At 39.9% G+C, this 141,031-nt stretch overlaps 12 protein-coding genes and 1 long non-coding RNA gene across 22 annotated transcripts; 10 read left to right on the top strand and 3 right to left on the bottom strand.

Annotated features, from left to right (window-relative positions):
• The first annotated feature begins 21,017 nt into the window (after positions 1 to 21,017).
• On the top strand, positions 21,018 to 22,578 carry LOC110845175. The gene is made up of 2 exons (XM_022091540.2): positions 21,018 to 22,008; positions 22,141 to 22,578. The coding sequence occupies exons 1-2, from the start codon at positions 21,827 to 21,829 to the stop codon at positions 22,511 to 22,513; spliced, it is 555 nt and encodes a 184-aa protein (XP_021947232.1). The 5' UTR covers positions 21,018 to 21,826; the 3' UTR covers positions 22,514 to 22,578.
• Positions 22,579 to 29,018: 6,440 nt separating this feature from the next.
• Positions 29,019 to 38,185, top strand: LOC110842864 (HMG box-containing protein 1). Of its 2 annotated transcripts, none has more exons than XM_022088706.2 (5): positions 29,019 to 31,586; positions 33,548 to 34,526; positions 35,439 to 35,562; positions 36,104 to 36,797; positions 36,886 to 38,185. In XM_022088706.2, the coding sequence occupies exons 1-5, from the start codon at positions 31,153 to 31,155 to the stop codon at positions 37,037 to 37,039; spliced, it is 2,385 nt and encodes a 794-aa protein (XP_021944398.1). In that variant the 5' UTR covers positions 29,019 to 31,152; the 3' UTR covers positions 37,040 to 38,185. The 2 variants fall into 2 exon arrangements, with proteins under 2 accessions (XP_021944398.1, XP_021944399.1); XM_022088707.2 differs by lacking the exon at positions 29,019 to 31,586 and adding an exon at positions 31,623 to 32,155.
• A 407-nt stretch (positions 38,186 to 38,592) lies between these two features.
• LOC110842862 (glycogen phosphorylase) lies at positions 38,593 to 45,614 on the bottom strand. Its single transcript, XM_022088703.2, has 17 exons — positions 45,458 to 45,614; positions 45,315 to 45,384; positions 44,971 to 45,223; positions 44,779 to 44,880; positions 44,409 to 44,448; positions 44,044 to 44,259; positions 43,913 to 43,974; positions 43,731 to 43,842; positions 42,860 to 43,005; positions 42,612 to 42,785; positions 42,393 to 42,539; positions 40,472 to 40,750; positions 40,095 to 40,403; positions 39,799 to 40,020; positions 39,662 to 39,696; positions 39,294 to 39,588; positions 38,593 to 39,202 (listed from the first exon to the last, which is right to left on the bottom strand). The coding sequence occupies exons 3-17, from the start codon at positions 45,220 to 45,222 to the stop codon at positions 39,023 to 39,025; spliced, it is 2,571 nt and encodes an 856-aa protein (XP_021944395.1). The 5' UTR covers position 45,223; positions 45,315 to 45,384; positions 45,458 to 45,614; the 3' UTR covers positions 38,593 to 39,022.
• A 1,836-nt stretch (positions 45,615 to 47,450) lies between these two features.
• Positions 47,451 to 58,667, bottom strand: LOC110842863 (reticulon-1). The gene is made up of 11 exons (XM_022088704.2): positions 58,511 to 58,667; positions 56,698 to 58,224; positions 56,208 to 56,609; positions 53,813 to 53,848; positions 49,061 to 49,149; positions 48,892 to 48,963; positions 48,731 to 48,777; positions 48,550 to 48,651; positions 48,365 to 48,471; positions 48,160 to 48,265; positions 47,451 to 48,056 (listed from the first exon to the last, which is right to left on the bottom strand). Exons 2-11 carry the CDS (start codon positions 58,175 to 58,177, stop codon positions 48,011 to 48,013), a joined length of 2,487 nt encoding a protein of 828 aa, XP_021944396.1. The 5' UTR covers positions 58,178 to 58,224; positions 58,511 to 58,667; the 3' UTR covers positions 47,451 to 48,010.
• Positions 50,192 to 50,645, top strand: LOC110842865. The gene is made up of 2 exons (XR_002547376.2): positions 50,192 to 50,382; positions 50,449 to 50,645. It is a non-coding gene; the product is annotated as an uncharacterized LOC110842865 (long non-coding RNA).
• Positions 58,668 to 63,242: 4,575 nt separating the features above from the next.
• LOC110844118 (serine palmitoyltransferase 2) lies at positions 63,243 to 66,721 on the top strand. The gene is made up of 8 exons (XM_022090247.2): positions 63,243 to 63,792; positions 63,891 to 64,045; positions 64,129 to 64,337; positions 64,453 to 64,608; positions 64,716 to 64,744; positions 64,842 to 64,976; positions 65,047 to 65,601; positions 65,702 to 66,721. Exons 1-8 carry the CDS (start codon positions 63,442 to 63,444, stop codon positions 65,822 to 65,824), a joined length of 1,713 nt encoding a protein of 570 aa, XP_021945939.1. The 5' UTR covers positions 63,243 to 63,441; the 3' UTR covers positions 65,825 to 66,721.
• Positions 66,722 to 67,434: 713 nt separating this feature from the next.
• On the top strand, positions 67,435 to 75,311 carry LOC110845250 (alpha,alpha-trehalose-phosphate synthase [UDP-forming]). Of its 2 annotated transcripts, none has more exons than XM_022091636.2 (19): positions 67,435 to 68,030; positions 70,066 to 70,234; positions 70,386 to 70,440; positions 70,513 to 70,583; positions 70,703 to 70,811; positions 70,888 to 71,363; positions 71,437 to 71,615; positions 71,676 to 71,727; positions 71,837 to 71,906; positions 72,068 to 72,240; positions 72,337 to 72,402; positions 72,471 to 72,608; positions 72,668 to 72,784; positions 72,875 to 72,976; positions 73,053 to 73,238; positions 73,321 to 73,428; positions 73,496 to 73,575; positions 73,690 to 73,798; positions 73,911 to 74,120. In XM_022091636.2, the coding sequence occupies exons 1-19, from the start codon at positions 67,930 to 67,932 to the stop codon at positions 73,917 to 73,919; spliced, it is 2,370 nt and encodes a 789-aa protein (XP_021947328.1). In that variant the 5' UTR covers positions 67,435 to 67,929; the 3' UTR covers positions 73,920 to 74,120. The 2 variants fall into 2 exon arrangements, with proteins under 2 accessions (XP_021947328.1, XP_021947326.1); XM_022091634.2 differs by lacking the exon at positions 73,911 to 74,120 and adding an exon at positions 74,230 to 75,311 and having other exon boundaries at positions 67,445 to 68,030.
• Positions 75,312 to 75,428: 117 nt separating this feature from the next.
• Positions 75,429 to 79,224, top strand: LOC110843738 (DDB1- and CUL4-associated factor 8). Of its 2 annotated transcripts, none has more exons than XM_022089767.2 (9): positions 75,429 to 75,679; positions 75,806 to 76,327; positions 76,400 to 76,603; positions 76,675 to 77,117; positions 77,188 to 77,426; positions 77,512 to 77,942; positions 78,032 to 78,162; positions 78,238 to 78,477; positions 78,561 to 79,224. In XM_022089767.2, exons 2-9 carry the CDS (start codon positions 75,835 to 75,837, stop codon positions 78,657 to 78,659), a joined length of 2,280 nt encoding a protein of 759 aa, XP_021945459.1. In that variant the 5' UTR covers positions 75,429 to 75,679; positions 75,806 to 75,834; the 3' UTR covers positions 78,660 to 79,224. The 2 variants fall into 2 exon arrangements, with proteins under 2 accessions (XP_021945459.1, XP_021945458.1); XM_022089766.2 differs by having other exon boundaries at positions 75,430 to 75,679; positions 75,798 to 76,327.
• A 322-nt stretch (positions 79,225 to 79,546) lies between these two features.
• On the top strand, positions 79,547 to 83,899 carry LOC110843740 (coiled-coil domain-containing protein 170). The gene is made up of 14 exons (XM_022089768.2): positions 79,547 to 80,247; positions 80,317 to 80,448; positions 80,521 to 80,645; positions 80,753 to 80,909; positions 80,985 to 81,152; positions 81,243 to 81,387; positions 81,468 to 81,640; positions 81,729 to 81,929; positions 82,018 to 82,161; positions 82,279 to 82,420; positions 82,534 to 82,664; positions 82,778 to 82,919; positions 82,997 to 83,091; positions 83,155 to 83,899. The coding sequence occupies exons 1-14, from the start codon at positions 80,161 to 80,163 to the stop codon at positions 83,434 to 83,436; spliced, it is 2,124 nt and encodes a 707-aa protein (XP_021945460.1). The 5' UTR covers positions 79,547 to 80,160; the 3' UTR covers positions 83,437 to 83,899.
• LOC110843634 (RNA-binding protein 25) lies at positions 83,739 to 89,592 on the top strand. 2 transcript variants are annotated; one of them, XM_022089620.2, is made up of 15 exons: positions 83,739 to 83,899; positions 84,017 to 84,229; positions 84,312 to 84,568; positions 84,643 to 84,841; positions 84,918 to 85,136; positions 85,229 to 85,332; positions 85,416 to 85,499; positions 86,830 to 86,984; positions 87,066 to 87,174; positions 87,245 to 87,600; positions 87,680 to 88,362; positions 88,451 to 88,582; positions 88,666 to 88,814; positions 88,880 to 89,026; positions 89,089 to 89,592. In XM_022089620.2, the coding sequence occupies exons 2-15, from the start codon at positions 84,154 to 84,156 to the stop codon at positions 89,176 to 89,178; spliced, it is 2,760 nt and encodes a 919-aa protein (XP_021945312.1). In that variant the 5' UTR covers positions 83,739 to 83,899; positions 84,017 to 84,153; the 3' UTR covers positions 89,179 to 89,592. The 2 variants fall into 2 exon arrangements, with proteins under 2 accessions (XP_021945312.1, XP_035703345.1); XM_035847452.1 differs by lacking the exon at positions 83,739 to 83,899 and having other exon boundaries at positions 84,007 to 84,229.
• A 159-nt stretch (positions 89,593 to 89,751) lies between these two features.
• Positions 89,752 to 116,357, top strand: LOC110842796 (myosin-14). Of its 3 annotated transcripts, XM_022088604.2 has the most exons (18): positions 89,755 to 89,914; positions 90,097 to 90,321; positions 90,413 to 90,495; positions 90,575 to 90,694; positions 90,759 to 90,803; positions 90,870 to 90,914; positions 107,582 to 107,812; positions 107,919 to 108,638; positions 108,724 to 108,905; positions 109,838 to 109,989; positions 110,194 to 110,311; positions 110,387 to 110,472; positions 114,872 to 114,953; positions 115,145 to 115,202; positions 115,314 to 115,363; positions 115,444 to 115,519; positions 115,684 to 115,788; positions 115,883 to 116,357. In XM_022088604.2, the coding sequence occupies exons 2-18, from the start codon at positions 90,219 to 90,221 to the stop codon at positions 116,024 to 116,026; spliced, it is 2,400 nt and encodes a 799-aa protein (XP_021944296.1). In that variant the 5' UTR covers positions 89,755 to 89,914; positions 90,097 to 90,218; the 3' UTR covers positions 116,027 to 116,357. The 3 variants fall into 3 exon arrangements, 2 of the variants coding, with proteins under 2 accessions (XP_035703346.1, XP_021944296.1); XR_004833921.1 differs by lacking the exon at positions 115,883 to 116,357 and having other exon boundaries at positions 89,752 to 89,914; positions 115,294 to 115,363; positions 115,684 to 115,707; XM_035847453.1 differs by lacking the exons at positions 115,444 to 115,519; positions 115,684 to 115,788; positions 115,883 to 116,357 and having other exon boundaries at positions 89,752 to 89,914; positions 115,294 to 115,364.
• A 49-nt stretch (positions 116,358 to 116,406) lies between these two features.
• On the bottom strand, positions 116,407 to 139,643 carry LOC110842798 (neuroglobin). 4 transcript variants are annotated; one of them, XM_035847457.1, is made up of 7 exons: positions 138,732 to 139,643; positions 130,209 to 131,280; positions 127,713 to 130,077; positions 122,718 to 122,757; positions 119,981 to 120,098; positions 119,806 to 119,879; positions 116,407 to 117,111 (listed from the first exon to the last, which is right to left on the bottom strand). In XM_035847457.1, the coding sequence occupies exons 3-7, from the start codon at positions 127,994 to 127,996 to the stop codon at positions 116,971 to 116,973; spliced, it is 657 nt and encodes a 218-aa protein (XP_035703350.1). In that variant the 5' UTR covers positions 127,997 to 130,077; positions 130,209 to 131,280; positions 138,732 to 139,643; the 3' UTR covers positions 116,407 to 116,970. The 4 variants fall into 4 exon arrangements, with proteins under 4 accessions (XP_035703350.1, XP_021944298.1, XP_035703349.1 ...); XM_022088606.2 differs by having other exon boundaries at positions 127,713 to 131,280; XM_035847456.1 differs by lacking the exon at positions 138,732 to 139,643 and adding an exon at positions 131,694 to 131,716 and having other exon boundaries at positions 127,713 to 131,280.
• On the top strand, positions 120,280 to 122,706 carry LOC110842797. The gene is made up of 5 exons (XM_035847454.1): positions 120,280 to 121,237; positions 121,387 to 121,543; positions 121,636 to 121,956; positions 122,044 to 122,175; positions 122,252 to 122,706. Exons 1-5 carry the CDS (start codon positions 120,442 to 120,444, stop codon positions 122,580 to 122,582), a joined length of 1,737 nt encoding a protein of 578 aa, XP_035703347.1. The 5' UTR covers positions 120,280 to 120,441; the 3' UTR covers positions 122,583 to 122,706.
• Positions 139,644 to 141,031: the final 1,388 nt, after the last annotated feature.

Genomic DNA, 141,031 nt, shown 5'->3' with positions numbered 1-141,031 from the left:
CAACCACCAAGGGGCTCGTTGTTCCCTTCTGTGTCTCCCCCACTTTTGGTCGTCGTATTCTGCTACCTGCCCCCGACTGGTTATGCGCTATGTTGTGCATGCTGAATGTGAGGTGTGACGGATTGACAAAAAGTCAACCTAGGCGAAGAGAATGGGATATAAAAGTTCACGTTAGCACGCATTGTGTCCTCCTTTACAGTCCTCCCATTGTTGGCTGGCTGGATATGGTAGTCATTATTGAAGAAGGTTTTGAAAAGGATCCTAGATTCGAGGTTTTCTGACCTTCAACCCGATTTACTTGAGGAAATCGAGTCTCTCTCGCTCCGTCCGTGTCACTTTTCATGGTGAGCAGCAGTGATTTGATGTTTTTATGGATTCGTCGAAGCCATGCACGTCATGTCAAAAGGACCATTATTACCCCATGCAGTTCTGAATCATGATCATCCTTGTGGACACCCTTACAACATATTCTCGCTCTCTTCAGCCTTCCTCCTCCCATATTTCTTCCTCCTTCCCCACACCAGAGAATTGGTTCCTTTCTACGCTTGACAATGACACTGACACCAACACCTGCTCCCGGTTGGGTCCAAATCAGGTCTCTTATTGTGCCAGCTTTTGGGACGCTTTTCTTCTGATTTCTGTTGCCCTCTCAAAATCTGAGTCATGAGAGAACTTTCATGCTCCGCTTGTTCCAAATGCAAAATTAACGAGATTTCTCCAGGACAGCGAGTTATACAAATGTGTAATTATTCCGGTGAGATTACCATCATCGCGTCGTCCCCGTCTCTGCTGGGATTTCCATGCCGTTCTTCATCTTCATATTAATCCTCCACAATTTGAACCAACAAGGATGGCGAGATACAAACAAAGATTGCGAGCAACGAGAGAGAGACGTTTTTCTCCATCTCGTCTGCAATTGCACTTGTCAGTGGAAGCAAAGATAATGGGAGGTTGTGTGCTTTAAAAGGCTTTTATTATCATTTTCTAACTAAATCTCGTCAGGTAAATCCACCAGGATGCTGTAGCCGAGGAGATTATGCGAGGAAATTGGAGGTGGTTTGAGTGTCATTGTAGTGTTGTTGTTGTAGTAAAAGTAAAAATACGGATTTACTCTCATCGTAGTTAGTCTCATCGTACACGTATCTGCTTGGTAGTGGAAGTCGTCGTAGTAAAACAAGTGCAAAAAGTGGACACGTATCGTTACGACGAGGATGTGTGTGTGATTTTGAGATTGTGCATATGAGATGAACATGAAATGAAGCAACAGGTGCATGACGACGAGGATCACTTGATACAGCAGAAGAACAACTATAAAGCTCGCAATCACTCCTCCATGCCGGTTGTCGTTCGTCGATATGAAAAAACGAGCTGTTATAATAATAAAGGGACATTAATGCGAGAATAATAATAAGCATTGCAGTGATATCGACCACTCTCCACAGCATCCACCGTATCATTAGTCAGCAGTAGGACGTAGTAAACTGGAGAGAACTGCATGCATGCAAGTGTATGCAAATGTGGTGAAGGAGAAGATGCAGTTCTGCAGGTGGGAGTGTTTAATTCACTTTTCCAGCGTAAAGACTTGTTTTCTTTTTATTGGTGATAAAGCGATAAGAAATTAGGATCTGGATGATCAAGTAAATGCAGTAAATGATTAAATAAGTGGACAATCCCATCCACCCAATAAACCAAAACCTGGAGCGTATTTTATCCGAGGATGAAAGTGGTGGTGTGATTTGATTCACATTTACTCCGACGCAGATGGACAATCCAACTTCAATTTATTCACGTTGATGTGTGTACATGGGATGAGACTACAATTAAATTGCACAACATTACGCTCAGTACCAGCGAAACGGGGGGAAAAAATACTAGACTGGACCGGACGGACCATGCAATCTCATTTCAGCCGTCTCGTTCATGCACTATTCGAACAACATGGACTACTCAAACGGAAAGAGAACAAGTCACAGGACGAAAAGTGCTGAATTGATTTCCTACCCAACAAGAAGAAGAAGAAGAAAGAGAGCATTGCATGACATTGAGATAAGATAAGAAAGGGCAGGTGTTTTTGGTGTCCAGAAATTACGCGAACGCGAACCAGGAATTAATTTGGCATTTGAGAGACTTCCTGCACCGTGAGAATTTTTGTAAAAGACATCTGCCGCAAAACCAGATCTGACTCCTTATCAGAGGGCACATGCATACATACATACGCAGCTACATACTTATTTACATAGGCAATAGGACGTTGGAATATGTCATACGGTTTCCAGTGTTAGCAATGATAAATTTTTGCATTCTTCTTGTCGTTGAGAGATTGGCGGATTTGAGTCAATTAAACATTTATTTTACTATGTGTATGATTGTATAATATGGAATATTTTATACTTCACTACCTTAGCATAATGATGTAGGTACATATATACACACATACTGCATACACATTATAAGACAACGAAAGCAATTGGATGGAAGCACACGGACTGTAAAAGGTGCAATTTTTGACTGCTGATTGCGACTTTTGATTACTTCACGAAACTATAAACTCGCGAAAGACATGTAGCATTTCACGGGTCAGTTGGCATCCATGCAGATCATGAGAAGACAACGGGTAAAAAAATGTTACGCAAGTAAACGTTGGCAATCTGGGTGGACAGGTGTTTCGAGGAGGGGCCACAAGCTGCAGATATTACGACAAGGTGAATGAAATCTTAATTTCTCTTTAAAAAACAAGTCTCTGTCCGTCCACCAATAATTTCGCACCCAGACCGAAGGTGACGGACCAAAGTGGTCGAAATGCTTTGCTTTTACAATTTGTGAATTGTTCGCCCCGTGTTAAATAAAAATTGCATGTCAAAATTTGAATGCGAATTACACACTTCCTGTTAATCTGTTAATTACTTTTACATAAATGCGAGATCCGCACCTCTCTCGTTACACAAGTATGAAAATAATCATAAGTTGGGAAAAGTTATTTTATGACTTGACAGAGAAGAAAATGTGATTTTATATCTTGATCTCAAGTTGCACATGTAAAAACAAATAATTTTAAAGTCGAAGTAATAAGGGTTACTTAATGAGCATTCAACATACAACTTTGAAGTGACATGTCGTGTCATCCCACATCTGATGAAAAATATTTCAAGGGTGATTCTCAACTTGAGTGTTGCAACCTTACCATGCTGATTCAAGTATGTTGGAGCATTCCGAGTTCTGTTCTCATGTCAAGTGAGATATTTGTCATGTCTCGGTTCAACTTGGCCCCGATAATCGAGACTTATGCTGAGGACCAACTGAGCAGCAGCCACCCTGCGAAAATATGTACGAGTACACATGTAAAGCATTATTATTTCGTTCTCCTTCAACCTTAACCCTTTAAAATCGGTCTGGATTTAACAACATGCGATTTGAAATCAATGTCGACACCCGACGTGAAAAAGTGAACCATATGCTTCTTCTTCTTCTTCTCGGTGGAACACAAAAAATTAAGTCGAGTACTTTTTCCTCCCTGCTCATTAAACTCATCATGATATTTACGGGACTTTTACGTCTCTGACTATGTAGCTGGTGGATAAAGGCTGGTGGTTGGTTGGAACACTGGTCCAGAAACGACAGGGCAGAACATATAAAGCTCTTCTTCTGAAGTCAAGCAGGACCAAGAAAGTCAAACAAAGTTGGTTATTATTTCATGTGGATGGATGTGCAGTGTAAATTCCAAATTGTGAGTTGTAAATGGTATTATTATCTCATCACCCGGAGGAGGATTGAGAGAAATGAAGATGAGAACACCATCATAAACATTACATTTTCTGCCTCAACTTAATTTTCCTAACTGCATGAGTAATGGTCCCATTTCATATCATTTAGTCTCCCCATCTCCTCAAATCTTTACACTTTCTCTGCCTACGCTCAACTGGACTTGTCTCAACTTTCCCAGTTCTTGGAAGAATTAAACTCTGAATTTTATGAAATATGGGAAATGAGAGTATCATTTTCTAAGGAAAATGATAAATAATCGGCTCGCTTCAGTTTATTGGTTAATCAAGTTTGGACTTGGGATTGAAAAAAAAGTGAGTGAGTTAGTCGAAGACAGAACGAACCACCCATGACCGCCGTCGTCGTCGTCCGTCCTGCTGATTATTGTGTTTATCCATCTCTGATTCTGAGACTCGCGTCAAGTCAAAAAAAATCTCAATAATAATAACAAACCCAAAGTCTGTCCACCAGACTCCAGAGAAAGATTGACATTGACACGTGTGTCACCGCACACTGAACTGACTGCCTCCATAATAATACGCACTGCACAAAAACAAAACCTGTAGAGCGTCCAAATCCACACATGACAAACCCATGAAACAATGGGGAATGGAACGTATGTAATTTCAAAAGTGAATTAAGGGTTGAGTTTTATGACCAATTGTATCGTTTTTATAAATTATTATTGTTGTCTGTGATCGAGATTTGTCTCATGAAACATGAAATGTCACTCAAAAAAGTAAAAAGCGTGCTCCCTCCAAGCTGCTAATTGCTCATGACGTCTCCAAGTTTATGATATGCCATTGTCTCTTCATTTGCTGATTTGCTTAAACGCAGCCCAATAATATCTTGCCTTTTCCACTTGCTAATCTCCCATTTACGATTTACGACGACTCCACCATTCATCTCGGACACATATTTATTTAACATATATTGCATACATATGTACGATACACTATTTGTGGTTTTCACCACCCGAGCCAAAGTGCGATTCGTGTGTGGTTGGCATTGATTGTACAAATTTGGTTGGAACCACTAAAAGCATTATAATTCTGCAGTATATCAGATTTGGAGAGCTCTTTTTGAACTTATGACTTTCTTGATAAGATTCGATATTTGACTAATGCATTAAAAAATGTCTGGAAAATATCGAGGTGGTAAAATCTCAACTTTGGCTTTCGATTTGCACTTGGGTTTCTTGTTGTTCCTCATTCCAAATCATTACAAACACAAAAATATCGTCGTAAAATCCTGAAAGGGCGAGTAAATTTGGTTGCGATTGAGTCCACCGAAAAAAAAGTGCTGGTGTAAGAAGATCCCTTGAAATGATTTCATAAAACCTTGTCTCATCTGGAACAAGTCGTCGTAGGAGAGATGATGTTGAGCGAACTCCTCGTCTCATCTCATCCTATGTATCACAGTTGGATATCATTTCAATGTTCCATCTCCACTGTTGCTCGTTGTGTCGTGTCATATAATTTGAGGTAATAGAATAAAAAGCTGCATTATAATGAAGTAAAATAAACCATCACTTGGCTTTTGTTGGTGGACGCCTGTAATTTGGTAATTCTATAGCAGTTAGCACTGGCCAAGTCAAGCAGTGCATGGCAAAAAGTCTGAAACAGGAGGAACAACGAAATTGTGGACGAACGAACCAAGGGGCCACAAAAAATAATGGGTAACTTTATGCTAATCTGACCGAATCCATGTGATGCACTTCCCCTTCTCTTCTGGACCTATTGCAGCATAATGCGATATGAAATTGGACACAACTACTCAGCCACAACGATTACGAGGAAATAAGCTCAATCCATCATTTTCTTTGAGAACTTTACTTCAATTTCCTGACACAAGTTGAGAGGAGAAAATACGAGTCGAGCCTATTGTCCGATTTTCAATATCGTGACTGCCGTTCAGGAGAATCAGGTTGATTCTGCGTGTGCAATAGAAACGGAAAGTGTGAGTGAAAAAGTGCAGTAGCCGTGGCCAGTCAGCACCACCACTTGTTGCTACTGATGCATTGTCTTTATCTCTCCCTCCGTGTTTATATTGGTAAAAGTGGAGTTGATACTGCATCCCTTGGACCATTAGGCGCTGATGGCTACCAGAACTACAGGCTGCCTGGTGACTTATAATGGAGATAATGATACACACTTCCCCCTTGGATGCATAATGCATAAATAATAGCACCGTTGGTTCCTCGTCCACAATTGTGATTTAGCCAGTAATATTTTTTACTACGCTGTCCGTGTTTATTGTGCACACCACTTTTTACTCGGGCTGATTTATCAGTCAAGTCAAGTCTTCGTCTACTACTTACCACGAACGACTACTTCCATGTAATCCTCGTGGTGACCGAACCAAAGCAGCCACTCTGTCTGCCCGTGGTCCAGCCTAAAAAAAACTTGCACTTGCTTTATTTTTCTTGTGATTGTTCCCCGTAGTGCAAGTGCAACCTGGGTCGGAGAGGTAGAAGCAAAATCATGTCGTGCCAACTCACAAGACTAAAACTGCCAAAGATTCATAAATCTTGCAATGCCCGGGACGACTTTCTTCAGCCCAACCCAAACTTCCGATTTCTTATCATGCGTCATACAGCCAGATTATGCAGGGAGACGAACTGTGACACACATTCGCTGAATCTTCCCTCTGACGTGCAGACTTTGTTTCACGCAGAGCGAGACTAAATTTGAGACTTTTTACTACGACGAGACTCTTGATTCAATTGCAGTGGAGTGGACACGGTGGTGCAACAACGGGTCTCGTATTTCTCAGCTCTCTGTCCGTCTGTACGTGCAAGTAAAAGAAGTAGTAGTACCACTACTGCCATTAGTTATCATTTGAGTAGTAGTCGTAGTAGTAGGAAGGACTTGCTTATCGTAATCCTCAGACCCTGACTCCACGTCCAAAATCTAAATGTAAATCCACGCACGCTTGAAGTCACGGCTCATCTCTTCTCCAGGGATTCATTTATTAGATTTGAATGCATTACTTCTTTATCTGCTTTTATATCTCTGATCGCGCACATGTATCATTGTTCGTGAGCCCAGAAAGTGGAGGTGAGGAGGGTTCATATGCAAGTTGGTAAAGTGTGGTGTGTCACATAATCTTTTTACTGTACGTCATTATTCTCCTTCCTTACGGCATCCTCGTAAAAGGTGACATTTTACTACGACTCGTAGTTGCACGAGGTCTTTGTAAATGCACCCAAAACAGAGATTCAGCCCAGCAAAGATTGGAGGACAGGTCGTCTTTTCCTTGGGAGACAGGTGAACTGAGCAAAAAACTTCCGGTCAATTTATTACGCACAACAATCAACAATAACAAATCCACCACTTTTACTACTCTTATCGCCATTACTACGAACCACCACTGCCACTTTGTTTACACTCGTTTGTAGCAGTGGCCAAGTGAACTTTGTCGAGGTTTAAAGCCCTTCGTATAATAATACGCTATAGCTTCACCTCTTCCCCCCGATATTGAATACGAATTGACTGGACTTCACTCCTAATTTCTCTTCTCCCAGTCTCGAAACTCCTCTCGAGTCTGCTTTTTTTAAATGATGATTGTTTATAGAGTCCGGTTTTACTGGGAGTAAATTTGGAGCTGTTTATCTATCCATCAGCAATACATTTGAAGACGAGACGCTTATTCTACTCATCGAGATGGTCCGACTCATTGCTGTCCATTTGTTCCAGTGCTGGGGTTGTTGATTAGACTGGATTAGAATTATTTGAGCCAAGAGAGTGCTGGACCAAGGGCTCCTTTCTCAAGTCCACTTCAATGTATGCATGAAGGCACTTTTTTTGCTCTGCGACTCCTTTCATTTTCGTTTGAGTCGAATTTTCATATTTTTTGTCACAAGTCAGTGGGTACCCAATTCATTTAAATGCATCGACATTTTGAAACCATTGATTGCTTGTACATTCGTAGAGACTGATGTTACTTATTTGTTTGATTCTCTCAAGAATCCTTGACTTTCAATTGGTACTTGATCATCCAGCAAAGAAAGACTTTGTTGAGAATCATGTGTGGGGAAATTGAGATTATGTATAGGTGAATGAAGAAACAGTCGTTCTGCAAGATTGTCTAAATCTGGATGAAATACAGCGAGAGAAGCGAAAGCAGACGTATGATATGTGCGTGCATATGGATATAAGGTTTCCACTTGTTGTTTGTTGCACATCAGGTGCCAGGAGGATTTTTCCAGTGTAAACTGTTTCAAATGGACTCAAGTGCTCAAGTTCAAAAGTCAAGCAGCATCAAAAGGCAGAGTGTTTCCAATCCTCGGATTTCGAATTGAGCAAACACATGTCGAACTGAATTTGAACATTGGCCATGCACATGTTTTACGAAATGTGAGAAACATGTGTCTCCCTTGTCGACTTCCTTCCCCTTCCTCGACCACTTCCACTCCAATAAAAAGCCTCTTTTTGTTCCGAGATTTACATCATCTTCCAACAGTGTAAATTGTGACTGAAAATTGGGGGTTGAAGATAAAAATAGGAAGTAAAAGATCTTCCAGCTCAAAAGTGGCTGTCCATCTATTTGGTCCTCATTATTGTGGTTCACAACGAGTAAAATTTTTTAACCACAGAATTAATAAGCATGAAACCACATTATACATTACAAATAATTAACACATTTCTACATTCTGTTCAAAAATCTCTTGTCGAAGTTTCTCAGTAAGCATCTCTTTTACATAATAAGAATACATACGTCACATCATATTTGAGACACCGGGTAGCCTCCCTTCGCACAGCAAACCGTGCTCTGTCGGTCACAACCACCGTAAACTTGCGGGATTGTAGATCAAGTGTCGAAACCGGTGGCTGAAGAGATAATCCGAAGCCAAAGCTTTTATTTATGCTGAATGTTCAGCTAACCGCTCCGGGTTCGTTTACTTTATTAGTCTCACGATGAAAAGTCAAAGATCACACCACCACTAATGCCCACATAATTCTAATGCATAATACTTACTACTGCCCCACTAGCTCTGTTATGACGTTATGATACTGCTTTTACTATTCCAAATTATGTGTGTACAACACTCGAAGGTTTTTTATCAAACTGGAAAACCTTTTACCTTTCCATTTGAATTTACATTTTGAACTTAAACCCTAAAATTAGCTGGTCCCCTTTTCCTTCTTAAAAGCATAAAAATCGACTTGGGACCTTACAGTTTACATTTTGCTGACTCTGATGGACCAAAAATGGGGAATTATTTACAAAGAAGAATATATAAAAGAAAAGCAACATCAGCGTACGTTTTGTGATTCGACTTGATTGCGGGGGCTGCAGCCAGACTTATAAATTATCTCGTTTTTGTTCCCCATTTCTGAAGCATGAATTATGATTTTGGATTTGATTGTAGGAAAAAGTGTTGTTCTTCAACGACTCCAGTAGGATTCGAGTAAGTAGATTTATGATGGGTGAAAATAAAAAGCAGTAGAAGAAGAAGGAGCAGATCGAGGATCAAGTTCAGGGAGGCTTTCCTCAGCAGTGAGCAGACGTCCAGTCTGCCACTAACCTGCTTGGACCATGATCAACTTGTTTCTCCATCACACTACGCTTCACCAGTTTCCATTTATGGTAGTCTCACTCTGATTATGATTCAAAAACGAAAAAAAACATAGTCCAGTCGAAACTGGGTAGTAACGGGGTTGGTTTTTCTCAACGGTGCATTTCATAATATGGTTATTCCAAGATGCCATAAAGAAATATTATCTGGGCTTGACTTTGACACTCGCAAGTTGACATTGATGCAAATGATCAACTGGTTTATTAATGCTGCTCCTCTAATAAGACAAGCAAATAAGTAACTCACGCGTAGTTTTGTAGTTACCCCAACTTTCACCACGATCTTATTGTACTGCTTATTGGACAGAGGAGCAAAAAACAGGTCGTACCACCAACCGACCCATCTCGTTGGATGACATTAAACAGATTGAGTTCGAGATTACGAAAAAAACGACTTCTTCCCGAGCTTCATGCATCATTATCAACAATCAGTCAAGTACAAAGTATAAGCTTCGTTTCAAATTCAGTTTTCAAATGCGTATGAACATATTTATACGAAATGCAATAATAAAATAATACAATGCTTTACATGCCCGGGATTCATTCATTCTTTGACGAACGGGTTGCTGGCGTTGCTTCTTTCAAGGAACACGACGTTATCCACACAAAAAATCATAAAAACCAGAGTCTGGAAGATGTGATGCTGTGATTTTTTTGACACTGCAAACAAAGTTAGTTTCTGGTAGATTTGTTATGACTGAATGATTTTCATCCCAGAGTCTTTAGGAGGGCGTGTGGGACCATGTCGATGTTCTTTGTTTGCATCTGAATAATCATATATCGTGCCAAGTGCCATGCCATTATTCGCCATGTGAAGTCTGCAACGTGTCGTTGTCGATACAGATGATGATATGGGGCATGAAATTACTCCATAATGGTCAGGCTCAGGAATTGAACTCCTCCAAATTGAGAGCAAGAAATCTAGGAATAGCAGAATTAGGATGGACACTGAACAGGTCCATCAGCAAGTGGTGGCGGTGGGGGTGTAGAAAATCAGGAGAAACTGCAGACGCATAATGTGATGACCATAGGAATAAGTTTCATGATCGCACCACAACCGCTGACTGTTGCTCGTATGTGACTGTGCGTCCGACGCATGGTCTTCACGACGCCGAAATCTCAATTATTATGCTCCCTTCATTTCATTCTCTTTTTATGCATGTACATATGCCGTTTAGAAATCTGAAGCCTGGACAGGTTGTGCGTGAAGCATATTCTTCAACGCAGTGACCAAAGTAAGTATTATTACAGATTCGTTAGTTCGTGGCGTACTCCATGTTGTGCTGCATAATAATAATGCAATCGTTGATAGTAAATATCACAGTGGTACGACGTATACACGAGGTTTGGTTCCTCCTGCTGCAATTCCCTGTAAATTATAATATTGTTCAATCAACGTAATGGGGTTGGACGAGAAAAGGCTTTTTGAACTCGTTCCTCTCGGATGAAAAAAAGTAAAACACGCATCTCGAATTCAAATTTGTACCATTTGTTCACTTGGATTCATCAGTTACATGTGTGTGTAGAGGAGGTTACATAGTTGGTTCACTGGTTGGTAAGCAGCAGAGTTGGCTGAATTTGTCAGGTTGTTGTTTGAGTGAGTGGGTCCTCATAAATCCTCCCCTTCGACACTAGAAAGTTATCCGAGAGAGACATTCAACGACCTTTTTTTACGAGACCCGTACTTATTCTCTTGCCAGTTATTTTTGGGATGCTAATGTATGTTCTGGTTATGAGAGACATGATGAAGAGTTTTTTGACATGTCAACCCAACAAAAAGTCCACGGAAGCCATAAACTCCTCTCTTTCTCAGCATAATGCTCAGGATGATTTAAAATTCCTAAATGGTAAAAATTGAAAAGGTGTAAATTCATGAAACCGTTTCCACAATGATGACTGAGATCGATGATGCTTTGGATAATAAATCCTGAGGTGATATGTCTAATTCTGTAATAATGTCGTTGTCATCTCTCCGTCCCCCTCGTCTTGTCCTCCTTCACGGAGCATAATCCGTGTAAAAAGCAGGTTGGAGAACCAACATTTCATTATTTCAGACTTTATCTCCGTCTGACTGGTGCATGCATGGTGTAATAGTTCACTTTTACTACTGGGAGAGTTTGCTCAGTTTTTTGTGCGTTGCTTGCTCGGTTAGTTGGATGGGTGGTGGTGGTGGTGGTGGTGGAAGTGGTGGGGAAGGAAGGAAGGAAGGGTACTTGAACTTGAGATGTGGTGAGATTTTGAATTTGGTAGTGGCAGAGCTGATGATAATGGTGCTCTTTATTTATCTCCAGTCTCAATTCAATTCAGCCAACCCAGCAACATGATCTATCGCCTCGTCTCAGAACAAGAAAAGTTGAGAGTAACAAATGGTCTTTGCTGCTGCTTTTGCTGCACAGGCATCGTCATCCCATCCAACCAAATCTATTACCCACCCTGCACACATTAGAGAACAAGTAGTGGAAGTAGTAATACGTGCATGGAAGAAAGGAGGACAGAAGAAAGGGTTGCACTGTTATTATTGTTGCAGGGCTCAGCAGAACATTTGAGACTTGCTGGTGAAAGAAAAAACAACCAGTTTTTGTGCAGGTTGAACACCTGTAGTTTTCAGGACTGAGGGGCTCATCCACAACTCGCAGGGCTGGGACGCTCGTTAGTGCGTCGAGTGGCAGATTTGTTATTTTTTAGCAGATTGAGTGGAACAGCGTTGGTGAAAGCGCCCCTTTGAAAAGTTGTTATTTGAGTCTTGTCACAGCCAGAGTGAAATTAAGAAGATGAGTGAATCCAATGGGCACTTGATGCATAGGGATGAGAGAGAGCAGCAGATAATGTATTAACGTAAAATCTCACTCAATACAATCAACTGCAACAATGGCACACCACATTTATTGCTTTGCTCGTCTACTACTCCCTTCTTTGCATCTTCTTCTTTTATGCAGACGCTGATCCGTCCACGGTGCAGTAGTAAATGTACAAGTAGTAGTAGTAACTTTAAAGTGGTGGTTTGTCGGCTGTTGTGGTGGCAGGGAACTAAACTGCACTTTTTGCTGAGGTCCTGCAACAGGTAGCGGAAAATAATTTGCCTTACCCTAGAAGCCGGTTTGATGGTTAAATAAAAATCTGTTTTGATTTTTTGATGAGCTTCACTACCACTTCTCTCCTGCAAAGAGAAGAAGAAGAAGAGCTCATTGTTCACCATCCTCCCTCCGTTTCCTTGTTACGGACGCTGTCCAATCACTTTTTTGTGTCCTCTCTCCTCCCTTAATTTGCACACTCTTCCCTTGTCTTCCCTGCTAATCAAAGTCAAACACGAGCTCTACGTTCAGGCCGGGACAAAAGCAAATCTAAATCACTCTCTTAATTTTGAGGGCGATTAAATGGTAATGAGACGAGAGCGGGATTCGTCCGTGGCATTAATTGTCTTTCTCGTATAATTTTACGTAATGTTCAAAGCAGCAGCTCATTTTTTAAGTAGGTAATTACCACCGACGCTATTACTCTCCAGCCCTTGATTTACTAGTTTGGATCCACTGACACTTTCAGAATTATGGGGTTCCTTCCCTCTCTTGTGGATGTGGAAATGTGCATAATGTAGAAAAGTGTAGATGTATGGATGGATTCACTACCGTACATGAAACGTAATGGTTCCTTTGCACGACATTTCTTCCAGCTTCTGGTCATGTCAACTGCCATTACGTACATAATTATTAAAGTTTTACATGACCAATAAAATTTGCTATTCGTTAGCATTTCATAAACACAGAGTAAAAGCCAAGTGTTGCAACAATATTCTAGATTTTGAGTACGAATGTGGATGTCCTAAATATTCAGAATCCATTAAAATTATAAATTGACTCTGGCAATGGCACACCGGCCACACCGTGTAGAATTCCCCACCGCTGTGATTCCAGCCATTAAGACGCAACAATACAACAATGAATCTCTTTTAAGAAACCATAAAAGAAGCCATGAATCACATTTGGAAATTTAGAAATTTTTTCATTTATCGAGAACAGTGAGGATTTGAAGATGCGTCATAAAATGAAATGTTGAGTTGTGTTGTAGAGAATATAATAATAATAATGTGAGTGAATAAAGGGCCCCAAGTGAATGGAGTGGGTGGAGTGCCATACATCAGGGTCTCCATTTGTATGGCACCGGTGCTTGATGAATAGAATGTATTAAAACTGAGATGGAGGGAGACTTAAGGGTACCACCACCACCAGTTCCGAGAGGATCGAGTCTCGTCTTTGTCTGCTGATCTGGTCGTGATTCTCGTGATCTGAGATTTTTTTGTGCTTTTCACCTCCACCCGTCCACCCTCTCATTTGTATCAGAATTGAAGCCCTCAAGGTGGATGTTCACAGATTTCGGAAAATTTACGTTTTAGAAAATTTCAAATTTTCGTGGAAATGTTTCCTAAATTTTCCTAACAGGTTATTCGTCTATGGCTTGAAAACTACGTGGGTGTAATGCATAAATATGACAATCAAACACAGTATTTCTTTATATGCGCGTAATAAACGTACGTATTGACATTGGAATACATAATTGACGACGTGATTTATACAAGGGCTGCCAATCCATAAAAAGGGTCTGTTTCAGTTAAAGTGAGTACAAACACATTTCTGACAGTGCATTAGCATATGACTGGAGTGATCCTCTTCGTTCTCGCCTCAATGAGCCCTTACTCGCTCGTCTGCATTATTATTATGCACTTCCCTAATTTAATTCAATGTGTGAGCTGGTTATTTTTTGAGCCATCTCATCAAAAGTTGGGGAAAAAACTGGGGCCGAGAAGAAGAAGGATAATCTATTTAAAAAATTACATGCTACACAATCTGAATATTGCTCAAGAGGATTTCTTTCTCGGCCAGCTACTCACATTACAATGGCTACAACACAGTTAACTAAAACGCATTCAACACTTTCGTCCACATCACAAAACATGACAGCTCAGCTCATCAACATCAAATAAATAATGGATTACTGGTGGAAATGTGGAGAAAATGTGTCTATTTTTACATCCCGTATTATTTAGTCAGACAAAGGTAACCTGGTAAAGTTCACTCCAGTCGCGCGGCCACCTTGGTCAGTCATTCGCCTCCTCCTCCTGATCAGCCAGCACCATATCGTGATCATCATCATGGAAGGTGAGCGGAGAAGAAGGTGACTTATCTACGACTACGCGTAAGCACACAAATAAATGAACGGTTGGATGAACAATCGGTGCGGACGGTTAATCATATTGGACGGAGGAACGCTTTATTTTTATGGTTATTATCATCCAGTCTTGTAATGAACCCTCTCCTGCACACACAGACTCATTATTAAATATTACCATTATTCTAAGCCAATGCTTTATCTGACAGTACAAATAATGAGAGTGTAGTCGAACTGTCTGGTCCTCTATTCTCGGCCCAATGTTATTCTCATTTCATTTTATGAGCTCGAGCCTTGTTTATTTTTCAGAGATTAATTTCGTGTCAAATTTACTTTTGACATTTGATTCTTTTATTACGCTTTTCCTCACAGCGAGAGAAAAAAACGCGTCAAATGTCAACTTATTTATTTAACTACTACATACGTACGTAGATGAAAATGCAAATGTACATTTTGCTCAACGTCTGAGACAAAAAATGTTTACTTGCATTTCTGACTATAATCATAAAATGCTAGCAATCCGTAATTCGCAGTAGTCAGTCACAAATCAAACAAATTAATACATTTATTTGCACATGCATCCAGAGTTAAAAGCACATTTGGAGAATTAGTGTTGGGGCTCAACTACGACGAGCGAGTACTCACTCACTGCGAGGTGGATACAAATATTCACGATGTCCTTGCTTGTTTTGATTCATTCAACTCTTGGTTCAAACGACTTTTATTTTATTGCCAATCTGCTCAAATATTTATGCGCATTTCAGTGCATCCGACCAAGTGAAATATAAAGAGTCGACTTTTATAAGACACAATATGCTTTTGTTCATACATAAATGAATTTCAATCGAGCATAAACTGACTGAGGGTGCTTTTCACTATTGTGTCCATGAAGAATTGCCTGCTTTCGTGCATATTGACTGACTGAGACTGAGCTGAGATTCTGCTTCAATCACCGTGTCAATATTTTCCCAACGAAATTTGGATTTATATAAGTTCGGATGAAGACTTGGATCGCGATTTTTACGACCCTCGCTCGTACAATAATTCTTAAACGGTGATGAGATTGAGAAATGAAATGCACTGAAACTAAACGGGCGAAACTAACGTCCAGCGTCGTATCCGTTTTGTCAAATCGTCATCCAGAAACACATCATTGACCTCGGTTCATTTCGTCTCTGCTTAGAAAAAGTTGAGCAATGCGATCATCATACGTAAAGTACGTGGCTTAAAATTCGATATTTGCTCAAACTGTATAGCACAATTTTGAACTACCTCAAATCGATACAGTTTTCTCTCGTCTGAAATTGGAGGAATAATGGTCGATGATATCATTTATTTATCGGGCTGCTCCGTCCATGTGCGTACGTAAGTAAGTGTCTGCACATCTGCAACGAATGCAATGCACATATGTGGCAATGGAAATAAGGAAGGGTGCACGAAATTCTGTGGAAAGATACCAAGTTGGCAGAGCAAAAGTTCCAAAGTCGTCTTCTTCTAGCATGGGGGCAAAAGGTGACAGATTACAAATTGTAATTCGCATGTTTAGCCTGGTCACATAAAACTCGCATTCACGTCAGTCTTAGCTTAAATAAATGTTCTCATTACGATGGTTGACAACTAATTACACATTTACATGTGTGATCGCATAAACTTGTAACCGTAAATCATCTCTGAAAAGAAAAAGCTTGTCTATGTAGATTTATTATGCATCTATGTCTGTATGTAGGTATAACACCATCTACTAATTATTGCGTAAACAAGTCGCATGTTACCCCGGATTGTATTATTAATTAATGCGTAATCCATATAATTAGCCAAGTTACGATCATTATTCCATTTTTGCATCTTGACGTTGATTTCCGTCCAGTGCGGATTTACATACGCGTTGTAGCGCACAATGAGCAACGACCCGTCCGTCGAGTCAGACACAATCAACAAGTTAATCAAAACGTCTTATCAGTTTCTTACTCCGTCGTCGTTTTTTTTGCTGCATTGTTTTTGCTCCCACTTTTGCTAATCATCAACAATTGAGTGAAGGAAATTGACTATTGTGCGATTAATTATTTTATTCACTGCGTAAGGCAGGAGCTGATATGGAGAATTGGTTGATGGTAATAATTATGAAGCCTGTTTGTATAGAAGCGATATTCGATACTGATTACGCGCTGAGCACCATGTCCAGTTCGTAGTTGAACTGTAAACAAAAAATTATGAAATTGATGATTGTACGACAATTATCAATCATTGTTTTGGTTCTGGGCTTATTTCTTGACCGGGTGCCAGCAGCCAGAAAACTGATAATATAAATATTTAGCTGGGTCTTAATGATAATAATAATAAGGCAGCAAAGTGAAAAGCCATTGACTTTGGCAATTAAGCGTCTGAGTAATTTAAGATGACAAAACATACTGATGACACAGTTTTATGGTATCGGTGGAAGGACAAAATGATATGTATGTAAAAACAGCTTTGGACAGATTTTAATAACTGTGCGTCCAACAAATTAAAATGAACTACTATTTACTATTCACAAGTGTGCCTTCAAATACACATAATTATGTATCAACTATCCCACTCTACCACATATGTAAATAAAATAATATATGGCTGAACTATGCGACCACCTCTTCGTCAATACATAGTCACCGTCATTCGTCAACCACTGCTGTGTCCAATTAAATAAACTGATGCGTATAACCCAGAAATAAGGAACGTAACATAACGCATCAATATGTCACACAGAACTTTTGCTACCACCATCGGATTTAGTTAGATAATCCTACCAAATATTTCTACTCGGACACACTAACGCACATTTCCTGATAATGCTAATGCATGTCCCATCTATGGCAGTAAAACAACACGGACACGCTTTTAACCATCGGTTACCACTTATTTCCTTAATTCATAATGTCACAAAAACACGAACATTATTTGTTAGATTATAGCACAGCAAAATGACTAATGACAATTGACAGGGAAATGACACACCTTTCTCCACATCGGGTCTCCCTCCATACGCAACGCTGTGCACATCAGAAATTGCTTCAGGAAGCATTATGTACTGTTGATGAAACGATACTGTTGCAGTCCCGAAAATTCAACGACGACGAGACTCCATTTTCATTAAGAGACGCAGCAAATAGCCATGTGCAACCTGCAGCCAACTCGATTTGTTTTGTTTATTTGAATAAAATATATTTTTTATTTCCGACAAAAAACTGAAATGAAGCTCATCCATCACTATCAGCCCAGTAAAGAGAGAAACATGACACGAGTCAAAACGGGGCGCATATACAAAATTACATACGAACAACCAGGATCCAATAAAGTGAACTCGAGCTATTGCAGCTCCTCCAGGCTACACAACTGGAGAAGAGATGAATCGGATGACTCAGTGAAATAAAGCAACAATGGCCATGCAAATGTTGCAAGTCAATGTGGATTAATATATGCGTGTGCATGAGTGTACATACAGATTATTCGCTGCATCAAGTCCACCACCAGCCAGGACTAATAAATAATAACAATATTTATTGGAAAGGTGGCTCAATTCAAAACTTAATTAATGTGGATGAGTCGAACCGTGGAGAGAAACGGGAATTGAGGAACTGGTGACATCATCCCTTCCACGAAGGAGTTGGAAAAGTGAGACGATTCTCTCTCTCTGGGGGATGATTAATAAGACCCATTTCAATTTTATGAAAAACAAACTGTTGCCAACTTTACTTCACCACTTTTTTGCCCGACTTTGCATGCAGGGCGTGTGGACCACATGCAACTTGTGTGTGCACATGTCGTTGTGGGAGAGATTTTATTTCTGCACTTCCAGCTCAAATAATTACGCTCCCTGTGGAATAACAGGCGAGAGAAAAGGTCACAAAAACATCAGAACCAGAGGCAAGTTGGGAACAATTGATGTTGTGAATAAGGTGTTTCTCACTTTTAGTTTGGCTTTTGCTCATGACAAAGTGAGCAACCACAGTGTAAATTTAAACTCAATAATCTGGGTGCACTTATGGGTTACCAATTTAATTGTATGCATGCATATTGTATACTCGAACACAGTAATTTTCCTGAAAGAGTTTGTTGTTTCACTCATTGCATTTCACGAGTATTTATTTACTGTGCACTACAATTATTCTGCATTGCCGGTAATGTTTCTTATTACTCATCGATTTCACATTTTCCTAAAATGAGCAGAACCCAAAAATGGTGACGCATCGGAACATTTCACACTTTTGTGAGCCAGGCTTTTCACGACCACGACGACGACTGACTGCATGTTTATCATTCCCACACCAAATCAACTTGGCTTCTTACCGTTAACCGAGTTGCAGAGTAGTGAGTCATCTCATCAGGAAGCAAAACTACTCAATCATCAGTTCAGTCGCAAGGTACATTACGGTTACGGGATGCAGTGGAAATAGGACAAGAACATGGAACCAGACCATTTGTTTGAGGAGTGAGATTTGGTGTATTGGTTACTGTGCTACATGTGTACGTATGTGGGTTGGGTAGGCCGAACCTATTTTGTACAAGAGAAATGCATCATGTAAACATTGGGAAAAGGTTCACGAAACCAAATACAAAACAACAACTTTCAATGCCAAATGAAGTTTGGTTGGATCCGAATGACAAAACTTTTCTTTGATCCCGATCACATATTCCGATCATGTGCATGCATATCCACCGACCGAAGAAGAAAACCCATGCACTCTGAATGACCAACAACTGAAATCTGAATCACAATAAACTTATAAATACGTCCGTATAACCTGCCGATTTCAGTTTTCATCTGTCTGTGAACTCTAATCTCTCCCTTATTTCTAAACTCCTTTGAAGGGTCTGGTGCAATTTATTCAATTTGGATAAAAGAAATCGCATGAAAAGATTTTCGATTTCGACCTCCATCAGCAGCCGAGAGTGGCGAGCTGGTGGAGGTGAGAAGCAGTGGGCAACTTGTTCGGAACAAGAGTTTCACAACCACCGTGAATCATTTCCTTTCATTGTCGGGTAGAATTACTCTGTTTATTTTTAATATTAGGGTTTACAATCCGGATTAAGATGAAAAGATCAGAGTGGATTTCACGTTGGCCAGTCGATGAGGAAATTAAAATCGTTCTCATTTTATGCTCGATTTTTATTTCTTTTATTTTATGTGCTTTTTATATCTTTTCATGCGAGGGATGATGAGAAAAATTCTAATTCAAGTTTTCATAAAAATTAGTTGTCATCCGGCCACAAATAGAAATAGCGTAAAAATTTTTGTCAGTGATTAATTGCGAAATCACAGATTTTTAAATCCTGTGCTATACATGATATGAAGGATCGCTCAATCGATGGTCATTTCATCCACTGCAAAGCAAAGGGGAATTGTTATTAAAATGAACTCGTCCACACATGGGCACAGCATGCGAGTGCCTACGTATTTATTTATGATACCATGAAATTCATTAGCAAAAAAACTTATACTCGTATTATGTACGTATTAATTGGACGGATTAAAATATAGTAAAATACACGAACCGGATGAATATTGTGTAGGCTCGGCTTGCTGACCGGACGGAATATGCGAAGGGGAAAATTCTGATAAATAAAGCTCGGCTATGTTATAATTACTACGCGTTGGTATTGCTCATGTACCCATACACACGTTTGTACATATGTATTCGTAATCAGTAGCTGCCTCATCGTATCCTCATTCGTGAAATTCTGCTGGTGAGTAAGAAGAGGGAAACAAGCCGGAAAGTGCATACTCTTTTACACGGAAATTTTTAAAGATAGTATCATTTGGCCGTCAGGTCATTAATTTCTTGCCGGCATGCAATGCAATGCAACGTATGTATGAAACTGTGTGAACCGCAATGTATGAGATGCGCTCAAAAATGCAAAATTTTTATAAAAATTAGAGTAAACCAGCGAATCGTATCGTATCCGGTTTAAAAGAGAGAAAGAGATCGAGGGAGTCATCGCTTGTTTCTTTGAAATGTGAATTTAGCATGATTATGCTTATTTAATATTCTGCGCATACAAAACCTAACCAATTGTTTAGCATCTGGATCATAAATTAAATGTTATTTGTTGTGGAATTTATGATGGATTGAAATTAAGTAATGACTAGGTTCGCATATGGATCAATGTTCCCAGAAATACTTACATAATTCCTTCGTCGTCTGAGTGTACGCATAAACAGCATTACGAAGGATAACTTGTGAGAATGTATACAATAAAATGTTGATTGAATCAGGCATTTGTTTAATTTTATACATCGACACCAATGGAATAAAAATAAGACAATCGTGCTTTTATTGTCTCATCTCCAGATTTAACTGTGGGATTGACCCTGTGAAAATTATGCTTAAACAACAATTGTGATCAGATTATCGTAAATAATTCATTCCATGAACCATTTGAATTTTTCATAAATAAGAAAGTCGAATAAATCCGGTGGTTGAAATATCATAAACAGAGTTACACTATCAAACTCATGGTGAAAATCCTTGTTGTCGTCGTTAGGTCGCAGAAGAGTCAACATGTCAATACTCCATCCTCCACGATGTGAAGGATGCACATCGCTTGCTTTGCACCGTGGGCGATGGGATTTATGAAGTGGTTTAAATAATGCATAGTTATTAACTATTATTATTATTTCAGCACTATTGTACAATTCCTCATTGTTACATTATGAAAAAATAATTCATTCATTATAGTTGGCAGGTCAGATGTCACAACTTTGAGGCTGCCGTGAATGAAGAGAAAGTGACTACGCCAGCGAAATGACGACACTTTCTTCCATTGATGTCCTATTTCACTCCACATCCCTCGCTCAAACTCACTCCGAGGTCGTCACATTACTTAAAAAGATTCGCCATGATCCAAACTCCGAGCACGTGACCTCTTAGGTTATCCGTTTAACAACTTTGTCCGGGGGAAGGTAACCCATGCCACGGACATCGCCTGCTACGTGATCCAACATATGCATCTTTCACCCGTAAGTTATCGTCATGCTAATCTCTCAGATATTTTTTTTAGATATTTTGCAAGTTTTAAGAATGGACTAAAAAAGCATGTCCTAAAATACTACTGCTGCTACAGAGAGAATGAATATAAGCATCAAATTCTGTTGTGGGGAGTTGTGTACATGACACATTATCTTTATGCACAAATCACAAATGCACATTGTACTCGAGTTTACAAACATTTGTCATTTTTATCAATTGTCAACAATTGAGTTATCAATAAACTCCACAGAACTGCTTCCCTGTTGACATTGTCCATCATTATGTCCATGCATTAGTATACGGCTTGACCGCATTGCGTAATTATGGCTCTTCTCAGCATTCGTGTACTCCTCGCTTGCTGCCTTCTCCTCACCCAAAGTTTCTCAAGGGCAGAGGAGAAACAAAGAGATTCCTGCAAAGACGTTTCCAATCAGCCGGCGTGGGTGGACGAATTTCATGACGCCTGCTTCAAGACCCGTACCGACAAATTGGATCATCCAAAAGGGTGAGTACATAGACAGACACAATGCGCATATTTATCTATCTTACCCACTCAGCACCACAAAACGTTTCAGTACAATTCTTAGTATGGCAATTATGCTGAAAATTATCTCTAATTTCTACCCGAACGGAACAGATGGCACCATACCTGCAAGGTCAGAATGATTCACGGGAAAGGGGACCTGATAGTGAGCGCACTGACCAAAATGACCAAGGTGGACGTGGATTTCGGCGATGGTTCCCCGAAGGAAGCCCCCACAGAAATCAAAATCACGACCATGCTCCGCAGTGCCGGGAAGAAGGGGGTCACCCTCATCCAGTGTCACAAGGACGGGTCCAAGATTGTGGAAGTGGTTTCCGCCTACAACACCACCGGCGCGGACGAACCCTTCGCCAACCTGATGAAGTTTAGCCTCCCGACCACCGCTCTGGCCGACTGCTACAAAGTCAAACCATTATCTGAGGATCCGGAAACACAGAAAATCCATGTCTTGGAAAAGAGCTGTTAGAATAATTATGCCACCTTTCGCAACATTAAATCCAACTGAGCCGTTTTCTGCTTTCTCTCCTCATATTTTGAAACCGTCTCAAAAGTTCATTCATTCCGAGATGGTGATTTTTGGGTGCATTCTCCTCCCGTTGAAGAGTTGACAGGACAGACACGAATTTCTGAGGAGATTGCCCAATTTGCATCCGTCTCAAAAAAGTCTTTTGGTTCAGTGTTCTCTCTCTCTGATCGCCGATTGGTGATGGATGGGAATGAATCGTGCCCAGTTCATGATCTCACCTTACCTCGCGCAACCTCCTCCTCCATCCATTGACTTTCCTCAGTTAGCAGCACCATCATCTGCATAGCGTCGTAGTCGCATTATTACCTTCACCTCTTCTCCCGATACAACTTACTCACTTGACTTAACTTACTACTTTTGGCCCCATGCATGGTTAGTGAGGACGAGACAAGGAAAAAAGTTTAGCCTATGAAATTAGTTGGATCGTTGGTTTAATATTGCACTGTTGAGGGTGAGTTACACCTTCTTCTTCTCGAGTCCGTAATCTGGCTTCAAATCTACAAAAGAAGATTCATTTCAGTGCAGTCTGGGCAATTACTTGCTTTTTTCTCTCTCTCACTATTTACTCTTTTTCAGGTAGACTGGACCAAGGTTGGGAGTAGTATATGCATGTGTAGCAGGGCTGTCGATATGGCCGTGTGGTAAGTGAAGGTGGTGGCAGTGACTAATACGCAACAAGACTAATGGGAGAGTACAAATAGGTGTAGTGTACACTTGAGTAAATTTACTTTTGCTCCATGTCGAGCCTTTTTAGCCCGAGTCAGGGCTTATGGAACCGTCATGTCCGTCCGTCCGTCCGTCTGTCCGGCACGATAGAGCCAAAACGGCTGAACCGATTGACTTGAAATTTTTACCGTATGCATATTGGACAAAGTTAGGAAACGAGTTCGAAGATGGGCGAAATCGGTCAAGTGGTTGACCGGTGGGGGTCATCGGAGTGGGTGGGGTATTATGCACCAAATTTCAAAATTGTCGTAGAAGGCTGAAATTGGGTACAGAGGTTGCTAATGGCTCCTAATAGATAAAAATGACTTTAAGTTGGAAAAATTTTCATCTTGAGGGACCCTATGGGATGACCCATACTGATTTTTCAAAATCGTCATAACAAGCTGAAATTTGGTAGAGAGGTTGCTAATGGGTCTTAATAGAAGAATATGACGTGGAATTGGTAAAATTCTTATCAGGAGCGACCCTATGGGGTGACCCATACCGATTTTTAGAAATTACTTTAAAAACATTAAATCCGGCAAGGTCATACCTAATGGCTTCTCATGAAAGGATATGAAGTTAAAAGTGAGCGAATTTTAACCAGAGTGACCCTGGAGGGTAACCCATACCATTTTTTAAGTTTAATTTTTTCCATCTGAAATTTGGTACGAAGGCTAAAGACCACTTCTTGATAGCAAATATAGCTGTGGAAGTTCAAAGTGGTAATATTATGTCGGTCAATTCGGAGAAAAATTTAGAAACAGCTAGGACTCACGGAGTCAGGGACTCTGTCCCTGACTCGGGCTATATGGAGTCTGCACTGTAGGTTTTTTATTTGACGAAGTGCAAGTCATCTTCTTCTTGGGACAGAGAGCAGGTCCAGTGTTTGTGGATGGTTTGCATTTAAATGAAGCCCTGCACATAGATTTTCTCATCTCTATCTGCTGCTACTTACTACACAGTCGAAACTCCACTTAACTCACACACACATGACCATCAACACCAGATGCATATTCATCTCGTCAACTAAAGAAGCAGCAGCAGCGTCAGAATGAGAACATGGAGCATGCAACCTTTACCTTGGACTTGGTGAGGAAGGGGCAATAAACGTTTACTTCTTCAGCAATGAATCGTAGTGTTGAATAAGCGTGAGTCTCTGATGAATCCATTCTCCGTATTATTATTTCTCCTCAAATCACGTCCATAGGGATTTTTTTCAGTTTCATTTTCCTTCAACATTTATCACCTCAAAACTCTCTCCATCCATCCAAAAACCAAAGGCTTACATACATTTACATGGAGAGAGATAGCAGGAGGACGAGCGGAGAAGGACCACAACTCCTGTTACCCGCCCGTCTCCCGTGGCTGTGGCTGTGTACTTGTTGGAGGAGTACTTTTTTTAATGTACACACAGGACGACTTGGACCAAAAAGAGAAACATCTTCCAATGTCTTCTTGTTATTATTATTATTGGACGGACATAGTTTTGGTAGCGAGTGGTATGAATGCAGTGTAATCCCGTGTAAAAAAAGAGAGTCGAGCTAATCCATCCGAGATTTGTGTGATGCAACCACTTTTTTGCTGTGTGGTGGCCCTGCTTTTTCTCCTGCGAGCAGCAACATGCAGCATCCCTATTTCAAGTCCAAGACACTTTTCACGAGAAAATGGGACGCGAGATGAGACGGACGAAGGGGAGACCACTTATTTTCTATGATATTCTTTTCCTCGTCTTCCCTCCATTGGACAAAACGTGGCTCGGTTTGCTGTGCAGGGAATCAAATAAAGAACGTTTTGTCTGCCTTGCGTAATAACTTTGTTGGCATAACCAACCAACGCTGGGCTGCGCTCTCTTATCGGGAAGGAACTTGTGTAAGCAACTGGCACGACGACTTTGAGTCATTATTATACAACAGACATGAGACGACCACGATACGGCCCATTGAACAGTGAGACTCTCGGGGTATCAAATGTCCAATGGATGGATGAATGTAGCCGAGTAATGATCATTTCCTACGGTTTTTAACGTGGTTTCTTCCTAATTATCATTAACTTGGCATTTTATTTACTTTCTCGTGGCGTAATATTATTATGGGACGATATTAAAGTGTGCATTCAGAGGGTTATTATTATTATTGCTCTGCGTCCATTTATTTTTTTTACACTTGGATGTATTTCAGGCATAAATGCTGCATTTTTATAAAAAAAAGCATATTCACGTATGTATGTACATACATACTGAAACATGGAACTTACATATAGCATGTAGTTCATGAGCTGAGACACATGGACATAATGTAATAGTCGTAATAATACCGATATATATTCTTATGTGCTGTTGTTGGGCAATCGTATTTCGTTTCGATATGCGTATACAAAGTTAATAAGAAAGAAGAGATGATGAATGTTGAATGTTAATTTGGGCAATCGAACTATCACGTTACCATTCTACCATACACTCTGCACAGCATTGCATACGCGTTTGAAGCTGGTTCTAGTCGACTGTTGGTGGGACTCGTGTAAAGCAGCAGCAGCATATGTAACATGCACATAATTATGTAACGTACCCAGTGCATAAAGTTGTGGGTCGAATGTATTAGATTATTTTCGTCAACGTCAGCTTTTTTGTAAACAAGGCTTGTTGATGATAGACGGGCTTGAATTAAAAATATGAGAATGAATAAGAGAGCGTCCTATCAAGGAAAACGCAAGTCTGGTTCAAACTTGTGATGATGATGGGTCGATTGGGCAATATCTGACTGACCCGAACTTTACACTTACACCAACCACCACAGGATTTCGTTATTGCAAGAAAGCTATTTTTTGTCGATAATAAAAATGGAAAGAATTTATTTTAAAGGACGCAAAAACAAATCTAATCGCTGATTATTTATGGACTCGTGATTTATTGGTGTGTGTGTATTTAAAGTATTTGCCAAGATCACCCAACTATAAACTCGACATCCAATGTCATTGCATGTACATGTTATGCCACTACTACTACTAAATACTGACTATTAACTAGTATTCATGGTGTTTGAATTAACAAATGTTGACTGTCTGTATCTGCCACACCACCACTTTCGTGTTGTATGTATGTAACATGATGATCTGCGCGAATTCAATGACTCTCAGAGTAAAAAAATGGATAAAATACTCACTCATTCAACGAATCTTGAATTTGAGCAACAAAGTGGTGCAAATCTAAACGTCGATAAGGATTCATAATACAGTGTATTTAATCCTCCAACTTGCTGAACAAAAACAAACAGAAAGTCATCTCTGCCAGTGTATCGGCGTATGAGTGTAGAAATACATGGAGTGCAGGATGTGCTCCTTTGTCTCATCACTTAAACAAAGTCTTGTTTCTTCAATAAAGAAAGAAGGAGAAGCACATAAAATGACGAAATAAAACAAACCCAAAATTTACAAACATTTAGAGCCAGCCAGCCAAATAAGGTTTTATTATTTCGTTCCTCTTTCTACAACATACTATTCACTCGCGTATTTAGAATCCAAACGACGACTACACACTTTATGCATTACCAGTTGGTCGGATTTTGCCATAATAATGGTGAAAATGCAATAAACTTGGTAATTCATAATGTGATGGCTGTTATGATCGAGCTACCTGCTCGGCACAATGGCAATAGCAATAATAATAATAATAATATAAATGATGAGTAAGTCATAAGCTGCTCCCCAGAAGAAGACGACGACGAGGAACTGATCGTGGAATGACTAATGGCAAGCTCAGCACAGCCAGTGCCACGATTAATTTACCATGTATGCACTTTTATGTGACAGAATTGAGTGTGTCAGTAAACAAATAAATTGTGGTGGTAAATGTCTTAATGACAGGATTTGCATATTGGTCCTAATCTAATGGAGTACGTGAACCGGTTGAAAATGATTTTATGTTGCAGAAAGAAAAGGTGAGGCGAGTTGGGATTAAATTGGTTCGTTTCCAATCGTCGTCGCCATCCATCGTCCCCCCGACCAACCGAAGGACTCATTTTTTAGAATAAATTATGCATGCACATATACCCTCCGAATAAAGGAGAGAACAGCTTTTGCACCCCCAACAAGCGAATATATTTGCAAGAACCTTTGTTCTCATTTGAGCATATGTTGACATCCCGTTATAAATTCGCATGGCTGGGCTGTTCATTCGGGGAGACTTATTATTATTGCACTTAAATGAGAACATTGAGTTCAAACTGATCATCCATCCCTTTAATTTAATTTTTGCCAAATCCGGTTTGCGAAAACCGCAAAGTACCAAAAGCCACAAGAAGAAGAGACGCCATTACTTATTTATTAGGTACTCACACTTTGGATTACGACGACGTTTATCTCGTAATGATCATTAATTGTTGTTGTGTTTTGGACCAAGCAGCGCACAACATTCTGTTTAGTGATATCAAAATCGACGTCCGTCCGTCCGTTCATCCAGCCACATTCGATCTTTTTGAAATGTCGAATCAAGAGTATAATTTTTTACTCGTACTTAATAAATAAGTCCAGAAGAAGCAGCAATAATAGTTGTTGGACTAACTAAGCAACATCACGACCATCATCATCATCCTCCTCATCATACGCATCCTAAATCATGACCATCCATCCATGAGGCGAATGCTAAACACAGTAGCTGGATCCCATTAAATTAAAATTTAAAGTTTTTTGCTCATGCAGGCAGCATACGTAGATTTGGTCATTGTTTTAAACGATCAACACACACAGTGTCTCCGCATTGGGCAAAGTCGAAATCATGGAATAAGATATGCTCCAAGTAATTCTCGACTGGATGGAAGTGACTGATGTGCATGCACTTGTCGAGAGAGAGCCAGGCAGGTATTGTCATAGTCCGAAGGAAGCAGCAGCAACCAACGACCAAATAATGGGCATATCCATGCATGCACTTTTCGAATCCTGACTTTTTTATTTGAAAGGTTCATCTCCTCCATGCTTTCAAAAGAGGGACGACGACGACGACGACGACGGTGAGTGTAAGGTAGGTAGGTAGGTTTGGTAGGTGGTTACTGGTTAGTCGTAAGTACATATATGCATCCAGCGAGTGAGATTACACTACTTGCACGAGATGATGCGATGATGTTACCTCACAAAAATGAATAGAAAGTGTAAAGCCTTTAGTCACCACGAATGGGATGCACTTGGCTCAAGTTTACTCCCAATGCCCAGCCAGTTCCATCTCACACGCTAAATGTTGTTCAACTTTTGGTTTAAACTCGAACGGCTCTTCCAAAGCGAATGTGCTGTGGCGTATTGTCTTCTTCTAGGCGTCGTGATGTAACCAGTGCAAAAATTAAAAATTGTGTCCAGTTATCAACGCCTAAACGATGTCCATGGTCGCACGCGTGGTCAACTTTATCCTGCAGTTTGAGGACGTGGGGAAGTTGAGACGGTCTCATCGGTCACGAAAAGGTTGCATAATTGGATCAATTGGATCAAGTCATTTGTTCCATCGAATTGTGTTGCATAGTGAAAACAGGACATAATTATTGAATGCATCCTCTTTTCCATCGTCGTCTTTTCTATATTGCTGCATGTGGTGCTTAGCTAGTTGCCAGTAAAATAAGAGCATATACATAAAACAACTTTCAACTTTACTCACTCACAAACCTTAACCAAAGCTGAAACTCCATTGCTCTTAAATACGTATTCCACCACCAACAATACATACGTCGACGTATTTACCATCATATCATGGGTCCGAGTGGTGGTAATACTTTGCTTATGGTACTTCTGCTGGCATGAGAAATAAAACTCGACAACATTACGCGAGCGAGGGGCTTTATTACACCAACACTGCACGCCTTTGCAAAGACAATCTCAGCTCAACCTCGGACCTCTCAACAACACAAACTCTCCTCCAGCCTCTCCTCCTCCTCCTCCTCCAACGTTCTCATACCTCCAAAGTCGTCTCCGTTTCCGAACCCACATTTCCTTCCACACTGTCAACCTGTACACACAAAACTGCCCACAAATCATTTACACACATTGTCATTTTTTTTTAAATTTCACAAATTCATGTTGGTCATTTCTTCTTGAGCGAAACTGGACTGATCCTGTTTCACATAACAAACTCTCATTAACGAGTGAGTGAGCTATCCGTTCAACTTGAAAGAAAAGGAGATAGACGTCTCCGATAACTGATCCAATAAGCAGAAAGAACCATCACCCGTGTGATATTAATTAACAAGACGAAAGCAATACATACACAACACAACCCATAAAAGTGATAATAAAATTCAGAGATTAAGAAGAGTTAGTAATGTGAGACGAAGGACTCGTATCTAAATTCGTGACAATCGGTAATCCCCTTTTGAGAACTATTTATTACTATCGTTGTAGTAATTGTCGTCTCTGAAAGTGATCTTGAACTGGAGAAAGAGACCGAGTGAATGAGTGAGTGAATGGATGCACTACTCAAATCTAAGCGTTTGGACAAAGTGAAACGAGCTCTGGGACTCCGTCCTCCTCATCCTCCGAGAACTTGTCTCATCGATATTGACAATAATTTTGGTGACCACCAGCACAAAAATCAACAACCGCCGCCGAACAAAGATCACAAAGAAACTTTTGAAATTTCTCCGGAATCTTCTTCACAACCACCGCAGCACAAATCGTCAACAGCGTCACCTAAAAAGAACTCCATGCTCACCACAACCCTCTTGATGATAACCTCACGACGAAGACGAGAAGAAGATAAGCTCACCCTTCTCATCAATACTTGAGGATCGGAGGCAATAGATAAGCTTATCATTATACATATATACATAGAGAGTATTTAGATACTTTATTTGATCATCACTTCCATACACACACTTTCCTTCTCTTTGTGATGCATACGACGACGTCGATATTATAAATATACAACACACACACTCTCAATTGTAATTAGTAAGTAATGCTAAAGATAATCTCATCCAGCGCATTTTGTAAGGCCAGAATCAAACCGTTTACCTGCATGGGAACCATGTTTATACGAGAGTAGTAGTAGTACGAGTGGGGAGAAGACGGTGTACTAATTGTAACATTTACCTAAGAATTTATTACCAAGATATATTACTAAACCAATTTTAAGCAGATACAATTTAAGGAAAACTATAGCAAAGTACGCACACACACACACACATCACAAGAAGAATATTTAAAACGCTCAACGGCAGTAATTGATAGAGGGATTTGCCCGAGTTAATAAGAAAACCATTCATGTAGACAATCAGTTATCTAGTATTTAATTTCACAACCAAAACCAACACGTCAAGAATTTCCTGGATTCCAAATATATATTTATTTGTTTATTTGTAAAGACAGGAAGGGGAGATTAAGACATATTTGAAGATAAGCTCGTATCGCATCTCACATTAATGTTGGCAAACAATTAGTCTCATCTTCTTTTATGAGTGAGTGAGTGAGTCGTCGTCGTCGTTCATTCGCTGCTCGCATCGCATCGTTCGGAGAAGCTTCTGAGAATCACCTAACAAACAAAGCAAAGTTGAATTACTAGCCTTATCTCATCTTGTCGGAGGAGAGAGAGGATGTGACGACTGCTGCTGCACAGAGAGCCCACAACCGAATGTAACAAGTTTAGCTTATCTCTGTTGATAATTGTGGATTGATAGAAAAGCAGGAGCAGGGAGGCTTGTCGTAGTTTGTGAGCTTGTCGAATGCGATAGGATTGATTGAGGATTGAGTTTATTTAAAGGAGACTGGACTCTTCGTGTATTAGGAGCAAAGAAGAAGCCAGTCTGGTTAGTGATAATCCCTATAAAGCAGTAATCATAAGTAGTCGTAGTAAGTACGTAAGTGAGCAAGTAAAGTAATAGGAGTGCTTATAAGTTAATTGGATGGAGGGATATCATCGAGGAGCAGATAAGATGATGATGGAGTGGGAAGCAGAAGACGAGGAACGAGGGAATGGCAAGAATATTATTAGAGGATCGTCAGTCTGTGGTCGAGAGGCATCACTTCCATCAGTTCGCCAGAGCGGTGTGACGACTTCGCCAATTTCATCTTCTTCTTCGGCTTCTTCCCCCTCTTCGTCGTCGTATGACCATCACGAGCAGCAAGACCAACCCACTGATCTCAGCAAGAAAAAACAAGAAGTGCTCCTCGTACCACCAAAACTGAGGAAACTCAAGCCGATACCGCCGCCCCTTGATCTCAGCATAAACCTGAGCTTACACCACCACCACAACAACCCTCTGGTCACTCAACAGCAGCAACAGCAGTCCCCATCGCCCAGCAAACTCAACGACAAGAATCTTCCGCTCAGGAAACGGTAAGCCAAGCAAAAATAAAAGCAGTTTTTCTCTCTCTTTCATTCATTTTCTTGCCCTACAACCTTTCATTTCATTCCTGCTCTTTCATCTCGTCTCGTTCTCACTCACCCACCACAACCACCACGAGATACGAGAGAATCCCATCCATTCTATCTCTCTCTCCTTCGCCTGGTGTAACAATTTAGTTGGCAGTGGTCAATGATCACTCAGCAGTCAGTCAGCGTGGCGAGGCGAAATGAATCATTCGCATTCTCCTCCTGTGGTGGGCACTCATTCGAAATACTTCCACCTCACTCATTATTTCCGCACTTTTTCACAAACTCAGTCAATCCGCAAGTGGGAGGTCACACTGACGCCGCGCTTATCATGTATTCAGTCACCCAAGAGGACAGTCGCGTGGGTGGGTGGTGACTGACCACGACCTCCGTCCACAGTAGTTTTAGGAGTGAAGAAAATACATAAAAAACGTGGTGGCGTAAGGGTGCCACAGGCCGCAAAAGAGGAATACCACAAGTAAATAGACGCCACGCCGGGCTTAATTCAATTTATTAACAGGAAATAATCACAGGTACTCGATTCCTATATATTTTTATACGTGTAATCCAGCATATACACATAAATACATGATCATCTTCCAGTTTTTTTGTCGTCGTGCGTCAGCTTATCTGGTAAACAATCCTGTACACTCGAGCAAATCTTTTCCCGTAATAAATAAGTAAAATCTCACGGCGAAGAAAGCATTAACAATTAGTGTGACTTTTCCGACCTGCACAAGGACATGAGTGCATTTACTTTTTCAAATATTGTACTGGACTTGTTTATCGTTCTTGATTAATTAACAAAGCTATCGAACCCTGAACCCGCACTGCACAATACTTTACTTACTTCTGCATAGTGACGGGTAGTCGTAGTAAAATTTTTACTACGTTTCAGACTTTTTATGTAAAATTTGAGCAGGTACCTCACTACAGACAAGATTTAATTTAGACGCAAATTGTCCATGTCAAAGGGTGCTCGACTGAATACGAAATTGTAGTAGATCTCTCTGGTGGTTTAGTAAAGCAAACAACGAGTGGACGCATATCAGTGACTGGCATCACCATCCATCTTATTATTAAACTATATTACCGCAAACTTATTAAAGAGATGAAATCTGGTGGCAGCTCGCGAGAGTCGTCGTCGTAGTCGTCGTAGTACACAAGCATTAATTATTATGAAGTAAGCAGTGGAAATATATAATAAAGTTTGGAGGAAGGAAATACCTAAAAGTAGTCGGTCGGGAGCATCTCACGCTTGGCTTGTTGTTTCAAAGCCTGTGGCATGTTATCATCATCAGATTTTTGGTTACCTGTTGCATGTCTGGGCAAAAGTCTAGCCTGCGTGGACCATTATATTATATTATATATATCACTTAATTGGTCGAATACTCGGAATTTGGTGTATGTTGCAGCCAACAATGTGTTCTATTGTTGCTCGTGCTGACTCATTGTATTACATGGTAGACAGTGGTGAATAAGTGTCCATGCGGAAAGGGCAGAGCGGTCATGATCACAAATTTCATAACCTGCGAGAGGAAGTAAGCGACACATCTCCCCGTGTCACCCATTACCCTCGTCATTCATGATCTAAAATGCTTGCCATTGACTCAGATATTTCTTGATCGTCGTCGTCGTCGTCGTCTGCGTTTCTGTTTACGTGATCAGACTTTGATTTGAATCCATTCACAAAAACGCAAAAAGTTGCCCGACCAGAGAGACGCAGACTGTGTGAGAAAGAGAGGAAATGCGAGAATTGGAATTTGGTCCACACAAATCTCGTTTCTCATTGATGCTACCACGCCAGATATGATATACATGTAGCAGCAGCTTAGCTAACTAACCAACCAACCAACTAACTAATGTATGCAACACATGCAAGTGTAGCGTTGAATGTATTTAAATTGCTCGTTAAAATATTTCAGCTGGCATAGCTGGTCTCCCGTCCCAATGAACGGTCAAGAGAATGAGTCGTCGATAGTGCCCTTGTATCCGGACGCAAACAATGCGAGCCCCAAGACAGGTTTGGCAGGTGTTGAGACCGTGATGGCCACGCAACCTAACAACATCACCACAACGGCCCACCACCAAAACCAGTATCACCATCACCATCATCACCACCACCTCCCACCCTACAGCTCCCCAGGGGGACATGGCCACACCTACACCACTTCCGGCAGGTGGCTGGATTTCATCCCCATTTCCACACCCACCATCACCACCACCACCAGCAGCAGCAGCATTACGAACTCGGCCGCACGACTGTCTCACACCTCTCCATCGACAAACAACAATGGTCACATCAACAACGGTCACCATGCTCACAGTGGCACCAACAGCAACGGTGACCTCCAGACGCCAACCCCATTCTACACGCCAAACGAGCCATCTCCAAAGTTCATGAACTCGCCCGTGTTCAGCTACTCAAACCCGGACACGGCCCTTTATCAGGGACCCTTCTCGCCCATGAGGGCCTCCTCCCTCTACCCTCCTCCCAGCAGCCCCTTCACGAATCTCAGTCTCAACTCGCCATTGCTGCCTCCACTGAGCACCCCAGGAGGAAGTGGGGGAAGCGGGGGAGGGAGTTCACTCAACACTCCGACGATAACCTCGATGAGCTCGTCGTCCAGCTCAAACTCGTGTTTCAACATGATTCCCTCCACGCTGCTGAGCCCTGCGCCTTCTCAGGCCAGCACAAACTCGCTCAGCTATGAAGATCTGCACGAAAAGTCGCTCAACTTTTTCCAACCTGCGTGGGGGATTTTCATGGCGGGAACAAAGATACGTTTCGTGACCGGGATGAACTGCATGGATTGGTATCTCGTCGACTTCTTGGCGCAGAGTGGCGAATCATTGGGCCTCAACAAGGGCGAATATGCACCACATGGGCTGGAAGTCAGAAAGGTTAGCACTTTTTAAAAAAATACCAAATCACTCCATTGTCAAATCAGCATCAAGTCGCTATCATCATCTCGTCATTTGATATTTCAATGTGCTTGCCAACCACGTGATGCGACTCTCTCGTCATCATCGTCTCATTATTCGCATGTACATAACAAGTAAATGGTAGCGAAAACACATCTAAAGTAGGTCTTGATCCTAAAATTGAGACGATGTGTCTCGAACTCTACCTCCTCCAAGTCTATGTAATAAGTCTCAAATTACGTCGTAAACATCCTCCTTCAGAGAGCCATAAAAAAGTAGAATAATATGACATGGAATTGACGATCAAGTGGCTGTTCCGAGTTTATAGCCTTTATTCGCGTATAATAAATGATCGATTGCTTTCGTGAGAGAGTATCCGATATCATTTGCACATTTTACATGTCTCATTTTGCTGTCCATCCACCAATCAAAGCCAGACAAGGCAATGCATAATTGTACAATATGCAGTCAATGACTTGGTTGGATGGAATTATTTGGGATTAAATCGAGGAAGTTGCTCGATCTCAATAATAAATAAATAACGACGGGTTTTCCATCTATTCCAAGATGTGTTCCGCCAGCAATAAAGTGTGTCTTATTACATATTTATTTAAGCAGGCAGCAGCACAAGACCAGATAGGGATTTATGTAGGCTAGTCAATCAATTCTTTGTGGCTTGATATAAATTGATGTCAACGCCAGACGGGGATGAGACAAATCTGTGCGATGCTGAACTTAATCTCAAATCTCAAAATCCATATAAAAATGCACCCATATGTACCGACCGAGATACACTTATTTATGTATGCATCCTGTCAAGTCGTCGTCTGCCGTGGCTGCTTCTATTTACTGATTTTTTATTTTATTATATATTTTTTATATCGAATCTAGTTTATTGTGACGAGTTCAGCCAAGGAGAGGATCCAAGTGACCTTTTGCCCAGTTGGCGACCCACATCATCCGACCATCGAAGTCAACTGCGAAGCTGGACATCCATTCATGGTGGAGAAGAAGGGTGAGTCAACAAACCAATTCATCCACCAATTAGCTCCTTGTTCATATGACGCTCGAGTAATCTCCAGCTATTTTGGACTATGAGAAGAAGAGCTAAATATGTACTGCAATAACTCGCTACTTATTTGCTAGTTCTCCTCTATGCATTCTTCTTATCAGAGGCGGAAGTCTTACGGACCAGAAATTTAGTGTCCATAAAAGTCTTTCTTTTAGCCCTAAGAATAAATAATCTCTTTTGCAAACGCACTTCTCTCTTCTCTTAAAATAAAGCAAAGAAAAAGAAGAACAATGATTGAATGATTATTTTCTTTACTTACATAAATGTAAATGGCCAACTAAGAGTTCTTTTTGCTCAGTTAGTTTACATAGTTTGTTTAGGTTTTGATCCTTATCTCTCGCAGACTTTTTTTTCAAAAGTTTTCCATATATTTCTATTATCTCGACTCATTGATTTATTTTTATGATTGGCCATAATTTTGCAAGACAATCGAGCCACTCAATACTGAAAACTTGTAATGCTTGACTCTGTGTCTGTTTTGCAGGACAACCGACGTGGTGTGCAGTGAAACCCGAAGTGTTTCAAGAGATTTATGGGACCCAATGCCAACTGCTCGAGTGTGGGGACATTTGTCTCAACATCTCGGCTCGAAGTCCTAATCATGCTAATAACCATAGTCAACCCCAGTACCAGACCATTCAACATCATCAGCAACATCATCAGCAACATCCGCAACATTCAGCATTTCCTTCGCACATCAATCACAATGGGAACAATAATGGACATCAACTGCAGCAACAACAGCAGCAGCAGCAGCAAATTCAGTCCATTAAAATGGAACCAATTGATGAGAAGCCCGTTCCAATCTCAGTGGTGCCACAAACTCATCACCTCGTAATGCAGACCGCTTCCATGAACAGCAACAACTCGAATCCTGCTGGGTGCCCAAGTAGCAATAACGCTAATAACAGCAGTAATAATAATAATGGGGGGCTACATGTCTCATCAATGAATATCAATTCATCAGCAACGATGAATAGTCGTAAAACATTTGCCAGTCCCACGTCCAACTCACCTGCAAAAAAGGCCAAAGAAAGCAAGCCCAAGAAAGCGAGTAATGCTGCGGGGAACAACAATCCTGGAGAGAACAAGGGACGGCGACCGATGAACGGGTTTCTCCTCTTTGCCAAGGACAAGAGACCCGAATTGATTCAAATGTATCCTGGAAAAGATAACAGGTAGGTTATTCATGGTTGTTATTTTTTGTATGCAAATTTTTAAGAAACATTGTGCAATAAATGCCATGTTCTCTGACTAATTTTCTAGGTCAATTAGTGTGCTGTTGGGGGAGGCGTGGCAAACTCTGGATCCCACAGAACGGGAAAAGTACTCGCTGAACGCCAAAGTCCGTGCGGAAGAGCAGAAGCGGATTCATCCAGATTGTTGGAAACGGAAAAGGTCACAGTCGATTAATTCTTAAATCATTTTATTTGTTTGACGATAATATGAAAATATATTTATTGCTTAATCAATCAAATTCAAGCTTATTTAATGAAGATCTCTGTAATATCCTAAGTGTTTTGTGGTCGTAGGCTAACTAAAAGTATATACGATTATTGTTACTATAATTTGTTAATTTTTGTACTTATTTGTTAATCTGTATAATATTGACCTTTGCTTCTCTTGGTTTATATAAACTTGTCGTTTTGGTTGGTTTACTTTTAGCTTATATAGTTTTATCATTATTACTTAGTTTTACTCTTTTTGTTATCGGCATGGTCCGTTCGACTGTAGAATAGAATAGTTCCGTAAGTAGTACGCACTTTGGTGATTTTTTTGTTCCCTTTGAAAAATGAAGTGAGAAATTGCGATGATTCAGTTTAAGAAAGAGAAAGATTTATGCACAGAATGCAATCAGAGGACGACAGGGTGTTCTTCTTCTCGTAACAAGAAATGAAAGCGCCATGCATGCTGTTACTGGACTCCGACATTTAAATATGCATACAACTTCCCATCATCTTCCATTAATAACTGTATGCAAGTGGTGGAGGAGTCTATATACTTTACTCCTTGGTAATTTGCGCCATAGTTGAACTAATAACATTATTGGCGCAAGTTGATAACGAAGGAAGTATAAGCAGCAATCATAGTGGATTTTGATACCTTGTTCGACTTGCCAACTATATAAAAATTGCAATATATATAACCAATTGTGTCTTCCAGTAGTTTAGTCAATGTGATACTGATACACTTTTCGAGAAATTTGACAATCACACAAAACTTTCAATATTCCCATTTCACACAAAGAATGAGAGTAAATGAGTGCAAATATTTATTCTCGTACATAAATACAACAAATGATCGTGTCTTTCATTCATCAATCTAAATATTTCACGATTTTAAATTTTACAAACTACATATTTATGAAACACTTAATTTATAAAAATAAATAAACATAGAACGTTTAAGAAATTTACGAGTTTAGTTCAAGGATCTCGACTTGGTAGAAAATAATATAAAAATATTTATACATACAAGTTTGTCATTTGTGGAATATTTTATATCATCAAACTCTTTTCACTAAATAAAATCTCAATTTGTTCAAGAACAAAATATTAAAACAAAATCGCATTATTCTTAAACATGCCACATATTTAATACCTAACATAAGCACAAATGGGTGGGTGTGCATACTACACCAAATGAATGCTATCATAATATTTACCTAATATTTATCACAAAATAACATAAGAAATAGATTATTATGTCGACTATATATTTTTAGGCTGATGATGGATCTCGGGGGTTGGTGCCTTAAGTTGTGTCAAGAGCAAGTAGCAACTTCCTTGCTATTTCTAGTACTTACAGATGTGTAGCTTAATTGTACAGGATTTATATGAGGCCATGCAGACGCTGATAAATAGTGACGTATGTAAAATATTTAAGTGAGACGACTTGTAAGAGAAAGAATGTTGCATATGTTGAGTAATAAATGTATTACATGAATTAAATGTGTACGACACAACATTCAAGTTGGTTTTGTTTCATAATTAACTATTTATTGATTCAAATTAACTGAATGAAATGAACATGCATCGCAGTAGAACATACACCTACATACATGTAATAAATTTGACTCCACATTTTTACGGCACCAGACAATAGACAGTGGACACGTAACGTTAAAGCTCTTTGTAATCGCATTCAAACTTGGTTTTACTGTCAAAAGTTTTTGATTGGCACTTTTTTATCCATTTTTTATCCTACGCATACATAAATGTTACTACATACTGATTGTTCTAAAAATTATCGTTGTGTCTAGTATTGCACCGTTTTATATAGTCTTTGGAAATATTTTTTCTATTGATTTGGCTATAGATTGACATAACTTGATGGCTTTAGTATTTAGAGATTCTGTCGTCATTATCGTCGTGAATCAGGTCTCGGCGTATTACAGTATTGTCTATTTTCCATTATTGGTGTTAGCATCTGTTCCGGATGGCTCATGTGGGGCTGGCAATTTTTCCCATGAGGGTTCCACGCCCCAAATCTCACGAGCATATTCTGCGATTGTCCTATCACTGGAGAATTTTCCGGATGAGGCAATATTGTGAATTGCCATTCTTGTCCAGAGCTCTTGATTCTGTAAGAAAAAAATTACATGAAACCTCCAGTTTAAAAGTGTCCAAAAAAATAAATAAATCGAAACGTATGCGACCACCGCACAAACCTACCAGATAAGTCTCGTTGACCTTATCTTGGCTTTTGATGTATGCATCAAAATCTGCCAAGGTGAAGAATCTGTCCCATTTCAGCAAAATGTCCGCAATATGAGAAAACTCTTTTGGGTTTTGTGGACTAAAAAATCCGTTCGCAATTTGGTCAACGCACAACTTTAGTTCTGGATTGGCATTGTAGTATTTGTTAGCGTCGTAACCATCTCGCTTCAGCTTCTCCACGTCATCCCAAAGCATCCCAAAGATGAAAATGTTTTTCATTCCCATTTCTTCGGCCATCTCAACATTTGCACTGCAAAATGATGTCGATATTTATACCGTGCAATTAAAATGCGTTTATGTAAATAATTAAGCCAAATTCTTACCCATCCATTGTTCCAATCGTGAGGGCACCATTCAGCTGTAATTTTAATGGACAATTATTATACCATCATTAAAAGTGGTCCTGCTAGATATTACCGATATCTTACTAAACATTACTATGTACATATTTATCACTTACCATGAATTTCATGTTACCAGTTCCACTGGCTTCAGTTCCTGCCGTTGAAATCTGTTGGCTAAGGTCCGCGGCGGGTATAATTTTTTCAGCCAGCGTGACACGATAGTTCTCCAAGTAAATGACCTTCAACTTGTCTCCCACGACTGGATCGTTATTCACAACATTCGCAATGGCACAAATGAGCTTAATGATAAGCTTGGCTTGATGATATCCTGGGGCAGCCTTTGAAATAAACAAACAAATATGTGTATTATTATGACTCGAGATATTTACATTTGTAAAATTGCGGAAGTTACCTTTCCTCCAATCATCACAGTTCGTGGGACAAATTTTCCAGTAGGGTTGCGCTTAATTCTGTTGTACATTGTGATAATATGGAGCGCGTTGAGAAGTTGTCGTTTGTATTCATGAATTCGTTTGACTTGGATGTCAAAAATTGAGCCGGGATTGATTTTGACGCCGTATTCGGTCTCTAAAAATGCTGCCACCCTCATTTTGTTTTCCTGTTTGACTGTCTGAATATTACGATGGAAGGCGGGGTCCTTGTCCCACTTTTTGAGCTGAACTAGTTGGTCCAAGTGAACGGTCCAAGTCTCTCCAATTTTCTAAATTTCGTGCAAAACAATGAGTCTTATATATAAAAGTCTTGCAGTGACCAAGCAATTACACAAACCTCTGCAATAACATCAGACAAACTAGGATTGCACAAAAGTAGCCAACGACGTGGAGTTATTCCGTTAGTTTTATTCTGAAATCGTTCTGGGAACATTTCATAGAAATCCTTGAACAAATCGGTCTTTAGAATTTCAGAGTGAATCGCAGCTACTCCGTTGACAGCATGGGATCCCACGATTGATAAGAAAGCCATGTTAATTCGCTTTTCGCCCTCTTCTTCAACCATCGACATCCTTCGCATGCGGTCCATATCGCCAGGAAACTTTTTATGGACTTCCTACATCCATAAGTAATTCATTCATTAGTAATTCATTGTATTCAAAACCTATCAGTACAGCTTTGCTTAGCCCGAACCAGGAATGATTAGTAAACCAGTGTTTGTCAGTAGTTTTCTATAAAATTCCATCAATCCTTCGTATTACTAGGCTCCAAATTCTAAAACTATTTACTATCCCTTCCCTTGACTCCTTCCTAGTGGAGGTCGTCTCTATACCCCCCTGGTTAATTTTTGTTCATATTTAACTTCATATTATTTCGTGAAAAAGCAGGATGGATCTCTGGTCCAAATTTCAGCTTTCTATGTTAATTTCTAAAATTCGGTGTGGGTCACCCCATAGGGTCGCTCTAGATAAAAATTTTACCAATTTCATGTCATATTCTTCCATTAGGACCCATAAGCAACCTCTCCACCAAATTTCAGCTCGATATGACGATTTTGACAAATCAGTATGGGCTACCCCATAGGGTCCCTCAAGATGAAAATTTTTCCAACTTGAACTCATTTTTAGCCCGAGTCAGGGCTTATGTAACGGTCACGTCCGTCTGTCCGTCTGACTGTCTTGCGATAACTGTCGTAAAACTAATCCGATCGACTTGAAATTTTGCACACATGTAGTATGGGCCAAATGAGGACTTAAGTTCGAAGATGGGCGAAATCAGTCAAGTGGTTGACCGGTGGGGGTCATATAGGTGGGTGGGGTATTATGCACCAAAATTTCAAAATTGTCGTATAAAGCTTAAATGTGGTACAGAGGTTGATAACGGTTTGTAATTAAAGAATATAAAGTAAAATTTCAAGAAATTTGTGTGTGGAGGGATCCTAGGGGGTGACCCATGCCGATTTTTAAAACTCGTCCAATCGAGCTGAAATTTGGTGTAGGGATTGTTAGATGTAACTAATAGCAGAATATGAATTGAAATTTAAACATTTTTGTCTGGAGAGATCCTGTTAAGTGACCCATACCGATTTTACAAATTCATACAATCGAGCTGTGGTAGAGAAATTGGTAAAGGCTCGTAATGGAACAATATGAATTAAAATCAGAAAAATTTTCATGTGAGGGACCCTACTGGGTGACCCATACGGATTTGTTTTAATCGTCGTATCGAACCGCAAGTTGTTACATATGCTGCAAATTGCTACTAATTTAAGAATGTGAATTTTAAATGAAAACATTAATTTTTATTTTAAAAATATTGATATGCATTTACGATAAAATTTCGTGCAATCAAGTCGGATTGGGTCATAACCACAACTTGCCTGACTCGGGCTATATCAAGTCTGCACTGTAGGTTTTATCTATTAGGAGCCATTAGCAACCTCTGTGCCAAATTTGAGCTTTCTATGACGATTTTGAAATTTTGGTGCATAATACCCCACCCACTCCGATGACCCCCACCGGTCAACCACTGGACCAATGTCACCCATCTTCGAACTCGTTTCCTAACTTTGTCCAATATGCATATGGTAAAAATTTCAAGTCAATCGGTCAACTCGTTCGAGAGTTATCGAAAGACAGACAGACAGACAGACAGACAGACAGACGGACATGACAATTACATAAGCCCTGGTTCGGGCTAAAAAGTAGACATGGATGGCACGATTTTTTAAATCTCCGACCGTTAGAGTAAAGTTGTACCTGGAGGAAGAGGTGGTTGATGTGATAGATGATTTCCAAGTGTCGTGGTAAAATATTCTGCAACATTACACATGTCCAGCGCTCCAAGGCTTCTGGCAAAATTGTGTGATTGGTGTAGGCGCAACTTTTCACAGTGAGTTCCCACGCCTGGAAGAAGAGTTCAATTCAATATTATTATTAGGTCGGAAAATGATAACTAGAAAAGGTTAAGGCTCGAACCTTGTCCCAAGTGAGGCCTTCGACATCGATTAAAATTCGCATCAACTCTGGAATTGCGAGTGACGGATGAGTATCATTAAGCTGGATGGCAACTTTAGTGGGAAGTAAATCCATATTTGTTCGGGTGGCTTCTCTGGATCCAAAATTTGAATTTTTAAACCGTCGAATGATATCCTGAATAAGTACAGAATGATTTGTTTGGTTATTCTTCACGTACAATTATTCACACACACAATTTAGTATCATACATTTAGGGTGGCTGCCACCATGAAGTATTCCTGCTTCAAACGAAGTTCCTTCCCCTCAAAGAAGTTGTCGTTGGGGTACAATACTCGGGAAATATTTTCAGCCAAGTTCCGATCCAGAACGGCTTGAATATAGTCTCCATCATTGACTAAAACATGGCCAAGTTATACTTAGGAGGGGAGCTTGCGAGGTTGATAATAACAGATCCTGATGCCCTTTGGATATGTGGTAGGGACCTATGAGTGTACTAAAACCCTGAAGTGGTTTGACTCCATGGCCACGTTTGCGCCCGCCACACCCACTCAAAAATGCCCAAAAACCGCTTTCGCTCCAGTTTTCACTCACTCAAATCCACGCCAAAAATCCAATTTTGCTCGGATTTTGAAATTTCTTTCACCATTACACTCCCAGATAGTTGCTTTCTTCAATTCGATATCAAACTCAATATTTTCGAAATTATTAGTATTTTTAAAATTTAAAATTCTGAATGAGCAATGTTGTAGTAATCAACAACGCAAATTATGCCTGCGAAATAATCATCATCAAAATTGAGATTGACATTGGATTGAAGAAAGCAACTATCTGGGAGTGTAATGGTGAAAGAAATTTCAAAATCCGAGCAAAATTGGATTTTTGGCGTGGATTTGAGTGAGTGAAAACTGGAGTGAAAGCGGTTTTTGGGCATTTTTGAGTGGGTGTGGCGGGCGCAAACGTGGCTATGGAGTCAAACCACTTCAGGGTTTTAGTACACTCATAGGACCCTACCACATATCCAAAGGGCATCAGGATCTGTTATTATCAACCTCACAAGCTCCCCTCCTTAGTGCATGATGGTACATACGACGCTCACCCAATAAGACATTTAATTCTTACAGAAACGAAGGTTGAATTCAACAGGTGACTTTGCGGACCAGAGTCGAAGATTGTTGACGACATTGTTTTTGTATCCAGGAATAGGATTGTCGTACGGCAGTGCAAGCACTTTCTGCAATTAGACGTATGTATAGAGTTGCATTATTCGTGCATATGCAATTTGCGAGATAATAGTTAGTTACTTGGGTATCCACCCATCTGCGTCCTCCTTTCGGATTGTCCTCAACCCTCCCATAGAAGTTGACTATATTTCCGGTTAAAATAAAATTGCACATAAATAAATCATTTTCACTATCTTGAAATAAGAGCGTACCTGGAACCATGTACTCGGGCCTGGCTTTCTCCCAAGGGCATCCATAACGTAACCAGTCATCGGGTTCCTCAATCTGCTCCCCATTGCGAATTCGTTGAGCGAAAATTCCGTACTCGTAGCGGATTCCGTAGCCATACGCGGCCAACCCCAGAGTGGCCATTGAGTCAAGAAAGCAAGCGGCCAAACGACCCAACCCCCCGTTGCCCAGACCCGCATCTGTTTATTACAGTTAAGAATCTTCAATGTTTGGCATGAGCAGAGCATTTTGATAAATGTGATTCGAGATTTTGTAAAGCATTCTGATGTCGGGAAGCAGAGTTGAAAAGTGATGAATTAATAATATTCCTATAGCATAGTAGTCGTACCTTCCTCCATTTCTTGAAGTTCCTCAATGTCCAGACCCAGCTATGGAATACATACATCGAGAATATTAATATTCAGTCAAGGTCAAATTATGTCACTTGCTTGCTTGTTCGTTATGTAATCTTAATCTCTCATGTCTGGCTTGGCCGCTTAGACAGCCACACACACATAAAAATATACATATGCACATCTGTACATATTCACACACGTTCAATAGAGCCAAACCAGCCACTTTTAGGTATCTTGTTTGTGTGTATCATCAGATGGAAATGTCAAACCAATTCATATGCATTTTATTTCGCTGTTATGTCAAATCTACTACCAAGAAGGAAGTTTATAAAATTTTAAATTGAAGTAAAAACACGTATGTACCTGGTACATGGCTTCATCACAAGCAGATTGGATGCCCAGATTTCCCATCGTATTGCATAGGGATCGGCCCATATAGAATTCCAGAGACAGATAATAAATCCTCTGAAATTAGAATTTGATCAGTTTTAGTAAAGTTTGTGGGACGTTATATGAAGAAATTTTGATATGAAAATGTCGTTAGATTGAACTCACCTTGGGGTCATTTTCGTACCAGTACTGCTGGGTGCGAATCCACCTCGAGGTCAAGTGGTCCTTGACGGAGTGTGCGAGAGCAAAGTAGTAGTCTCGCGTAGTGGACACGTTCCTGTCCTTGACCAGAGTGTAGTGCAAATGCCGATTAAATGTCTTCTTAATATTGGCCACATTTTCGACTTGGGCGATCCCACGAACACTGATTTGCTTCCGACGCTCATGCTCCTCATCTCTGACACATTGAGACGCCATTCTAGAGAAAATTGATGCAAATTTTGACAGAAAAATTCACACATTTTAAAATTAATATTGCTTGATTTCTGCATATGCACATAAATATGTACCTGCTGCTGTAACAAAGCGACCGGTATCGGCTGTGAAGATCCGGGCACTAACTCTTGGACTGGACTGCACCTAAATTCGTAGACAAGCGATGAAAAATGATTGCTTTTCCAATTTGATGGCAATTACAATTATGAGGACTCACTTGTTGAGAGTATTGTCGTCGTCTTCTTCTTGTGGCACGGATTGAAGAGCTGATGAAGATCAGGAGTGAAGCAGATGTAAAGAAGGAGGCAATGTTTCAAGGATGTTCGTTCCTTGTTCTGTGTAAAAGCTGGTTCTTGCTCTCTCATATCCTCGGTACAAGTCGACTCTGAACGACCAAGTGTAATATTGGGAGTCAAAGTCAAGTTCTCATCTCCTATGCACATTCATACAAATCTGCCCCGGAGAATAATAATAATGTCATGTTATAAGAAGAAGCAAGCAGCGTATTTATTTGCATGTACGTACGTATGGACGTGTTCAGTGTGTTAAATAGAATTAGTATAGTTAAATGGTTTTCGTGTAGCTTTTGCCTGAGCGGACGTTCAAGTTGGAATCAACATTTATCTGTGATTAACTTGGAAGCAAACCCTGTTAGAAGGTCGATGTCATCGATACTCTATAATTTGCATGTACTGAAATCTGTCTGCCTCCTTAATCATGGAATATGCACTATCTCATGGAGAGATCAATAAGAAATAATAGATTTAGGCAAGCTTGTGTTATGAATGACTGTATATCAGCCCACGATTTTTTTCACAGATTTTACAAATACAGAGAACAGAGATGTGCTTGTATTTTATTTACATTTCCATTTACTCAAATAAGAATTGGAAATTGTATCGTAGCCAAATCCTGAAATGAACAAATGGGAAATGATCATCTTGCCAAATGCATGTGTATTTTCAGGATTGCACTGTCAACCGTTTCTGTACTTTAGGAAAGTCCATGTATCCGCACAATCAAGGGGTCAAAACTCCAATCGAATCTATGCATGCATACATTTAAATGTAGATCATTGTCACACTCTTCTTATCTTTGATACACGAAATAAGAGTAGGCAAAATTTACGTGGTTATTTATCTTGTTTTTTATTAGTACATAAAAGCAATCAAATAGTTAAATTTTATTTATATTGTGAGAATTTGCTCACTGATACATTTGTAAATTGCTCAATGCTCACAATTTTCACAAAAGTGATCATTAGTTTGTATTCAAAAATGCATACATACATGTTTTTAAATGACTCACTTCAAATTAATCTTACTGCTACAAGGCTTGTTATTTGTAAATTAAATTAATGTCACTTCAAATCATTAAACGAAATTGGTCAGAACAACGGTGATCCCATTTTCTTCACATAGTTAACTGAAAATCCTACCTATGGCGGAAGGGTAAAAGCTATCGGAAACAAGCCATTGGTGAAAGCATGTACATCTTACTTATGAAATGAACTATGTATATTCGACAATTGCGTGATTTGCACTGAAAGCGTACACTACTCACAAGCGTACACTACGAAGCTTATCCTACCAACCTAAAATACTTAAGCATACGAATTATGTATACTCGTTAATTTACCCATCGACTCTAGCATGAGGGTAGAGAAGACACTCCTCTCGAAAGCAGCGGATCAATAGGGTCGGATTGTTAGATTTGAGTTATTGAAATATTTGACATCAAATTTATAAAAGTTCCAATTTATGTCAATTCAAGATACGAGTTTGTATATGAGGAAAGAGTGAAAAGGTTAATAATTCAGAATGTAATGATTGGAACAATAGACCTGCTTGACTCATTGACACATTGGCTTATACTTTGGAGCAGAAGAGCTGCTGCAATAATAATCCTGACCACACAGCAAATACATTCTTCTTATGGTAATAAATATAGTATGCACGGTTGCTTTGTACTTGACCGTTCGTTATGCTTCGCATTCTGTATGTACAATATGTGACAAAGTGCAGCAGCAGCAGCAGCTCAATTACAATTGCTCACTTGTCGCATTATTATTATATCACATAGTAGTAAACAAGGGGCATACACATTATTATGCGTCCGCGTGTGAACACAACGTCAAATCAAAGTGATTGACTGAATGCGACAACCAATTGATTGTGCAAATAAATAAAAGCCAAAATAAACAGAAAGAGTGGTTTTACATACATAAATGTGACAACAGGCTCACAAGATTTTATTCCTTGTTAAAAATAAGAATAATGGACTTGCCCTGCCACTTAAACTTTGCAAATGAAGTAATTAATTTTGAACCTGCCGACATACTCAAAAACAAAACCTTATCAGTCTACTGATAGCACGCTGCGAGCAATAACATGAAATATTTAGTTCGTGAAATTTGCACTATGTCTTATTGTTAGAGTTAATAATGGTACTACAAGAGTAATAATTGAGTGAGTAGTGACGACGATGAGGGAACATTTATGTTATTTCTTGGGTTGAAGTAATTTGATAACATTCTTAGTTTTCTAATAACAAAATTGGTAGTATTCAGTGCTCAGCATAAAAAGTAAATAATACAGCCGCGTTTACAATACGTAACAATTACAAAATTATACTCATCCACATGATCCATTCGATGATACATACTCAAAATTCATGTTCCACAACTAGTTGATTTTTTTTTATATATTTAGGAGGGCTGGATATTATGCTTGTTGCTTTCATGAAAAGATGTGATGATGACGGTGACAGTTTACTGAGCTTTCTCCTTCTTCAAAAAGGGAACTGCAGCGGTGACCCTAGGAAAGTGAACAACAAAATTAGAACCAAGTCGTGTTAGAAGAGCTAGTGACGAAATGTGCGTGACGACTGTGATGAGGAGAAAGTTGAAGAAACACTCACTTTGCATTAATCTCGGACACTTTTCCCCAGACCAGATCGATGTATTGATCGATAACCGTTTTGTTGGTTTCGTAGACCTTTGGGAGTGAAAACAGAGCAATGGCACCTACAGAACGAATCAAATGAAAATAATTTACGTTTTATGTATGTGCATGTACTACATGTGCGTAACAATTCGTTACTATTGTTAGTAATAATTTATTACCCAAGATGATGAGGGTGAGTCCGTTGAACCATCCACCAATGTACGTGAGGACATACAAAAATACTCCAAATTTAGCAGAGTCCACAAAATCCTCAACCAGGAACAATCTGTAGCAATAAGTTGCAATATGTATGCAAGATGATGAAATCCTATAATTTTGTACTTTTGCTCTTGTGTCAACTTACCGTCGCAACTTGAGGATACCGGTGTTGGCGTAGTTGATTATAGCGTTGCTCAGCTCTTGGGCTTTTTCTCCAGAAAACGTGATGTCCAAGTCCAGGTAATCCCTGTGTAGGCAAAGACATATATTTATTTCTCATCATTATAATAACACGAAATTTTTGCAACGAGTGATGATGTGCGTACTTGAAGGGGTGACCTTCAGTGGTCTTCTGAACAGCTTGGAGTACGGCCTACACATTACACAGATTAATATTAACATACAAAAATACTCCAAATTTAGCATGGTCCACAAAATCCTCAACAAGGAACAATCTATGTGGTATTAAGTTGCAATATGTATCTACCTTGTACACCCTGAACGCGAAGGTGCCTGAAAGCACGGCAAGGGAAGTGTATGCAACGACGCTGATGAGAGACTAAAACACAGAAACAGATAAGGTTAAATTGATAAGTTGTCAATATCTTTCTGAGGTCGAGGTCGCGAACAAGTAAGGTAATTATTGGTGTATTTACCAAACAGGTCAAGGCGATCAAAACGACAAAGATAGCTCCAAAGACGACGCCAGACTTCTTGGGGTCCCTCCAGTAAACGAGTTCGCTCACTGAAAATTATAAAAATACACACTATTACCACATTATTACAACAAATCTCATATTCTTATTGCTCTCATGAATTGGGAGATGAAATTATGTATGTATGCATGGGCATGTTTTTCTTTACCAGGTCCATCATCATAGACGACCTCTGCAACATCCCCATTTGAGCCCTGTCTATGTTTGCGACCCATATGGACGGTTTGATTTCGCAACGTGGTCAGTTGCGAACTTCACAGAAAGAAAGAAGACTGATTTATTCCACTAGCTAAAACTGAAAGCACTGAAAACTAAATGCTCACTCGACGGACTCGATGTCTTGACAATAATGACAACCGAAAGTTGAATCTTGAACGAAAGTCACAACGCCGCAAGAATGGTTTCCTGATTTTTGCTCAATATGGAAACTCCAATGAGATCAGTAACATACTGCTTTGCAAACTTAAATGCACCAGTAAGCAGTTTGATGTGACCAACTATGACGACGAGTGTTCAATATTATATTATTATAAGTACTTGCAGGTCTGCTCCCATATCGCGAATATGAAATCCTTGTGGGTGTCTCTGATTATTTTACTATTACTTTGAGAGAAGAGTAACCCGAGTTACTAATCTAACAGTAATAACTTGTCTGTATGTAATAAACCCGTAAAAATTCCCCCTATGAATGACTACGGCAGCAGCTATCAGACAGAACTAGGGGTTCATCCATATATTACGTCATCAAGAATTCTCGATTTTAGCACCCACCCACTCGACGTAAACATTAAGGGATAGGGAATTTTAACATGGGAAAGATAGGAAGACCTAAACCACCCACCCACTAAAATGATGACGTAATATATGGACATTCCCTAGTGCCTTTACAGCCATAAGTTGACTTGAAAAACTGCTGCATGTAGACACAGAGTGGTGCGTATAATCCTTTCCTATCTGCGTGTTTGAGGTGGATTACACAGCATTGGGTATAATATTCATTCGAATCTTGTATCACACAATAGTGCAACAGCAGCCACAATTTATTGTAGAGTGCAATAAAGATGGACTTACTTTTATAAAGCAACAAGTTCTTATTATTTCACGTATGAAGCCAGCAGAAACAGCAACGAAACAACTCGACGGACAAGTCTATGATCCCACACCTTACGCCTCATACACTTCACAAGCGGATGGTCACATCATCTCCAACGCTGCCAGCATCATCACAACTACCGATCCCTTATTAGCCAAAGCTACACCAGGTTACAACAACAATTTGGATCCCTATATAGATATATAAATGTTGGTTTTTTAAACCCCCAGCACAGCCCCCAACCAGGGTCACGCATGAATTACTTCAAACATGCTGAAATAAGAGCGCTGCGGGTTGATGACGAGGATGCTCAATTTTATTGTGTCAATTAAATACTTCCAACTGTTTCGTTCCAGCAAGTGATGATGAATTGATGACTCACCAACAAACAAATAAGCAACAATACACACACTAATTCAAACATCAAGTTCACATACCAGCGTGGTTTCACTAATTATTGCATGATTAAACATACGACATGCGACGGAACTGTCAGTTTCATAGCAAATTTCAAGTAAATAGACTTGTTACATGAAATGACAAAAAGGGGAAAGAGTGAATGCTCCTGACTACATAAATATATACATAGCAGTGAAAAGAGAGGATCTCTTGTAACATTCTGCACAAAAGATTGCATTATTTATTTGCAAATCAGCCCTAGCTGCTTAGACACAAATGTAATACTGCATTTATAGCACATCTCTTTCATATACATATGCAACATAAAATGGTATCATGACCTCTACAACAAGCTTGCCCGACTTCAACTGGTTTTAGCAGAGTTTCACTTTTTAAGTTTCTACTCCATCTTGTATTTCACTTGAAACCAATAAAATCCATCAAATACAGGGTAGAAGCATTTAGGATTAGCGCAATAATAGTCTTTAAAAACATACGTATTTCTCATTCTGTGCTACATATTTCGTTAGTCAAAATTAATTCATCAAGGTGAAATGCTTCGAGTTTGTGGTTCTCACAAAGAGCAAAGAAAAGAAATACTTCATTTGTTGGCATTGCATAAGAAATATGTGGAACTATGAGCAGAGTTAGTATATCTGGATCTAAAAATGTACCTAAATCAGCTTATGGAATGAACTATTTTGAGCCTAGAGCTTTTGTCCTCCTTGCCGTCTATCGGAGCAGTAGCTCATATAACCAACTAGTGCTGGTACATCTTACTTAACGAACACTGCACACTCGCCATCATCCTGATCACATATATATTCCACTAATCTGAGATTTAAACTGCATAGATAAAATAAATGCCAACAAACCTCCACCTCACTCCAACACTTCAAACTCGTCGACCGAGGAGACACTTTTTCTGATAAGATAGCATTTAGGCCAGACCACGCCTTATGTCATGGATAACTTTGTATATCACACAGCCAAGCAGCATGGAATAGCTCCGGTTTTTTGGCAAATGTGACTCGTGCAACCGGCTAAAATTCGCAACCCTTGCCTTTCCATCACAAACTATTTTCAAGTGAAGAGAATGAATCAAGAATCAATGAAAGCGAAATGCTGACTTATCATGAGATCAAAGTTCAGTGTGTGATTTGAAACGGAAGCATATTGCAACTCTGATATGGTTTCATGATTTAAAAAAATGATACATATACATGAAAATGCCCTTGATTTTTGAACTTGTAAACCATAAAAATGTCAGCGACAATAAATAAATTCTGCTTTATTTGGTCAGTTTGCAAAAATTTGTTGAAATGAATAATTAGGATTACGACCTCACCTCCCATAAAGATTATTGAAAACTGAGATACTCTGCTAGTATATAGACAGATTAATAAAAAATCAATGTATTATTACACTTACAGCACTCTCTGTTTATGAATCCTGCCATGATTGTTTCGTATTTTTACAGATTCACGCTCCCACACACACACACAAACTAGATGACTTTATCACGGAAATAGGTCGGAATTTATTTTTATTGAAAGTGCATTGCAGTTGTAGCAATGCACATTTCTATAGCTTCTTTCTTCTCTCCAACAACTCACTCACTCACGCTCCATCCACTCTCGTCACAAGTCCGAAAAGAAAGGTTTGTGCAAATGCTTCCACGACAAACTTTTTAAAGACTGTGCAAAAAAAAGTTTCCGAGAAAACTCGGATCCGAACTTTGAAACTGTTCGGAACACAAAAACAACAGGCTTAAATCTTCAACAGTATCGTCGTCTAAAAACGAACTTCCTCTTGCCAAAACCATATAGCCCAACTTGTTTCAAGTATTTGGCAAGCTTATAGCCTTAAGATATCGGCGACCTCGATAAAGAGAGTAGACCAACTGGAGTAGAGCTTTTTCTCACACAAGGAGATTTTTTGTATATTCAGTTATTGAACAATTCGACAGGAGAAAACGTTTTGTAAATATTTTTCTGAATTTTGAACTGAAATTATTAGGGTTGAAAGACCTAGTTTAGTTGACGCCTGATTCAGCAATAGATTGGGAGAAATATACAATAGGACGTTCCCAGGTTGGCACTATTATATACGACATCAATTCGACCAATGCTATTCATACAACGCAGAAGCTCACGCACGTAAACAGTGGAATAAAATTGGGACGGCTCAAGCGTCAACTTTACCCTCCGAAACTAAATTTTATATTCCCGAATTTGACTATGTGTATATACCTACTTGTATTATTGGATGGAGGACTTACTTTCCATTTGTAGGGAGCAGAGAAAGCCAAGCCAAGAGAGAGAAAGAGAGTCGCCCAAACCACGCTATAATATCCTCCTCCGAGATTTTGAGAATGAAAATATCCCCCCGCACGAATTCGTCCCGACTCTCCAAGTGCGGATCGATACTAAAGAAACTCTCTGGAACCACTCTCTTCCTTTCTCCCTGCTTACTTAGTCGGACTGTTCAATTCAAAGGGGATGCCCAACGACGAATAGAAACACTTTCTTCTGTTTGTTTACTTTGCTATCATATGCTCATCATCCAATTCCATACATACATATCTACGTATATTCGGAGAGCAACCTGCAATGCATGGAATTTCGTACTCTTTCAAGCACATGCGATCCTTTCTCGACGTTCGTGTACAATACTGGCGTGCCCAGCAAAGGAGGGCATTGGTTGATAGGATGTGAATATCGCCACCCTCTTCGTCTGGCTATAGGTCTCTGAAGTCCTGCACCAAAACTTGTACCGCATTATCCATGCTACACTTTCCCTCCTATGTTGTAACCAAGTGATTTTGGAGGACTTTCACCCTCCTCCTTTTCTCCCATAAGCAACAACCACCACCTACCAACACAACAACCCAGCAACGCGTTCTACGACGTTTCACTCCTCTATTGTCTGCTTTCACAAAACTTGGAGGATGGCACGTGTACATTTCCCGCTCAGTGAAAGCAGCCTCTTTCTTGTGGCCACTCATCACGACGCATTTAGCTTTCACTTACTCGCTTTCTCTCTTCTCCAGCAAAGATGAAATGAAATTATGAGATCCTCCATCCGACCACTTTGACCACCCTTTTAGCAAACGTCGTACATATATACGTCGCCTCAAGAAAGGTCCGAGTGAGTGAAAGCAAAATCAATTAAGAGGACAATTAAATTACGAGGCTCACCTGTGGGATGCAATTTTGCAGGGTCAAACCACGCTCCTAAAATTGACAAAAAGAAAATAAATGGTCATAATTAGTTTAGCGTTGGAAAATGCAAAGTCATGAAATTGCGAAGTAATGCAATTATATACGTTCATGTTAGTCAATTGGTTGGCTTGTAAATTTGTGTACAAATTGTTGTCGCTATTTTTGGTACACGACCTTTTAATGATAATAATATTGATTAAAACCGATTTAATTACTTGGACACAATACACTGGCAAAACTTGGACTGAGAGCCTTCTCAATGAGATCGCCAGCTCCCAAATCGCTGTACGGACTATTCGACCCGTTTGTACTCTTGTTGTCGAAATCGGACGTCATGTTTTCCTAAGAGGGAATTTCAACCAATTGGATATTAGTTGAATACATACAAGACGCTAGAAGTTAAAGACCGTGGTTTTATTCTAAAAATTTTAAGTAATCTTCAATCTCTCTCTCTCTACCTACACTACAGGAATGATGTGTTATGCGGCTATACGGACACAGCAGATTTTGTCGTTGGGTATTTAATCTTAGTTTTTTCCTCCCCTCCACAAACAACAAATGGTAGCGCTCTTCTCACTCAACCTTAGTTAAAACAGAATGAATTTAATGCAAGGTCGAGGAGAGAACTATCATCATCATTCTTCATGCCTGAGAAGTATTCCTCCCCACTTTCCCATCTCAATTCAATAAGTACAAGTCCAAAGTTTAGTTTAACTGGTTTTCCTGGTCATGATCATGGATGCACAATGTGAATATATATTTTTGCTCCTGCTGCTGATCATATTATAGTTTCGCAAAAACAATAATTGCAATAATCATGGATGGGTATCAAATAATAAACGACGAGATGAGAACATGCACGGACAGAGGCAACACTATTAATGCACTCCATTCGTCATAAAATAAATGAATTGAGAATACTAACGATGGATATTCGATGTGCATGTATGAGAGAGGTTATGCAGGTTAAATACTATCATAACTATTGTTATTGCTTTTCACAGGCAAAGAGAATACATACATTAGGCAGATTATGGTTGCCTAAATACAGATAAGAGTTGCATGTTCTAAATTGGAATATATTCTGGGCGCATTATGCAAGAGCTTGCGAGCAACTGAACGTTTGCATACTTTGAATATTCATAAATATCTCTTTAAAATGTAGGACTGTTTAAAAAGAACTTTTTCAACGTTCAACTAGCTATATACACAGTAAACGGAACGAATGATATTTTGTCTATTCTGCAAAAAGTGGATTCAATTTGATAATTAGAAATTATGTCAAGCTAAAACGTCTCTAAATTAGAAAACGGTGCGTAATTGTAATGCAATTTGTAATATGAAGTCAGATTTTTAAAATCAGGAAGCCTTCACGAGAGATTGAAGATTACTGTTGGAAAGGGTAAACAATGAAAACAAAACTTACAACTGTTTGTTTGAATACTGCTCCAAAATTCAAACTCGGAAATTAATTTGTGTTTATGTTTTAACGGTCCAAGAAATGTTGCTGTCGTTATTTTCCAGAAGTGAACCACTGGTTTTGGTTGTCAATATGAGAAAATAAAATTATTGTGCACAACTTTTTTTTGTGTTATCGAATAAAATTCAAAGTCCAGCGAGATACAAGAATCAACAGCACGACGTCAATATCGTCATGTGTACAAAGAAGTGCATGTGGTATAATAGTGGGCAACGGAATAACTGTCAATTCCACTGGAGCAAAACAAGAAGACTCCACAGCGTTATAGAGCCTCCATTCGCAGTGAGCATGACCAAACCAACCACCACCACCAGCTATACATGTATTCAACAGCGTCCCTATATGCAGTGCCCTGCTTACCAAATTTACTGTTGTTAAAATAGAGGGCAAAATTAATGACAAAGGACCCAACCTAAAATGTATATTTAAGTCTCCCGTTTAACATGTTTCACACAATCTATGTCCGGTCTGACTAAAATATGTATACGTCCTTTGTTTGCATACAATAACTGTAACCTTTGGTTCGTTAGGTTTAGGTTTTCCTCAGTGTCGGGAACAATGGAAGTATTGGTTATATAGCATTGTTGTTGTTCTAGTTAGCAGTTACTAGACCGACTAAAATAGCCTGAGGCGTCTCATAACTATAAGTATTTCTGGTAAACATTGCTCATGGTCACTCACCAGATTCTGACTCATAAAAAAGTACTACACGTCGTATCTGCATTTTTTGCATGGACAAAAAACTGTGTTAGTCTGCGATTTTTGTATGCGTTGGACGAATCTTCATGAACTTGGAGAAATATCAAGTACATTACATCACAAGCCAACCAACCAACCAACATTCATGAAAATCAGCACAAAAGAATACACGATATATTAATTTTTACTTACTTGGATTAAATGTGTTGAGAATCTGTTGAATCTCTTCGCTAATTTCAAAGTCTGAATTGTCCGTGACTTCGACCGAGTGGCGCGCGGTGGCCTTTTTCCCTTGCGGTTGTTCCACCACCTTTGGTTTTGGCTTTTCCTCTGGAACGGGAATAGGGGGAGGTGGTTCCACCTTTTTCTCCACGATGGTGGGAGCCACGGACATCTCAGTCTTGGGAATGGTTGGTGGCTTGACCTCGACAACCTCTGGTTGTTCTTGAGGGGGAGGAGTCGGACTACTCTCAAAGTGATCCGTCTTCTTGTCGTAGGGGGAATAGAACGGTGAATCCCGATCTTTGTCCTTACTGCTCTGTTGGGAAGAGCTCTCTTCACTTTCATAGAATTTGGGTGGTTGAATGTCATCAACTGAAAATAATCATGAATGCATCATTAACATGAAGGTAGCTATAAAAAATCATTATAAAATCATGGTAGAGTAGAATAGAATCAGTACCTCGTTGTTGTTGATTTGCAAACGGTGGGATGGAAGCTACCGGTTTGGCTTGGTCGACATCATGAGTAAACTCATATTTTTCTTCCTCGTCCATCATTCCACCCGTCACGGACGTGGGAGGTTGTTGAGAGAAGAGGGTTGATTCGAGCATTTCCCTTGGAATTTCACCACCGCCAAAGTCCCCACCACCAGAAATATTCTTGTCAAAGGCGTTGGATGAAGAGGAAGACGGAAGCTCATCGAGATCCATGAGCGATTCGTCCAATTGCATTTCCTTCTGAGGAGACTCCTTCAAGACCTCCAAAGAGTCTGAGAGTTTGTGCGATAGTGGTCGAGATAACGAGTCATCTTCAAACTCATCATCAATTTTATCATCGTATGTGGCATGGATAAAGGGCGGACCTCCCCGCTGCTCTTGAAACGACACTTCATCCGCATGCTTAGGAACGGGAGGTGGAGATGATGATGATGTTTCGTAAGAATGTTTAGGAATTGGTGGGGGTGCTGCATCTGTCATTCTGAATGAATCCTTGGCCTCGAACTCTTCTTGATACGCCATGGTATCCCGACGTGAATAATCGTCATAGATTTCAGCTGCAACAGGAAATCCACCCTTTTCTCCTGTTTCAACACCTTCGTAGAAATGTTCAAGTTTAGGACTGGGAAGCTTTGGACTTACTTCTGGGGCCGAGTAACTGCTCTTCTCAATATTGAAGGTCGGGTCCAATAATCCGTGCGAAGACGAGTACTCGGGCTTTGGTTTGAAACACGGCTCATCCGGGAGTTTAGGTGACTCACGTTCTTCATCAGCACCACCAAACTTCATCACCGGTTCTGACTGGGTGTTGTGAAAGTCAACTTCGGGGTGTCCCATACCCGTCCACTGTTCCGAGGGAGGCACCATTTGATCTCCGAATACGGAATGCTGTTGGACATTCTTTTCGCCACCACCGTGGGCGACCTGTTCAAACCCGAGATCCATCGGTGAATCTTGACCATACTCACGAGATGCCGACATTAAATCTTCCTTAATTTTAGTTGAATCTCCACCCGCGCTGCTACTAAAGTCTGCTTTCTGATTAAAATCCCCAATGAGGTCAAAGTCTCCTCCGGAAGAGGAACCTCCACTGCCACCCATAGCTTCCATGAACTGGGCTTGGGTACTAAGATTTGGTGGATTTGGGCTCGTGTCCGTGGAGCTCTTTTCAGACACAGACGTGGCGCTGAGCAAATCAACGCCCAGCCCTCCCGCAGCCGCCACGGCAGGATGAATGGGGGTCGACTCGTCCAAAAATGTGGACAACTCGGTCGCTTTCTGGTTAAATTCCCGCATCAAGTCCTCTTCAAAGTGGCTGTCCCCTCCATGACTGACAGACGAAGACCCCATCAACCCACTCAAGAGATCATGTTGTTGCTGCTGTTGTTCGCGACCCTTGTCCTTATCAGACCCAGACCCAGTGAAATCTCCAGTGAAATCCATGATGCCTAATTTATAATTGAGCTCCCAACAAAGGATTCACTGAAATTCTGCAATATTAAGAATACAAATTTTAATGAGTATTGTTTCTTGACTCAAAGTAAAGTAATACAAACACAAAGTATTAAAGTAAAAAATAGGGGCAAATGCCACCTTTTTAATGACCGTGACGATGACGCGACCGACCGAGCAAGAAAACACGTGTACATGTAGTAAAATAATCTATTAACTAAAAATACGGCCGGATCAGTCAGGCAAAGTCAAAGATCAAGCAACTAATTAAATTCCTAATCTCCCCTCAGCACCACTTCGTAACCTTATTTATCAGAATTTCACCTTTGTAAATAATTGATGCCAAGTTTACGACTTTTACGAGAGAAAAGTTGCGCAAAAATTGGCTCCGTTGGTCAACCAAAATAACACCTCGATCAATACAGCGTAGTTTTGCGGTGTGAGTGAGCCGGCAGAAAGAAAATAGCGAATGTAAATTCAACAGCCGCAGCAACAAGCAAATGGATGAAATCTCAAGCCCAAGAAGATGAACCGAGTTACTCGGATGTGCAAAACGGAAATTTTTTCTCAGATGATGAATCTCAAATTGTTCAACTCTGACTCAGCCAACAACAGTCAGCAGCACTGTAAAATGCATCGCTTTTGTAGTACACCACGCTACACTGGGCACCACATACCAGTCTCATTAGCTGAAAAGACCAAGAAAAAAATGAACTACTGCTGCTTCCTTCCACTGCTAATTCTGAATCGCGTCGCTCTTTTCCCATCATCATCGTATCAAATTATTCTGTCTCTGGCAAAAGATATCTCTGCAGCACTTTATTGCTTTCCTCCCACTACAGCATACATACATAGTTTTTAGTTTTGGGGGATGGTTTAATACCCCTCAACAATGCCATGGTTTACTTAAATTCACGCCGTCGTCGTTCCTCATGAAAATGGCAAAAAGTGGAGTGGTGGGGAAAGAGAGAGGATACAGTCAAATGCGGATTAAACCGAAGGATGTTTTTTATCCTATAATGAGACAATACAGAGCTACAACAAGTGCTAAAACAGCAGCAGCTCGTTCAATGTCCACCCCCGCCGCAGGGAAAATTCCTACCCAAAAGTGATGCTCGTCTGATTTTTCCTACACTGACGTGAACTGCTTCAAGTCGTTTAAAAATAGTTTTATGCTTACCTCCCTCACTTTGAGTAGTTGATGGATCTGTGTTTATTTATTATTCGCCAATTCTGCAGTCTTGTTACTAGAAAAAACCAATGAGCAGAGAACTTGGTAATGCAGAATGATAAATTAAGGTCTGGTCTGTCTGTTGGCTGATAGTTAAGAGTACACGAGAGTGTGTAAATAACTTGTTAAAATATGATGGGCCAGCATTGGGGATGGATGGATGAGACTAAATGAACATTAGACTATTTGAGGTTTGGTCATTTGGTTCCTCATGAATTTGTATGGCTTGCAAATTACGGATATGGCTCCAGTCACTCTCTCTCTCTATCTGCACCACATACACTGCTAAACGAATGTACGACTGTACGAGAGAAGGATAAACATGAGAACGCTCCGGAAGGACTCTGCATGTGAGTCATGTCATACTTCGTGTTTACGCCACGAATTTTATGCCTTTTTTGCTAAATGTGGAATACGTATGGATACCTTCTTCCTGAGTATGCAAAAATCCGCATTATTACGAGTACAAATACATGGAGATACATAGATTGTCTGCGTCTATGTTTTCGAATTAGAATTCGCCGTTGTGCTTAACAGACATGACGTTGAATTAATTGACGTTGATGTTATTTGGCTATGTTCTTTTTCTTTCTGCGATGCTCATTATTTGATGCACTTAATTTAATCATAATCGATAATCACTTAATATAATTACTCGGGAAGGAATTAGTTACTGACTTTACTAAGAATACAAGCAAGTGCAATCTCTCTACACTAAATTCAACCAACAGAAAATTAGGTTACTATTTGAAGTTATGAATGAGTCAAAAAAGTAATCGACTCGTTTTTTTGTCTAGTGCAGAAATAATTAGTTGCAAGATTAATCTCTATTAGCTCAATTTATTTGAACCTGGCTGAGCAAACGAAACAAGTAAATAACTTGCCTAAAACAAACCAGTTAGTAAACGGACCATTAAGAAGATATTTCTCATACCTATTGTTAACCCAGATCACGACTGACTCCTCACCATAGTACCACTGCACTCTGTCTAATGATATGTACTAATGTGGAATTGATGCAGTAGTCACTTGACTTTCGTTGGCAAGTAGGTATCCACTTTCTCCACAATCGATTTCCTCGTTGCCTCTGATCTCTTTACCAAACCTTTCTTCCGGCCATTCTTCCAATCACGACAATCAAGACGAAGTATTATATGCAAGAAAAATCCGACATTAGTCAAGCAACTTACAAGTAAACTGAGGCGGTTGTCAATCTCCGAATGTGTAAATCTGCACACTCTCCTCTTAATATTCGAAATGAGTAAGTAATTTCTTGAGATAGGAATACTTCTAGGTATGTGCGTACACGAGGATGAATGTATATAAACGTATGTATTATGTAGAGTAAGAAACGTGTAGAAAAGGGTAATAAGAATACTGAAATAGTAGAGAAAGGTTAAAAATTGGAAGAGGAAAGGTGACGAGAGTATAAAAAATTTCAAAGATCGAAGGAGTGAAAGGAGTTGAAGTATGGACAAATTGGAGGAAAAACACTGCTTTCTCTCCCTTTTCGAATGGAACAAGAGACGAGGAGATGAGGCAGGTGGTGAGAGAATATGGTGGAATAGGACAACATGAACTTTCCGAACCAACCACTTTCGGATCGGATTAAGGATTCGGAGTTTGTGTGTTATAGGATCTCTCTGGACTGGTAGAAGAGTCGGGTCGAGGGTATGCACTTTTACTGCCGGAGAAAGTGCAGGGTGCATGCAATAAATCAAGATGGGCAGATGCATGGGAACTTTTATAGCTGACTAACTTATTACCAACAACAATCAGACACTTCTGGCATGTACATCGCATTCTTTGTTCATAACAGAATGATTGCTAGCAAGAAATTGGTGTGATCGTAATTAGTACAAGACTACCGTTTCAAAGCGTTATCTAGTACAACGGTGGGTACACAATCTGTGGATCATGTAATTTGGGGAGAGAGGGGAGAAAGGAGATCCTAAAGTTTCCAGCACGCCTGTGTACTTCCGGATATATGTGCATAGATCGATACACTGTGTTGGACTCGAAAACCAAGGTACATGAAACTATTATTTTTTGCTGGTTATTATATGCAGCAGTTTTTACAACTAAATTTTGTACACATCCAGAAAATAAAAACGTTTCGATTTCTCATAAACATTTTAATTTTCAGCATAATCAGTAAGACGACTTATTTGAGAGAGAAAGTCTGATCTTTTTGGTGGGTTGGGAAAACCTCTACTTGATAAAAAGGATGACTCATGCAGTGGAGAAATGACTGGCACGCGAAGCGTCAATTACCGAAAACCAAACAAGAAATGCACTACTTGCTAACAACTAGTTAAAACCTTTAATACCCGGCTTCGTGAGTTGTTGCACTTTTCGTTCCCGTGTCTGTGCCAGCCAACTCATTCACCGGGTCGGGGAGAGGCATTAAAGTTTTATCGATGCATACATACTTTAGGTACGTGTTGCTTGGGGAGTTTACAATGACGCAAGACAAGCCGCAAGGATTATGTAAAATTGAGTATGTAGAATATTTACCTGATTGTTATCCGTATTGATGTTGATTAGTATTTTCAGTTCTTCAGATACAAGGAAGTTTTCTTTTGTGATTTTAAATCTTAATTCGTATAATACGTACAAACAATGTGCACAGTTTCCTTCTGTCTGACTTGCTATTTGCTCACTTGCTGAATGGAATTGCTGAAACCTGCAACGAGGAGAACCAACTGTTATGGAAATATACTTTCCGTTTAAAGTTATTAGAGGCCGAATGTACCTGGACAAAAAATTCAAATGGGGACCCTTACTCATACCCGACAACAAAAAATGGGTTTCCGTTATGATATAATAGAGTGTATATGTATTTAGTAAGGGAAACCGGTATGATTACCAGTATATATATATCCCATCAGTATATGTATTAGCATTAGGCCCAATGCAATGTCACAAAATAGTGAATAATGATATATGAATACGAATTATGCAAAATTCTTTGTTATAATTATATGAATATAGTTTTGAGTTGGAACTTGCAATTAAATAGATTACCTAATTAATATTGGTTAGTTAAAAAGAAAATGCAAATCGATACCTGCTGACCTCTTCTTGACTATACAATTGTTACGTTAGCCTGATTCCTCCCTGGACTTAGGATAACAGATTGTAAGTGTAAATGTTGACGAAAATCGGCTTCGGCAGTTCCTGTAATTACAAATAAATCTGCCTTGTAGATATCTATTTATTACTTTCACCACATTTACATATTTTTTTCGAATCTATCTATTTTTAAAGACATTCATATTAAAGACAAAGACATTCATAAAATATAAAATACAGTTATTAAATATTTAAATATCAGGCCTTACTGTAGATCACCCTTGAATCCACACCAATGTTATTTGGCTCACTGTTGGTCACTGTCGCTGTTCTTTGAGGAGGATATTCTCTTTTGCAACAAGGAAGACAATTGAGACGATAAAATATAACTAAGAGACCAACCTGAAGACACGAATTTAAATATTCTTTTACAAAAAAACACACAAAACATGCACTAATTTAATTAAAGTTTTTATACCGAAATCGTTGTGGTCATTACGCCAAGCCACAAAACGAGAAAAGAAACATTAGGCGACATTAACTTTGTCAAACTCAAAGAACTCAAAAAACAACACCCACAAGTTGTTAATTCACAAACCTCTCCAGCACGAACCGCCATGATTTCATCAATTTTGTTATCATGTAATTAGTACACAGTTATGTAAATCTCCATAAAATGCATCCATTTCATATGCATTTTTCTTGTGAACAAAGATAAACTCCGGGGCGGATGTGGATTTTAGTGTGGCGCTGGGTGAACAAAACCTTCAAGGAACACACCTCAATCAACCGGAGTATTTATTTGTACCGCATTATACTCAACATTCGCTCGGCAGATTACTCATCCTCAATTCTATGTGTGTCAGACTATATTATTCCGTGCCTTGTCTGACAGATAACCTCATCTTATCATCGAGTGAGTTAATAGTCACAGGGGAGGGCGGACGAAATGACGCATCTCACAACCAGCGCTTCCAAAGCCCCTGCAAAGGGCGAGAAGTCAAGGGATTCTGCTGCCATCACCGCTGGTGCCATTGACGATGGGAGTGACCAAGACTTGAGTGTGCAAGACGAAAAGAAAGTAGTTGTTAGCAGAACGATAGACCACAAACCAATCACGAGTCAAAATGGTACTGAAGAAAACGGGGTGAAAAAAGTAAGGAAATTCGCCGGAGAGAGCTTCGAAGAGGCTTCTTTATGGGACGCATTTTGCACGTATCTTTGCTACGCTGTCCTCGTCATTGTTGGCTATGTCAACGACTTTATTAGACCACGGACAACACTGGAGAAAAATCGAGAGGTATACAATTTCTATTTTTCGACTAACAATACCTGATAATGCAAATTATTAGTGTAAAATGATTTGTATCTAATTACTTGTAATGTTTTTATTTCAAGGGTTACGTATCGCTTTATGCGTCCTTTGAAAGTTTCTACACTCGCCATGTCTACCGGAGAATTCGAGACTGTTGGAACATGCCCGTGTCGAGCGTTCCTGGCAAATATATCACCCTCATGGAACGTCAGTCTGACGATTATGGATGGACTTTCGAGTGAGTAATTTATTCTTACTAGAGATTGGACATGATTATTATAGCAGTACAAAATGAATAACTGGTTTGGTTTGTAACGGCAGGTACACAGGAAAATCTGTCACGTGTGCAAACCTCGGTTCCTATAATTATTTAGGATTTGCAGAAAACCATGGACCATGTGCAGATGCAGCGATTAAAATGGTGCACGAGTTTGGCGTAGCCACTTGCAGTCCGAGACGTGAGATGGGGAATGCAACCTTCCACGACGAGTTGGATAAGTTGGTCGCAACATTTGTGGGGACTGAAGATGGTGAGTAAAAAGGCATTATTGGCACTTTTGATTTCCAACATGTCAATGTAAATATTACTAACGTACCAAGTGTAGTTTTTAAAGCTTATCATGTAATCTAATTTTTATGTTTCAGCCATTACTTGTGCCATGGGATTTGCCACGAATACACTCAACTTACCTGCAATTTTGAACCAGGGCTGTTTAGTCATTAGTGATGCAAAAAATCACGCCTCCATCATTTTAGGACTTCGCTTATCTAGAGCTACGATACGCGTGTTTAAACACAATAGTAAGTCAATATTGGATATGAATTGTATTGAATTGAACAATTAATTAAGGTACATTACTGTTTTTATTATTGATTAAGTAACATTCACTTTTTGAACCTTATTTTAGACATGAAGAGCCTCGAAAAACGGATTCGTGTAAGTTTTGAGTATTAGCTTTGTTCAACTTTGCACATACATATAAAAGTCTGGTTTGAAGGGACATTTAATCATTAATTGAATTATGCACATGCAGGAAGCAATTATTCAGGGTCAGCCTAGAACTCACTTGCCTTGGGAGAAAATTTTTATCGTAGTTGAAGGAGTGTACAGCATGGAGGGTTCCATTGCCCGACTTCCAGAAATGATTGAACTGAAAAAGAAATATGGGGTAATTTATGGCTCATGTTTGGACCCACATATTTATCTCTAGATTTCTATATAGTTTCTTGATATTGCAGGTTTACATTTACCTGGATGAAGCTCACAGTGTTGGAGCCATGGGTCCACGTGGAAGGGGTGTCGTAGACTACTGGGGTTGTGATCCAAGCGATGTTGATATTTTGATGGGAACATTTACAAAAAGTTTTGGATCTGCTGGTGGTTACATTGCCGGTTCAAAGGAACTGATTGGGATGATCCGAAGACACAGCCATGCACATTGTTACGCAACGGCCATGTCACCTCCAATAGCTCAACAAATTATATCTTCCATGAGAATCATTATGGGCATGGATGGAACCAAGGAGGGAATCAAGAGAATTCGCCAGCTTCGCCGTAATGCTCGCTATTTCCGCATGAGGTTGAAGAAAGCTGGATTCATTGTTTATGGGAATGACGACTCTCCGGTTGTTCCGACTGCTCTGTACATGCCTTCAAAAATTGGATACACTGTTCGAGAAATGATAAAACGAGGTGTTGCAACGGTTGGAGTTGGGTTTCCTGCTACTTTATTAGTTGAAGGAAGGACGAGATTTTGCATAAGTTCCTCCCACACAAAGGAAATCTTGGATCATGTATGTTTATCTTTATTAGTTGTTTCATTTGTTCAACAATTTTTAATGCTGCTGGTTGACTTAATGGATAACATATTGAATATTTCTTATATTTCATCAGGCATACGAAGCAATGTGCGAAGTTGGACATAATATCATGATCCGAAACTCGAAACTTCCACTACCAACGGAAGAAGTCGTATATGCTGACGGCAGTGTTGATGATGATGACGATCTTTACTGATGTGCATTGTGCCAGTCTTTTAGTATCACATACGCTGCCCATTCCGAAGAAAATAGCGATCCAATCATTCAATAACTTTATCAAATCCCGAGTATATACATACGCATGTATAAATAATATATGCCTATAAATTACAAGTTGAGACAGACTGCATTTGCAGGCATTTTTTATGTAGGTCATACATAAAAATCTATAAAAGTGCCGAGTATTATTACTATTATTATTTTTATTATTATTGTCTGCCTTTGTTGAGTTAATATACCCATTTACCTTCACAGTACATATATCTGGGTTTACTAGCTGCAATGAAGTTACACTAATCCTAAATAGTGTGTATGTTGTGCCTTCGAAATTATAGCAAACTTCCTTGTATATCAAATAACCAATTTGTCTACTTAATGATAATTCATATCTACGTTAGTAATAATGTCGATAGTGCGCATGTGTTCATGCTGCGTCAGGAAATTTCAATTTTCCAAATGAGCATTGATAGACCATTATTCTGATTGATTTTTTTGCCAATCGTGTAATATATCTAACATTGACTTGTGTGCTATTCTACATTTCCTATCTGAATCATTCAATAAGGTCCAACCATAGGACCTTAATTCCTATGAGCTTCGACTACGTTTATATAACAACTTCTTAACAAAATTCCGATCCGAGTAATTACTTAATTATTTATATTACATAATTAGTTACCGGTAATTCTGTGTTCTTTTTTATCATAATGCCAATTGAAAACTTAGTTGTTCCATGCTATACAATTTACAGTCATTTGGTTTGCTTAAAGGGCATAATAGTATTTTTATTATTATTGTTATCGCTATAAAAATAAGTAATGGTGAATAAATAAATTGTCTACTGGTCAAAGCAGCAAAAAATGTTTGCTAATAATTGCTTCACATCTCGTTCTTAAGCTGATCCAACATTTGAGTCAAATGATTTGACCAATTTGTACGGTTCAGCGTTTTTTCCATGCAGCACACGACATTACCCGAATAAAGTGGATATTTACCCACTGCCCGAATTTCTCCGACAAAGTGAAATGAAGGTCGCACGTCTCCTTAAACTCTGCAATTCCCAAGCCATTCATTGGGTAAAACCGGAATTCGAGAATCTACACAGTTTAATAACGTTGTTATTGTTAGTGTTTTCGTTGATACCGGTCCGTTGACGAATACGATTCCAGCTAGTAACACGCAGTAACTGCAAAACTTTTATTATTTGAGTGCCCGTGTTACTTTGGGAAGTGGAACAGTCAGCACTATTTAATCACAATCATCTCCTGAGTTTAAAGTCTCAATTTCCTCCTAACAGGTTAACATAACTAAATTAATTGCATATACAAAACATTCCAGAAAACATACAACCAACTGTTGCAAGGCATATATAATATAATATGTAAAATCAGTAATCAGCCATTCACGTGGGTGGTGTATGCACATATGTAAAACGTGTCCGATTTACCTTCTCCGATGGGAAAAGAAAACCAAGAAAGTTTGTAGTATGCATATTTGTGCAAGAATCATTCCCAGGAGAATAATTTGCGTTTGCACGAGCACGACTCCTGCGTGAGATTTGAGATTGGACAATATTACATAACATATGTACATATGTTTTTATGTTTTCCTACGAAATGTCTCAACAACAACAAGCTCAGCAGGATGAGTGAGACCGTGCTGCAAAATTGAGACTTTTTTGTCATGGATCTAGTCAATCTAGTGTACAAGTTCTTATAGAAAGAAGAGGGCAACCGAACACCGAACAACTCGACGATTAATTGCATGCTACAAACTCCATTTGCTCTACACGTTATTTACTTGTACTGCTACGACGCATCTGTGAAAGCAAATCAGAGATCAGTCTATGATCAGTCAGTCGTTGTTCCACACTGGCCGTGGAATCAGCTTATCTTCCATGCACGCTGTACTCGCACTTATCTTCACGGTTTATTCACACCATCGACTTATTAATGTAGACGTGGCTCAACAAACAACAACAGTTCATTTCACTTGCTCCAGTTCTAAATAACGGCTGCGAAATATTGAGGAAAGTGAGACGTTCGCTGAATAATATCGAACCACTTTTGATACGATATCATCATGAACTTCGCTCCCAACGGCGCTCTGATCGTGGTGTCCAACCGGCTTCCATTCATCTTGAAGTACAATGAGGACACGGAAACATTCGAACGGAAATCTAGGTAAGCTTCTCTTTTATCAATACTTTAATGTTACGACAAACTCTGAATATTCTTAGTCTCACATTTCACTCACACGTTTCATGCTTACATTTACTATGTACGAAGGGAGAATTATTGGTGAATAATTTAACAAGTCCGATCCAATGTCACCACATGGACATGTGTCCTCGTCTCCTTGAGTATGTAATTACTTGACCTTGTCATAAGTTCAAGACGAGCTGGGTGTCAATGTTTCGTATTGTGACACACTTGTTTTCTTAGCGTTGTAAGTATCATGTGACCTTTTGACATCTCTCTGGCCCACGCAGGATACAATAATATCAATCGAGCAGATCAGATAATTTACCACCATTAGTTAATTACTATTAAGTATTTGCAAATAATAGCCAACCGTGAATGGAAATACGTTAATTGGATTAGTTCTATGGTTTTCAAAGGTTCATATTTCTCCTGTCCCATGCGTAGGTATGGTATGGCCGGTAGTAGTAAGTAGTATGACGTGGAAATAGTAATCATATTGAGGCAATGAGCTTAGGATTAGAGGAGGCTCGAGTAAATGAAGGTTGACATTTGACAAATGTAAAGGAAGTTAGAGACAGCAATAAAGAAAACCAAAAATACATAGGTCTGCCTCCTTCACCAATTTGTCCCCTTACATTCTACTTCGGTTGCAACGAATAAAATATGAGACATTAAATCATTCCTGTCCTAAACACAAGCATAATGGGTAACGATATTCAATTCATAAGATCCAATTAATCCAAACTGCATGTGTGCGTTACGAACATGTAATATTCATAGCTACACAAGTAGGTGGTAATAACGTCGTTTGTTAACAATTGAGCTGTTTTTCCGAACATTCATCATCATCACATACTCCACACTCAAATGTATAATTTATATGCGTTCCTGTAAAGTAACAGTGCCTGTGAATATTCACATTCATTCAAGTCCGGCAACCAATTTGAGATTATTTCCAGTCTCAATAAGTGTCAAATTAGTGTGGTTGGTATTGGGCATTAGAATTATCTGTCCCATCACTACTTGAGAATTCAAAACAACTTAACCCAATTCCCATGAAACCTTCAGCACAATAATAAAAATATTCATTCGATTTGTATGTGCATGCATACGAACATTATTCAGGTTGGGAACATCTGCACGTATCTCGGTATTGGTCAACTCGTAGTAGCGAAGGGTTGACAGCTTCGTAATGTTTTAGTTTTGTTGACCCTCCAGCTTGACATAAAAGTTGTGAGTGTGTAATATATAGGCGTGTATTATGTATGTATATATGTATGTAAATATGCATGATTAGTGGTGAATGCAGCGGTAGTGGTAGTGGAAAATTACCCTCATTTAGTTTGGTATGTGGCCTTTCTATTTCGAATGTAAATAGATAACATTATTTTCGTTATGCATAATTGGCCTGTTCAACTGCTTGGAAGGGGTGTCACTTGAAACTGGGTTCCGATAATTGAGAATGCAGCATATTATAAACAGATACCACTATATGCATGGAAATTTTCCGACCATAACATCCCGGTTTTGGACTTTCATGCGTGTGATAAGGAGAAATAAAAACAAACTTCTTGATTTTCTAACCACATACGTGACTACTGACGGATCGGTTACATCACATAGTTTGGCTTAAATTAAATAGCATTTGTTCCCACAATGGATCGTTATGGCATGCAATTTTTTAGGACAAGCAAGTCAACAACATGATCCGATCATTCACCAAGAGCATGATCCTTTAGTGGTCTCTTTGTGGGCATTAGCATGCTTTAAAACTTGGCACATACAACAACGCTCCTTCGTCTTCTCTGCCGGTGACTGATACCGACTTTTCGCGAAGCATTTTCTCCGAGTCAATTTGCTATATAAACTAAATATGCATGCAAAACTGACTCATTGTCTCTCGAATAAATCGAGTTGCATTAGTCTCTTTATGACTGACTGACATTGCATGTCTGGGAAATAAATGCGCTGATTATGCACTGATTTCTGATAATGGATGACCTTTATTTTGCAGTGCCGGTGGCCTGGTCACAGCAGTGGCACCGGTGGTGGTGCAATGCAGTGGGATGTGGGTCGGATGGCCAGGCGTGTATCCTGAGGACCATGGAAAACTGGATGTTGATCCCATCCCAGAATCTGATCCTACTGATAAGACCCCAACTGCCGGATTAAAGTCCAAACAGGTATTAAATACATTGAATAACGTGTATGCAGTTTGACAACCAAGGTCAATATCTATGCGATCCGTCGATGTTTAAGGGTAGATAAAGTTCACGGACGAATTGTGTAACGTGACAGTTTTATTTGGCCTTCACCTCTTTTTCTCTTTTACAGATTGTTCCAGTGCTCCTTGATCAAACCACGTTCAACTCGTACTACAATGGATGCTGTAATATACCCTCCACATTTTTCTCTAGTTGACATTGACATTGTAATACAGTATGATACATGTTTTTCTTAGGCAATGGGACATTTTGGCCACTTTTCCATTCAATGAGCGATCGAGCTGTGTTTAGCGCCGATAGCTGGGAGGTCTGTACATATATAGCTAACAAATTAGTAATCTTCTGGACCATTCTAATTTTTCAATGCTATTTCACAATTTCCCAATGCTTTCTTGTTGATCATTTCCTGAAATATTTCATGTGCAGGCGTATGTCACAGCCAACGCAGTTTTTGCTGAGAAAACATTGGATGCTTTGCGCACAGCGAATGAAAACATGTCCCCCGACGCTCCACCACCTCTCGTTTGGATTCACGGTATGTTCCGTGGAATTTCACGGAATATTCATTATGATTATTTCTGTAGGAAGAAATCTAACCTAACAAAATCTAGACTATCATTTGATGACCGTGGCGAACACGATTCGTCAGAAGGCAGACGAAGAAGGGCTGAAATGTAAACTGGGATTCTTTCTCCATATCCCGTTCCCTTCGTGGGACATTTTCCGCCTGTTTCCCAGAGATGACGAAGTGCTTCAAGGAATGCTGGGCTGTGACATGATCGGCTTCCACATTGTGGATTACTGCCTCAACTTTATTGACTGTTGCCAGAGAAGGCTGGGCTGTCGGGTGGATCGGAGCTCGATGTTGGTGGAAGTCGGGGGAAGAACCGTTCGTGTTCGCCCTCTTCCCATCGGAATCCCGTTTGACCGTTTCGTGAAAATGGCTGAAGAGGCCCCGCAAATGGTGTCATGCAGCAATCAGAAACTTATTTTAGGAGTGGATCGACTGGACTACACGAAAGGTCTGGTTCACAGACTTAAGGCGTATGAGCGTCTGTTGGAAAAATATCCCGACTATAAGGAAAAGGTTCAAAACATTCCAAATAATTTAAACCCAACTAAGAATTTAAATTAATTTAAAGTACTGCTAATATTTTAAGGTTGCTTTCCTTCAAATTGCTGTGCCCTCGCGGACGGATGTCAAGGAGTATCAGGATCTTAAGGAAGAACTGGACCAACTCGTGGGTCGGATAAATGGGAGGTTCACAACTCCTAATTGGAGTCCTATTCGATACATATACGGATGTGTTGGCCAAGATGAACTCGCAGCCTTTTACAGGTGGAATCATAACCTATCTATACTTGTTTACGTAGTTGCAATGATGTACATTTTTTACAGAGATGCCGCCGTAGCGCTGGTCACACCTTTGAGGGACGGAATGAACCTTGTGGTATGCAAGCTTTGAGTTGACATTCATCAAACTGATTGCTATTCACTAGCATTCAAAGTTTGACACTTCACGATTCCATTGTTATACCTACATATTCATCTAAATACAGGCCAAGGAGTTTGTGGCATGCCAGATTAAGGAGCCTGGAGTACTGATTTTGTCTCCGTTTGCTGGAGCAGGTTATAAATTAATACTAATAATTTTGTATGAAACGAATGAATGAGTATGATTGTAAAAGCTAACGCTACATCAATCTTTGAATAAAACCTACCTACCTACCTTAATACTAATAATTAGTACTAGTGGTGGTGGCGTCCGCTGACTGTTTTAATTTACGCAGGGGAAATGATGCATGAGAGTCTCTTAGTAAATCCTTATGAGCTGGACGACGCTGCGGAAGTTCTGCACAGGGCACTGTCAATGCCACTGGATGAACGAGAAGTTCGAATGTCCTATTTGCGAAAACGAGAAAAGACATATGATGTGAATCACTGGATGAGATCATTCCTAAAGGTGGTCCACACCACTTCTTTCCCTCTTCAGAGAGTTCAAAATGCAATGCATAATCAACAATGCACATTTCATGATTTTGGATATTATTTTTTTCAGGAAATGGGAAGTTTGACTGTAGAAGATGGCGATGAAGTTCTTCCTACAACAATGACACCCTTGACTGTAGGTCTAAAAATACGTTATCCTGCTGGCTAAGTTAACTAATTTCATAGTTTATGGACAATCTCTAGATGGACGACTTTGAGGAAATTCTTGCCAAATACGTTGGAACTAATTTCAAGCTGGCTTTGCTGCTGGATTATGACGGAACTCTCGCTCCGATTGCACCCCATCCAGATTTGGCCACAATACCCACCGAAACCAAAAAGGTGCGGAAGAGCTTCACAAATTTTCAGCGTAATTTTCCTTGCTAATGTTTTGCGTTTAGGTTTTGGAACGGCTAAGCAGCATGTCGGATGTCTACATTGCAATCGTGTCGGGCAGAAATGTAGAAAATGTAAAGAAAATGGTGGGCATTCCGAATGTCACTTATGCTGGGAATCATGTGCGTTAAACAGGACTATTGTTTGTAGCATATTACACATGCAAAAAGATACAAGTTAACTAATACATATGCAAACTTGGCTAACATCAGGGCTTGGAAATTGTGCATCCTGATGGAACCAAGTTCGTCCATCCCATGCCCGTCGCATATGAGGAGAAAGTGAGCACTCTACTCAAAGAACTGCAGGAAGAAGTACGCATTCATTTTAAGATTCTTATTTGTATGAAACAAAACTTAGTTATTTTGATATGTCTTCTTGTAATTCCAGTTATGTCACGACGGGGCTTGGGTGGAGAACAAAGGGGCCGTGCTGACTTACCATTATCGTGACACACCTCTGAATTTGAGACCACCAATGATTAGCAGAGCGAGCGAGCTGATGGTTAGGAATGATTTCGTAGTGGCCAAGGGCCATTGCATCGTGGAGGCGAAACCACCAGTCCTCTGGAACAAGGTACATGTACATACGATGTGTTGTGTGAATGTCCTAGGTCAATATTGAGACTAACGACAACATTTAATCTCAATTTTTTAAGGGCCGTGCTTCCGTTTACATCTTGAGAACAGCCTTTGGTGTGGACTGGCACGAGCGGGTCAGGATTGTTTACGCCGGAGATGATGCCACTGATGAAGACGCAATTCAAGTAGGCATTAAAACAACGAGGCATTTTTATCGATTGTCTAATTACCACACGTAATTATTCTGTACAGGCATTAAAGGGGATGGCAGTCACATTCAGAGTGACTCCGTCGCATTCTGTGAGAACCTTGGCCGACCGACGCCTCCCAAGGTTAGATATACTTGTGCATTTGTCTTTGCATTGTGTAATGTCGATACACGTGTATGTAATACCTCAAAAATCAAGTGGGTTATTTTTTGATAATATAATTTTTAACTTTTCAAGCACTGATTCTGTTCTCATGATGTTGAAGTGGGTGGAACGTCACGTGAGCAAGCGAAAGCCGAGACATAACTCAACAAGCACCCCGACCAGCAAGCATCTCATGACATTGGTGAGTATAATTTTTTTGTATATTCCTTTTATAACAATTTTTAGACTTACAATACTCACCTTACGTCACACTATGCAATTTCTAATTTTCTGTCACCATCTTCTGTGTGTAGACCACTTGATGGGTTAAGCTGATGGTGAAAGTACCAGCGATGCACGCTTTTTTAAGCTGAGCTTGAACATTAGAGTGACACGCCACTAATAAAGCTAAAAAATTGCTATGAAATTTTCATGTATTTGTCTATTTTCCTATTTATTCACTCATCATTTCTGTTAAAAAAAATTCTTGCAAATAAAACCACACTTTCATTCTAGATCATTTATTAGAATCGGCGTCGTCTTTGCTTTCATTTTCATGCGTTATTGTTTTGTTCTTGGTATTCTTTGAGAATGTTTTGGTATTACTTTTCACAAATTTCTCTTCGATTGCAGATTGGTGGGGAGGAAGGAGTTGGTGCGCAAATGTTTCTACCAGAAGAAATCCCCACGCCTCCAGTGTCTCCCTACCTCAATGGCAACGGGACAAGTCATCTTCATGACACGGACTGAATTATTCTGCATTACAAATCGTAAAACGTGGTCCACCAAAATATGTAACTACTACCCATACATATATATATATATATACATAAATACGATGACAGTACCAAGTCTGAAACCAGAACTCATTTCTAAAATATTCTTGTACGCAAAAGTATGAAAGAAATCTTCAAGAACCAGTTCCCACGTGATGCGCTTCAAAATACGAATTTGTTTGTCGTCAAAATTGCATGTAGTTTTTCCGTGTACATATTGAATAAGTAGATTTATATGCAACTCGTGATCTTCCACGCTGACTGACTGCTACATATTCTTGTGGTCGTCATATTTAGCCGAAAATCTATTAATTAAGATAACTTGTCCCCATTTATCCGACCTCTCTTTCTTGGTAGAGAAGACAAGCTAATCCATCTGCCTCAGAACCGTAAATAACAACTCGTTCAAATTGACAGTATTCCTCTAACCAAACTGATTAGTACTTAAAAATTACTATGCTAAATAGAATGTTCATTGCAATTTTGATTATGAAAATAATTTACAGCAATATTTTTATATTCCATAAGACAATTCAGTAGCTTTCTCCATACATACATAGAATATATAAAGCTGCACGATTGATGATGATAACTTGATAACTCAGGTCTTTCACCCATGAGACAATTCTGATTAAATTTAAATACATATGTGCAAGGATTATACGATTATGAACTTGTTTTTGAAGGGCTAATTAATCATTAGCTAATCAATACTTTTGTTCTTACTATTTTGTAAGAGCATCTCACAATTTACAGGCTGGAATTTCATTTTTTAGCATTGGCAGAATCTCAGCTAATTTCTATGTAATTAACTGAGGTTTGGCGTTTTATGTAATTTCCATAAATTGTAAGCTTCCAGTACACAATTCACTTTTAAGTTTAGTACTACTGGTTAAAATTCATACTGGTAAAAATAAAATAAAAACAATGATAATGCAAGATGCTGGTTTCATTTGCATATTTGCAGAAATTCAGAGTGCAGAAGATGTAAAAATATATTGTGCATTGCAGCATAAGCATAAAACGCATTATAGCCATCTTCACATAGCTAAGCATATCCAAAAGCTACGTACAGAACACATGCTCACTTTTACTCTCACTTGTTTTTCTCATTTCTCTGCTGATGAAGAACTTGGACAAAACAATAATAAAAATAAACCTGGAATCATCAACAGCCCGCAGTCACCAGAGTTGCAACTTGCAATTTAATTCAATTTAAAAGTAGAAGATCTACTAAATTCATGGTTTAAATTGGTTTTACTTCTGTAGAGGTTGATTTAGGTTGGTTGGCTACTTTTTGCTACTGGGTGAGAGTTTATACATAGGAAATTACAAATTAATCATTCAAACTTCAATTAAATATATCAGCATTTGTCATTGAAAATAGCAAGATTAATGCTAATTTAACTTTTACTTACTAACAAGATAAACAGTTGATACTGCGCCTCATCAACATCGCACTATGCAGGAAGCTGCGGAGGAACCAGGTGAGGAACTTTCACCACCTTCGGAAGTCGCCAGTATTAAGAATGTAGCGATGCCATCGGTGAGTGAAGAGTCATGTCCAAACAACGAAGAGAACTCTTTGAAGGAGCCATGTCAAGATCAAAACAATGACGGTGACAATGTGTCACAAGGCAGTGCGAGTCTCGAGTCAATACGGAGGCCGAGAAGCAACTCAAAGAAACGTAATTACCGTCAAACCACCGGAATCGATGGCTCATCTATTAGCGACGACGACGACCAAGAACCCAAGTGTACAAGCTCCAGGCTTGATTTTCCGGATACCCAGCTCTCTGGAACAAGTTCCGGGGAGATGTCGACAATGCCAGTTGAGCAGAAATGTGACCCAAGCGTAGCTCCACCAGAGGATGAAGACATGTCTCGTGACAGCACAACCTATGCTGATATGCCTATGTTAGAAAATTCTCCATCCCCACTACCTAATATGCCTGGTTAGTATTTACGAGGTTTGATTTTGAGTTTTTGTAATAGTTAAAAATCACATTGCTACCTTGGTGGATCAGGTTTTCTGTCATCTGATGACTCCAATTTTGATCCTGGGGAACCAAGACTAGCATTTTATCCTGGTGGGGTCGAACTAGAAGACTCCAACATGAGCTCATCATTATCATCGTCATTAGATTTTATGCAAGATGAAGATGAGTTGGAGGAGGATGATGATTCATCCGAGTCTTCTGATGACAGTTTAGAAGATTTACAGGATATACGTAAGTCAATAACTCAGCTAACCATAAATCGACTATTAGTTAATAATATTATTACTTTCAACATTATATAGCAGTTGCAACTACAACCTGTAACAGTAATTCCCGTTCGGAACAATTACCTGAGAACCCTGCAAAAATGCAACAACAGTCAAATCAGAAGGATAAGAAAAAGAATCAGCCACTTCCAAAGGTTTTATTGAAACCGAAACCAAAGTGTACATGGAATGCGCCAAGGGAGGTGTTCAATCGTGAGATGGGTTTTCGAACAAGGATTCAGGCTCAATCTGCTCAAGTCTTTCGTTCCAAATTTTACGGATCTCTATTTTCCGCTGAACGATTGGAGCTAATGTCAAAATTAGATGGTCATGATGGTTGTGTCAACTGTCTAAACTTCAACTATGCGGGCACCAAGCTTGCAAGTGGATCCGACGACTTGGAAATTAAAATATGGAATTATGGGCTGGGGAAACTACTTACTTCTTTCAACTCGAAACACAGATCCAATGTTTTCCAGGTTTTCTATTTCAACTTTTATAATTTTATCGAGTCTAACAATACTTACATAAGTGCTTAATCTTTATCAGGCCAAGTTCATGCCCTTGGTGGGCACTGACAATATTATCGTTTCGTGTGCCCGAGATAGTCAAGTTCGTCTGACTGAGTTAGATTGCACCGGTTCTGTCGTCTCGTCAAGGAAAATTTCTCAACATCGTGGGCCAGTACACAAACTAGCAATTCATCCTGGCACGCCACACGTTGTCCTTTCATGTGGTGAAGATGGCGTTGTCTACAGCTGTGATATTCGTGAAGACAAATCACAAAAGTAATTAATTTAATAATTAAGTATAATGGGTTAAATATTAAGTGTGAACATATTTTCAACAATTATTGTGTCTGTGCTTTTTCAGAATTTTAAGTCTTGTAGAAAATGGTAGGAAACTTTCGCTTTACAGCATTCACTCCAACCCACTCGTGTCGCATGAATTTTGCATTTCTGGCCGTGACGAGTATGTCCGGATATATGACTCGAGGAAATTATCTCGCTCAGAAATTCCAAGTGCCAATAATAATGAGAACTCACGAGCTGGAGGTGACAGTGGTGGAGGAGCATCATCATCATCATCTGCAAATAGCTCCACCAACCCTCTGAAACGCTTTTGTCCTCATCATCTCCAAGGACATAAATCGAAACCTCATATAACGGCTGCAGTCTACAATTATAGCGGATCAGAAATAGTTGCCTCTTACAACGATGAGAATATTTATCTTTTTGATGCTTCGCATTCTGACTTTGCAGATTACGTTAAGGTGTACGAAGGTCACCTCAACAGCGCTACAGGTAACATTCCTGCCCATCAGTACTTTATGCTTTATACAAATAGGTTTATGTGTATCATGTTTAATAACGTTAATAATAATACTTTGTAGTGAAAGGGGTAAACTTTTTTGGAGATAAGAGCCAGTTTATTGTGTCGGGTTCGGACTGCTCTCACGTTTTTATTTGGGATAAAGAAACTGAAAGTATTGTAAATTTTCTACGTGGAGATGAAAAAGGAGTGGTACGATAATTAAGATTGCATTATTATATTGTATTTTTAAACAGTATAAATAGTCTGTGTATGTATAACTTTCAGGTAAATTGTCTGGAGCCTCATCCAACTGCACCAATTTTGGCAACGAGTGGCCTTGATGATGACATCAAGATTTGGATTCCTTCCAATGAAAATCCTCCGAAAATGGGGGAACTTGCTTCCACGGTAAAGAAGAACATTAAAAAAAGAGACGAGGAGATGGACGCACGGCCTAATGCACTAGATGGTCAAATTATGTGGCAACTTATTCACCATCTTCATCGTGAACAGAGGCGAAATAGAGTATAAAATTAATTTTGATCCGTCATTCAACCAATCCTAGACGTGTGAGATTGGTTTATTTTAATTTGATATATTTTTTTCAGAGGACGCAAGGTCAAGAATCGGAATCAGACTCGTCTAGTGAGGACGATGAAGAAGAAGGTGCAGGATCTGCCGCACCTCGCGATTGTTCTATCGTCTGAACGAAATATTGCTATATAAAAATATCCCCAATATATTTACTATTACTATACAAATCATTAATTAACGTGCCCGTGCAATGAACTTAGTGTACCTGAGTTGTAGTGGTGAGAAAATGTACAATATGGCCTCGAATTATAATTTTATGCTTCTCTTTCTGAACTTGCGTAAGTGTTCAGATTATGCACACCAGAGCTTTAAAAGTAGGTAGTGGTAGATGTTATTCAAACAATCATTATATTAATTTTAATTTATGTCTTTAACGTAACGTAACGTAAATTCTTGCGTCATAGGCAGTTATTACATTCTGTTTATAAAGAATGAAGCTGATGATGCATGAGATCGACTCTGCAATAAGCGTTTGCGAGCATAACATTTTGGTCTACAAATGTTAAGTATTCCCAATTATCTTTGATCAACTTATTATTTAATGCACCGTCGCAACCTTTGTCAAATTCAGCGCCTTTATCTAACTCGAATCAGCTCAATATATTGTTTCGACAATAATTCTAAAGTCACATCATTACGACAAGCGAAAAATTAAAGCATCTCGTAGCAAAGCAAGAATTAACGTGAAGTACTATACTGTACACTCATTACTCATATACTGACATTAATTTATGGATCAAACAATGTCGCTCTCCAAATAGTGAAAGTCGCGTGTTTTTTTCAAGTTTTCACGCATTTTGTACAAAGTAAATTATTAACTCTACGAGTAAATGATGCCTGAGAGTAAATTTTAAACCCCCAAAATAACTTACCCGTTGACATATTTACGCATTTATAATTTATCGTAAAATTTTTATGGTTGTTGTCATTTATGTGGTGATTGTTCGCATAAATTGTTTGCAATGGATGAAGATTTAAGATCCGTGGTATCTCAACTATACTTTCTTCCAAAATTAATCAAGTATATCTGCATGTTCTCCTCTTTATACCTCGCCCACCACTTATTGGCATTCGTAAATTCGTATCTGCATGTCATGCAGACTCAGAAGTTCTCAGCCAATTTTGAGCATCATATATACCTAAATACCTACCTTATTATACAGAATCTGTGATACATACATTCATATTATGCATGCGTTGCATAATTAAGTAGTGAAAATCTCGGTAAAAGGTGTCCTTCCAAGAAGGTGGGTAGAACTAAATAAGTGCTTATGTATGTACATACATATACATATGTACACATGCATATACGCAGGAGGAGAGAAATGCGACCGTACCACCAAGATCTGTCACGGACGGTAGTTGAGTCGATACCAGTGGAGAAAAAGGACAACATTTCCTTGCTTTCTTTCCCTCAATCGCCATTGCTGACAACAGCGAACTTAATGCAATGTCTCCTCGCATGCAATTTCACCTTTTCATGTGCTATAGACTTTCACTTGCTTCAAAATGAGATAAGTGTGGTGTTTCCCAAGTGAAATTGAAAGAAAACTTGAGTGTGTGGAATGCTAAAAAAGTGTCCTGGTTTGTTCAACTATTCCACTCTTTTTCGAAATGGACCATGACGAGATTCCGACAGAAACTCGCCTTCAGAGTGAAATTGCTGCGTTGAAGTATAAAAACGAGCGTCTCAAAAATGAGGTGAGGCCCAGCGAGCGAGCTATGCATGCAAAATACTTTCATTATGCATTTTCACTGATTTCTCTACAGTTGAGGGAATACGACGACCGTTTAAAGAACAAAGAGCAATCCATAATCCTCCAGACGAACGCGAATGAAGACGTGAGAGAGAACCTTGCGAGACTTACTGCCATCAATAATTCCCTGCAAAAGAAGTTGCAGGTAGTATTTTAAAAATAACTTGATGATCTTATATAGATATGTCTCACTCTCTGCATGTAATTCACACGTCAGGATGCAGAGGATCGAGAACGAAATCAACTCAGCACCATCTCAAGAGTTGAATCAGACGTTCAGAAATTCAGACACGAGAGTCAGCATTATCAGGAGAGAATTGTGGAGTTGGAGAGTCAGTTAAGGTATTTGTACATATCCGCATCAATACTGCACGCATACAAATAATTAAAACTTTTAGACTAAAATTGCGTGACATTGGACACAAATACAGTTTAATTTATCACTGCAGATCGCTATTAATTGATCGAGAGGCATCTGAGCAGTCAAAAGAAAGTGCGCAGAGGAGTTTAGTTGAGTTTTGTAGAAAAATTTCGTCTGCAATTGACTTTCATGACGATCCTCCCAAGGTTGAGCCCCTGCTGAAAAGGGTGTACGAAATATACCAGGTACGTGTATATTTCCAACTAACGGATTATGGGTACCTGGTTTTGGGCCTGAATTTTGAACGACCTTATCTGCAGGAGAATGCAAGATACAAGATGAACGTTGCAAACTTGAAGCAGACTTTGGAAACGAGTGGAAACGAGTCCAAAGCAAACAGTGAGTTCATTCAGCGTCTCAACAATGAGAAGGACAACCTGAATCAGCAGATAGTTTCCTGCTTGACCACCATTGATCTCACAAAACGGGTAAGAAGCTGAGCTACACAAGATAAAATAATGATTCCATGTGCAACATACACGGAAATTTATCTAATAAAGTGTAATGATGAATGACAGGAAAGAGATCAACTCGTCACGGAGAAATCGTATCTCACCACAGAACTGAATGGGTACAAGGAGAAAGCAGGAATTGTGAGTCGAACAATCACCAGCATGAATGATCAGGCGAGAAATTTGGAGCAACAAGTGAACACGCTCAAGGGTAACTTTTAAATATGTAACTATTTAAATTGGGTTTGTGGATTCTCCAACTCATGATCCTGATGCTTTTCTACTAAATAGAAAGCCTCTTCATTAGTGAGGACAGAGCAACAAAGTCGGAAAAAGAGTTGAAGAATTTCCAAGAGTCCGTTGCCATTCAAATGTCCTCGGGGTCTCGAATGGTGGAGCCAACCCCTGTCGGAATTCGGGAAAGAATCAAAGATCTCATGTTGGAACTGAAGGAGAAACAATATGTATGCGCCATACGGAATGAAGGAGGAGGCGGAGGAGTTTTGAAATATTATGCTGGGCAATGTGTTGAATGGCTTTTGTTTGTATTAGGGAAATGACCAATTGAGGGAGAAAGTGGGGCGGCTGCAGGGGACGCTGGAGAGGTTGGAGAAACAGCTCGGCGACTCGAGGTCGAGGCAGGACGATGCTGTAAGCGAAAGGGTCATTTTAGCAAAACGACTTCAAGACACGGAGGGCCAACTGACCACCACAGAGATTCTCAATGACGGTCTTCGTAAAGACAAAAACAGGGTGCTTCATGCTTTATTTACATTCACTAATCCGTTCTATGCAAATGCGTGCATAATAAAATAACTGGTGATATTTTGGTGATGTCTAGTTTATGCAGTTCTTGGAGCAGTTAGGTGGCATCATGGGGCTCGACGAGGTCTCTAAAGAACTTGGATTTGACCTGCAAACCGACGCTGTTACTGTCCGAGCCGAACAATTAGCAAAACTCGAAGGTGATCGACTAGCGGACAAGGTGAGAAAAAGGATATCTACCAGTTAAATACTTGTTGATATTACCAGTACATTTAAGTCTTGATGCTTGCTTACAATATTATATAATGCTTATTTTCTATTTGCGCGTTCTGTACAGACAGCTTCCGTGTACCAGTTACAGAGACGAGTCAGAACTTTGAAAGAGCAGTTGGAAAAGAAGGACCTCCATTTGGACATGTTAAGGAAAAAGATAATGGTTTTGGAGGACAGCGTCAAAATGCGGACAACTCTCGAATTGGGTTAGGCTTAATTAATTAACGATGTGCATAAAAAGTTTAAATTATAAAGCGATATGGATTTTACAATTGGTCTTATTTTTCAAATTTGATGATGACGAAATCATCGTTGTCAGAGAGGGACGAAGCTCTTTCTCGAGCCCGAAAGCACATCAAACAGATCGAGCGAATAGAATTAGAGTTGAAAGAAGCACGAATCAATCTAAAGGAAATGAAGGGACAATTAGCTGATGCAACAGAGTACAAAGTAGGTTGCTTTTAACCTAAACTATGTAGTGGTTTAATTAATTTCAAGTATGACGTCCATCTTATTAATATTGATAATTAATAAATCAATGCTCATGATGGTGCCTTTGCTAGATAATCGCTCTAGAGAGGGCCAGGAAGAATGAAGAATTGGAGCAAAAGGTGAATGATTTGGAACTACTTCGCTGCAAATATAACCGGAAAGTAAATTTTATAAAGGATCAGCTCAAGTCATGTCGGGACAATACCGCCCAAGGTATCCTTGCTCATTTATTTTACATGTTCATACTTATTAATATTAACTAACGTTTTTAAACTTATTATGACCCTAAGAACGAGACTTACAAGATCACGCATTCCAACAACTCAGCCAAGAGCTCAATTCCACCAAAAAAGGTTTACTAGATGCATCACGAAGGGAGGCTCAGGTAAAAGTTAAGATGCATATTAAAAAATAATAATAATAAATTATGCCTTACATTTTTTTGCAGCTTCTGAATCTGCGAAACATGGTGGGACGCATTTTAGGAATCGACTGGTCCAAAACCGTCGTACCCGACTACGAGTTGATTTCAAAATTGGAACGAATTGTGCAAACGAACAAGGAGTTTGCCCAAGTGTCCAGGAAGCTGTCGGACAGCATGAAGATAATGCCAGCCTTGGGGGGAGAGGATTGTGGGGACGACTCTCCGCGATGCTCAGCAGACTCCCTGGACGAGCTGAAGCATTCCAATTCAGATGGAAACCTCAGCAGAAAACATCACCTGCAGTGACCACCCATTCTTACTGCTAATTAAACTTATGTTTTAACTATTTTGAAAACATCACAAAAAAATAAAAGGACGTATGATTTACTATTGAGAGATTTCCTTTGTTGCGTGAGTGCCGACGCTCATAGCCCCGACGGCCCCGACAGTCTCACGCTGACGGTTGCGGTGCTGATGATGCTCTTCTGTGAGGGGACATTTGAACTCCACCGCAGACGGCTTCTCGTCGTCAGCCCATAAACAAAATAATTGTTAGTTAATTATTAATCTCGAGTTATTTTATTTAGCAAGCAAGGTGAAGTACGTTTTTTTTTTGGAATAGTCTTTTTACATCCATAATATTAGCATAACTACAATTAGTTAGTTAATTGTTAATTATCAAACTGATCGCAAATTGCTGCTACTATTCCACAATAAGTGCTCCTCCCTATGGGTTATCACCGTAAGGGGTAATCACTCTAATCAAAGGGTATATATATTTCAATATATTTTTGTAATATCAATAATAAATTGGTTTATTTCTATTTTGTCATCTATTGTGTTTGTGTTCTCACAGAAATTATATAATCATGGAATTTATTTACAGAAAATAAGTAAAGTTGAGAAGAAAAAGTAAAGACAAAGTCGAGATTACAGAGAAAATCAAATTAATACATCGAATCAGATTAGAATTCTAGTAGTAGCCATACTGTCAACGGTGTAGTCTGTGTGTATTGGCGAAATATGTCGTACCCTCCAAGACCACCACATCATATGGGGATGCCTCCCATGTTCGGGTCGTTTGGTGGACCTCCTGGAGGTATGTGATTTTGTGCAGTATTTCACTATTTTCCGTACTCAACTTGAAAAGAACGATGAAATTGAAATTGACATTTTTACAGGAATGCCACCAATGGGAATTCCACCTTTAATGCCAGGACAAGGGGGAAACCAGTTTTATGGCGGTCCACCAATGCCTCCAAACACAAATGTACCTCCCCCGTTGATGCGAAATAACACTATCACCAAGCCACCAATGTTGGACGAGAAGCCGATGGACCACCCTATGCCATATCCTCAACCAACTGGCCCTCCAGTAACCGTATTTGTTGGAAACATAACTGAGAAGTGGCCAGATGCAATGATTAGACAACTATTGGTAAGTTGGTTTGGTTTGTTCGAAAGACCAACATAAAGTAGAAATAGTAAATTCTTGTAACTTTTCCATTTCAGTCTACATGTGGACAAGTCATAAACTGGAAAAGGGTTCAAGGAGCGTCTGGGAAGTTGCAGGGTTTTGGATTCTGTGAATTCAATGGTCCTGACGCAGGTCTAAGAGCTGTTAGACTGTTACATGACTTACAAGTTGGTGATAAAAAGATGGTCGTCAAAGTAGATGCCAAAACTCAATCACTTTTAGAAGAATACAAAGGTAATTGATTTCCTCCCAATCCTTAATTAATTAATTTGTAATGTGTGTTATGAATTTTGTTGTGTGCTTTGTTTAGCTGAAAAACGCAAAAAAAAGAATGAATCATCAGACGAAGGAAAGAAGAATGGCAGTGGCGATGGGTCGAAATCTGAAGACGGAGAGATTGCGGACTATATGGATCACGAGATGAAGGAGTTTGACGAAAGATCTAAACAAAGGGTTGAAATCATATTTAGAGAATTTAAGAATGAAATTGAGGCTTACATCCCACCGGGAAGCGAGAAAGCAAAAGCTGGTTGGAAATTTTTTATTTTATTTTACGATACATATGCACCTAATAATACAACAATTTAATGGAATCCTGTTAATCTTTCGTATTTTTTGTAGATGCGGCTGGGAGCAAGCAGCAAATCCAAGATAAATTACACTTGCTGAAATTGAGCAGTATTGACGCAACTTTAGCTGGTTCTGGTATGCTGGGCGATGATCCGGTAAGACTATTTGTATGCAGTTCGATTATTATGTTTAACAATGTTATTAATGTATATACTTAATAAAATTGTCGATTTTGTAGGATTTGCCAGAGGAACTAGCCCAAGACGAGGGGAAAAGAGAAATTATAACTCGAGAGATCAGCATCTTTCGGGAAAGCATGAAGGTAACTTTATTACATCAATGATGACACTGTCTGTTCTTGATTCCTAAAATGGAAGATCATGGAAATGGGCTATTATATGGCCTTTGGTTTTCTTGGTGAAATAAGAATTGATTAGATTAAGATATTCATTTACTAATTCTGCCCCTCCTTTCCTATCCAAAAAACCACTTGAAACTTGAATTGCATTAAATGCTTAGCACCTATTTTTGGTTGGGTGTGTATATGGAGACGATAATGATTATGATGGGTACTCCATTGATTAGGCAATGCGATCAGGCTGACATCCTGTCTGCGACCAATAAGTCATATGATAACGGTATGAGTGCCAAGGTGTTTCCGAGGTGGTGAGTAACTGACTTTAAATATGTAACTACTAATTCTATATTATTTGACGCATCGGACTTGATATTAAGATCGTATGCTTTATTTTAAAAATTGATTCCCTTAATTATTTCCTCCTCTCTTTTAAATCGTGTGACTGCTAGTTCATTCTCTCTCGGGAACCATTTTTACCCATAGTCATTCACATTGGTTGAAGCGTTCCTGACCCCGAGTCCTAATCAATCAATCAATCAATCACTCCACCCATCACGTCATCATGTTCTGATCTACCTCCACGTCTGACTCAAGGGCGCGTTGGAGGGTAAGTCCCTTCATTCAGTACCTTGTGTGCTGCTACTACTACTCTACAGGGTCATAACTTGCATATCATCCCTCTTATTTAAGTGACGTGCATTAGACAACAAGTGTCAATTTATTGTTGACGATTTCAGTCAAGCGACACACACCGGGATATGTGTCGAACGGAAGCTTAAGAGCGGTTCACCATGCTTGACGGGACGGGTCTGTAAGTTTTTTCTCATGCGTCCTCCCCCATCACGCCCCTCCCTTGTCTCCCCAAAGTTCATATTGTTTCCTAATAAATCGGAGGCCAGTCCGTTGCCAATTTGTTGACAGTTGTTGTGAAGTTGATGACTGCCATGTAATGATATTGGATCCTTTAAATGACCTATTTCCAGCGGAGGAAGCCAAAAGTGAGTAAAGAAATCGGACCATGTTCTTCCTGTGCCTTCGGATTATTGCTGTGCAGGGCAATTATGTGCTTTGGACGTTAGTTTTACTTATACTATAATGTTTCAATTAAATGTGCTAGATGAGTCATGAAGTTCTTTACCCTAGTTTAAGACAATTTACTTAATCTAACTGCGTGTAGACTTGATGGTGCTTTTTATCCACCACCACAAAGGACACAAAGAATATCAAGGAGATGCATTTTCATGTTTGTTTTCAGTGTTTTAAAAATTTGTTTCTTTGTTTGTTTGGTTCACAGCAAGAACAGGAACGTGAGGAGGAAAGGAAACGACTGGGCAGGGAACGAAGAGAGAAAGAACGCGAACGGGAAGAAAGAAAGCGTCAGCGTGAGAGGGAGAGTAATAAAGGAGCGGAAGATATTACTTCACCAGATCATTTATTAGGAAGAGACAGGTAAAGCTGTTAAAATAACTATAAGCCAATTTATTGTTACGTGTCTAAAATTTTGTTATAACGGTTATCTTTTACTCCTAGAAGGGAAAAGAGTGGCAGTAGAGAACGAGGAAATAGAGACCGAGGCATAAACCGAGATAATAATAATCGCCGTGATAACAACAGGAGGGATCGAGATCGCCGTGACAGGGTATGTAGCCTATCATTTAAATTGGACATTACCTTCATCTAATCTTTGTTATTTTTGCTGGGGCAAATAGTCGAGGGATAGGAGAAGAAGGAGCAGGGAGAGAAGATCAAAGTCACGTTCAGTGGAAAGGATTCTTCGCTCGCCTGGACCAATATCTCTCGGGCCTAAACCACGATACAGAGAACGTGAGGAGGAGGAGGAACAAGTTGATCAGAAAAGATTGGAAAGGAAAGCAAGGGAGAAAGAAGCTGCATATGAACAACGGCTACGAGACTGGGAAACTAGAGAAGCACAAAAGACTCGTGAATACAAAAAAATAAAAGATAGACTGAAACGTCAAGAAGAAGAATTGCAGAAAGAGGCCAAGAAAATGAAGCAATTTTTAGAGGATTATGATGACGAGAAATATGACTCAAAATATTTCAGGTGAGTATATGTTTTATTTAAAAACGATGATGGTTGGTTAATTACTAAATTAATATTCACTAAATATATTTGCTTTCAGGGGTAAGGAACTTCAAAAACGACTCGGTGATCGAGCTAGAGAATTGGAAGATGACAATAAGGATAGACAGAGAGAGCGAGAAGAACTTGAAGAAATGAAGCTGAGAATGATGACCAGCGCTGCAAGGGCCACTCCCAATTCCAACAGCACTTCTACAATTGCCTCCACATCTTCATTACTAGATAAATATAAGAAACCTTCTTTAGAACTGTCCACTCTTTCACCAACTACTCCATCGCCACTCTTTTCAGGATTAAAGATGGAATTGAAGCCCTCAATTAATAGCAGACTTCAAACACTTGCAAGCACTCAGTCACAAACTGGTTCTGCTTCTACTAATGCTACGACAGCAGCATATTCAAGCAGTAATCATGTTTCTGACACTAATAACAAGGAAGAAACCCCATTTGAAATTCCAGAATCTAAAAAATCTTCAGTCCCAGCCAATCCCCCCGTCTCAGGTGTTAAGATGTTGTCGAATCCAACTACACCAAACCCGTTGATATCTCCTGTTCCGGCGGTTTCAATAATTAAGAGTCCGGCTTCAGCTACTAAAACTGCGCATATTTTTAATCAGTCACCAATTGGAAAGGATGATGAAGATTCACGACAAAGTTTCTCTCCAGCTCCATCCCCTGGCATGGCCAGTGTCAGCCCTCAAAATTTTAGCAGCAGAGATGACGGTAATTTAAATTTAAAAAAAACTATAAACTTAGCAGTTGGAAATATCCTTTAAATATTGTAATTAATTGTGTTTAATGTTTTTACCAGATGACTCATCAATGCATAGTCCACTTGATGCTCCAAAAAGGAAAAAGATGGATGTGAAAGATGTTTTTAACCAAGATGAGGATGACACCGACGGTTTTGGTCTTGCTCGGAAACGGAAGCTTGTTCCATTAGGTTTTACACTATTATTATATGGGTTGTACACCATTGATTTTTGTGTTACATTAATATTAAAATTGGTTTATACTTTGTTGCAGATTTTGGAGATGAAGCCAACAAGAAAGCCAGGAAAGAGGACAAAAACCCCGAAGAGAAAAAACAAAATATCAAAGCATTAATCGACAAGATACCTACAGATAAGGATGCCCTCTTTGAATATGAAATTGATTGGGAGATGGTTGATTCGGTAAGAACTACAACGATTATTAATGCTTTATTGGTAGCTTTGAGAACAATGTATATATATTTCAGTCTTTAATGGAAAAGCGCATTCGACCATGGATTAATAAGAAAATTGTCGAATATATCGGAGAGCCAGAGCCGACTTTGGTAGATTTTATATGTTCAAAAGTTTTAGGACGTAGTGCCCCCAAAAGCATCCTTGAAGATGTTGTGATGGTAAGTTACCATTAATTACGACATATTGATGGATTTGTTTATTAATTTTTTATGACTTGTAGGTTTTGGATGAAGAAGCAGAGGTCTTTGTAGTAAAAATGTGGCGACTTTTAGTCTATGAATGCGAATATCGCAGATTTTTTATGAAATAGAAGCAAAGAAATAGATTTTCTGGTGGCAAAAGTCAGTAAAACGATCACTTAGAGTTATTGAAGTTTTTATAATTCTTGTAAATGAATTTGTGTTGACATTATTTACATATTGTTGTTTGAGTCATAGCGTACTAGATATTTATAACGTATTTTGCAAGTAGGGACTAAAATAATTAATTAAATTAATGTAATACCTTCCTATATTGCCACGCGGACAACCAAGGAGTAATATATATCATAGCACTTGAACCGTCAACAATGGTGTTATCATGCTTATGTGGACACATTATTATTTCTCCGGTCCCTCTGCATATATTTTTAAAATTATGGTCAACTCATCACTTAAATTTTATGTAAACGCTGCAATTTCGCAATGACTACATGGAAATAAATGCCAAGATTCTGGAATAAATAGTGGTGTGCTATTGTTTATGATAAAAATATCATTCTCTTTGGAAAATGTGGGGGCCGTGGTTCCAACTGACAATGAGTCATGATCATCGAAGCTGCGACGTGTCCGTATCAAAATTCATCAGCAGACCCGCGATATTGGAATGGAGTAAATAGGATCTTGCCTGCTGTCATGTGGAGCAATAGAAACATTCCACATTTGCCAAATGTGAAGTATCCTGTCTACGAATTCTTTTGGAGTTATAAAACATGGGTTTCACTCATAATCGCTGTGCTATTTCCGCATAAACCAACCCTTCAAGCGGAGATCACCGGTCCTGATCAAGTAAAATATTTGGCTTAACCATTAATCCAGTTTTGCAAAGTTTCGTTTTACAGAGTCACAATTTGTGACTCACAAATTGTGAACATGTGCTGCACATTTCACAATTTGTGACTGAACTTTAGTAACACAAGTTTAATTTGGTATGATGTAAATCTGTATTTTTTGGTGCTTTTGATTTTCAGAATATTTTAACGCTAGACGAAGGAACACTTGTTAATTCAGTTATCTGTTACACTGAATAGACATAATTGAATCCGTCTCTTTCTCTCTCTCAGTAAGACAGAGATGATTTTGATGTTTGAGAATGGCGTGGTTTGGTGAAAGTTTTGCAAATATCAAAGGACAAATCAGCAACTTCACAAAGGAAGTTTTGGCAGAGTCTCCGGAAGATGAAGACGAAATCAACGGTAAGTAAACACAAATGAAATAAGCACTATTTATAGGATTGTGTACTTGTGAGTGCATTGTTTGGACATTGAACTGGAATTTATTTGGTAGATGGTGGGGAATCGTCTGAACTAGCTGCAACAAAAAAGGCTTTCGCAGATTTGCAGGAATTTTGCGCAAAACAGAAAAAAGAGGTAGTGGTCCGTATTTTTATTTTAGGCATCAAAAGTATTCATATTTTATATATTATGCTATTTCTGTATTTGTATTTAGATTGAGCAGTTGAAATCACTGTCGGATGGAGTGCCTAAAGATCAGACAAACGCCGACGAATTTCATAGTGAGCTAGCCAAGGAAAAGGAAACGTTTGAAAAACAAATTGGCTTCAAAAATGTAAAAATTCAATACAAAAGTTGGACATATTTACAGATGCGTTCATTTTAATATTTTGGTATAGGATGAAATTGCAAGACTGCATCGTTACGTGGAAGAACTTGAGAAGGTTAATTTTAGTATACAGCGAATTAGTATACAGTTGTGGGAGTGACACTATTAATGATTTTTATAGAATGCAGAAATCCGGCTAAATCAGAAAATACAAGAGATTCAAAAGGTCAGTTGTTTTTGGTTTTTTGCATGAGTACCTCGTAAACACATTTTATGTCTTCAAAAACTATTTAGTAGATATGATCAATGCTAAGCTAATTATTGCAGGTAGGAATTAGTCAATTCTTTACTTTGATCCTTATACTTTCAGGATATTAGAAACTGCCAATCGTATTAGAACTGAGGGTTATTTGGTACTCTGTTGTAGGCACACGTGTATTATTCTAAATACAGACATTACATACTTAATACCAATTCACCAAATACGAACGTGTGCATTAGATTAGCTGAGGTAATTTAATTCATTTCGTTCTTGCTCACGTCATCCAGCATTGCAAGGTTTTATAATTGTGCATATTCTGTCATTTTTTAAATGCTTGGTTCAGGTGTGGCATTCTTGAATCCTTTCTATGTGTACAATAATTATGTACACACCAGTTTAATATTGTTTACTTTCTGATGAAATCATCATTAGCACATTTGTAATAATTCGTATAAGAGAAAGCTACTCTGGGGATGATAGTTTGTTGAACAAACTCACCTGTCGCCATTCTCATTAGTTTGGGTATGCATGTATATTGGCAGCCCATCTACCACGAGAATTTAAATTATGTTCTTAGCCACTAAATTGAATGCTTATGCTTTTTTGAGCCATATTCATCACGAAGACCCATTAAGGGACTTTGAATTATTAAGTTTTTTCTTAAGTGTGTATATTTCTAAATGTGGCAAAACTCATATGAAGACTGCTGATGTGGGATTTCTCTGCTTTTATCGCGCTCATAAAATACCGATGAATTACCATAAAATTCAAATTGCACCCACTTCGGAAAACCTCCCATTTGCAAATGCTATATATATGTAGTTTCTTTCAGCTTGTGAAAAATTTATAGTTGATCGCCTCCCTTTTCATTGATGATGTTGGTTTCAAATTATGCACACATGCGAAACATAATGTGTGTCTGAAGAGTAGACGACGTCAACTGCATATGGAGTGTGGGAGACTACATTAATTTCATTTCCATGTATTATTATTATTGATTGCAATAATACAACTCGGTGTATTTTTAATTGAGATTTGCACACCCACCAGTTTTTTGTGCCTTATTCGCCTTGTTCCCATATCCACTTGACTTTATGGGTGGACCTTCCTGTCAATAAATATTGTTTTAGCACCCAAGTAATTAGCAATTAGTAAATTGAAAAATATGGTTGTGTGAGTTACACCCATACAGCAGCATTCTAGACATTTATATTGTCTCATGCGTTAATGTTTCATATCCTTCCTCTGTATTATTTTGAGCTTTAGTTGATACTGACTGCATGGACACTTCTTTCTTATACAATACATATGCTGTGGGGCAGGGCCAATTACTATTCTACTTTTCCATATAAGAAGAAGTCAAGTCACGCAATTTAATTTCATCAAATATTCAACTTTAATAACGGACGAATAGAAAACTAGCAAAATTCATCGACCGAAGAAACCTATAGTAAATTTATAATCGTGATGTCTCAATTTTCCCTTCAACACACAAAGTAATCCTCCGACAGAAGTCACAGTCACAGTGACTCTCCTGCCGTCTTATATTTTCGTCATTTGAGAACTAGGCGAGGTAGTCTTATCGCAATCAGCTTCTCTTTTACTTATCGGTCATTGAATTGTTCCTCATTCTCACCTATCGTCATTTCAGTTCAATATGTCGTGAATGGTCCGAATTATAAATTTTATTAAGCTCCAATCTAAATAATGAATCTAAAATAATGTAGCGTATAATTCCTCAAAGCATCCCTTGCCAATCGAGAATGTTGTTGGTGACCAAATACCAAATACTGGGACTACATATAATAAGCATTGAATATACTCCTCCCACGGGAACTACCCGTGTTTTGTAGCCCCATATGTCACATCGTTCCTTCAGGAAACATATCCAACAGCTCTTGCACACTCACTCTTCCCTACCTGTAAAATGACAATGAGATACATGCAGATAGATTTTATGATAATCTGAAAACCATAATTTTATTCGAAACAAAGAAATACAGGACATTCAGGTCGATTTTTATTTAAAGCTGAATAGTGTGTACCATACTTGATCAGGTGTCCGTCGTGACTGGAATGGAGAGCGAGCGAGAGGACGCGATGGGGGGAGAGAACAATTGTAAAAGTTATAATGTGTGGAAAATGCAGCTATTACATGCGTTGTCACAAACCAAGAAGCGTTTCCGGTTTCCGTACTTGAGCCTGCCAGCTAACAAAGTGGTTTGTAGTTTGCGTTTACATAACTTGTACAGGCGATTGCATGTTGATATGCTTCGTAACAACCACTTCTCATTTATACTAATAATTTCTGTACTCGAGTAGAAGGGATGCAAGGGATGCGATGTATTTTTTTAGTTGGACAGGGGAACATGGGATTTAAAAGTAAACCGTTGCTGGGTATAAAGGTCCTGATTCTAATGACAATTGACATCTATTACTCCCTGCCGGTTGACAGTCCGTTCGAGGGGGGCAATAAACGCATTTATTAATAAGAAGGTGTGTGCCACCATTTATTAGCACCATTTATTTTCATCACACATTTGTGACATTCAAAGACCGGAAGGAAGTGACATCGCCATCAACGATGAGTAAGTATACCGACGACATATTGCAGTACGTTTTACATGTGTGTTTCCTCATAATTCAAACAACCACCAACTCAACCAATATTTGTGAAGGTGTGTCGCTCTTCAGAATTCATAATTTGGAACCCATTCATAGTTCGAAGCATCCCAGCAGTCCATGCACCTAAGTTCAAAAGTCATTACTCGAACTAATGAGTTTACATTTACCAAATTCCAGCACAGGACTTATTTGTGAACAATTAGGTCCTCCTAATCCTAAAATTCTTGGATACTTCAAGCCTTTCACTGTACGTTTCATTTCAGGTTAAAGCTGTCCTACTTTCCACATTTTCTGTGGGGTGGATGTCATAGCATAAGTGTTTTGTTCATTTGTTGATTGGTGGTTAGATCTCACCTAAAGTAGTGGGCCTCCTCAGACACACGAAAAAATCGTCGCTTCGAATTTCGCTTTGTTTTTCGCGTATCGATAGCATTGCCAAAATTATGAAAATTGCAAAATTTTGTTGAGACTTCAACTAACCGACCTTAACCCCACTTCTGAGTGGAGTTTTTGGTCGCTTATCCGAGAGCTCGCTTATCATGAAGTAAGCGAAAAACGAAGCGAAATTCTAAGCGACGATATTTTCGTGTGTCTGAGGAGGCCCAGTATAAAATATTGGAAACACTTGACAAGAGCACGAGCTAATTAGTGATTGTAACATTAGTTTTGTCATTCTTGTATGAAACGGGTTGTGAATATATCACATTCCCCAAAACTTCCAGTTAGCGTTTTATAGCTGACACTCCCAACTTTTTCGTAGGGTGATGCATTGTCTGATAGTTATGATGGTCTCGAAGCTTGGTGATCAATCGCCAGAGTCGGACGAGTTATCAAAACAAACAATATTTCTGTCTTATTAGGTTTATATTGTACATTTGCTTGACTTTCCCTGTATCTAAATCACTAGTGGTTTGTGAGCAAGTCTGGGCAAAACATATCCTAAGGACAAAACATAACAATTCTATTTGTGACAGCTGTGTGTGCTCTGCGAAGGACAATTTTGACACGAATTTTGATTTCCAAACGAGCTCGAACAATCAGATCAGAATGTTATTAATTTTCCGGATCGATCGTTAAGTAGATTGTGGATAGGTCTACAATATGCCCAGCATTTTGGACATTTATTAGAATAGTGCCCTTATGGGGAGGGGGCCTGTCATCACTGCCCATGGGCATGGGGATAACTCTTGGTGTGTCGTAAAATGTAATATTATTTGACGAACCAAACATAGATTGTCGTGTTTATTAGCTGTTGGAATTAAGTATGGCGATATAACCTTACAGTATTTGGAAATCTTTAAACTTGTTCATTCCGACATGTGTAAATCTTTAACTAAATTCACAAAATAAAACTGTATGTATTCCATTAATATTTTAAGTATCGGAATACAATGTTTCATATTGGTGATATTGGACTGAAAGTATCATATCAAATAGTGTTGAGTAGAGTATGAACTTTGCTTGGCATGTTTGTGGTTGTGGACAGATTTGAAATTTCATGAAAGCCGGATGAACGAAAGCTTGAGCAAATATTTGCCAGATAACATATTTGGAAACTTTGGTTGAGAATGATAATACAAATATGTTTGGCGGAGGTTTGATCCTGCTTGTACGACCCAGCCGTGGTGGTAACAACGTGTATGCTTAATAACTGGTCACCGATATGATGAGATTGTAAGTGCTATTCCTGTGGTTAAAAGAGCAGGAGAGACGAGGTATTGATAATTCGTCATACATATACACAACATGCTTGACTTATCAGATCCTGTCAGGAATCACTGCCGTTATTACATATGCACTAATCCCTGCAACACAACGGCCAATTATGTATTCACCCACCACTTATTAAGTATATATGGTTTTTAACGTTCATAACGGCTGTACACATTCACAATTGGATGGGATGCATAAATATACTATAAGTATGTAAGAGAGGCAATATTGAGTCAGCACATAGTGTATTTACTACGTATGTAAAAGGGTTGTAGTTATTTGACCAATTTTCTAGAATGCATGTCTTTTAAACTTTTTTTACTATTAAGAAGTGCCGACGAAAATCATATTTCCTACACATATTTGAACTCGTTCTTTTAGATTTATTCCTTCAAAGTCATTTTAAGTTCTGTCTGGTTTTGTTCAGACGTCTTGAAAATTGACATTTGAATAGAAAGTTGAAACCGATTTGCGACGAGTAAAGTTTAAATTTTTTATTATTTCGGAAATTGGAGGAGTTTTCGTTACAAAAGGTCATAAAACTACCTGATGATAGCCGGCTGGAACTATATGTACTTATATAAAAGGAGGTTGATTTGGCCTTATCTTTATTTCTTGGAAATTCGAATCTAGCAATAATTGGGGCACAAATATTTGTGGCTGAAATGGAGTCATCGGATTTCCAAGTACTACACATCGGTCTTTGATAAACACAACTTTTGTAATTTACTTCACTGCAGGATGCATATGAAGAATTTAAAAAATCGATAATTTCACCGCCCATACACTTTTCTACCGTAATACTTTTTTGGAAACAGCGTCCATTGCATGTACTGAGGATGAGTTGACTGATGAAAGATGATATGTATATTAACGACATATTAACGGTATAGTACATGTGTCCGATGCGAAAAAATAATAGTTAGAAACTGTTATTTGTTTGCACTTTTATTGGGCAGACCTTCATGTTTAAGATTATTCATTTTACACTCAAATTTTCCAGATTTAGGGATTCTTATGAAAAGTTGAGATTTGGGAATAGTTAAGGCAAGAAAAGTCAAGTCTGTATAGCTTGACTCTTCAAAGTCAGTGAAAAAGCTTGTGATTTGCTGAAACTGTGCTACCGATGTAATCGAATCCAAGTTTTTTCCTATTTTACAGAATGATGTGTGTGTGGTCTCAATCATGTAACACAGTCATTTTCTAAGCTGAAAGGCTCACTTTACTGAAAGTTTATAGCCCGATTTGAGATTTTCCTCTCATCGTCAGATTGGTTTCATGAACACCATGAGTTCTCAAATTATTGTCCTTCTGCTGAAGATGAGCATTTGTAATAGACTAACAAACGGAATAGCAAAGTTTGTAGTAGTGCAGTGTTACTACCACTACTGCACTGCCATGCATTTATACATAACATTACATATCCCATTGCATTTGAATGAGACAGATCTTCGTTGGTTCGTATCGACGTCAGAATTGCGCTATGCGCATAGATATGTATGTCCATTGTTGATTGTGCAAGCAATTCAGTTATATTATTGCTGTGTTATTGCACAAGGAAAAGGGCAAAGCGGATGGTGGACTAAAAAGTGAACCTCTTTAAAGTCTGAACCAAAAACTTGGATCGTAACACGACACGACACCTTTGCCATCCTACCGTCACAAGCGCAACACAACTCTCACACGCACACAAAGGGTCGAAATAAGTGCGTTTTCATAATTAATTAACCATTTCACATTCAAGTGTTGTAAGAGGGACTCGTAATAACAATAAAAAAATAAGTGTACATATATGTACCAAAAAGTTTATGTATCAAGTCGGCAAAAACTTTATGTCAAGCTGGGTTTTGCTGAATGCCTGCCTAGAGCACAGGAGGTTTAGTTTATGTGTGTATGCAATGCACTACTTTGCAGTTTAAGCTGCTTGAGCGGAAGGAAGTTCACATTAGATTTTCGCTAACCCGATTGCGATGCCGCTGACAAATGGCTTATGCATATGATCATCATCACCATCTTCGTATGCGCAAATTGGAATGGGACAAATTAAATATTTACGAGGGAGTTGGTTGATAATTCTTGTTACCGTAGAGCGAATCTGAGATGATGCGATGTGCTCAGTTGGTGTTCATGCTTGTTAAGCTAGAAGATGTGGGTGGCTTTTTGCTTCTGCCTATGAACCCGTAATTATTCCACTCAGAAACACTGACTCAGTCTTTTGTCTTGAGATGGACTGCTCTCTGCTAATCAGACTTTTAATATTTTTGGTCCTGTGCATCGTTTGTTATTTTTACTTGGCTACTGGCAGAAGAGGTGGTGTGCAGTATATTAAGTAGGCAAGAAGGAGGAGGAGGTGGTAGTGAATGTGCCATCCTGATATTTTAAGCCCTATGCAAAGCAGAGGATGGATGATGTGTGCAGTTTTGCATCAGTTTTGTTGGGTTGGGTGTGTGTGTGGAGGAGATTGAGACGAGATGATGGATTTGAACGTCAGCCACAATTGACAATTTCACTCTCATCTTCTCCAAGATTTCCGTCACCAGTTGTAACTCGTCATGAACTTCTCTCTCCCCTCGTGCAACCTGCTAATCAGCCAATCCTAATCTTGCCAGTCATTGCCAATTTCCAGGACAGTAGTGCACGCACTCAAACTCATTCATAAAAAGTCGGTAGATGAGAAACAATTTGTGAACTGGAGCAATACTCTCTCGCATTTCTGAATATGAGGATTAGCGACTGGTCTTTATGTGGATGTTTGTTTTGGTGGGGTATTACCTCGTACTGATATGCACAGACTGCCCATAATACCCCAGAGGAGATGGTAAAACGCTCTTGTGCGTTTCCTGGTTCGCTTCCTATCGGTCTACATGCAATCCTGCTTTCCATGTAATAAAGCGGAATATTATCTAATAGCTAAACAATATTTTTTGACTCTTGAACGGCTTACTTGCTCCTTTGTGCCCATGATGAATCATCGTACCCATGAAACCTTCAACCCCATACGTGAATACGTAGGTAGTGGAACTTCAACTGGGGCTGAAAATTTTGAATACTCGCACATCGTCATCGTACTCGCGAGAGAGCACCGTTCATATTTCGTGTAAAACGAATCCAAACTGAACCACCATGTATTTCTCTGGAATATGCAATTGTCATCCGGTTACTTGCCAAGTTTAACCGTTTACAACACACTTCACTCATCCTGACATATCCATCTCTCACACATTGCATACTAATAATAATAATAATATGTCTCTTCATAGCGACGACGACGACGACGAGCACACGATGAGATGCAGCTCTCTACGATCTCTTTTTGTGCTGATGCTGCGGATTTTATATTCATGCACCTCAGAAGCGCTCATTTAAAAACTTTGTGAAAGGAGACTCCTTTGGGTACGGATCATAATTGACAATTATTGACGTCCACAATTTCTGGATGAACCATGAAATACTGCGCTAATGTTGAGATAGGAATGAGATAGTCTTCACAACTGAGCCGTTGGTGTGTGCATACGTTCTCATTCTCATGATGGTAGTGATGGTGGATGCTAGTAATAAAGTAGGAGTTACCACCATTAACATTTTCCATTAGTTAGTTGTTAGTTGCTGGTGCATTATTGTGGTGAGAGAGTCTCAGTTAAATTCGTGTCTCGCAGTGAGCAGGTCCTCAAGTGCGTTTAATTGAATTTCGTATATCCATCTCCTCAGCAGAAATTCCGTATTTAGCAAGCACTCTCTCAAAAGCAGGACTGCATACCAAGTACGAATCCGCAGTGGTAATCCATCTCTCTTGTGATAGTCCATCCTCTTGCACAGGTAGGTAAATTATCAAAGCGACATAACATGCAATCTCCTTTTCTCTTTCTGGAAAGCCAGGATATGGAGGGCCCAAAACGCTAGAGTGGTTGCCCGTAGTTTGTTTGAGGGTATAAAAAGTATGAAGCAGGTGGACATGGAATAGATTAGTTGGTTGGTGACTCCAGTTATCTCTGACTCTATGCCAGACTTAATTTTGGAGCCGTACGTACTTGTGGCCACAGACGTAATGATATAATAGTAAAAGTAATGGCCAATGTTCAGAGAGAGGAACAAATAAAAATACTCATAATACATAATACAGCGATTAAGCCAAAGCAATATTATAGTAATATTGAGGCTGCAAAACCTTGCACCACCACCACTCCGGTACTGCCATGGAGCATTAAATTTAAAAAAAGAATGAAAGAAAAGCAAAGGTGCTCCCACTTTTTAACGTCGTCGTCCCTTTGCTTTGCTGGTGGATGGATGGATGAAGTACGAGCATTAAATTTGACGTGGTTTCGGCCGATGTTGAGTTTAGTTAAGTTAACAAACAACACACACTGCATCATCGTATGTAATACTGCATGCATGGAAAAAGATAGTAGAATAGTGAGCTCTGCCACTTGAGGTAGGAAATAAGTGAAATAAATCCATATGGATGATGGATTTGGTGGATGGCGAGGGGCTATGCTTGTGATGCCCACACGTTTGGCCATCCATCCTTGGTTGTTCTTTCCTATTTAAGTTGATGTAGAAATGCATGGCATGATGGTAGAGGGTGGATGGATGGAAGTAGATGCATGGAAAACAATAAAGTTTTCCGACAGTTAGCTCATTCTTCCCTCAGTGCTCTCACGAAATCCTTCAGTATATTCAGTAGGACTTATTTCGACAGCAGCACCCGTATCACGAGACAACATCGCGTCGTTCATATTCTCAAATAATCTCTCCGTCCATCCACCAGACCTGAATTTCATCAACCGGTGAGCAGCAATCTCACTCCTCCTCCTCCTCTGCAGTTGCATCACAAGTGGAAATAAGGAGAGAGAGCGAGAAACAAGAAGGAATAAGCAAGCAACCCTTGACCCCCACTCAGGGTCACCAGCAGCACCTCCGACACCGGACACCACGAAATGAGAATCGAAGGCTGAGAAGGGAAGATTGAAACGAGGTGTGAAACTCCTCATGTTTAAAAAAGTGTGAAGATTGAGCGATTCTGGTTGAGGAGGGACGAGACGGGAGCATACAGGTACATTCTGAAGCAACCCAATACCAATCGTCGTAGTCTTTCTTTAGACAACCGCATCAAGTATCAAATGAAAGAAGTTATTGCTTCGGAGAGTGAGAAAAGCAAAAGAAAGCAGCAGCAATCGCTCGCATATTTGTGCGAGTTCTATCCACACTTAGCCCCACGTTTCAATTCTAAAAGCTACAATAACTGACTCCACTGTGCTGTGGGGGCACCTCCTTTACGAGACCCACGAAACCGCAGCGTGCACATGAGAACATACTCATCCATCCCAAACCAACCACCTCCTCGCCGATGAAATAAAGGACGAACGAACGGAACGAAGCAATATTGAGCTCATTCAACGAGCGCAACTCACTTGATTTGAGTTTGCATCGTTAAAGTATCGGTTTGCATTAGTTGGTCTGGATTTCATCCCTTCGTCCGTCCCGTTGAGCGTTCACATTCAGCATTTATTAGCAGGTGTTCTCGCATTCTCTCCTCATTAGCAGTTATGGTTTGATCCCAATTTAAACCACGACTCGTGGTCCTCTCCTCCAGATATCGTCATCTCCTCCACACAATCTATTCTCCTACACCTTCGAGTGATCCATCCCCATTTGCAACATCCTTCTCGCCCACCAACCACCCCCAAATCTCACTTCGATGCCCATACCTCCGTCTGCACATTACTCACAGAGTATCCCTTTCCATGGAAGAAAGCACGTCCGGCATTTTTGGTGGAATCGGCTGCTGTTGCTTTCTCCACACTCATCTCTCCCCGAGTCCATTTCCTCTCTCAACTTTGGCCAAAAGAGATAACCGCACCGGCATGATTACTGGGTTCGTATTTATTCTCACTAGTCCTAATTAGGTTGAATTACTAATTTACTGGTGAAAGTTATTTGCGTATTTTCGCGACTTTCTCCATTTTATGGTCTTTGTGAAAAGTGTTTTCCTTCAATTTTTCACCTGATTAGGTCGAGTCAACACACAAAATCACCTTAATGATTTGTTTTTTTATGACCCATGAAATCGTCACCTTTATAATTATTTCATATCTACTGTCACCCGACCAATCCTAGCCAGACGGCCTCCTTCCTCAGTATACAGGTGCAGGGTTAGTCCACATGTGCATATACTTCATAAGTCATTTCGTTGATTGTGAGGGAGTTATGCAAAGTTAAAGTTCTTAACCCGGGGCTTATGCCATCATCCTTCTGTCTGTCGGTCCCCCTGATAACTTTCAAAACCAGATGTCTGAAATTTACACCCTGGGTAATTTTTGAAAATTTGTCCTATTTTCCTGAAAAACTTGGATGAAGAGGGGTCTTATATTATGTGTAAAACTTCGAAATTTATATACAAGTTGACCTTGGTTAGGAAAATACGTAGCGCCAAATAACCGTCCACTATTAAGCCCAAGTGCTTTTTGTCTGTAAATATCTTTTACACAGAAATACATTGGGTAGGGCTTATAGGAAAGTTGCATTGTAGGTTTTTCATACTTGAATTTGAGACGACGGACGCGATAAGAATTGTTTTTCAGAGTGATACCAGAATTGATTGGATTTTATTGACGATTAGCAATGTTTATGACTTTGTGCGGGAATGCGAAAAATTGGTACGTATGGATTTGTAGAGGATTTATTGAGTTTCAACCACCTCATGCATACGTATGCATATATGACGCAATGAGAGTAAAGTCAGTAATACAATACTTGGTCTCACCCTCTCGTCATCATCATCACTTGTAAAATGGTTGAGCGTGTAGTGGAGAATGTTTTCATGAAAACTGTTCATTAATTGTGAGGTGTGTTTACTTATTTGTTTTGAGGGTTACTTCAACTCAACTCTCATTTCTTGTCGTGTTGGCTCCAACTTCTTACTTGGTGTTTGTCAGACAAAAATAATGGGAGTCGAATTCGTCTTAAGTCACTTTGGTGGTGAGAGAGAAAGAATGTGTGTGTGTACATGGGTCTTGTACGGCTTGCAGACATTTACTCATCAATTTATGGGAGTCATAACCATGCATACATGTCCCATATTATGCATAAAACTTGCATGTGATGTAGCAGCAAATGCAGCAGCCAGCCACTTGAAAAAGTTGAAAGGTTCGAGTCATGCTACATACGACCGTCTACAGACATACATCACATTGGTTGGTAAACGCTCATCTTTTTATCGAATAGGTAACTCTAATAACGCAGGAGAGAGACAGACATTTCCAACCTCGAGTAACACACATTAGCAAGTTGGCTTAGCTTAGCATTTACGCTCGACATTATTGGCAGTACCGTCGTCGTCGTCGCATATTATTTCATACAAGTGTGTTCCTCTTATGGAGTCACCACCCTTTCCGGTATAGAACTCTCGTCATTGCTATCTATACGCGATACATTATTAGGAAAGCAATATATTGTTTAGCAGGGAGGAGAAGGAGGAGGCGTTTGTTGCTTCGTTAGTTCGACAAGGAAGGAGTGCTTGGATGAGCGCTTATGGGTGAAGGGTGTAGCAGCAAAAGACACCGTCGTCGTGTGTCGTCAAGCGTCTGACAATGACAATTGAGTTTGAGGAGGAACCCATGTTAGAGAAAAGTAGTGGTCGTCGTTTGTGACAGAGAAATTCCAGGGCAGGGAAAAGTTAGTTTGTTGTCGGTGGCTTACCATGGTGAATGCGATGAATGATTGATTTCCAATCGATAGTCCTCTCTCTACCTGCAGACCTACCTGGACAGGGTGGGATGATAGTTGTCTTGTTTCATGAACTCCAAGGAGGGGTGGCACAGGTTGACATGATTTGGCTCTAATGCATTACCATAGAATGAATGTGTGTGCTGCATAATCCACTTTCTCAAGACGAGTTCCACCAAGGATGACTCGCTCTCCAAATATTGTGCATGTAAAAGTGGAGAGCTTTGAACGTGCCCATCTATCCGTGTGTCTATTTAGACGGCACTTCCCTCCGGAGAGAGATAGAGAGGACACAATCCAAGCATTCAACTTCAACTTAAGCCGTCGCATGTGGTCTCTTTTGTGCCAGAGTTGCCTCCGATTGCACACATACACAATCCGCCGTAGTGGAGGACAAATCCAGCAGCATTATTATTATTATGGGCTTTTGGATAGCTTTGTTATGCCTAAAGATAGGAAATGACGGAAAGGGAAGGAACAAGACACCGACGACGACAGTTAGATTCCTTGCTGTCTACCTGCGTGCATATGGACTTGGTTGTCCCGTTGTCCGTCCCTTCTTCAGTCGGGAGAAAGTAGCTGAGAAATTGAGTATTGCGACATGTTTGGTGATGGTGGTGATGCCATATTATCCAAATCCACTCTTCTGCTCACTCCCTCGTCCTATATGTTGTTTAGATTTGCACTGCCCACATCAGTAGAATTGCCCATATCCTATTCGTATGCAGATGAGCAGGGGAGAAAGCCTACAATGTTGTCGTTAATCGTGACTCCTTGCTACTTTCTCCCATTAATCCTCGACCAAGTTGACCAAGATACACATGACAAACTACCCACGTCGCTCTTATACAACTGTCCCTCCTGTTTTTTTCAAGAACAAGGAAAAAGCTACGGCTGGCTGACCAGACGGAACTTTTGTAGGTAAACTGTTTATCTACACTACTTTATCCCTCTGACAGCACAACTAATCAACCACTCCTCTGTCTGTTTGACCCGAAATTGCACAAAAAACATCGTTTGTTGGCAAGTCAAAAGGCATTCTTTGTAATCTGTTTGCATTATAGGATACGTTTAAATACGGAACTTGGATAAGTTATTTTGTTCTCACACATTTCTGAATACAAGTTCACATGTTAACTTCAAGTGAACATTAGTGCTCAAAAGTGAACTCTGAAGAAGGCAATGAAAGCTAATTAATTGGTAGTGCAGACAGATAGGTAGCATTTTACTGGTTTGAGATATTTAGTTAGCTGGGTAGACTAGCTGGCCACTAGTGCCCACCACATGCAGCTTCTTCACCACTAATCTGCTAATAAGTCATCGTTCTTGGTTTTTTTACCCGTTTTAATTCATTCGCGAGCCACCCTCCGCCTTACGTATACAAATTGTCCGAGCTGCCAGTGTTGTTACATTCTTAATGGAAATCGCCGCTGATGGTGATGGGTGGTGGGCTCTGTTTATGGTTATGGACTGAATTCGGAAGGATGGAACCTTTCCTTGTCATATTGAATATTACTCGTACATTCACGAGTAAGGGCACGGCGGGCGAATCAGCGGTCGGGAAGAGAAAGCATATTTGAAGCTTTACTGCTATCTGCTCCATAAAACTTCTTAAACGGTGGTCTTGGTGAACACGAATTTCTACCACTCGTCGTATATAAATACTCTGCATACATACAGAGTTTCTCTGCTAGGCCGGTAAAGATAGAGCCAATTTTGCAACATTTGGTTCGTTCAATGCCATTAAGCAGGTTTCAATTCAAGCACTTTCCTCAAACTGCTTTCTCTAGGATATATTCCTCCTCCTACATGTTTCGCCCCCTTTGGCCAACTAAGATGGGTCAGTAATCCAATTAAGGGCGAACGTATTACATCATTCATTTCACCCTTTCACTCTCGTACGCAGTCTCCCTCGTCCATCCATCCAACCAGCAGCATCTACAGAAGACACTTCTGGGGTACTACTTCACCATACTATATCACGGAATCGCATCAGTTTTTTTGTAATGCTCATGAAAACAGACTCCCGAAAATTATTGTTATTATCAAAGAAAGAGTTTTTTATGAGTCAGGGAAATAAGTACCATTTTGTCTGAGAAAAATATTTACAAGCTGAATTATAAATGAAGTCAAATAGTTGGTGGTGATGGTGGTTTGGTTGGTTGGTTGGTTGGTTGGTGGTGATTCGTGTGGACAAGCTCTGGAAATTTCAATTATTGTCTGCCCTGGTTTCGTCGATGTGTAATAATAATAATGTATTCCAACCAGCACTCGGATATTGACGTGTTCGTTGAGCGACGTGCATTAGTATGAGGCATCGCATATCCATATCTCGCAACCCCACCAGCACCAGCACCTGTCATTAGAATATTTAATATTTTCAGAGCCACGGAAAAGCTCATTGTTGTATGTGTGCGAGAGGGGAAGATGTGATCCAGAATTTAGAATGGAGTGTAAAAAGAACTTTGGCTCAGTATGTTCAGGTGCGTTAAAATGTGTTCTTGCCTCTGCTTGTTCTTGCGGTGGTATAAAATTTGTGGTCCTTGATAGAGACCAATGTTGCATACGTATTGTAATATTTGGTTCGTCGCCGTTGATGCAATGCTTACGCCGCAGCCTGGATGAATTAGTTGTGAAGGCTTTGAATGCATAAGTAATTCATTCAGTGCGGGGTGCACGGTTAGTTTAAATTCACGTAAAACAGGTTGAGAATGACGGTTGATTATTGTTATGAGAAGAAGGTAAGATCGGTTGGCTGCTGGAATCTGGCTGGAAGAGAGGCTCATGAATATTCTAACCCTAATTTCAACTCACCCCGTACACAAGCTTTGAAACCGACGATACGTACGTTCGTTCACACATCCGTCTGCCTGTCTTCACCCAACAACATTCAACGACAATGTTTCGAGACTCTTAATTGTGAGGGCGGATTTATATGTGTGTGGCTACTTGTAAGAAATGAGCAACGAATCCCATCCATTTCGTAAATGTAAAAGAGAGTATTTAGGCTGCTTCATCCCGTGATCGTAAACACTTTTGACAAACAAGCAAAAATCACACTTGAGCTCGAAATTCTTTGTCCACAAAGCAGGATGATGATGATAAGTAAGTAATACACCCCTCCACTGACTCACTGATGAATTACATATTCTGTCTATGTATGTATATGGGGGATGCATATGACACGCTAACGCTAGGTCAACAACTTGGCAAACTCAATTACACATGAGCCAGCTAAAAAAGGGACTGAAATTTGTGAAAGTGAAGATGTCAATTCAGTTTTGGTTAGTTTGGCATATCCCATCTCATGACGTTCTCATCGCAAGGGTCAGTTTGTATCCGTGAAATTCAAGACATTAAATCATAACGAGTAGAATTTGGAGTGTACGGTTTGTGGTTACTGCATTGTAACAATAACTCACATTTACGATGACGTGAATTAAGCTGCGAGTGTGAAGGACATCCGTTCAAGGAAGGTGATGCTTGATGATGATGACAATTAGCAGGGCTTAACAGCATTTTGTTCATCCCTGTGGTTCATCCACCTAATTATGGTTCTAAGTCGTGGTGGTTCGGCTCTTAATGGGTTCTAAAATGTGTCGTAGTGTCAACCGTGCAATTTGCCACGGTCTCATTTTTGCAGTCTGACAGCAGTTGACAGTATGGTACTGTCTTTCATGATTTTGTTGCTGCATGGCATCTCAAACTGCAAAATTGGGCAGTATGAGCAGCAGAGGACTGTTTCTACTGAAAATGCTGCAAATACGTGAAAATTTAAACCCTTTGAAGTCCAAAAAGTTTTCGTGCTATCAATTTCAATGCGTAGTTTTACACAAAAATTAAATAGTCACGTTATAGTTAAATAAACACAGTTTGTTCTGGAACAGTTTTAGCAATAAAAATATATGCACAACAACGTCACCCCGATATTTAACAGCCTTGTCAATTTCACCATAATTTTCATCAGGCATTCTACTGTGCCATGTATTACTAATTCTTTTGTTCGTTTTGAAGTAATAAATAAGTTATTGAAATAATGAATGAAAAGTTTATGCATTCACGCGAGAAATGTTCCAATTCAGTGATGATAAGGCACAATATATGATAATAAAGCACGGAATGTCTTTTATTCACTTCGTTTTGTCATTCATTGATTGGCCTTTCAGTCATATTCAAATTGAATTTACATTGCATGTCGTCGCACCCTCCTCTGAATGTCTGAGAATTCTTAAAAGTTTTGATTTACTAATAATAAAGACGTGTACAACAGTGACAAATAAGTCGTTTCCTCAGGTGTCGTCGTCTTAGGTAGTTTTCCAGCTCGACACTTTATTGCTCATTGTGGTGTACTGTTCAATGTCGTAAAACAGTTGTTTTTAGTTTTTCAGTAATAAAATGAACAGTCTTCCAGCGTCTCAGTAGTCGTATTTATAAAACAATGAGAGCTTGCAATTGAGGGTAGCTAGCTATACATGCAAAGGAAACAACTTGACTCATTGGAATGAAAACATACATGGATTTGGTGTCATGTGCATTTTTTGTAGAATTAAACTTGATGGTTTGAATTGCAGGAATATGAAGCCAAAACATGGGTCACGGTTGAAGCAGAACTGGGCAACCAAGCCGAAGCAGCAGCCCTTCTTGTGCCAGAACGGAATGTCGTCACAAGTGCTGCTGTGTCTGTCCAAACAGAGGAAAGACTACCCTTCTTGGAGTTTTCTGATGCTGGGACAACCATCGAGGCGGGTGACCTCAGCGAGGACGACCAAACAACCAATGCAGAGGAGGAATCATATCGAAAGGTGATCAGTAATCGCTAAATATTTTAGCACAAAGACCATTCATTCATTCTTTGTGATTCAAATGTCATTTGTAAACTTCGCCTGAATGGAATTTTAATCTCTGCAGGAATTGGAGGAAAGATGTGCTGCTTATCAGCAAGATTTATACATCCTTCGCGGTGAGTTGATGACCATTCAATCTGATGCTGATTCCGAAGAGGAGCTTCGTGCAAAGTTCAACGAAGACGTGATAACCATTTTATATTCCGATTTTCCCATTGATGGGCATCCGGCTCTGTCCAAGCTCAAACATTCCAGACCGGATTCTACCAGAGCTGGTGAAACGGTTATTTTGGCAGCCATTCGACAATTGAGTTCTGTGTGGCGAAGTATCATTGACCAAAAAACTACTTTGGAAAGGACGGTAACAAAACTGTCAGCTACTGCAACGAGTCACCAACTACAAATTCCCGTAACTCTAACCACGAATGAGGATGATACCGTTGATTTGTCGCCACTGGCGGAAGAGGAACTACGACCTCAACCCAGAGACGAAGATTCTTGCGATTCTCAAGATTTTTTTCCACCCAGACTGGACTCGTTTGGTCTGGAGACGATATTAGAAGAGGAAAGAAATGATGAGGACAGCAAGCATGAAAGCGACGATGTAGATTTTGTACACAGGTCAAAAACCTCCAGCGTCGAAGTTCCGTCCAGACCAGAGACTTGTAGCTCCGAGACCCAGACGACGGAAAACATTGGCAATGTTGCTGATGTCTTACGAGCAGAAATATTAGCCACACTAGAGGCTGCCTATTCTGCTAAAGCCAACGAATTAAACGGAATTGTAAGTGGAATTTGATGACTTTCATGGCATACACATAAGTAAAGTAATTTTGGCCCTTAAATTCAATATTATATTGATTTTCTAGTCGGAACAACGACAAGCCAAAATCCTTAGATTGGAAACCGAACTGGAAAGATTAAAGAATCATTTGATGGAAATGGAGGATCAACATACTGGAGAAATGCTTGTCTGTGAAGACCAAAAGAACGAGCTAGAAATTCAACTAAATACTTTGCAACAACAAGTTTCTCGAATGATGCAACAAAGGTACGCTAAATGTTTTCAAGATAATATTTAAAGTTTCATTACAGTTGAGAGTGTTCTGCTTGGAGACGTGAATGAGGACGGTTATATAGGAATAAAAATAACCAAAAGAAATAAATACTGTTAACGAGGCGGGCAGGGTAGGAAGAATTGGACGAAAAAGTTGAATTCGTTGTAAATTGACCCGGCCAAAACTGGGAAATAACAGGAGATTGAGAGGGTTATTATTCAAGGAGCAATTATTATTAGAATTCATCCATCCATCCATCGTTCCACAAAAGTTGGAATATTAGTTGTGGGCAAAATAAGCGAATCCCAGGAAATACGACACGCCGTTCAATACAACGACGACGACGGCTGAGCCCAGGAGAAATCGAACAAAGGCGTTCCTTTGAATGATTAATTTGGATTACCTCTAGAAATTTGGAGGTTCAAAGTATTTAGGAGGTTAGAGTCAGCTTGCTTGACGACTTTGTCCAGCTTTGGAAACATTATTTAGGCTGACAAATCTTGAATAATTTAGAGCGAGCATCATTATATTTTCAACAGTATTGAATTGGAACAATGAGAGCTATTATTTGTGCTGTTCTGCTGGGCTCTCCTTTGGCATGTATGTAAATGTACGAGAGTAATCATGGGGTGATTTTATTTGTCCTGCTAACAAAACCCACCAAACCACCGTTTTGAATACCAATGTTCAATAAGGCCCAGCCATACGAAATATAGCGCAACATAGCTCCCTACCCAAATAATAATTTCACCTCTCCCATAGTCTTTAGTTGTCCAACACCCTCCGACATTTAAGCATTCGAAGCAGCAAATAAATAGAAAAAAAATCATTCCTTTATGTTGTAAATACGCGAGTTATAAAATAGATTATTTGCGACATTTACATTGGTTGAAAGAGTTCTTTTTTTGTTTTAACAAATATTTAGTGAGCGAAGCACTGACGTCAAAGACGAAATTATGCGATTGGAATCCGAAAATTCCTTTACCAAGGCACAATGTAGTTCATTTGAAGACCAAGTTCATAAACTGGGCACACAATTGCAAAACCTGAATTTCGTACTGGAGCAGTTTCAAAAAGGTACATGTTCAGACCATTTTTTATTGTTATTTATTGCTACTTTCTCCATTCTAGTCAACTCTGCTTACACGAATATATGCATGCATATATCGATATGTAGAAACGTATTTACATGAATTACTTAAATATGTATGTAATTCCTCAAAAGCCCGTCAAATTTACAATAAAAACCACATAAATGCATTGGATTTTATTTTATTAAAGAGAAAGCAGCAGAGATTGACGAGATTAGGCAGCAACTGCAGGCCGAAATTGGCAGCCTCCATTCCGCAAATAGGAACTTGATCGAGGAGCTGAAACAAGAAAAGGACCTGTTGGCTAGGTTGGTATACAATATGCGCTTCGTGGTACAAATTCTTCATGTGACACTCATCTCTTCTTTTTTATCCCGATTTAGAGCAAAATCCGGTCTTTTCGCTGCTAGTCAATTAAATGTTCAGATTGAAGAGAAATCTCGTGCTGTCTCCACTCTCAAAAGTCAAAGTAAGCTTTTTTTCCCTTATTTTACTTGTTCCTTGGCTTCTGCACTACGGGATGACATCATCTCTGCTTGAGTCATACATTATACAAAACAGTGCCCGCTCCACATCATTGTCCTTATCACAGCATTCATATATGTAATTTTATAAAGAAGTAGAATAAGATGGAATACTAACTTAAGACATTTTGGGTTTATTTATGATTAATTTATTAGTAAGCATGCCTAGTTATTAAGTGAAGCCAGCACAAACCCCTGTGCACTCGCAACGTTCCAGATTCCTGCGAAAGGGTGCACGTCACATTTAAATTTACGTTTTGTTACCCCAGCTATCACCACCACGACTGATTCGGTTGATTGAATATAACACATATGCAGTTGTATTCATTAATCTCGTGTTGTTGTCGTATAACGTTACAGCTTCATGCATGTGATCGGTTGTCAAATATCAGTTGGTAATTTGGGGTGTTTTACATTGTTTGGACTGCAAAAGTTCTGCATTGACGGCTCCCAAGTTATCTGCTGGTACTGGCCAGACGATCCACACGCCCAGCATTGAATTCCTCTCATCTTCTTCCTGCCGCTGATTGAGTTGTTGTTGCTCTTTATTTATTTTTAATACGTTCTTTAGTATTTTTTTTAAATATTTTTTTGATTTTGTATGTATATCCAGCACCCTCCGCACAACCTTGCATTTATAGTTATTTTTATTACTTATTGATCGCTGTATGGAATTGTCACAATATTGTAATTATACATAAATCACTCCTCAGCTAAAGCTGATGTTTCATATTTAATTATGGGGAATGTTGCATGAATATTAATGGATTGTAATCTTCTCTCTTATCAATCAGCCAATATCCGACTTTAATTTAAGCCCTTGTATTGAATTGTATCGAGATGATTGGTATTGTAAGCTTAATTTAATGGAGGGAGAAGGGAGAAAGCATTGTGAAATTGGACTGTCGATATAGTTTTAAGCAAACTAACTAGAATATAATATTTGCTCAATTTTATCCGACCTCATTCGGAGCAATTTAAGTAGCAATTTAGGCTTTATTCTGTTGTGTACTCATACTTTAATCAAATTATGTATTTGTTGTTGGGTAATATGGGAGAAGGTTTAGCATTGCGACGACTACGTGGACTAAGCATCCATCCATGTTTTCCCGACTGTGTGCAGATAGTTGCCGACTTTTGTCAATTTTCTAAACGGGAATATTCTATATTTCATATTATTCCACCTTTTCGATGTTCACGAATGTTTATATTAACGTAACTCTGAGGAGGGAATTGATAATTGGTTGCCTTGTCTGCTGCTGCTATAGGACTGCCTTATTGCATGAAAATCAAACGACTCCCTTTTACCAACTTTGCTTACTTTGCTTGTGCTTGACTCACATTCATACTTTATTCATGCACAGCCTTCCATCATCATCATCCTTCCCTCTTCTCTCTTCCACGATCCTTCCACGAAGCAGGCATGATTTCTACCTGGATTTTTTCATGTGATATCGCTTTCCATGAATGTATCAGTTTTATTTATTTATTCTCTAACCAACCATATCGTCTAGATTTTACTGTGTACCTTATAGATTACAGTGCACTGGATGGCTTTGCTTTTTTCGCATTGCACACTCACCATTGACCACCACCTCCACGAACTCACTGTCTAATGTCTGTCAATCCTTTCGTTTTCATTGCATGGCATAAATAATAGTTATCCATCCGTCTGACTGATGAAAGGCAACCCGCTTACACGCCGCTTATTACCAGAGTTTACCCCACTCCTACTCACTCAATACTGTCATGATGGGATGCTACTTGATTGGCGATGGTGGTTCTTTTATTTCTTCCTTATCATCAGAAGCAGTTATCAGTGGTTGGAGGTTGTTCATGCGGACGACATTCATCTCCACTTTAGTCTTTTGTGCCAATAATGTTTCATTTGTTTTTGGTTGCAAGATGCGTGGCGTGAACGACTGGTTTTCTCTCTCTAATGGCAATAACTGATGGCTTCAAGTCGCGCCCACTGCACATACCCGACGACCAGGGCTAAAATAATAAGCTGGCTAAAGACTTGAACAAACTCGTAATAATAATCCATTCCGGGTTTGTTTGTGTTTTGTGCGGTTGAGGTGAGACAACGGCGACGACGAGGACGTTGTTGTAACCTGTCCATTGCTTTCATCGGGTGGAGAATAATTTATGAAGAGCTTTGGCTTGAGAGAGAAGAGGTATCGTTGTTAGTTTTCGTCGTTTATGTTTGCTCGTGGTTGTAACCCATACTTATTATTGCTTTGTTTCGCTGTCCCCTTAATTTCAATTTCAATAGCTGCTTCTCTGCTGCTGCGAGGTTTGCCGAATCCAGTCCTGCCTCTCCATACACAAGTTCAACCTGTGTCAATTCACCTGAACGCGATGGATGGCCTATCATTTAATGCTTTTCTTCTCCTCTGCTGAATATTATTTCATACGTGGGTTAAAGTGGGGGGGATTCCGTCCGAGTCGTGTTGTTGGGACAAAGTTAGCTCCAGCTCGTGTCGTTCTATTATTTTATTTTATCTGCGGCATAGGATGACCATTCCTCAGTTGACGTTGCATGATGCAGCACTCTTCACTAGCGAGTGGTTAAAGCACCCCTTTTACGTAGCTCGCTTTCGTTTGCCCCAGTTGAGTCAACTTATTGAGATTCTCGTATCTAACTTATCAGCAATTGAATATATTGAGATAATCGCTTCAACCGCACGTTTTGATTAATTTGATTTACTTTCCTTCTTGGCATACGATCAGCACAGTGCTCCCTTCCAACGCTAATTTGAGACCTTCTTTGAAGACCGTGTGTCTCCAGACGGGACCTGTCATCGCCAAGTTTAGTTTTGTAGGGTTGCAATAACAATGTGGGTAGAAGTCACGTAGTGATAATACTCGACAAAGTAAGAAAAGACAAGCCCAACAACTTATTGGTATTTAAAAGTGAATCGGTATGTACTTGTGTGGGCAACGAGATTGTGTGTGTGCTTGAGAAGAAAGCAAGTGAATAATCATTGGCTGCCGGTGCTTTCTCTTCTTCTCCTGGAATACTCCCAGTGTTTTTTTGGTGAAACGCATGCAAACCAAACCACACGTCTGTCGCGCCGTCGATATGTATTGATGTAAAGTCAATTGAATGAAATAAAAATCGACCTTTTTTGTGGCCCTCGCCCCTGCTGCTGGTCTGGTATTAGTTGGTTGGACTAATCTCATTTGGTAACTCAGAGACGAGACAGGCTTCTGAGCTCTCGGGTTGCTTAGTGAGATCGGCCCACGGCTAATCAATCCATCTCTTTCTACTAACTACTAATAAATCGGCTACTTCTCTCTTCTGACCTCCACTGCTCCTACTGCTGCTTCAATAATTCTTAACTTTTAAATACGCCTAATAACGAACATCATCCTCTTTAAAAGTACTAGTAATAAAATAGTAGTATCACGGGTGAGAGAGCTGTCAAAATCTATCAGACCTGTTTTTTGTTGTTGTTTAGCTTTGTCTCCTCTTACTTTCTCTCATCCCAGTCTCTCCAACGTGTCTGTGCTAATGCTAATATTAACTAACAACATTGTCAAGTCAGAAGTAGATCAGTCGAACGATTCGCTGTATATTCACACGAGGGGTGAGAAAAATGTAATAAGTTACGAGTATGATCATCATCATAATCTGATTGTTTGTTAATTTACGTTATAATTTACCTAAAAGAATATTGTTAAGTCTTTTATAATTATTGATTTGTAAATATACCCTTCTGCTTGGAATTGCGAGTTGCGAAACCTAACTCAGAGCGAAAAGATGAAACCTAGATCAATTTTGGTCCCGCTGCCTGTTACCCAATTATACCCAACCAATCAACCTTCGCATTACCTTATATTCGGAACTGGGCTCGCATGTAATAAGTACCAATTTTTGCTGAAAAGTGATTGAAAACTGAATATTGAGTATTATGTCAGGTTACCGGTTTTTTGCTACACCGGTATCTTTTATAATACTTTCTCTTCGGTTGGAACTCCCAGCATGGCCTTTTTTTGGAATGGAACAAACCCAACCTTATACCTGCATCCTCGTCGGTTTTGAATTCTTTGACTACAGCTTTCTCCCACCTAACAACCTACCAATCGACAGATGTAGAGGATTACCAAAAGGATCCAGCTCGTCCGCCTACTTATCTTTACGTATAGTACGTAGCTAGCTTTTGAAATACCAGCTTTCGTGAAACGAACCAAGAGAAGAAAGTGAGAAAGAGTAAACGACAATGTATTTAAGTTAGGAAGTGTTTTATACAGCATGACTTATGCAATGCTAAGAGGTTAGAATTCTAAAGCGTATAATAATCCAATAAAAATTAATCCTGCTATTGGTATCATTCACAGTACACGAGAGAGAGGCCGAAATGGTAAAGCTGAAATCCCAGTTGGACGAGCTGTCGAATAACAATGTGGCTAAAATCGACCGGTAAGACGGCACATCACTTATGAATACAAAGAGGGTGCATATTATATGTGCATTGGCCTGTGCATGGCTTGTTCTTTATGAGCCTCACTTTATTTTCTGCCCATGATGGCGGAGGCTTGTTATGTACGGCTTTCTCCCGAAAGGCCCCTTAATGAGATTTTAATATGCAGTTATGTCCCTTGCTGATGCAGGTACCTTGTAAAGAATCTGGTCGTAGGCTACTTTTCAACGCCGCCGGATAAAAGGCAGGTAAGAAGAAAGCGCTGTATACATATTGGAAGAAAGGGTCAAAATGCAGTTTTCCCATCTTGCAAACTCTAATTTGTTGGTTTAATGTCAGTCCAACTTTGCCATTTGCAGGAAGTTTTGAGGATTATTGCCACAGTGTTGGATTTTAACCGAGAGGACAGGTATGGCAAACTCAAGCTGTGTGTGTCATGCAATCCTAACAGCTTTCTCCTCAATCTGAAATTTACCCTGTTCGTTACAGGCAAAAAACTGGGCTAGAATCTACCTCATTATGGCCATTCAGGTCTGAAAGTGCTACCGCTGGAGACAGTAATCAGGTATTACCATTATTATAAAGTTGGCCTTGTATTTCCATACCTACTATGAACGGCGCAAGTGTGTCTAATATCTATCCTCAAAAGTTGTATGACCTGAGAACGTGTGTCTCTCGAATACATCTCTTAACAAAGAGGCAGACTCAAAATGTTGTAATTTTCTGCAGAGTCTGTCGCAGGCGTTCATTAAGTTTCTGGAGAGAGAGTCATTAAGCCAGCCGAAGGCTCAAATTAAAATCTCGATGGAGGAAATTGCAAAGAAACATTCGAGAGTAAGATTATAGCAACATTTCCATATTTCTCGTATATTTCATTCTCTACGACTTTGCCTAATTTTATGGTTATTTTATTTCATTCGGTTTTTAGACCCCCTCGGAATCTAGCACGGCTTCCGGATCAAACCAGTCATCCAGTCCACATCCGTCGGAAATTTCAATGACATTGCCCGTGCTAAACCAAGCTGATCGAAGTAACTCTATTTTGAAAGATGTGTTAAATCCAAGAACATAGCAGATAACACACTAATACATATATTAAGTTTATAATGCATAGTGTAAAAATATAGATCATAATTTTGGTAATGAATTACAGATAGTGTTAATAAGATAAATCAAATATGTTAGATAAATAATTTTAGCCATCTTCCCATGATAACGTTCCTTCAAAAAATACATTGATGCAATTTATTGTGACCTGAGCGAAGATTAATTTATAATGTCCATGTAATATATTATATGTGTCCACTTTTACTCCAAAGACATATCAGTATGAGATGCATAATATGTGTTGCCAAAAAATAAAAGAATTATGCTTTAAATAAATTGTGCACTTGACAAATCCATGACTTGTTGATTCGTAAAAAGAAAACGCTATTAAATACTTTTTACTTCTATAAGTGTATTTTCGTTTATTAAGAGTAAATGGTTGTTAAAACTAACAGATTCGGTTAAAATGTTTATAAAGTTGCATTAACTCCCTTCTGTTGAAGTGGTAATTTCATGATTCCAAAATCCAACATACACGCCGTTCTTAACATATTTATAGATGTATCTAACTATATTCTTAAATATTTTCACAGTTATACAACCCATTACACATACACAGATCCACCCACACACATGTACTGTATCATTTTTCGGAGGGAGCAATATAGCGTGTCTCGTCTCCGAGTGCATTTTATCTACTTCATCACCCGTACGTATAATATGTATGTATGTATCTCAATAGAATATAAAACCACACTCACGCATGATACACGGTATCCACTAGCAAGTTGAGAAATCAAAGGGGAATTCGTACTCGTCATCATTCATCGTGGGAGTAATACATCTTCTTCTCATGGATCATGTATGCAGACAGTTGTGCAGAATTGTTCTCTCGGACATTGTGGAGTTTAGTAATAATGAACAATAATCCATAACAGAACATATAATATAGTCTTTAGCAATATGTTATCATCCTGCCGCCTTTTCAAAGCCGGCTACCAATGTCTCTATAATTAATCGAATGGCTATCTTATAAATGTTCTCAATATTTTCTGTGTACCGCTCGTCCAACGTCGTCTTCACGGCTTCCAGAAACGGCTTCTCAATTTTCTGCAAAAACAAAAGGAATCAAAAGTGCATTAGAAGTGGGAAAACGATCTTTTTGCGTTGATTCCTTCCTGCCGAGAATCTAAGCTACAACGTCCGCTCGTTTATCATCCCGTGACACAGAAGAAGACGAAAAGCGTGTCTTCCACCCCGACCACACCGGGGCCGTCCTCCCTCCGGCTCTCTCATTATTCCCATTATCATGCTTGATTTGGAGGAAATTAAGAACTTGGCCAACATTACGTTCTGATATGACCGTCCTTGAATTGCCCTCCCGGCCACACACACACACAAAACGGCCTACCACCGCCACGTCCCTCCTCTCTTTGGGCGAATCTCTCTCTCTCTCTTTTTCCCTCTCTCGAGTGAAAGTCAGTCAAAGTGGGAGCAGTTGGAGAAGGATGAGAAGTTGTCTTCTTGACTGACTTTTAGCCTTGAGCACCAAACAAGAGCATCCTCGATCCTCATTTCTCCTCCTCAACAAGCATCATCATGTATGCGGCAGGGCGGACAAAAAATTGTCCATTAGCTGAATTTATATACATACATACACACGCTTTCTCCTCCTCGATCGTCTCCCTCCCTCGCATCTTCAGGCCACAAAGTCTTTCACTTTATATGGCAGCCAAGCCATGTAGTCCTTCCTTTTGTGCAAGTATGTATGCACCCGATTTTCCTCCCGATTCAAACCGCAAGTGTTTTATTCCTTTCACCAAATCCCCTCAAAGTCATGACTCAATCCGCCCACTGAACCATGTTCATATTGTGCATGCTCAATATCACTTTCCCATTTGTAAAATATTTTGCAAACTCCTTCACCAACCAAACCACATGTTCATGCATGATCGCAATTTAATGAAACCTATGATTCTGTGAACACAGGGTAAGAACGAACGGATGGATGATTCCGATGGGCAATCTGACAAGTGATAAAAACTGGAGTAATCAGGGGGGTTAAATCCGAAGGAATAAGACTGGACCACACCCATCCATTAAGACATTACTGACTAGCCCCAACAAGGAGAAAGCAATTCAGGGGCGTGGGAATGAAAATGGCTGATTTTATCGTAGATCGGTAGACATTCTCTCGGATTTTGGATTCCTTTCCGTCGCCACGGCGGAAAATCTTTCCCTGTTCGTCGTTCCTCAACTCGTGTCCGCCTCCAGCCAGCCGATGGAATATCTAATCCGACCCCGACATGACTGGGTTAGTGAATCAACTGGGAATCATCATTTGGAACCCTTCAAGCCATTACCATTAGCAGATTCGACTCCTCTCTTTCCGGTCAAATGGCTGTCTCAATATTTTGATAAATTATATATCAGATTGAAATTCTGAAGAAGTTCTGCAATCTTCCTCTCCACTCACGGCCATTGTCCCCTCAAAACTTTATTTACGACGCAAAACTATGCAATATGTCCAAGAGACAGCACAAATTGTGGTTTACATTATCAGTGACGATGAGGACAAATTTCACTATAATACAGATATTCATAAAATTTGGCAATTTTAGGAGACAATCCAAGTTTTCCAAATAATGCGTTATCAAATAATTGACTCTAAATTAAGATGAAAATTTGGGACATTTTTATTTTTCACTCGCGAATGGCCATTCTTACAGGCGACAGTTGCAGACAAATAGGATAACCCTGACTTTGTTATAGAAATGCCAAATAACTCAGATTCCGCGGCAGTGATTGGCACTGGCGCCATAAGATGACAAGAATGTGACAAAAAATATTTTTCCTGAACATGACACAAGTGTAGTATCGAAAGCTTGGAATAAACATATCTGCGTTATTTTAAAGCAATCATGTCGTCCGCTAACTCTAAGCCAAATAGAAAGTGACAATTTGTATAAAAAACAAACAAGAGCGAATTTTATTTTTGCAGTACTGCATAAACTGTATGCATAATTGGGCTTATCTAGTTCGGAAACGTATGAAACTCTAATCTCGTTTATAGTAAATAAATATTTTGACACGACTTTTCCCATTTTCATCGCGCAGTCTTTTTTGGAAATCGCATAGTTTCTATGTTTGTATATTATTCCAGAAATCAGGAAAAATATCAAAGTGATCCGCAATAAAAACGACGAAAGGAAAACACTCGCATCACCGCCGTTTGTGGAACACGTTGTTGTGCAGAAATTATGAATGGCAAAGTCAACAATAGTTCTGCATGCAATTAAGAGCATTCATACACGAGTTAGGTAAAAGCCAGTCATTCGGATCCGACTCATTCAATCCTTCATTCTGGGCGAGTCATTGTCCGGTTGGTTGCTTTAGGCAGATCCCAGAGGATACATGAGTGAGGATTCTGTTTCTGACACGACACTAATTAGATCACACGCCAGATATCCAGAATATCTTGGATCGATAAGCACACAGGTTCCATTCGACGCAGCCATGGAACACATTTGACTACACATTCGAGATCTGACACAAATCTGCTCATTTCCACTCAATAGCAAAAGTGATGTCGTAAACCTGGTTTTAATATGCTGCAGGAATTTATACGACTTTTCCAGCTCTTCCTAAATGCCATTTATTAATGTCACTTGATTGTCTGCTTTTCACTGGGAAGACTACGCAGAAGAGCTGGTGACTAAGGATAAGTGTAGGAAGTCATAATAATAAGACTCGAATAGTAATCCATAAAGTTAAAAAGTTTGTCAAGAAGAGAAAGTTTCGTACCCAAAAGTAGTCTTTGTTGTATCCGGGGATGCGACGATGTGTGGAACCGACTTGCTCCACAAATTGGAAGAAAGCTGGATAAAGGAGAAAAGTAAATCTGTGAATTACTTGCCTATTAATAATAATCATAATAAATAATATTGATGTGAAGCCGGCGTAAGGGGGCCAATCTTACCATCGGGATTGTCAAGCGTACGAATTGCGTTGTCCAACGTGTTCATCACCATCGTGGCGTGTTCCGCCAACTCGAGACTTTCTTCTTGCTCCTGACGTGTTCGCAGATTTTGGAATTTCTTGAAATTTGGAATTTCAAACAGTAAAAAAAATACATGAATGACAAAAAGAATAAATACAGATTAATTCCTAAACTATACGATGACAAAGAGTAATACTAAACAGAGGGACTTAATCGAGTGGGGGTGGGGAGTGGGAAGTGGGGAGTGGGAAGTGGGAAGTGGGGAGTGGGGAGTGCGGAGACACGGAAAAACTTAAATCCCAACGTTGTTTACTTTTCCACTCGTCGCTTCTTCTCCGTTCTCTCACTCTCTTATCAATGTAGTCCCACTTAAATTTGAATTAGTTGCAAATAAAAAGATAATAAATAATATTGACTAGTCTCAGTTAGGTCTTGAGAAAATGGATAACGCTTTAAAAGATAGCAATCTTGCCAGAGGAGAACTGAAGTGCAGTTTATGTGATAGGAAGTACAAATCGGTAAGATCATTAAAGGCTCATATGACAAGTAGACATGAGAATCTTGGAAAGTTTGTGTGCAACATGTGTAATAATACTTTTGACTCCAAATATGCATTAAAGATGCATATGCAAAAAAACAATTGTGTCAATAGTCAGAAAGAAAACTCAAAAGGTAATCAAAAATTAAAATGTAAGTTCTGCGCTATGACTTTTGACAAACAGAATCCTCTAACTCTCCATTTGAAACGTCAACATTACGACGTCGTGTATAAGATCAACTGTCCCAAATGTGACAAAAAATTTGCCAATCATGCTGGTTTAAGTGCACACCACAGAATCTATCACAGTTCGAAGGAAAAAGTACGTTGCCCAAATTGTCCATTTACTTGTATCAAAAATGGTAACCTACAACAACATATTGCTAGCATGCATTCAGATAAACCAACCAAGAAAGCGGAACAGAAGGAGCTACTTTCACCTGCAGAGATAAGTCTCGAAAACTACCGTAAATATAAAGCAAATCCCGGTGATAAAGTTGTGCCATGTGTCATAATAAAAAGTGAATACTATTTGAAGTTGATTAGACAACAGTTTCAAAATCTTGAACTTGTTCGACTTGAGACGCCAGTTGTTTTTGATGAAGTGAGTGGACAACGTCATAAGCCGGGGTGGGGCTATAAGTCTGAGGATAACAACACAGATATTTCCTACGTCCAACTTACAGAAGAAGAACTGTGTAAGTAATAATAATCAGATATGATGATTAAAACTAGTAATCTCTTAATTATGTTAAAATATGATACATATAAAATATGAAAGTATGTATGCAAAATGATATGATGGAATGAACAAATTACTTATCTATTCTACTTTTTTGGGATGCAGTGACTTGTAAGAAAATGTTTGGATACATATGGCGTGATGGAGTGACTTTCGAGATCGTGGATTTGTATTTTGGTCTGAATCAGGAGAATTTCAAAGTAGCAGCAGAAAATAAATGGCAACTTTATGTATTCAATAAGGATAAGGGCTGTACAGATAGGTGGGTATATTAATTATTGTATTACTACTCTGGAGAGTCAAGTTTCAAATTTTATGTAGCTGAGACTAAATAATTCTTATTTATTTTCACAGGATTCTGTTCAACAGCGGGTGTTTCTTCGATTCAGAGGAGGCGTTTGAGGTCACAGGCATGGTGGCAACATCAAAGTGGGTCGCAGGGCAGCTCAAATGGTTTACACGTAAGGAAACTGGGTCTATCTGTTCCGTCAAACCTGAGGAATGCTACGGGTGGCTCGCTAATTATCATGAACAACTCCGAGCCGCCTTACGGTCAGTTAATCACCTTTGGCTTGGACCAGCCGTAACTGTCCAGTTAGACAACAAGGAGGAGCTAATTATGGCAAGACGAGAGTTGGAAAAATGTAGGGACGAGATGTATAAGATGGAAATTGGGTGAGTAATGTTATAATTTTCATGATGATTGGAAATACATAACTCATTTCAATAAATATGCTCATTTCATTTATACTTGTATTTAAGGTATAACGATAAGCTTTCAATCCTAACGGCGGAGAATTGCAAATTGCGACTGCGTTTACAATCCTGGAAGAAGAAGCAACAAAAGGCCAAAAACGTGAACCGTTTACTTCTGGTGCAGAGAGGACGAAAAAGGTATGCATACATTTTGCTAATGGTTACATCAATATGTGATATAACAATGTGTAGTCTAATTATGTATAATTTGCAGTTCAAATGCAGACGTTCCGTGCTTTTTGCCTGTGACTTTTAAGGTGGATGAAGACGGAAACTTGAAGCAAGAAGGTGAACCCAACTTCGACATATGCAGGGAGGAATCGGCGCATGATGAAGATGAAGAGTCAAGCAGTGATGACGACGACGGCGTCGAGTATGCAAGAGTCCCTACAGTTTCAGATCTCATCAACGTTGTCACGAAAGTGCTTGACCGTTCAGAATCCTCTACCGAAACTAGTCCTAATGGTGCAAATCCAAATCATGAGACTGACCCGTGTGATGAAAAGACTGAACCTAACCGAAAAGTGTTCGTAGTAAAACTGTGATTAATTATTTGTCATTCTTATATATTGTTTGATGAACCTTTTTTGGTGCTATTATTATCTAACTATTATAAATTTATGAACGTGTTGTCATAATAAAACAAGCATTGATATTAATTATCGATAACTAAGGCTTACCTCAAACAGATCCAACAGCTCGGCATTCTCCTCGAACAGTCTGCAATGAAACAGGAAGGGAGAGATTTAAACTCTGATGCTGGGAATTTTGGTCTTATTTGCTCTCCTCTGGCAGTAATAACCCTGATCGTAACATTAAGACACTCAGAGACAGGGTGGACTTTAAGCAGAAAACATAAAAATAACAATAACTATGAATATCAATGTCACACATCAAGTTCCCAATATGTTATGTCCTTTGTAGAGCTATATGCGTATCTAGAGATGGAATATTTGGCTAAAAAAGGTTACTTTAAATCATTTCATACCAACCATAGGCAATTGTCCAAAAAATTAGAGGACTGCACAAATTCTAGGATTATGTATGCGCTTGCTGTCACCACGAGTAAATAATACTTTGACCATAACTGACAAATTGGTCATCATTTACCATTGCTATTGCCACAATGCTACTATTGCGGGTTCTGAGAAAGTCTGCAATAATTTATGCCATTGTCCACTACGTGTCTCAACTTTCCAGTCAAGATAGTTCATACATGTTACGCGACGCCTCTCTTGATTTTCTTCACTTTAAGTATGTTTAACTCATAAGTTCACTTCCTTGTAAATAATGCGTTTAAATTTTATTAAGAAAGTTACCCGGACACGTAACGCATCTCACCCGCCGTGATACACAAAGCTGAGTTTTTGGCAAAAGAATGGGAAACATAAGAACAACTGGATACATTTTGGGGTTGCTGACGCGAACGTGCCTGAATAAACGGTTCACACCTGCACAAACATTTCTGCGCTTATGGCTTTGGCACAACAAACATTGGCCCTTGCTCGAGTGTCAAGTTAAGTAAAACAAAATAGTTCTGCTTTCCTGTGTCCGGGTCGTGGTGGTGGTCTCGGCGTATTTCAGATACAGCTTCATATGTGATGCACGAGTTGTCAATTTTGTGTAGTCTCATGAACCTGGACGCGTTTTACGACTCGTGTGGCGTTACTCTCAAATGCACAGTATTTCCAGAGAGTGCGCTTAATAACCAATCAAATGTCTATATGGACACAATAAAAGATGTGGAAATGTCTGCCTGCTATTTGAACGCTTGATACAAATGTCCTGAGCAATATGTACTGACAAGTTTTCCACCAATTCAGCTACACAAACTCTTCCCTTATAAATGAGTGTCATATGTATAAGCATCCCATGTAGAATTCTGGATTTATATACGTGCATACTTGTTCTAACGTCCATATATTTTCATACTTATGTACACACAAAGGTATTATGGAACCGCAAATTTGAAACTAAGTAACTAACGAGGCTCGGCAACTTTGGAAGTTTGAGGACTTGAGGGGACGATGTTTTGAGGCGGTTGTTGTGATGCGTGATGATAGCATTTAATGAGGTGGTGATGATGGAACGACGTCACCAGTCTGGATTTGAGAGAGATGGGCGAAGACTATCCAGCCCAAGATCAATAGCGGTCACACTCGAGGGGTCATTGTTCACGACGGTCTGTGACCAAACTGTCCATTCTGCTAATGCATTAATCCATGAGGCAAGTTAATGGCATCAATTTGTTTGCGCTTGCATTGGCCTGAATCCCTTTGCCACTGCTACTTACATACTTACTGCGAATGCAAATATTTGTCCAGGCTTTCACTTTATGCATGCCACCAAGTGCTCGCTCCTTGTTTGACTTTCTCTCTCTTCTCATTTAAGGAATTTCTCCAACAACCAAGAACAATGACAGTTATTTAATATGCGTGCTACTTGGGGATACATCTTCCATATGGGGATGTCATAATGTCGTCGTTTCCAGCAATTTGCATGATATTTGCATATCCATCAGTAATATCACCATGCATGTATTTCTGTACGTACCTACGTGCATTTTAGGTTATACAAATGTCAACCTGAAGAAAGAAGAACATTTTGCAGAACTTTTAGATTTATAAATGTGAGAAAACCGTCAAAGCCCAATAGGTCGTCGTCTCATGTGAATCGTATTATTAATTCAGTGCATACATATCTATGGACATTTTAGCATATGTAATTCAGCGAAATTCAATCGAATTGTCAGACGGAGACATAAATACAGTAATTGAGCACAATGCAGTAGTGCAATGTACATGTATACCTTGACTATTCCCTTTCTGCAGCAAATAATCGAGCACTATTAGGAACAGAACAGCATTACATGTGGCGTCGTTGTGGACGATTATTATCACGGGCTCAATGACGCAACAACCCAACTCGGTCGCATGTTACAGTTCTCATGTCAAACTTTCAACCAGATTAACAAAAAAAAAAGTTCGAGACGTTGCACTGCATAGATTTGCAGGTAACTACTTAATTTTTGTGTATTTCCAATGTACGCACTAAAGGAGAATATATTTCGACCGATGAGAAGGGAGAAAGGAATCAACCTGCTGAATATGCTTCGATTTCTAATCCTCACTTTCCCCATTGTCCTTTTCGTATGTATTATTACAGTGCAAATAATATGAAACCTTATGGTTGCATTGCATACAACAGTCAGTGTAGTGCTTAAAAGGCGGACGTCGGACGATGGCGAATTTTGTATATCCTTGTAGCGGTGCGGTCTTTGTTACACAATAATAAATCGCTATGCCGCTATCATCCCTGGAACTCTGAGCTGCATGTGTGTGGATGGATGGCAAGCGGTGTTGGGAGGGGAATGGACTTTGTGCGAGGGAAAGAAGTCAGGATTTCACAATCTGGAGTAAAGTGTTCACGTCCATTGAAGTGAAGCCATAATAATAAACGGCGTCTCCCCGACAAAGAGTTCTTATTGTATCATTGTCCAAAAGAGCGACCTTTCCTCATAATTTATGGGGTTTGAGATACGATATGATAGTAATCTCATAAGCACAACTTTCTCTCCTTTCACCTCTCGCTGGATTTATGTGAGATTTCTGGCTGACAAACAGTACTAACCATTCCGCATGGCCACAGTATGTGTCGCATGATATGGAAGGAATAAATCACCATTAAACGAATTTGATGTTGTTCTCCTCCTCAGAAACGTTACTCTGAAACATCTCTAGTGGCTCACATATTTTATATGAAAATAAATATGGGCATGGAATAGGGCTCAATATAAAAATAAAGTAATTATTAGAGAGTTAGAGATTCCTTGTACTTCGACTGTAGACTGTACTGTGGACTCTAGATGATGACGTCATCAGCTTTTTGTACTAATTCTACAGTCTACAGTACACAAATTGAAACACGGGCTCAGTTTGTACTACTGTGGAAAAATCAAGGGTTGGCAAGTATATCTCCAGAACGCCTCAATATAATCAGACGCTGTTTGCGCCATTTTGCTTCTAATTTTTGACCCTAGGTCGAGTTCGAAGATGGGCGCCCTGTGGTCAAGGTCAAGGTCACCCTGGCGTGAAGTAAACGCAAAATTCAACCTTAATTTTCATATGCGGTGTCATTTTAAAGGAAATTTCACGAAGAATTCATCGTCGTCAATACTTTTGACCTCCGACCAACCCATAATCGAGAGGACGAGGTCAAAGGTCAAAATTGAAGTGTCGACTGTTTTAGACTTGGGTTTGGGCGCGAATTTCAGAAATTGACACAGTTTTAACGTGCGAAGACCCCGAGACCACGTAGACCAGGTCAAAGGTCAAAAATATTTATTTTTTATTTGGACCGTTGCAGACGTGTTTAGTTTGAGGCGAGGAGTTCAAAAATCACTATCGTTTCGGATTACATCAGCCTGGTGATTGTTGTAAACGAGGTCAAAGGTCAAAAATATCGAATTTTAAGTTTTGAACATTTTAGCCAGGGTTCGGAAAAACCCAGGGTTTTAATCAAAAATTATAAAACCCATGGGTTTTAATGGGTTTTACCATGTTAATTGGGTTTTATTTGGGTTTTAATGGGTTTTAATGGGTTTTATTGGGTTTAAATGGGTTTTATAGGGTTTTATTAGTTTTAAGTAATAACTTAACAAAAATAATTAGGAATTTGTATCTATTCGGAAATTATTTTGTTTTATAACACTTGAAATCTGTGATGCTAAAGGATGGAGTCAATTATTGAATTGTTCCGAATTTTCATATATTAGAATAGTAATGAAATAAACTGCTTTAGAATGAATTGAGATAACGTCTTCTAACGTATAGGAGATGTATTTAACTTTTAGAATGTAGTTTTTAAGTAAAACTCAATTAAAACCCAATAAAACCCATTAAAACCCAAATAAAACCCACTTAACATGGTAAAACCCACTGGGTTTTATTCATTTACAACCCATTAAAACCCATTAAAACCCAATAAAACCCAACCCATTAAAACCCAGGTCGGAATACCCTGTTTTAGACACAATTTGTGGAAGGAGGTTCATTTCGTATATCATGAGTTGATTTGTCTCAATTTTTGACGCATCTATTTCGCGGAGTTCTACAATACAATTTTTCAGAGTACAAAATAATGGAAATTCTCTAGGTCTTTTGAATTTTGTACTAATTTTTGTATTGTATTGTAGTCACAGTACAGTACAAGTAAAAATACAAAAAATCTCTAAGTCTCTATTGAGGGGTCAAATAATTATTTGCACATAAAAGTCGAATTTGTAAGTACAGTGGTCGGCATTTGTCATTCGGGGAAATAGATAAATGATGATGTCCACTATTCGATACGTAGTTCCGGCTTGCTCGCCTTCTGTCGCCGATTGTGGGAGATAGGAATACAGCCACCACATCATCCAACAAATTTATGGGTCCCACAGGGCAATGACTAGTCCCGTTTCAACCCGTGTAACCAAACCATTTATTATTACGGGATGTCAACAAGGGGAATTATATTTCATCGGCCAGCATTCTCTAGCCAAGGGTTTCTAGTACAATTTCCCTTTGGAAATTTGTTGGGCTGCTACCTAGTTCAATTATAGCTTCGCATCGAAACCTGTCATATGTTAATCTACTGCACGACCACGCGGTTCATAATTTGTGGGTAAGGGTACTCACTTGACGAACATGAGAATGCCCGTGGGTTCCAACGCCCTGTGAATTCCCTTCCAGGACGCCACGAGACTGTACTTTTGTTTGGCCGTCATGGGAATGCGAGGATCGGCCTGAGCCACGCCAGATGATGGGCCAGCTGCTGGTGCTGCTGCTGTCGATCCACCCGCCGCTGCCCCCGCCGACCCGCTGGCCCCACCACCATTCTTGCTCCCACCCCCCGCGTCGTCCTCCTCCTTGCTCCCTCGACAGCCCATTCTTCGCGACTTGAACAAGTTGAACTTACCCATAAAACTCCGTCCCCTCAACACCTCGCCACCCTCCGCATTTCAGAAACCATGCAAGTGAACCATGAGAAGCCTTAATTTGTATCAGTCTGTCTGTCTGTCCGTGTCCAAATCAGGCTGTATGAAATACGACGCGAAATATACGCTACACCCGAGCGAAAGGGTCTACTCTTATTACGACGTGTCAGAAATAGTAGTGTTCAAGTGAGAAGGAGACTCGGTGAAAGTTTCCATTATGCGGGCCAGTCAGCCACACGTCAACAGAGAGAGCACACCACTTTCACTCCTTAAACCAACACCACCACCACCTCCACCGTCAACGTCTTCTTATCAAGCTCAGGAGGAGAAACGGTGGAGAAAAGGAACTGCTGCACTGGAACTCAGTCCCACGAAGACGGAGGAAATAACACAAGAAGAAGACGACGGCGAGGAGGAGGAGGAAGGAACGCGATCGATTTTCCTCTCACTTATTATATTCGCTCTCTCAATGAATTATGGTAACTTGTGAATCGTGTGGAGTTTCCTGATTTTGTCGCTCTTATGATTCCCACGATTTGAGCACGTTCAATTTCAACGTCAACAAACTTCACTTTTCCCCTCGTTCCAGGGACAAATGACTGTTTAAAAAACTTGGGGGATTTTCAGGTGGAAAGTTATTCCGAAGCACCTCTCCGATGAAATCAGATTGGACCAAGGCGGAGGAAATGTGAGATTCCTACCGTCACAAGATTTTCTCGTGTTGCAAGAAACGCTCTCGCTCTCGTGCACTTTTTTTCTTCGTCTGAGATCGTATCAATGGCAATCTTTCTGCCCGTTTGAAGCGAAATGTGAGTCACGTACAACAACGAAGCAGCCTTCCTCACATCTCGTCCACATCAACTGGATGGGAAAAATGAGTCCAATCTCGCAATTCAAAAAATGATCCACCTCGTCAGCGGACTCGCATTTGTTCCTTTGCTATCCAGACTTTGATATAGCTCTGGACGAGGAAAGATTTAGATAGCCGTGCAGACGGAGATACGTAATTTCTTCTCCGCTGGATGAGGTATGTAGCATGTAGGTAGGTGGGTACAGCTCGGAAGGGTTGTCAGAAGGGAGAGCACGTAATTTAAAATCAACGTTATTTATCTACATGGACTATATTTACACAAAAACGCGTGCATACGTCGGTCGTTCGCCTTTGTTATTTTATAGGGTGCTTGCTGGTCTATTTTGCTTTGGCTATACTTGTTGTACGGACGGAGAAACTTGCACAATTCTGGGCAACTATTTTCCTCCAGGAGAAAGCACACAACACAAGAGTGGTCCGTTGGTCGGTCGGTCGGTCGTTTCGTTCGTTGCGTTGCTTGATGACGATGGTGAACTGGAATGGAAAGTTGGCACTGCTTTCTCCAACGTGAAATGGCAATGGAGGCAGCCAGCAGCCCGTGTTGAGGATGTACGTTCGTACGAAGTGGAGAGTTAGTGAATAAGTTGAAAGAAGAAAAAAAAGTCTTTGGGCGGAATCCACTTTTTGCTTTTTATGTCGAATTTAGTTGGAATGAAGGAGTGCTTGCTGCAGCCACGTCGTCTTATTCTTCTCCTCCTAGATTGGCCTTATGATATTCCACTTTTTGATGCATGTACATATCCATCTCGGCCGTGGAGGTTGGTTGGGGAGCTCTCTCTGGGAATATTAAATGGTGGATGGAGTAGCACCACCACCAACAACTTTCTTCCAGCTCAAAATTTGATACTGCTCAAGGAAATCCCACCGCTCAACTACAACGGAAGCATCTTGGCGGGTGGGTGGGTGGACTTTGTACGCGAGGAGGAAATATTATTCCACTTTTTTGTAAAAAAAGGGCTCAACTTGCTCAACAATTTAATAATTCACTCTCCGGCACACATTCATATAAACAAAAAAGTTTTACAAGTTTTACTTTCTCAACTTTCTCCTTATTTTCCTCCTTCTCGTCTGAGGTAGGACTGGAAAAAACGGGTTGTGAATGGCTCTTCCTCCAACTCAAACACTTTTGGAACAAAGTGGGAAAGTCATCAACTGATTGTCCTCGGCAAAATTCATACGTTATAAAGAAGGAAACCTGGAATTAAGCAATCTGCAGTTAAAAGTATATATGCATAACTATGGGCTGCACATTTCCGTGTAGTGGAATAGTCGGATAGCGGAATGAGTCTTATACGGCGAGTGGTGAGGGGGGAACGGAAACGACACCTTTTATTCCGCAGGTGAGCCAGATAATAACTCCAAATTGGAATTTTGAGTGTGGAACGTAAGGCTGGTGCTATTCTTAGAATAGCTTTGAATATGGATCCAGCCGAAAATGAGAGTTGAGACAGAAATGGTCTTGCGTAGGAGTTTTTTTTATCGTCTCTTCAATCCAATCACGGAATACTTTGCTATCCGGTCGAACCAGTGCCTGCCTCGGTGCGGTTGGTGTCAGACAATGGCTATTATGAAATATTGGAATGGCGATACTGTTTGTGCGAGAATCTCAACTCAAGGATAGGGAAATTGCTCCATCCAATTCCACTCTCCTCCTGCACGATGTTGCTCCACTGCCGGACAACAAAGGAAATCGAACACTTTGATGAAATCTCGTCTTCTTCGCTACTTCCTCCTCCTCTCTTTTAGCCTCATTACACTGTTGGGATGAATCTGATTGGAGCAAATTATTGGAAAGTGCACCAAACCTCAACGGGCGAGAGGAGACGAGAAAAGTTGGGAACGAGTGACTAATAAGTGACTTGAACCAATTTTGACACCACTTAAACTCCACTTTGAACAAAAGTCGCTTGATTCACTTATTACGTTCTGGCACGGAACCGGAGCCTCCTCGTCTGCCTACACGCGAGGAACATGGAGTGACGGGAAGAATGGAGGAAAATGTGGACACGGGGATGCCAACAAAATTTGACGATTTGACGGCAGTGTCGACGTATGTACGACAAGATCCCTCACTTTGTTTCCTGATTATTCTTGGAAGAAAATGTGTTGATGGAATTGTTGCTGGTGGTTGGATGCTAGTGTGGGCATGTGGCGAATGGTTGCGTGATCTGGTAAGAGTACAGAGCTGACCTAAATCTTTAAAATGTCACTTGGTTAATACTTCTTTTGCAGATGCGATGGCGAGGCTGTTGCGAAGCAATCCAATTTTCCAACTGTTCGTTTCACTCTCGTGGTTGTGTTACACGAATTTTACAACTCTCCGAATTTCCATGCGATGCGGCGAGTTCACCGAAGAACGGTTGGCCTTCTGGGGTCTGGTTTGGTTAGCAAAGTGAATCTGAAAGAGATTAACAGATAATTCAATTAGCTCCTTGTTGTACTCGGCCCAACGTTTCAACACCACCACTACAAAACTCTGCCAAGCGATGTTGCAGAGATTTGCTCGAGTATTTGGCCATCGACAAGACCAGTGCAGTACACACGGATGATAATAATTGTGATTTGACCCACACACAACTGCTCCGTTTTACGGGCGGGTGGCGACAACGACGACGACGACGACACTAAATATATTTATTTCCCCGGCAATATGCGGTTTTCAGGTCCTGCACATTATTGCCCATCCTTGAAGTAGCGAGCACTAATCCTGAGTGGTAGTCCATGAGACAACAACTCTTCTCGTTAGTTGTGCATGTACTACAAATTTAATTAGCTCACCACCCTTCATGTCATAAAGATGCTAATACGTACCTCGCCAAAATTGACTTGAACCAAATTTTGCCCTACTCGCCTCCACTACAAACCGACTAAACTCGAGTTCTCTGCATGCATGGGTTTTATGTAAAATAATGACGTGAGGTGATGATTATTACTGCCAATACATGCATATGTACATTCGTTCGTGCATATGTATACGTACATGCCAGTCAGTCAATAATACCTTTTCTGCTGCTTTGGATTGAATTGTGTTAATAATAAGAATGAAAGGAATACATCTGTGTCAGCAGCACTCATGACATGCTCGTCAACTCTTGTGTGCCGCATATTGTTTAGCATTTGCTAATCACACACAAATCGGAAACATGTGCATACTTCTGCTGAGCCGAGTTCTGTTCCTGTGGTTTTAAAACTGATCTGGATAATAACGACGTCTCGTCATCTTTCGTGGATAAACGCCGTGTAATCCTTTGATGGGACTCGTGTGAAATTAAATAGGCACCAAACCAACCACCCACACGATCCATATATTTATAATCTTTGCATAAATATATACATAATAAGCACCGACGGATAGTTAATATTCAAAATATTATTTGTGCCATGCATTTTGTCCAGAGTGCAAATTAGTCGACAATTGATCTTATATGAATTGAATCGTCTCTTTAAGTCGAGTACAACAACAACTACGAACAGGCACCATTTTGGGGAAGTGAATGATTACACGAAAAGGTAAAAAAAGTGTGGAGCTCAGGACGGCGTTAATTCCACCTCGCAATTCGCTTTCTCCAGACAAGAAACTGTAGAAGAAATCGAAAAAGCTTTCTCTTTGACTTTGAGTTTTAGCTGCCATTCGATATTTATTTCATCCTTTCCAAATTCAGCCAGCCGTTCTTTTATCTCTCCCATTCACGTCACATTTCGTTTTCCACCTCTCCAACATTTCTGCTCACACTTTGCAGGGAAAAAGTGTGTGCGGAGAAAGTGGAGAAAGATTTTCATGCATTTTTATGTCGTGATTTATCATTTCTAGAACAAATGTCCAGTAGAAAGTAGTACATTTACGTGGACAGAAGTGGGTGTTGGAACTAATCGTGAGGTTTCTATACTGCATTATTGCTCAGAATTTGGTGGTGCTGCTGCAAACTGACGTTCCTCCTCACTCACTGAATAATTTATTTTATTCCTACTTAAATCCAATCCTTTGGCTGTGCTCCTTCTTCACTTTATATTTTACAAATATGTTCTCATCTCGTGTGTCATAAGATGAAAGCCGGGAGATATTTGAGCCGGGCAAACAATTTGTGCAGCCTCTTCTGCTGGCCGTCCCTCCTCCTCCCTCTCGTTGGATGAATGGATGGATGGATGTGCTTTATTACCTTTCACCTCTCTAAATTCATTTGATGTCAAATTCGATTAATTTCTGCTCTGAATAGTTCTGGCAGTGTCTTTTCTGCTGCTTCACTCACCCTGTTAAATTAAATTCAGTCGACATTTTAATTTATGTGATAGACACCACACCAATGTCGCCCTGGTCGTGGTGGTGGCGACGGTGGTGGCGCGTAGGTAACGAGGAAAACCTTGATTCCTCTGTTTATACGACGACTCGGCCATAAAGTAAGTAGCACGAAGGTCGACACTGTATGTGGTCTGCCAATAATACTGGAAACCGCTCATTGCATTGCCCCCACCCGGCAGTGGGAGCCATATGGGAGCCCCTCCCATGTGTCTCATCTCTTCCTCTGATGTGGCAATGATCAAAGGAAATGTTATTGAAAGAGACAACGCAGAACAAAGTTTTTTGAGCTCTCTTCTGGTCTCTCTCTCTCTCGCCGAGTGCGGACTTGCCGATGGTATTTCACATCTTGGGCATCCACCATACAAATCATATCGATATCTCCGCAGGATATCTCTCTATCAGCCAAATAGAGTCAAGGGCTGGACCGTACTTTCACTGGTTACATATAATTTCATCGCAAATGGAATGATGTGGTAGGAAAGTGATTTTATCTGGACTCTCCAGCCAATTTTTTTGCAGAGAATTGGATAGGAATTGAACATATGTAGTTATATAGCGTCCATTCATCTTGGATCATGTGTTCTCTGCCCCAAAATTTTAGAATTTGATGAGAAATTCTGAGGAAACTCTTCAAGTACAGAGACACATACAAGTACATAGGAGAGAAAGAAGACTATACAGCATAGGGTTGAATCTATATATAGCCAAAAATACTTGCCGTTGAACACAAGTAGCATTCATGCGTTAAATAATCGTTCAGCGGAGCAGCACAAATCCAGGGACTCACGAAACGAGGCGATTGGAACTCTCTCCGTGAAGCCCGTGAATGTGGAAATCATCATCATGTGGAAAATTAACGAAAATGAATTTACTTTGGGCTGGAACCGGAGCGATACTGAAATACATCACAGACTTGGCATTTTAAGTACGTACGTACTAAACTCCGCGAGAACAATACAGCTTTAAAAGCTATTTGTTCCTTGTATTTAGTTTCATAATTATTTATTGCGTATAATCGGGAGAAATGAAATGGCAAGTTGAAATGGTAAGTTGCTGGCTGACTGCACTGCTAAATTTGGAACGACTAAACTTGTGTCGACATATGACACATGGGTCACTCTGATTAAAATTGAATCGAGGGCAGACCAACTTGGCTGAGTGAATTCGCGATAAGTTGACTTTTGACTTCTTTCTTTCCTACTGAATTTATTTCCTCACAACTCCATCCGTCACTGCTTCGAGATGCTGCTGGCTTTCACTTTCAGCCACTTTTATTTCCACTCTCTCTCTCTTTTTCTCTCTCTCTCTGCCTGTCATGCGAATAGCAGTTTCTCCGAATTATTAATCTCTTCACCCTTTGCAAAGATAAATGGCTTTTATTTTATGGAAAATATGTGCTGCTATTTAATTTAACTGCTTCCTGTGCATCCACACTGCGTGTACGCAGTAGTTTATCTATTTAGCGCAAGTGTGACTATGAGTGAATGACCTCGTGACCTGCCCGTTTATTTAGTAAATCAAGGATAAAAAACCACCTTGGACGATGATGTCAATCGGAACGAATTGAATGCGGTGGTAACGTTCCAGTTGACCGTCATGTGTTGGCGAATGCTGAGACCCACCAATTTAATGTTTTCTCAGAAAAGAGGTCTGGGAATTGAGGTAATGTGCTGGCTCTTATTCTTGACGTGCTTATATAAATGTAGTGCTTTTGATGTGGGACTAAACACTTGACGGTGGATGTGGATATGTCTCCGAAAATGGTCACTGCTTGCTACCAATATTGCCTCCTGCTCAAAACTTGCTCCAGTCATCACATATTTTTCTCCCCGAAGAGAGAAAGTGCTACTCAAGTCGTCGAGACTGATGTTGTGGTTACACCAACACTTTGATGTTACGAGAGCTCGACAATACTCAACTTTCGACAACTTTCGCCAAATACACACGTAAGGCTCAGAACGGAACGTTGCAAAATATGTAGCTGCGTGCAAAGGAGACCGTGTTTGTTTCTGGTGGAAAATTGAAGGAGCACTTATTTCAAACAACCCCAGCAGCAGCTAGTTTGCATAAATAAATTAACTTTATGGAGAAACGGTTCACAATTTGAAGGCATTTAATAAATTTTACTGACGGGAAAATAATTAAGTTAAATGTTAAAAACAACCTTCGAGACGGAGTTATTTAGTCGTTAAAATGCAAATATTGAATACGTCTTGGGTTTGGAAATGCTATAAATTAGTAATTTATGTAAATTAGTAGTCTTAGTTAATTTAATTAGCACGTGAGTGGGCAGTGTATCTTGAAAATGGGCAGGACTCAATGTCACTCAGTCGTAAAATATGGACAGAAAATTGAGAAACTCGTCCCACAGTCATCATCGTCACTTGTGTCCAACTTTTCCAAACACACATTTTTTACTTACTGTCATCAAAGTAAACGACCATTTCCTTCCAGAACAAGACATGTGCCCTCGTTTTTTCTCTCTTCCTTAACCATGACAGACATACGTGTATAACGCTGTATAGACAAACTTTATAGGTTTTAGGAGGAAAATTGTTTCGTAACCGTAACCCTTTACTTGGCAATAAAGGTTAGACAGCAAAAGGAAATAGGTACGCAGGTAGTCAGCCATCATAATATAATACTGCTTCTCCATGAAAGAAACCAAAAAATCAGGCTGGTTTCCTGAAAAACTATACATCTCGAAATGATGATGCAACCACGTATGTACATAGCGTGAGTGGAGCTGGGTCAGTAATGATTCTCCCATATTTCGAGAGCAGCCGAAACTATGGTTTACAGTTGATGGTCTTTTAATGGAGGAAATTTTGGACGCGGATAACCCAACTTTTTGTTGCTTTCCTCTTCCGGAGTCCCAATTTTGCTCGCTTTCTCTTGGTTGGCCAACTCACATTTCATCCAAACAAAGGAAACATACATAGTTCGCCACCAGCAGCTCTGCACAAACCAAGCCACACACACACAACTACAAACAACTCCTTCCACCACATTATATAATGGAATGATGGAATTCTTGGCAAAATTGAAATGGGCGAACGAAATGGATACGGCTGCAATTTCACCAAAGGATCTCTCTCTCTCTCTCGCGTTGTAGGGGGTAAGTTGGCCAATCTGACGACGAGGATTGCCAGGGGAAAGCGCAACTTAAAATCATCGTATAGAAATATTATATCGGTTGTCAGTCAAACCAAGCGAGGAGAAAGCACAGATTTTTAATCAACGCATTCTGCACATTTGCCTCCTTGAATACTGGTCATTTCTCATTCTCAATCCAATTAAAAGTCAACCTTAATGCAACGTCCAACTCGCTCATTAGCCAACCTGCATGTCAGACAGCCGTCTACTTATCCCTTGATGGCACATTAGCACATTGTAGAAATAATTAGTTCACGTGGATGCAGGTGAGCTAATTTCGTTCGGAAAAAGAGAGAGGAAGAGTTTGTCCTTTCAATTATTCAGTGAAATTACAGGATTTGTGCATTAGCCCTTCGGCTCCTCTGCTGCTGCTGCGAAGGGTTAATCGACCGATGAGGTTTGATCACACACGTAATATCGCAGGGGATCGACCCACCGCGCTTTCACCCTCGCTTCCCTCTCACTCGCTCACTTTCCTCATTTCCAAAAATCGGGAGGAAGAAAAACAAGAAAGAATCCATCGTGCCTTCAATTTCCTCGCGTCTCTGACTCCCTCAGTCGTCGTCGTCGTCATGTTGTTTACCTTTTGTTCGCCCCTTTTTTCACAAAAATGGTGAGTGCGACTTTCTCTCCTTATTTGCAACAACAATGTTTGTTTATATGTTTGATTGTGTTGCATGTAAGGATTTGGCCATTGAGCTGAGGAGTCGTTGATGTTGACGTAGGCAATCATTTAGTACAATTTCCTGTTCGTCTGACATCAACGATTTCCTTTTTATCATACCAATTAACCAATTCCACTCTGTTCAAAAGAGATTGCTTTTAAGATTAACTTTTCATTATGCACGGTTAAGTGAGAGAGTCTTATCATACTCTGTTCACTTATTGATCGCCAAGACCAAGAACAGTCAGCTATTTGGGTCTATATATGACTTGCTCGATACGCGGTATTTGCTCCTCGCGTCGGAGGATATAGCACCTCACTTTCCCTGAACAAGTTGAGCCAATTTCCCCGAATGTATTTCCACTGGTATCAAAAATTAACGCCTTTCTTCTTCCACGAACTGCCGCCCTGCTCCCATGGGTGTTTACTCACAGAGAGAGAAAGCGACATGGTGGATGGCCAGCGAGTTTTATTGATGTCTCGCAGGATTGATTGTTCTAACCCACACATTGTCCATTTAATTGGAATTTGGACGGGGAACTCGGGGCCTTTGTGCAGACACCACGGCGTCTCCAAGAACTGGTCATCCGAATTATGACACGACCAAGTGCACAAGTTCACTCCATACAAACTGTACTGCACTCGTACTCGGCCAGTCATCAATCCCAGTGCAAATATTGTGTGAGTTCTATCCTACTTTATGTGTGTACTACATGGCACAAGCTCGCAAGGTTAGGAGTTCAATATTTTCATGTGAGCATAACAAATAACAGAATAATTGCTCCTGTCTTGACTATCCTGCATTCGTATTATTCTGTTGTCTCAGCATTCAGCACTTTTGATGACGCGGTGAGAAAGCGCCGCCGCAACTGTGTGTTAACTATTCAAAGGAAAATGATACTAGAGCGATAAGAATAATGCTGACAACGATAATGAATGATGAATGATGTAACTGGCATTGTCGCTGCCTCTCCATTGTCGCCCCTGCTTCAGACCATCTCCGTATATTTCTTGTGACGCAGACCGCATGGGAACGACGCCACATGTTCCCGTGCAAAGGAATGCACCGACCAGAAAGAGATGGTCGCTAACTGTGCACTCAATTATTACTGCTCTAACCTACCTCTCATTTATTGGATGTTTTTACTTTGCTCGCTCATTACGGTTGGAAGGATTAGACTCGCTGGCTGGCTGGCTGGTCTCGCTTGCATCGCATCTGATAGCAAAGTTAAGCGGATGATGCATTCAAGTATGAAGCCAAATTAAACTAGATTAGAGGAGAAGTTGAGTTGTTTGTGTGCGTGTTTTTTGGAGAAGGTGGAAAGTTTGTGAAGTCTCGTTTTGTCTTCTTCCTCCTCGCTTAGGTATGTACGTTGATCTGTCAGAGTCACTTGGGTGGGTTCGTTGCTTGGTTAGCTATTAATAATGGAGCGCGGATGAGTCTCCTGATGGGAAAGGATAATGAGGGCAATGCCGCTCGTGGTTAGTTCGTGCTTCCTTCTCCCTTCTTCCTAATGGTGGAGAGACTCATATTTGCATAGTTTAGAGTTCTGCATACTTTCACTTTCCTCCACTCTCGCAACCACAAAGAGTTGGAAAACTAAACCATGATGGCCAAGAAGAGTTTGACTACCGCACGATTTAAGGAAACATTCACCACGTCTAATCCACCACTAAATCAGTATGAAACATATGCCATATGCATTTTTGAACGGGGTAAGAACGTACTCACCAACTCTTTTTCCGTCTCCTTGAATCTCTATCTTTTTGACGTCCTGCGAGGAGGAAGAACTTTGTCGTGGCTCAACTTTTCTAAGTGAATGTGGGTGGTGTCAGCAAGAACAAGAAGTGTGCGCATTTACCAGAGACAACTGATACAACCACCACCACAAAACTTTCCTGTGAAATTCGAGACTTTCACCCGATCTAGACTCACTAAATGATCCACTTAATATCCGTGAAGAGAAAGTATTTATATTTCTAGACTAGTGGTCGTGATGATGGAATGTGTATATTTTGCTATCAAGAATCCACTCGCTACGACGACGACGCGACCCAAACCACAACAACAGTTTGTTGAGCAAGGAATGGACACACACTTTTTTCTTCCTGGTAAAACAAAGTGTCGACAGAGTAACTACTTATTTACGCCCTGGAATGAAGTATGCCACGCGTCCTCACAATCCAACATTCACTCTGGTGCTCTGAATCAATCAATTTCCCAAGAGCAACATATGTCACCACAGCACACTTGTTCCGCTCCAAGAACTTTGTCACTTTTATGCAACCCTGTGTCCCGATACAGATTTCTTTTGAAACGGGTGGTAAATTCTGACGATAAAAGTTGCGTCGGTGAAGCTCAGGCTGCGGAGTGAGTGAGCCTGGTGGAGAGACTGAAGATTTGATCAGGAGAAGGAGAATATATTTAATAATGTGGAGGAGGGAGACGTAGAAGGTGAGATTGTCGTCGCTATGTGTTCCCTGAAAAAGGAGAGGAGGCGAGAGAGTCGTGGCGGAGGTGGTTGGTATTTGGGTGGTCTCGTGAGATAAGAAGAGACGTCGTGGATTTTGGTGAAAGTGGGAGCGCGGGCAGGAGTCTTGGTCGGTCGGATGGGATCTGGCAGCAGCAGAAGCTGTGTCGGTGAGGTCCTCGATTCTCCTGCTGCTCCTGCTGCTTCTGTGATGAGAAAGTGGGAGAGAAAGCGAGAGGGAAAGTCTCCCACCACCGATGCGATGCCCTCCACCACCACCGGATGGGAAATGAGTACGCTGAGGGAGCTCAGACTGCTTTCACTCTTCACTGCTTCCCTGGCCGAGGCCTGGACGGGGAGGCATGAGGCAGGGTGCTTCACACACGGTGTCACCCATCCCTCTTCTCCACAGGAATTTATCACGCCATTCCATATTTCTTCCGCCACCTCGCAAGGTGAACAATGTGAGGAACGTGCTACGTAATGTGATCACTCAATCGCTGTAATTGGGTTTCATGCGACTTCACCCTTCTGGGTTAAGCAGTTCAGTAATGGCTCGAGAAGGTGACTCTCAAACGTGAATGCCCGTCACCTTACTCCGTTTCCGGGACAGCATCGTCGTCGTACTCGACCCTGCGATAATGCCACTTGAAATTCCAAGAGGAGCGACTTTTTCTCGTGATGGGATCTCGGGCTGAACTTTTTCCTCTTTGTTCATAATGTTATTTGTCGTCCTTGTTCCATCCATCCCAAATTTCGTTATGGTTCCGAGAGAAAATTAAGTTATGCGTGAATGTGAAAGGTGTTTTCTCAGAGTCGTGTCATGTGGTTCTTACCCACGGCCTACGAATGGGACGTTTTTCCTCTCCTCTCACATATTTATAGAGGGTTCATAGATACGTTCTTGGATAGAATACGTTATTATGATTACTTACAGGTACATACACTTTAACCTAACGTGGCGTCGTCCTTGCATGTGTACCCTCATTGATATGTAAGTGTATTTACTTACACTGTGCCTCACAGTTGACAGTCCTATGCAATGGGCAGGTACGTGGATAGATTATACATCGCCGCGCTTCTCTAGAGATTCGGGGATTTCGTGGAGCAGCAGCGTTATTTGGTGGTTCAGATGAATGGGGATTAGCCCTTCTTCCTCCAGCTTTGAACTCCTCGCATGTGGATTTATGCATGTGTATGGCTTAACCCTTCTTCACATCTCATCCTGTAACAAAAGTCTCCAAGAATTGCCTTCCGTCGTGTTTTCCACTTTCCATAATTTCATTCCCAAGCAAAGTACGTAACAGTTTTTCGTGCGTTGGAGACGACACGAAATATAAAACATTAAGAGCGGCACAATTACCAGTGACGAAGAAGTTTTGCCAACAAGACTTTTCTCTCGTGGTCTTCGTGGCGTGCTCCACCGTCTTGGTCAAGAGTTCGAGTGGTGTGTGGGCAAAAAATGAAGAAGGAGGTGTTCCATATCCAGCCTCTCACTTTCCCAACAGTCGTCGTATATTGGATACTTTTTTCCTCCGTCTACAGCAGCAGGGCTTCACCG

This window comes from Folsomia candida, unplaced genomic scaffold, assembly GCF_002217175.1.
Source record: "Folsomia candida strain VU population unplaced genomic scaffold, ASM221717v1 Fcan01_Sc002, whole genome shotgun sequence".
In the NCBI taxonomy this organism is placed as follows: domain Eukaryota; kingdom Metazoa; phylum Arthropoda; class Collembola; order Entomobryomorpha; family Isotomidae; genus Folsomia; species Folsomia candida.
Note: the sequence above shows the minus strand (reverse complement) of the source record. Positions and strands in the feature narration are given on the sequence as shown.

What these genes read in the sequence shown, in the direction of transcription:
- LOC110845175 (XM_022091540.2), top strand. Translation starts at nt 21,827, where the DNA reads ATGGCTCTTCTCAGCATTCGTGTACTCCTCGCTTGCTGCCTTCTCCTC. An exon ending in AAATTGGATCATCCAAAAGG is followed by an intron (nt 22,009 to 22,140) that starts GTGAGTACATAG and finishes CGAACGGAACAG; the next exon opens with ATGGCACCATACCTGCAAGG.
- LOC110842864 (XM_022088706.2), top strand. Translation starts at nt 31,153, where the DNA reads ATGGAGGGATATCATCGAGGAGCAGATAAGATGATGATGGAGTGGGAA. An exon ending in ATGGGCTGGAAGTCAGAAAG is followed by an intron (nt 34,527 to 35,438) that starts GTTAGCACTTTT and finishes TATCGAATCTAG; the next exon opens with TTTATTGTGACGAGTTCAGC. An exon ending in ATTCATGGTGGAGAAGAAGG is followed by an intron (nt 35,563 to 36,103) that starts GTGAGTCAACAA and finishes TCTGTTTTGCAG; the next exon opens with GACAACCGACGTGGTGTGCA.
- LOC110842862 (XM_022088703.2), bottom strand. Translation starts at nt 45,222, where the DNA reads ATGGCGTCTCAATGTGTCAGAGATGAGGAGCATGAGCGTCGGAAGCAA. An exon ending in ACTTCAAGAAATGGAGGAAG is followed by an intron (nt 44,260 to 44,408) that starts GTACGACTACTA and finishes TGTAATAAACAG; the next exon opens with ATGCGGGTCTGGGCAACGGG. An exon ending in AGGTCAACGAGACTTATCTG is followed by an intron (nt 39,203 to 39,293) that starts GTAGGTTTGTGC and finishes TTTTTCTTACAG; the next exon opens with AATCAAGAGCTCTGGACAAG.
- LOC110842863 (XM_022088704.2), bottom strand. Translation starts at nt 58,177, where the DNA reads ATGGATTTCACTGGAGATTTCACTGGGTCTGGGTCTGATAAGGACAAG. An exon ending in TGCAAAATTGCATCCCACAG is followed by an intron (nt 49,150 to 53,812) that starts GTGAGCCTCGTA and finishes TATAATTTTCAG; the next exon opens with TGAGCGAACTCGTTTACTGG. An exon ending in GTGTCCGAGATTAATGCAAA is followed by an intron (nt 48,057 to 48,159) that starts GTGAGTGTTTCT and finishes TCACTTTCCTAG; the next exon opens with GGTCACCGCTGCAGTTCCCT.
- LOC110844118 (XM_022090247.2), top strand. Translation starts at nt 63,442, where the DNA reads ATGACGCATCTCACAACCAGCGCTTCCAAAGCCCCTGCAAAGGGCGAG. An exon ending in GATTATGGATGGACTTTCGA is followed by an intron (nt 64,046 to 64,128) that starts GTGAGTAATTTA and finishes TTGTAACGGCAG; the next exon opens with GTACACAGGAAAATCTGTCA. An exon ending in GCCTCGAAAAACGGATTCGT is followed by an intron (nt 64,745 to 64,841) that starts GTAAGTTTTGAG and finishes ATGCACATGCAG; the next exon opens with GAAGCAATTATTCAGGGTCA.
- LOC110845250 (XM_022091634.2), top strand. Translation starts at nt 67,930, where the DNA reads ATGAACTTCGCTCCCAACGGCGCTCTGATCGTGGTGTCCAACCGGCTT. An exon ending in TCAAAGAACTGCAGGAAGAA is followed by an intron (nt 72,977 to 73,052) that starts GTACGCATTCAT and finishes TTGTAATTCCAG; the next exon opens with TTATGTCACGACGGGGCTTG. An exon ending in CTGATGAAGACGCAATTCAA is followed by an intron (nt 73,429 to 73,495) that starts GTAGGCATTAAA and finishes TATTCTGTACAG; the next exon opens with GCATTAAAGGGGATGGCAGT.
- LOC110843738 (XM_022089767.2), top strand. Translation starts at nt 75,835, where the DNA reads ATGCAGGAAGCTGCGGAGGAACCAGGTGAGGAACTTTCACCACCTTCG. An exon ending in AGAAGATTTACAGGATATAC is followed by an intron (nt 76,604 to 76,674) that starts GTAAGTCAATAA and finishes AACATTATATAG; the next exon opens with CAGTTGCAACTACAACCTGT. An exon ending in TCACCTCAACAGCGCTACAG is followed by an intron (nt 77,943 to 78,031) that starts GTAACATTCCTG and finishes AATACTTTGTAG; the next exon opens with TGAAAGGGGTAAACTTTTTT.
- LOC110843740 (XM_022089768.2), top strand. Translation starts at nt 80,161, where the DNA reads ATGGACCATGACGAGATTCCGACAGAAACTCGCCTTCAGAGTGAAATT. An exon ending in ACAAGTGAACACGCTCAAGG is followed by an intron (nt 81,388 to 81,467) that starts GTAACTTTTAAA and finishes TCTACTAAATAG; the next exon opens with AAAGCCTCTTCATTAGTGAG. An exon ending in GCGGACAACTCTCGAATTGG is followed by an intron (nt 82,421 to 82,533) that starts GTTAGGCTTAAT and finishes CATCGTTGTCAG; the next exon opens with AGAGGGACGAAGCTCTTTCT.
- LOC110843634 (XM_022089620.2), top strand. Translation starts at nt 84,154, where the DNA reads ATGTCGTACCCTCCAAGACCACCACATCATATGGGGATGCCTCCCATG. An exon ending in GTATGCTGGGCGATGATCCG is followed by an intron (nt 85,333 to 85,415) that starts GTAAGACTATTT and finishes TCGATTTTGTAG; the next exon opens with GATTTGCCAGAGGAACTAGC. An exon ending in TATGACTCAAAATATTTCAG is followed by an intron (nt 87,601 to 87,679) that starts GTGAGTATATGT and finishes ATTTGCTTTCAG; the next exon opens with GGGTAAGGAACTTCAAAAAC.
- LOC110842796 (XM_022088604.2), top strand. Translation starts at nt 90,219, where the DNA reads ATGGCGTGGTTTGGTGAAAGTTTTGCAAATATCAAAGGACAAATCAGC. An exon ending in ACTGGAGCAGTTTCAAAAAG is followed by an intron (nt 109,990 to 110,193) that starts GTACATGTTCAG and finishes ATTTTATTAAAG; the next exon opens with AGAAAGCAGCAGAGATTGAC. An exon ending in CCGCTGGAGACAGTAATCAG is followed by an intron (nt 115,520 to 115,683) that starts GTATTACCATTA and finishes AATTTTCTGCAG; the next exon opens with AGTCTGTCGCAGGCGTTCAT.
- LOC110842797 (XM_035847454.1), top strand. Translation starts at nt 120,442, where the DNA reads ATGGATAACGCTTTAAAAGATAGCAATCTTGCCAGAGGAGAACTGAAG. An exon ending in ACTTACAGAAGAAGAACTGT is followed by an intron (nt 121,238 to 121,386) that starts GTAAGTAATAAT and finishes TTTGGGATGCAG; the next exon opens with TGACTTGTAAGAAAATGTTT. An exon ending in GTGCAGAGAGGACGAAAAAG is followed by an intron (nt 122,176 to 122,251) that starts GTATGCATACAT and finishes TATAATTTGCAG; the next exon opens with TTCAAATGCAGACGTTCCGT.
- LOC110842798 (XM_022088606.2), bottom strand. Translation starts at nt 127,996, where the DNA reads ATGGGTAAGTTCAACTTGTTCAAGTCGCGAAGAATGGGCTGTCGAGGG. An exon ending in AGCTGTTGGATCTGTTTGAG is followed by an intron (nt 120,099 to 122,717) that starts GTAAGCCTTAGT and finishes CCAAATTTCAAG; the next exon opens with AAATTCCAAAATCTGCGAAC. An exon ending in TACGCTTGACAATCCCGATG is followed by an intron (nt 119,880 to 119,980) that starts GTAAGATTGGCC and finishes TCCTTTATCCAG; the next exon opens with CTTTCTTCCAATTTGTGGAG.